Consider the following 131,148-nt stretch of genomic DNA (forward strand, 5'->3'; position numbering starts at 1 on the left):
CATTTAACCCATTTTCAGGTTAAAACACCAAGTCTTTGGTAAGAAGCCCGGCTGGGAAATGGCAGCGCTCCAGCCCTGTTTGGGGGCTCCAGCGATGCCGCAATTCTCTGCAGAAAGGCTGCTGGCTCAGAAAGCCGCTGTCCTGCGGGTCTGAGGGGAGCGGGCAGGCTCCGCAGCCTGCTGTCAGACCACTCGCTCCCACCCAAAGGGAGGCCCGTCTTTGGGCCGTCAACAAACACCTGTGGGTTGACTGACAAGCTGTACCAGCTTCCCTGAAAAAGGAACTAGCAAATGGTGGGAGGAGGGCAGAGAGTCCCAGGCACTGAGAGCCCGTGTGGCTTGCGAGTCCCGTGGATGTGTGCAAGGGGCAGGCAGGAGAAGAGGAGGAAGGGGCAGGCAGGAGAGGAGGAGGAAGGGGCGGGCAGGAGAGGAGGAGGAAGGGGTGTGGTGGGCGGGCACCAGGGTAGTCACAGACACCTTTAGAGATCGCCACATCTTAGGGTGGCCTCGCTTTCTCACCTGAAAAATATGAAAGTTAGAACTTACTTAGGAATGACTTATGTTAGTAAGGCACCTGAACCAAGTAGCTAAATTTTCTTCATTTGATACAAATTTCAAACCAAGATAATAACCAACTAAATAATCTAAGGGCCAAGATCCCAAGATGTCTTTTCCCTGGAACAGTAGGATGATGGTCTTAAGCAGATGTTTCAGTGTTGAGGACATTTTAAACTGAGGTGAAGACAGCTTCATTAACCTCTTTTAGAACTTCAAAAGATACTGGGTACACAGAAGCACACTGCTCTTCAGAGAAAGTGAGGAGCCACTGCTAGAATATATAAGGAGCCATGGAATTAATTTGCACTTTGAATCAGGTACACACAATAAATAAATAAAACTTGTAAAATGCTGTAGTACATTTCCCACAGAATTGGCAAAGAGAAACGAACTGGGCTTTTAAATTGTTCAAACTGTTTTGTTTTTTTTTAAAGTAGAAATGGGATTTTGTGTAGGCATTTATGAGGTTTTCAAGCGAGCACTTGATTAGACAAAACTAATTAGCAGAGCAGAAAAAGGCTTTGCTCCTAAAGTTTGGCACTCAGGAAAGACCCTTGGGTTCTAAGTTACCTGGAATCCACTTCAGTTGACTTTCATATGATGTAATTTGAGGAGAAAACTGCTAATTCATGCTTTTCTTAAAATATCTCCCCTACCACCACCCAGGAACCTCCATCTTTACTCAGCAGCCCAGAAATTCTTGGCATTAGAAACAAATTCAGAAAGACAGTAAAACTATTATTAATATCACTGAACAAAACATTCGCAAGATAAGACTATGTTTTAGATTTTCCACCCTTTTAAATCTTGTGTTAGGCAGAACTGATGAGAGGCTTAGGAACAGAGGCAGTTGCCTGGTAGGATACTCTAAAACCAGAGGCATTTTGCTTGAAAAAAGCATTGAATAAACCAGTACACCCCATCAGTAAATAATGTTTGAGCGTCCACACCTAGTATAAGCACATTTATTTATAGATTATGTACATGAAATATGCTATTAAAACATATATGTAAGGCCGGGCGCGGTGGCTCACGCCTGTAATCCTAGCACTCTGGGAGGCCGAGGCGGGCGGATTGCTCAAGGTCAGGAGTTCGAAACCAGCCTGAGCAAGAGCGAGACCCCGTCTCTACTATAAATAGAAAGAAATTAATTGACCAACTAATATATATAGAAAAAATTAGCCGGGCATGGTGGCGCATGCCTGTAGTCCCAGCTACTTGGGAGCCTGAGGCAGGAGGATTGCTTGAGCCCAGGAGTTTGAGGTTGCTATGAGCTAGGCTGACGCCATGGCACTCACTCTAGCCTGGGCAACAAAACAAGACTCTGTCTCAAAAAAAAAAAAAAAAAAAACATATATGTAATAAAACATGCAAAATAGCCATTTAAAAGGATAAGATAAAAAGTAAATTATAAGGATTAGATCTATTATTTTCTTCCTATATTCCAATGTACAATTTTGGGTGGCTCCAGGGTTGGAGTGTGTCACATTGCACTTTAGTGTCCAGTAAAATACTGCAGGAATTAATGAAAAAATATATGCAGCTTTCATTTCAATTCAGAATATAAGAAACTCAAGAAAGAGGATGGATAAATGAAAACAGAAGATATATGCTGACAAGGAAAAGCAAATATGTTTATAGTTGGAGACACTTAAACTAGACATTTTGATTGTGTTTTCTGTTGGTTTGTATTACATTTTATCACTTATGTTTCTAAGTAGAGACAGGGCGATCTGAATTTACATTTATTTAAAATGTTAAATGTCAAGGCCGGGCGCTGTGGCTCACGCCTGTAATCCTAGCTCTTGGGAGGCCGAGGCGGGCGGATTGCTCAAGGTCAGGAGTTCAAAACCAGCCTGAGCAAGAGCGAGACCCCGTCTCTACTATAAATAGAAAGAAATTAATTGGCCAACTGATATATATATATATATAAAAAAAAAAATTAGCCGGGCATAGTGGCGCATGCCTGTAGTCCCAGCTACTCGGGAGGCTGAGGCAGAAGGATCACTCGAGCCCAGGAGTTTGAGGTTGCTGTGAGCTAGGCTGACGCCACGGCACTCACTCTAGCCTGGGCAACAAAGCAAGACTCTGTCTCAAAAAAAAAAAAAAAAAAAATGTTAAATGTCAATGCAGTTCTCACAGGAAGAGACCTATATAGCAAAGAATAAATTAAAATTCTATAGACTATTAAGAAAGGCAGGGAGGAAGCAGCAGCTGGGGAGGAGAGACGGGCATTGAGGCAGAGGCACGTAGGTGTGGGAAGGCCACATGTCGTCTGGGAAGGGCACGCTGCTTAGGCAGGCCAGTGCATCTGGCCGAGCAACTGTCGCCCTACAAGGGCCAGTGAACATAGCCCTGGGAAATGGTCAAGAAAAATCGAGAGTCCCTGAGTGGCCAAGAAAAGCTGAGCGTGCATGAGCACTTAGAAGCCTTGTCCGTCACAGGAAAGCAGCCTGGGACGCTGCCCGGGGAGACCAGGCCTATTGCTGCCCAGATAAGCACTGCTGTTCACCCGCTCTCCACACAGGAGTCTGCAGGGAAACCTTCCCAGCTGCTCCCAAACACAGTGGCTCACCCTCTCCTTTGTGCTGCCGCTGTGCCCGATAGGTACTTCTATTGTTGTTTAATTTTACAGTATTGCAATTATTAACTTTAGTCTCTGACTGGGAGAACATTGAAGGCAGGGAATGTACCCTGCCTTTGCAATCCCAGAGTTTAGCACAATGCAGAGATGAGTGTTAAATGACGGAAGAATGGATCAATGAGATAAATCCAACGATGACGGCAAATGTCAATACCAAGGATGAAATGTAAAATATCATTGGAAAATAGAAGCGGAAACATTTTTATGCCAAGCATATTTTTCTAAACCTTTGCAATCTGATTTATTTAACTGAGAAATTTACCTACAACATGAACTTCTCTAGTGTTCTATTGGAGTGAACCCGTGTGATTCAAATTAAAGTACAATTGGGCAACTTCTCAGTTAATTTGATTAAAACAGCTTGCTCATGAGGATAACCAACTTCCTAAGGACTTCTCTAATCTACAGTGTGGTGTTAAGTTACAGTCTTGAGAGTTTTCAGAAAGGAAATTGCTTTGATTGTACTTATAATTTCAAACCAATTACTTGAACTTGAAATGATTGGTTTGGGCATTCATTTAAATAATTCCTGTGCATATACTAATGTATGCCAGGTCCTAGGATATAAAAATGAATCAATCATGGTCCCTGATCTCTAAGAACTCAATGTTTAATGGGCAGGAGGGAGTTGATAAAAGACTTATATATCCAGCTATATGGCAGGTTAATATACCACAACTCTCAAATGAAGTGATTAATATGTTAAAATATATTTTTAAAATTCATTGCTGAGGTAGAAGGCAGTTTAAAAAAATCTACAGAGGTGGGAATTTTAGTAAAAACAGAAATCCTTGTTAGTACCAAAGCATCTTTCATCTTAGACCAAAGCCAGAGCTCTTGGGCTTCCTCCTGGGTGGCTGTGTGGGGCCCTAGGATGTAAAGGGAGTGGGGAGGAGGGGAGCCCAAGACAGAGCTTCCCAACCTTGCTCCCAGCTCACAAAGCCTGAGGAATGTTGCTTGGAGGGTTCTGGTCCAGGGCCTGCCCCAGTTGGAAAGTCTAGCAGCAGCCTATTCTCATAAAGCTCAAACTTTACTTCAGTATAAGGGAAGTGAGAAATAAATTTGCCATGCAGAAAAGGACTGTCAGGAAAGTTGTCTTCCACAAACTTGGTACTGTGTCAAGGTGGGAAATTTGAAAACAGAAGCTAGCTTTCATGTGTGTTTATGGTCTGAATTTATACTAGTTACTGTATGGAGAAACCCCAAAGTGAGACCTTAACTTTACTTGGTTTCTGGGTTGTTAGTGACCTTAGGCAGTTGGTAGAAGTAAAAGCAAATCCCCAATGAAGCAACTTACCTTCAACTGAAGCATCAAGAACTCCTACAGGTAAAACTCCCCAGATATTAACTGCTCACAACAAAAAGAAATAAGCAAATAAATTTTTAAAAATTGCAAAATATGAGGAAACAAGATACTATAACAGAGAACCAGACAGCAAAATAACATCCTCAAAGATTTCAGAAATTAGAGTTATCAGCCAAAAATTATAGAATAACTATGATTAATATGAGTTTAAAATAAGAAAAGCTCAATAATAATGATCAACGAACAAGGAAATCTTAAAAGTAACCAAGTAAGTTTTAGAAATAAAAAATGGAATTGAAATTTAAAATTGATGCTTTCAGTAAGCAGTAGATTAGATATTACTGACAAGAGAATTCATGATCTGGAAGATAGAGCCAAAGAAATGACCTAGAATGCAATGTACAGAGACAAAGAAAGAAAACATATTTTTAAAATGAGAATAAGAGACTGAAGAATAGAACAGAATTACAGTGTATATGCAATTGGATTTCCAGATGGTGATAACAAAGAAAATGAGGAAGAGGTAAATTAGAAAATACAATAGATTAGTATTTTCTAACACTGTTGACAGCTACTAACTAATCTTTCGATCAATGAAACTTACTGAATCCTAACAAAAATTTTAAAACAAAACAGAATAGGCAAGATCAAAGTAAAATTGCAGAATAAAACGAAAATAGTTCTTGAAAGCTGCCACAAAGAAAAAGTAGATCACCACAAAGGAAAGGCAATGAGAAGCACTACCAGCTTCTGTATACTAGCAATACAGGTCAAAAGTCAGTGGAAGACTCTCACAAAGTGTCAAGAGAAAAATACCTGCCACTCTAAAATTATTTGCCCAAGCAATTGCCTTATAAAATGAGTATGAAATGTACAGCCGGGCACAGTGGTTCATGCCTGTAATCCTAGCACTCTGGGAGGCCGAGGCGGGAGGATTGCTCGAGGTCAGGAGTTCAAAACCAGCCTGAGCAAGAGTGAGACCCCGTCTCTACTATAAATAGAAAGAAATTAATCGAACAACTAATATATATAGAAAAAATTAGCTGGGCATGGTGGTGCATGCCTGTAGTTCCAGCTACTCAGGAGGCTGAGGCAGGAGGATCGCTTGAGTCCAGGAGTTGGAGGTTGCTGTGAGCTAGGCTGCTGCCTCAGCACTCACTCTAGCCTGAGCAACAAAGCGAGACTCTGTCTCAAAAAAAAAAAAAAAAATGAGAATGAAATGTATATATTTTTAGACTGAATCCTAAAGAATTAAACTGCAGATTTTCATTAAAGAAAAGTCAAAAGTCAGTAGTTAAGGCAGAAAAAAAATCCCAGATAGAAATTCCGACATGCAAGAAGGCATGGTAAGCAAAGATATTAACAAGATGAATGCAGGGTTAAATAAATATTGACTATAAAACAATAACATCTACAAGCTCAGAAATGCAGTAAGAAAAAAAATCTATCTTAGGTTGAGCTGACAAGGCAAAAGTAAGGGGATATAAATAAAAACAATATAACACTTATGCACATTATAGTTAAAGTACAGAAAACAAACACAAAAATGAAAAGTGTTTAAAAAACCAAAAGAAAGTTACCTTCAAAGGAAAAACAATTAGATTAATAGCTGACTTCTCAAAATAAACAATGGCATCCAGAAGACAATGGAATGATATCTTCAAAATAGTGAATAAATAATTTTCAACCCAGAATTTTCTACTCAGCAAAAGTATCTTTCACAAATAAAGGTAATATAAGACATTTTCAGGCAAACAAAACCTAACATAATTTACCACCACCAAGCCTGCAATAAAAGAAAATATTATCCACATGAAAGTTTGGAGATGCAGAAAGGAATAAAGAATAAAGAAGAATATATAGAAAATAATGACTAACAAAATAAAAATAAGTCTATATCTGTATTAATACTAGATAAAATAGATTATTAATGCCATATCTAGGTCTGTTAATACTTTATCTCTTGACCTGAATGGTGTTGCTTAGGGAATTGCTTTGTAATAATTCACTGGGCTCTGTATTTATGTGTCATCTAGTTTTCTGTATATATGATACTTTAAAGTTTTTATTAAAAATACCATTTATAATACCAACAGAAATATAAGATCTCACATGTGTGGTTATTATACATACATATATTTCTTTGCTCTGTCAGCTGAGAAGGCCTGAAAGGAATGACTCCTTATTAGCAATGAGCACACCTAGCACACAGACCTTTGTTTTTAATACCATTATCCAGTCAAAGGAACCAGGGATGATTCTATGACTGGGGCAGGAAATATAAAAAATGATCCTCAAGCATCTTTTAGTAACAGAAAGTAGGAAAGTACTGAAAACATACATACATTGATTGGGGTACAACATAAATAAAGTAGTATTGGACTTAAGTATAAAATAAGTATCCATCAGTCCATACTGACATAAATAAATGATTGAATAAAGTAACAAATGGGGGAGAAGAAATGAATCTCCCCTGCAGAAGAATTTCAAATACTTTATATAGATACTTTGCCCTCAAAAAGAGGGCGCATAACTTTCCACTCCACAAGTGCTGGGTATACAGTAGAGTTGTACGTGGGAAGTCTCTGTACTAATTTGCTCAATTTTTCTGTAAATCTAAAACTGTTCCCCTAAATAAATTTAATTAATTCAAAAAAGGCAAAACATAAGACCTCTGGAAATAAAGCTAAAAAAGATGAACTAGTCTCTTATGGAGAAAACTAGAAAATTAAAAGAAGATCTAAGTAAATTAATAAACACAATGTGTTAAGCATGTTTGCCCAATTTATCTAGACACTAAATGCAAATGCAGTTAAAACTCAGTAGGGTTTTTCATGGACTCTGATAAATGATCAAAAATGTATATGGAACAGCAAATAACTAAGAATCACCAGGACAACTGTGGACAAGAATACAGTAAGGAGCCTTGCCCTCTCAGATATCAGATTTAATATTTAAAAAGCCATAGAAATTTAGACATTGTGGTGTTAGAACAAGGACAGAAGTGCAATGAAACAATATATTGATCTCAAGCCCCTGTACTCATTGAATGTTGAAATAATACTAATGGCATGATTAGGATAGGAAAGGATTATTCAATAAAGGGTACTGGGGGATAGTCAGTTATGCATATAGGAAAAAACTCGGCATCTAGTTAGCACCATATACAAAAATCAATTCCAGGTGATTATAAAATCTAAATGAATATATCAATACAACTTTTAGGAGAAAAATTGAGAATTTTTTGAACTTGGTAAAAAAATGTCTTACGTAAGACAGAAGATGACACAATTCAAAGAAATTTGGCTATACTAAACATGTAGACTTGTATTTCTGAGTTAAGTGGAGGACATATAGGTGTTTGACATGTTATTTCCTCTACCTGGTGGTATATCTAAAGTAATTTGTCAAAAACAGTGATCCACCTGTGTGTGGAGACTCACAGCATGAGTGCAGGATCTTAACAGAGAATAAAATAGAGCATAAGGTAACTTCGAACATCCACAAAGCAAGATAGCTCTGCAAAATTAAAAGGACACCAGGTTTCTTCATCCTCTGAATAAATTCCTCTTCATTAAAAATAAAATGTTAAATATTACAATGAATATGGTTAAGAATAAATAGAGGGTAGGGAAGATAAAGTTGGAGAGATCTTCTGGAACAGAGAGCAAAGAGAAGCTATGAAAGAAAAGTTAAAGAACAAAGAATTAAGGAAGGAACTTTTACCTAATAGGAACAGGAATTCCATAAGGAGTAAGTTTTTTTTTTAACGAAGGGGAATAGTTTCATACATGCAAGAAACTGAATCACCCAGTGAGCATTCACTCCGAATTAATAGATGGGACCCAGAACAGCCATTTAGAATGAGTCTAGGTAATTTTTTGATGAATATTGCTTATTGAGAAGAAATTATAATCTTATCAAAGAGGTAAAACAATAACAAACTGTTAAGCACCTAATAATATATCTATTAGGTGCATATATATACACATAGAGAGACAGCATATACATACACATAGAGTAATATATACACATGTGTATATATAGCACACACACAAAGTGAAAACTCATAGAAATATAAGGAGAAACTAAGAAATCCACAAACAGTAAATGACAAGAATATGATTTTCCCAGAATTTGACAGATTAAATAGATAAGTGTGGGTACACAAAGGCTAAATAATGGTAGATTTCCCATGTGCAAAAACATCAGGGTAACTAAACAATGTCTCAAAAGCAGAAATCATGTGGGCCAGAGAATGGCCACAGCATCATAAAAATCAGTGATAAAATTAAAAGGATAGCTGAAGGTGGGTATTTATCCCTATGAGAAATTAAAAACATGTTTTAAACTAACTATTCAATTAAAAATGTAAAATTAAAAATATGGGCTAGTAGAAATGAATGATATTATAAATATGTAGGATGCAAACAAAGGAGTATTTGGATGAAATTTTATAGCATTAAATTTATTTATTACAAAACCAGAATGATTGAAAATATATTAAGCTTTTTAACTCAAGAAACTATAAAAAATAAATAAACTGGAAGAAAGAAGAACATTAAATTTATAATAGAAGAAATCCATAAAATGAAAATATTAACAAATTTGATCAATAAACCAGATACTGACTTTTCAAAAAGACCAATGAAATAGACTAGTATTTGAGAAAACAGTTTAAGAAATAACATTAGAAATGAGAAAGGTGATACAACTACAGTAATCAAGGGTTTTTTTAAATGAATGATACCTTCAATAGTATGCCAATACATTTTAAAACCTAGATGAAATAGATTATTTTCATGGAAAATGTAATATAGAATATAAAAAATAGAAAATGATAAGATTGAGTCAAGATGAGATAGAGATCCTAAATATGACCTGAAAAGGTAGCTAAGGGCTTACTGCTAAAATTACTGTTTGCCCAGTTATTCCTAACAAACCTTCAAGGGATAAATAATTCCTATTTTATATACATGCTTCCAGAGCATAAAAAAGAGGTAAACCTTCTAAACTCATTATGTAAAGTTAATATAATCCTGACACCAAAACGGCTTTTTTTAAAAAGCCTCATCTCGGACACATACAAATGCTAAGTACAACATCAAATCTAATTCAGTAGTGCACTAAAAGAACAATACAAAATGACTATGAAGAGCTTATCCCAACAATGCTGAAATTTTTCAAAATTTATTTTAAACTTTAAAAAAGGAGAAGATCCACACATTGCTATCCTCATCTCCACTTAAAACAGAGTATTTGACAAAATTCAGCACTAGTTTCTGGAAATACTCTGAAAATACTAGAAACCATAGGAGGAGCTTTCCTCTACCTGACAAACAATATTTACTAGGAATTGTTGGCATATCAGAATGATGGTGAAATACCTAAAGCATTCCCTTAGAATCAGAGCAAGACTCTGATACCTGTCACCAATCAATCCTATTTAATATTTCACTGAAGTCCTAGCTCATTCGAGAAGAGAGAATAAAGGAAGGAAAGAAAAAGAAGCAGGAATGCCTGTCATCAGTCATGGGAATGACTGGCACTGGTGACACGTTAGTGACGGCCCTCCATGTAGAAAATCTAAGAGAGTCAACTGACAAACTTCTGGAACGAATGAGAAATTTCAGCTTGGTGGCCAGATCTGAGCTAGACACACAAAAATCAACTTACTACGTGCAAATAATGGCCAACAGAACAAAGTCATGGAAAACTTGATCCAGGTTTGGTAGCAACTACAACACAACATACCAGAGAGAAATATGAGTAAAATTGTAAAACACAACTGAAGGATACAATAAATATCACATGTAAATGGAAACAGACCATCTACCTGCATGAGAAGATTCATGTCGCAAATACACAGGCGTTCTCCAAGTTAGTCTATAATAGTGAATGGAAACCAATAGAGCGTTTGCCTTATTAAATATAAAAAAATACTAAAAAGATAGTCTATTCACAGACCAACTCTGTGTAATGCTAGTGTAATGAAAACAGTGAAGATTTTTCATAGAAATACCCAAATGAATCAGTGGAAAGTAGCTGAGACACCATGTGTCTATGAAACTAGAGCGTGTGGCTGAGCTCACGTTTCGGAGTGAGAAGCTCATACAGTATTGATCTGCTCGGGGAATATGTGGTGGCGGTTAGCAGACAGCATTATTTTAAGTTACTGGCATCTTTAACATATATTAATATGATCCCATTGGAACTTCACAGTAATGAACACTCTGGGGCATAGGCATCTTTACTCATTTGGTAATGAAGAAACTGAGCCTCAGAGAGAAGAAACTCCACTCAGATCACACAGCTCGTAAGTCCCAGACTCTGAACCCAGGTTCTTGGCTTCTGGCCTCATTTTCCCTATACCACATGGCATCCCTCACGTTCTCCCATCATATTCCAAGAATTTCAATAACTCCCCACACTAAAAACCAAAATAAATTCCAGATGAAGTAAGGAGATATTTGAAAAATGTAAAGCAAAACAAAAATGTAAAGAATGTAGGAGAATATTTTATAATCTTAGGGTAGAGAAGACTTTCTTAAGCAAAATATAATACAAAATTCTATAAAGAAGTTTACAGATGACAATCTCAAAATCTAAATGTTCTTTATGACTAAGATGCCATAAGCAAATATAAAATAACAATAATAGACCTGGAGAAAATATTTGCATGTAACAAAGCAATAGGAAAATGAATAATTTTATAATAAAAATGAATGGCTGGCCGGGCGTCGTGGCTCATGCCTGTAATCCCTAGCACTCTGGGAGGCCAAGGCAGGTGGATTGCTCGAGGTCAGGAGTTTGAAACCAGCCTAAGCGAGACCTTGTCTCTACTAAAAATAAAAAGAAATTAATTGGCCAACTAAAAATATATTTACGAAAAATTAGCCGGGCATGGTGGCGCATGCCTGTAGTCCCAGCTACTCGGGAGGCTGAGGCAGTAGGATCGCTTGAGCCCAGGAGATTGAGGTTGCTGTGAGCTAGGCTGATGCCACAGCCCTCACTCTAGCCTGGGCAACAAAGTGAGACTCTGACTCAAAAAAAAAACAACATGAATGGCCAATACACACTGAAGAAGTTGCACAAAATCAATAGAAACAAGGGAAGTGCAAATTATATATACTTGGGGGAAGGGGTGGCAAGGGCAATATATGTAACCTTAACAATATTTGTACCCCCATAATATGATGAAATTTTAAAAATTATATATACTTAAGACATATATTTATATATATGAATATGTGTATATTATATAAATATATCTTGTATTATATAATATGTATGTATAATAGTTTAAGTATTAAATATAATGTATTCTATAACCATGTATAATAATTTTTCCCCCCGAGACAGGAGAAATTTTATTTGGTTAATATCCAATGATAATAAGGTAAGGGGAAGTAAGTATTCTCACATACTGTGGCAAAAGTATAAGAATGCACAGGGTTTTTTCTGGCAATTTGGCAGAAAGATAGTGTGAAAACCATTTTTTGCTACAATTTCATTTCTATGTATCAAACATAGAGAAATACTCATTCATGTGCAGAATGAGACCATACAAAAGATATTCATCTCAGAATAGTTTGCCATAAGGAAAATGTGAAACAGTCTTATTGGTCATCAGTAGAGGAGCATTTGCATAAATGTGGCATATCCGTAGGACATAATTGTTTACAGTAATTAATAGCAGGCTAATTAATCTTTATGTATGAAGAATCTCAGGGCAAAGTGTTACATAGGAAAAAACCCAGCTTGCTGAAGATCAATACACAAGGCATGGTCCCATTGATGAAGAAGGCACAGCACAGCAAGTCTACCCTGCTCTGGTGCTCTACCGCAACGTCACAGTCCACCCAGAATGTCATAATAGCACAGTGACATTTAACTTGCTTATGGACTTGCAGCTTGGGCAGGGCTGGGAAGGCATAGAGTATTTCTGCTCCACTGGGCGTCAGCGGGGACTGGGGCTGGTGTCACCGGCAGGCTGGCATGCTTCTGCTGGTTGGGACCTCAGCAGAAGCGGTGGCTGGAACAGCAGTGTGCGGTCGCCCCAGGTGGCAGTGACCCCAGGGTGACCATTGGTATACAGGAAGGGATCAGTGGCGCTGCCCAGTCTGACCCTGCCTCAGAGTCTACGGGTTTGTGTCCCCTGCATTCTCCCGGGGAGGCAGCACAACTGCTCACCCACGGTCGAGGGGACAGAAACTAGCTCCGCTCTTTATTTTCTTAAGAAGTTCGTAGGAGAACGGGCTCCACCCTTTGACCGGAGGAGTGTGAGATTTGTGTACGTATTAAAAGCACCACAGAGGTGTGTGTAATGTCATAGAAAAAGATTTGTAAAGATAGACGCTCCCCAGCCATTGATAGCTGTTGTCTTGGGAAGTGGGTACGACTGGAAGTGGAGGGGTTGTTGAATCAGCTAGTGTACAAACCCAACTTGAAGCTTAAGAACAAAAGCTTTTATTGACCTACATAACTGGAGTTCACCGGGCTTCAGGGGTTCCGAGCAAGCCACAAGTACATTCTATTTCTCTATTTCATCTTTTCATTCCATTCCGTCTTCCGGGCAGACTGTCTCTGCACGGTGGGTAAGATGACCGCCGGAAGCCCCAGATCTCAGTGCTTAGGGCTTACTCCCTCTGATGAGAAGACACGGAATTTTGCTGGTAGCTCCAGAGAAGTCCCAGGACAGTCAGGTAGTGATTGATGTGGGCACCTGCCCATGCTTACACTTGTCACTGTGGCCAGCAGGGTGGGGCGTTTGATGGACCAGGCCTCGGTCACAGGCCTGCCTCTTCAGCCACTGCTTACTATTTTTGCTCTGATTTCTTTTGCTTTGCCACATGGGGAAGTCACTTCCTTGTGTTTGCTCTTGGGTACATATTTAAAACTTTTTCCTTCCCTCATATTTTATTCAGCATGTCTACATGTTTGGGGACTAACTCAGTACACCACATTCATCAGGAGTGCTTCACGGCTTTTCCAAGACTGAGCATGCCAAGTGGTATCCATCGGATGCTATCGTCTAGATCTTCGTTTCCAGGGTTGATGCTCCACTTTCTTTGCTCTTAAGGAATGTTGGCCTGACCTTCAACTATAAAAAGATTTCAAGTTGCCCAACACTGAAGAGGGGAACATAATGTCCCTGATAATGGAACAATTATTTATCCCATGAATGCTCCAGTGTGACAACTTCATGGTAAAGCCAGAAATGTCATCCATTAGCTTCGTTCCTATGCCAGATATTAAAAAACATAAATAAAATTGTCACAAGAGTCATACTGTTAATACAAAGTAACCTTATAGGAATGTAAGAGGAAATAAAATTAGTAAGTCAGTCCATGTATTTTGCTTGCTGAAAGTATTTACTGCAGTAATTACAATAATCCTGCCACTTCCAGTTTTGCTGGTATGATTAAATTCGCTATTCCGTGGTCTATTCAGTTGTCTAATATGTTTCAAAAATTGCAACTTCAGTGGCAGGAATTGTAACCTTATCTAAGATTTGCATCATACCAGTGTTCTGTCAGAGCTTAATAAAAGATAATGATGTGCTCACTTTACCTTGAACTTTCTAGGTCATTTCTGAAATACACAATAATACACAGTGAACCCCCAAACCGTCTCATATTTATCCTCACACATTCTGTTCTCCTTCCCTCTGCAGCTCAGCCCAGTTTTCACGTCTGTGGGTTGCGTTCTCAACTGCTCACCTTTTCATTTCGAACGTTCCCCTTGTCGATTACTAAAGAATTAAGCTTCTTGGTTGCGTGGGGGTGGTTTCAAAATTTGCAAAGTGAAATACTCCTTATCAGGCTTCACATTGAAAGACAAGCTGTGAAAAATGCCAGGGACATTCATCCTTGTATATTTTCACTTTTAACTACCTGACATTTTATTGAAGATCTTTGTGTCAGGAGAGTATTCCACAGTTAGTCAAGTTCTAATTTTTCATGTTTATGGAGCAGATCAATGATGCCAAGAATCAGAAGTATTTTAAAAATAATGTTTATTGACGATAGAATAATAATTTCCCATCCTCCACCTAATTATTACTTACCTTAAAATACAAAAATTAATTTTTATTCCGTGAGCACTTTCCAATTAATGGGGAAAGAATGAAGCCAGATCCAATCTCGTTGCCATGGTGGCAGTAGAACATCCATGCTACACTTGGCACCTGCCAGTGCAAGGAGAATTTTAGAGACGGAAAGGCTTACTCCAACATAGCACCTGACTGTCCAAGGCAAAGGCCAGAAGTTCAGTGTCCATCCTGCCGTCTGCCCCGGGGCCATGGCCTGGCATGTGGATCTGTCTCCACCTGGGCCAAAGAAACCATGTCTCAACACACTTGTGCTGCAGAGAAATCCTTGCTGGGCTGTGCTCATTGCTGCTCCCATTCCTGAATTTTCTGAGACTTCTCTTATCTTTCCTATTTTCGCTTAAGGCAGAATCAGTCGATTACTGTTACTTTCAACCAAAAGATGCTTAAATATAATAATACCGAAAACAAAATATTTATCAAGCAATTTCTCATGTAAAATAAACAATTTGGAAGACAGCAAACGATTTCTGAGAATATTTATAGATGGATAAGTTAACAGACCCTATGAACAATTATTTACATTTGTTTTTATAAAATTTTATAATAGGAAATATTAAATCGGGTGGTCAAAATCTAGCCACATTTTCTCAAATATTAACCATTTAGCAATATTGCATTTCTGATCGCCTATACATTTATCCAAAAATGTTCCCTTCACACAAATCAATTTGAAATTCCCTTTTAGGTGTGTTTTTATAACTGGTTTGGAAGTTAGAAAACGTCTTATTTTTAAATTCTAATTCTTGGATTCATTATTCACTCAACAGGTATTGATTACAGCTCACCATGAAAAAAGCCCAGTGCCCAAGGCCTGCGTGGACGAGGCCAGGCCCACTGGAGCAGCCTGGCACAGTGAGGCACGGACTGGGCCCTTCCACCAGCATGCACAGTGTCTTCCAGTGAGTGGCTGCACCACTTCTGGCCTCAGTTTCCTCACCTCCACATTGAAGAGACTGAACTAGATTTTGAGCCTGCTCTCAAATTCAACCAAGGGGTGAGTCAACAAGAAGTTTAATAGGCTTTGATTGCTGCTAAAAATAAAAATTTGATTTCTCTCTTTTGTTTTCTATAGAGAAATGGTCTCGTTTATGGAAAAGCAGCTGTAGATGTGTCCCTCATTGCAGCATGAAACGGGAAGTGACTAGTTTATGCCAAGGCTGGACTCGATCTTCTTCAGCTGTACAGAATCTCTAGTCCATTTTTTAAGAATACATCTGTTAAATTAATCAATAATTGGCCAAAAATATCACTCAAACCATTATTTGTATGGTACTTTAGCATTTATGAAGCACCTTCAGACATTGTCCTGGGTGATCCTCTGAACACGGGATAGGTGTTATCACATCCTTACTTTGGGTTGAGAAGAGTGACTTCCTTGAGGTTACAGTGTATGTAATAAACTAGTCCCTATTCACACCTTCTGACTTCAAGCCTCATGCTGCTTTGTAGCATGGCATGCTGCTCCTGGTACATTGCTTAAAACTTCATGGGTAAACTACAGTCCTGAAATTTACTATAGGGCAAAAGGAGAAACTTTAGCAGCAACTGGTTTTCCTGGAGGAAAATCAGATATATAAGTAGCACTTGGTAGCACAGACAGGTATTTGTGGTTCCTGCAGATCCCTTTCAGGCAGAAGAGCCCAGCATTAAGATCTCAGGCTCCAACCATCCTGGGCACCTATTGCAGCTCTATTCCTGGGAGACCATGTGCGTTTCTTCCATTTTCTACAGTTTTCTCATCATGTAATGAGGGTAGTTCTCTACTCCATAGAGCTGCGGGAAGGCTAGCACTGCTCCTGACTTGTCACATGACCCATCAATGGGCCCTGACCATTAGGCAGGTCTCCTAGCGCAGGGCGGTGGTAGAGGTGGCAGATAGGGGCCTTGGTGCCAGGTGCAGGGTGTGTGGCCTCATGCCTGCCACGTCCCTCACTGGAGGGAGGGACAAAATGGCTAGCCACTTGTTATTAGAAACTTCATTAAAGTCTCAGCACTTTCACCGGGAATGACAGCCTCTTTGTGGCAGAACTGCTATGAAGATTTAACATCAAGTATACAAAGTACCTCGCACAGTGTCTACACATAGCAGATGATAAATGGTGGCTGGATTTGCACACGCTAGTGACGCTGGACACCTTTATTTAAAGTTGGCTTGCTTAAACAAGCCATTTTCTCCTTCAGTAAAAACGTTCTACTTTACTGAAGCACGGAATGGTACAAATCAAGAGTTAACCTGTCACTCCGTTTGTAGTAACTTCCTTTTAAAATGGGAAAACACCAACCACATCTTTATGAACAAAATCAGGTAATACGAAGTATTTGAGGTAAGAAAAGAGAACTGACTTAATACTTTTCTTTATTCCACTTATGTATTTCCTGCCATCCTTTCTGGGGTGAGGGGGTACGCCACACTTGTGTGTTGGGTTTGGGGGAAAAACTGAATAGTTATATATTCTGAAACAAAGCCCCCATGAAAACTTTAGGAGGCTGCTTTGACTTGGCAGCACGACCCGTATTTCCTGTCCCACCGTTTCTGCCTTCCTGAGCCCTCCACATATGCTCAGGATGAGAAAGGGTGACAAGACAACATGGTGCCTAAAGAACAGCAGTCATGAACCACCAATTGTTTCCAGACTAAAAAAATCCAGAAGTCTACCTCCCAGACTGCCTAAAACCACCTGGACTTGGGGATTAAAGAAGAATGGACAAGGTAAAACAGGGAGGCCGATGACTGCAGTGAAGTCCTGCTCCACATACGCCAGTGATTCCAGTCATAAATCACCTTAGATGGAACGAGGAAAGCTAGACCTCCTACAAGAGCACATTGTGTCTTTAAAAGTGCACAAACTAAACTTTTAATCATTTTGCCTAATAAAAAGCTTTTAGTACATTTTACCTGGAATACTACATAATGTGATATTTCAAATAAACATCTACTCTTTCAAAAATAGTATATAGTACTATGCAGTGGCTTTTCTTTAATGCTTTATTACTTTAACATTGACAACCACTGATAGTCTCAGGTAGAGACGACTTGCATAGCTCTAATCACACCAAAGAACCACTGGCCAACATCCAAGTCACTGGAAGGTAAGTCCCTGTGGGTCTGTGACTCCGGCAGGACCCCTCACCACCCCTACCATCGGCCCCAGGAACACCACAGCTGCTCAATAAACACCTGATTGAAGGTATGAAGTTCCCTTAGTTCAGTTTGAAATACAAAGTATTAAATGATAATGGAAACACTTTAGACCTTTTATCTGAACTGTAATAACTTGATTATTATACAAGTATTACTGAACTTCTAAAATAAGCAACTATTCTACATTAGATATCTTTTCACTAATCTATTTTTCAAAAACAATTCAGTTCCAGGGTTACCAGGATCTTTCTATTGTATCTAATCATGATGTAAATCATAAATCTTAAGCATTCTAAGTATTTATTTTTTTACTGTCCACGACATTTAAAAAAGTGACTTAAAACTGCCAAATCCAACGAAATTCGACTCTGTATTGTAAACATTTTTCAAAAGAAAAAAATGGCTAGCCATTTATTAGAAACTTCATTAAAGCTGGGGAAAAATATCCAACACTTGAATAACTACATGCTAGGCTCTTATACACTAAACCTCATGTCTCAGAACCATCCTATATGAAACAGATATTTAATAAGTGAAGAACTGCAGACCAAGAGTTAAGCAACTTATTCAAACTAACTGCCCAAAGGACAAAATGGGGTTCCTACACAGCAAGTTTGGCCTATGATGTCCCTCTTCACTACATAGTTGTCTACACCAAAACTGAATAACTATGAAGAAATCCACTATCGCCAACTGTGTTCCACTGAATCTTCTCTCCTGTAACTTCGTTTTCATTATTAGCTCTAATTAAAATAGAAGTGAAAAATTAGCATAGAATTTCGTATAAGCCAAGATTTTTAAACTATTTTTATTGCTATTGAATTTGTACCAAGTATTTTAATTTTAATTCTATAACTTCTTTTTTTTTTGAGACAGTCTCGCTTTGCCCAGGCCATGGTGAGTGCCGTGGCGTCAGCCTAGCTCACAGCAACCTCAAACTCTTGGGCTCAAACAATCCTTCTGCCTCAGCCTCCCGAGTAGCTGGGACTACAGGCATGTGTCACCATGCCCGGCTAATTTTATATATATATTAGTTGGCCAATTAATTTCTTTCTATTTATAGTAGAGACAGGGTCTCGCTCTTGCTCAGGCTGGTTTCGAACTCCTGACCTCGAGCAATCCGCCTGCCTTGGCCTCCCAGAGTGCTAGGATTACAGGTGTGAGCACCGCACCCGGCCTATAACTTATTTTCATATAGTAAACTTCTTGTTCATTATTTGTCAGGGTAAATCTCATCAAATTTAAGCACTCAAGATTCTTGAGGTCAGGAGTTTGGGACCAGCCTGAACAAGAGTGAAACCCTGCCCCTACTAAAAATAGAAAAACGTAGCTGGCATGGTGGCACACACTTGGAGTCCTATCTACCTGAGAGGCTGAGGCAGGATGATCGCTTGAGCCCAGGAGTTTGAGGTTGCAGTGAGCTATGATGCTGCTGCTGTACTCTAGCCTCAGTGACAGAGTGAGACTGTCTCAAAAAAAAACAAGCCAAAACCAAAAGTAAACAATCAGAAAACAACTTACTGTTTCACTTATAATAAATACATGCCACAAAGATACTTAGATCCTACAGTGACATTACTCAATTCTTCCTTGTAGTAGCTTCACAGGGACTGAAACAGACCATGGAGAAAAACCGATCTCACCGAGTTAGAAGTCAAAGTAAACCATCTATCAGAAATGGAAATTCCACTGACCCTTTCAATAGGTGGGCAGTTAATGACACAAATCATCAATGCTAGATGCTTGCCTAAATCAGAGGTCAGCAAACTATTTCTACACAGGGCCAGAAAGTAGTTTTTGCCTTTCAGGCCAAATGGTCTCTTTTGCAACTACTCAACTCTGCAGTTTTGCAAAAGCAGCCACACACAATACATACCCAAACAAGCATGGGTATGTTCTAATGAAGCTTTACTTATGGACACAAGCATTTAAATTTTATATTTTTTCATGTCTCCTGAAATGATTTTTTTTCTTTTTAGCCATTTAAAAATGTAAAGGCCATTCCTAGTTCACAGGCCATACAATTTTCGTCATGGGCTGGATTGATGGGTAGGCAGTAATTTCCTGATCCCTGATTTAAATACATATTCTCTTCACATTTATTTATTTGCTGGCATTAGGTAACTTCTATTCATTATTAAGTGAGAACAATAATACAAAATTTGTTTAAGGCTTTGTCTAAACTGCTGTTATTTAAATTTTCAAGACAAAACTTTTTAAGTTACTTATGTCAACATTAAATATACTGCTAGAGAAACAAACTGGCCAAGTTTCATTTATTTCTTGACATAAAATCTGTACAGCTCTCAAACATACAGCAGGAAGCACACTTTAGTTTCACAATAGCATCTGGCTGTACTTCCAATTATAATACAGCAAGTGCAAGTTCACTTGGAAATGTACATTTATACACCTTATATAAATTAAAGATGACTACACTATGATTTGTGATTGCAAAAGCATGATTGGGAGTTCCATGACTAGACCACTTCTGTTTAGTAAAAATGTACCCAATCATTTAAAAATGGCCATCTGGGGAATGGGCCAGTATATAAAATATTTGTCACGTAAAATTTAACCATTTACGTTTTTAAAAAATAATCTTTGAACTTTAAACCTTTGTTATTGAATTGTTTTATGGATATACATTATAGTAGCAAGAAACAAATTTACCATAGGCTATATTTTTGGCAACTTGGCTAATTTAAAAATTTTTTTTCATAAAGTAATAATAGTACTTTCATTAGAAGAAAATAGCTAAATCTTTTATTTCCACATTTAATGTTAGGATGCTTTTAGTCATCCCCCCCCACAAAAAAAAAATCAGTCTGAGACATACTTAAATGTTTAATTCAAACCTATATTTGTGGTTTCTAAAATGCTGATCCACGGACCACTTTGTTACACATGTGTACCAATAAAAACAGAAGGCCAAGGAATCATTGCCACCCCTATAAAAGGAATGGCCTCTTTTCTAACATTCTTTAAAAATATACATTTTACAATCCTTACACCTCAACAAAGGTGGCAACATAATAAATACACTGGTTTGTTTTGTTCTCTTCACTCCTCAATGAATGTCCACAAACTACCTGTTATAAGCCCTCTCTTTTTTGGATTTCTCCAGTGCTTTGTCCATTGTTTTCTCGCTTTCCCCTCGACATTTGGGACAGTACCACTTGCCCTTTGGTTTATGGTTGAGGCCCACGCATGAGAAGTGGAACCACTCAATGGGGCACTCGTCGTTGTCACAGCCGATCATCTCTCCATAGGAGACCTGATTGCACAGACAGTACGTCGGCTCGTTGGGGTCGATGGGCAGATCTGCAGGGGATGCTTCCCTCTCTGCTTTGGCCTTGGAGCGTTTCTTTTTCTTTGAGGTTTTTGCTTTCTTCTCCTTGGGCGTTCCTGAGGTGATGTCGTCGTGGTCATGATTATTAGATGCATTCTCTCGATTCTCGTTGTTGCGCTGTCGCCGGGATCTCTTGTTATTTGGCTTTTCTGCCTGCGTGATTGTCTCATTCTTCGACTTGTCTTGGCCGGCTTTGCCGCTATTGCCTGTAGCATCGCCCACCTCCTGATGCGCCTCGAAGAGTTCCACGTGACTGTCCACCTGTCTGGCCCGGTTCTCAACCAGTTCCACCATCTGGCTCACGATCTGGATCTTCTCATCTCCCAGCTCCTGGCTCCGGATCAGGGCTCTCTGAATGCAGTGTAACATCCGCCTCTTCTGCGTGCCGTCCGTCTCCCTTTTAAACTTCTCGTAATAGTCATCCAGCTCCTTCAGGATTTCTACAAATGAAAAGACATGCATTACACATCCATGCTGTGAGCACTAGTGAAGACATTCACATCAATTAAATAAGACCTTAATTGCCTAGTCTATAAAATAGTTTAATTGCAAAGGATCAAAATGACCAATGCAAGGCTTCCCAATATAAAAATCTTATAACCCATCAGGCTTTCTGGAGGACTTTTTTTTCCTATTGAAAAAATCTCTGAAACTAAATACAAATGCCAACACAGATCCATTTAGCAAAGTGCCACTCTAAGCACCCCAAGGGACTCTGTATGAAGTTCAGAAGCATGGGTGACAAATACTCCTGAAGTAATTAAGGGGAAAAGTTCAAATTAGCTAAAGTGCTTGGACCCAAACTTTTATTATTTTCTATTACATTAATGATTATGTCTTATATTGCCATTTTTGTTCAAACATTTTTATTCGAATAAAATCATTTATAATTATGTAGTAATATGAAATTCCTTACATTATATGAGCATATAAAATTTTAACTATTATAAATTATTTATATTTTTTGTACTATATCTTATTTATTTTATTTTTAATTATTATGGGTACATAATAGTTGTTTATCTTTATAGGTATATATGATGTTTTGATACAAGCATACAATGTGCATTAATCAAATCAGGGAAACTGGGGTATCTGTTACCTCAGGCATTTATCATTTCTCTGTATTAGGAACATTTCAATTCTTCTCTTTTAGTTAAAGTATACCCTAACTTATTGTTGATTATAGTCATTTTGTTGTGCTGTCAAATATTGTTCTTTCTATCTAACTATATTTACCCCCCTTCCCCACTACCCTTCTCAGTCTCTGGTAACCATCATGTACTCTCCCATCACCACTTTTTTGAATATTTTATTCAAATTAACAAATGTCTTTATTCTTTATATTTTAATGTAACAACATCTAGAATACCCTATTAGAGAATGAATATAAATTTATATAATAGCTGTCTGTGGTTAAAGAATGGAATTAATAGGCCATGCCCAGATGACTTTGTGACCGAGGTTCTTAGTTTATCAGTTACTGTATGTTTATTTTAGCATGTTATCCCTCTAATTAGTAAAGACAAGAATGGTTTGATGACAATAAAAAAAACAACCTTGCCCTGCTTTAAAACAAAGGTGAAACATTTTACTTTTCCATCTACTGCTTAAAATAGTATCTTCTTATCTATAAAAGTCAATAAATTTTAAAACATTATCAAAAACAAATTAAAAACCTTCAGTATTAAATTCAAACATTCTTGGTCAGGTTAGAAGAAGAGTGTATGTTATTTTAAAATGTAATTTGCCAAATGTAATTAGGCAATTTCTCAAGAATAAAAGCTTTTAAATAACCTGTAAGAGTTACTTCTCTGAAATAAGAGAAGTAAATGTTTTTGCCAAAAGTCTATTTAAATACACAGAAATTTCCAGTTATTTTTCTCAAATGGTAACCATTAAATCAATTTTTCTCCTAAAACCCTTTTGCATCTCTTAAAACAAGGCAACTACATTGCTTTCTGAATAAGAAGTGTGCCCGGAGGGGTGAGAGTGGGAGGGAATGTCTAAAAACATTGCCATCACCATTTCTACATCTTATCCCCAAGTAGTGTAACATGTACACCAACACTAGAGTAAATCCTATGAACTTAGACCAACACTGAAGCTTGCCTAAATATACTACTAAGTATTCTCTTTCAGGCTATAGTCTTATAAAGGAAAATAAAAATCTCAGAATCCCCCAAACTCCTTAAACAAAGGGAAGGTGAAGCCTGGTGGCTGAGTCATGCAAACACCTTCCAAATGAATAGCTGTTATAAACATTATGCATTAGCCAGATACTCACTGAAAGGTAAAAGGCCTCAGGCATCTGGGAAGGACTGCTCCCACAGATCATGCATAAGGAAACTCTTTGCTGGCCTCCCATAAAGAAGGACAAGTTAATTGTGACTTAGGTCTGCAGTCTGAGCCTAGCTCCTAACAATAAAGTCTGTTTGATTCCACACTGATAATGCTGATTATTACAAGCTTATCTTCCCAGGTACAAAACAGAGACTGGATGACATCAATCATTCCTCCACCTACCCAAATGTGTCTACATAATTGATTCTTCCTCTACTCCCCTTTTCTCTTCAAACATTCATCTTAGCTTATGTAAAATGTAGATTTCCTGGGCACTAACTAAAGTCTCTCAAGAATGTAACCATCTGTGTTACTCAACTCCCAGGCCACAGGACCCCACCCCCCAAATGTCTAGATACTAAACATTCAAAAAACCTCTTTGGGAAAAATTCACAGATACATCTGTGGCTTGCATCTCCATCGTCCACCCTCCCCTTTGCCTAAAGCCGGCTTAATAAACTTCCAGTAATAGAGATCCATGCCTCAGTCACTCCTTTCACAGTTGTCACTCTCAAACCAATGACATCTCTGAGGATACTTCCTAGAGAACAAGGGAAACTGCCACCAGAAAAGAGGAATGCCACAGTCTCAGTCTCTTGGAGTAATTAATTCTGAAAATAAATAGCTGTGCTCAACTTATCCAACTACTATCAATTTATCCAATTTCTTTATCATAAATGTTAAAATATGAGTTTGTGCCACTTATTTTTAAATGGAACACAAGTTACAAAATGGTATGATTTGGTTTAACCCGTAATCAAATTTCTAAAGACAATGCTGGCATTTCATAGAAAAGAACAATTCTACCAAATTGTTAATTTAAAATTTAGTAAACCTACAGCTTCTCTTATATCACATGCAAGCTTACACACAGGTGAAGCGTTACTTGTGGGAAGATAAACAAATACCCCAATCAGAAAATTACCAATAGGTAATTCTGTTACCTATACAATGGCATTTTTCTTAGATGCCCCAAGCAAAGTGCTCTATCAACAAAGGCCAGTAGGTACAGATATTTACAAGCAGGACCACCACCACCACTACTAAATAGGAAGGCATCCTGCCACACTCTGCTGCTTCAGTTCCATCAGCTCAGCTTCAGATAAACTGTTGCTGACTCTTCTAAATCTGTCCCACACCAACCTTACCAAGGGAAAGCAACAACGTATGGAAAGAAGGGAAGATCAAATGAGACTGTAGCAAAATTTAATTTGGTTTGTTCAATTATCAAAACTATACTTTAATTTTACATAAAGGTTGCAATGAAGTTCTTTATGAAGCATACTTCCCTGGGGTTGGGTGGGTATTTTTATAAGATACATGAAAAATGATTCAAACAACCTCAAATACCGTTTAAAACTGGCAAATTAATTACAATCCATCCTTATGGATTAATCTACAATTGATACGTACTAAGCAAAAGATTGTTAACCAAGTTTGACTTGCTACAGAGTAGTTCCGTACATATAAAAGCTTAATCTTTTTTAACTGTGTGGCACATCTCAACATTTACAGCGAAGTTCAACCGGATGAGTGGCGATCGCCACCACGACGGATGTGTGAGCTCCACACTCTCCCAGCTGCACTGCTGAAACGCACACCGGGGGGCAGGACCACAATCTTATCTGAAGCCAAAAAAGCACATCATCCCAAGCTAACCTGAAGAAAGACTTTCTGATCTGGAGCAGCAAGCTAGGTTCTCCACAATGACAACAAGAGGAATAAAGAGGTTTTGTGGGTATACTGCCACGGATGTCAGAATATTATACAGGCCAACTTTTTCGTCCTCTTAACGTAAAAGGGAAGACGAATCCCACTCTGCACACTTTTTCTTAAATAATCACCAAACGCTTGGAATCTTCCGGGTCCCCGCTCCCTTTCCGCTCACAGCTCCGAGCCCAACCGCCGGGGCCGCCCCGTTTAGTCCCGGGACCCCCTTCCAGAAAAGCCCCCAGCCGGGACCCCGAGCGGGGACACGCCCACGGTCACTCACGCTCTCCCGGCCACGCACGCTGGCACCCACGGATCAGTAGAGAGGTGACCCAGGGTCCTCTGCGGGCTTGTCCTGCGGGTTGCCAGTGCGGGCGGGTGGCCCGAGCCACAGCACCAGCCCACGGCAGCCACCATTGCTCCGCGGCCGGAAGTGACCGAGCTTCGTGGGGCACTGGCCGGGCCTCCCGCCAATAAGGAGGGGGCGAGAGGGCGGCACGCCCCGCCCCGAAAGCTGCTGCCTATCAGGATCGCCGGACGGGAAGGCGGAGGCCAGGCGGAGCGCCAATCACAGCGCAGGGCCCGAGAACACGGCCCGCCCCAGCAGCACCAAGGGCCAATCCAAAACCTGAGGCCGGGCGACCCGAAGACATTCAAATCAACTCGACCTCCTCCCTCCACCCCGCCCATCTCCAAAAGAGAAAAAAAGAAGGCAGCGGAAACACAGACCCATGCCAGTCACTGTACAAGGCACACCCTCATCCGGCCCAGCGGCGAATCGCTCCACAGCAGGCTGATAAGGACATTCCACGGGGAACGTCAAGACCAATCACAGAGAGACCAGGGCGGGACGTTCCGCAATATGCTAATGAGACTCCTATAAAAAATCACTGCGAAGCTGCGTCTCGGGTAAAGCGCGCAGGGGCGCTTTCCCAGCTGGAGGGTCTGGTGTGTTGTGGGGAGTGCGGACGATTTTTCACCCTCCCCCGACTCTTCCCGTTTCCCTGCTGCGCAGCCCTGTAAACATTTGTAAACTACGAGTGACGATCCACATTCAAAACACAGCTCCCAAAGCTTTGCCTGACCTCGCAGGAAAGTTTCCCCAACAGCCAACAATTCCCGGCGGACACGACCCCTCCACCTCTCTCTGACACTCTGGGCGGCCGCGGCTGCAGAGAAGGACCCACAGGTTCTCTCACCTGCCACGTTCTCTCCTTGCCAGCATTCTGCCCGCGCCCCCCGAGTGCCGCGCAGATGGGCGCCTTCCCCGCCTCCGCTCCTCCCCTTCCCTTCCCCACTGCACAGAGAAAAGCCCACGTCCTCCGCAAACTACACCCGGCGGCGTCGCCCCTCTCGGTCGGCCCCCAGTCCGCGTCCAGCGCCAAGGGAGGGCCGGAGGGGGCTGGGCGGGGGCGGGGGCGGCCGACCTACCCCAAGCCGAGTACCCCATACTTTATGTAACACTCGAATTCAGGACTGGGTGGGGGGTGGCGACGAGGGGCCGGGGAAGCAGTGGCGCTCCGGACCGACGCAGCAGGTCCGCGGGAACCCCCGGCCCGCAGCCGCCCCCCTCCAGCAGCCCGGTCTCCGCGCCCTGCAGCCCCAAGCGCCGGCACATCCCTCCATCTCGCGCCGTAATCTGCGCCCCTTCCTAGAGGACACAGCTCAGACCCGCCGCCCCCTCCCCCGCAGCACCCGCCTCATCACTTCACTACAAAGAGCGCTTTGGTCGCGCAGCCTTGCAGCGAGACCTCTCGTGCCTCCTTCCTCCTCCGTGTCCCGGGCTTTGCACACAAGGACCTTGGCGAATCAAAGGCGCCCAGACCTTTTGTTCCTGCCCCTGTCGAGGGCCGCCGCTGCGGAGCCGGCCGCGTCCTCCGGTCCCGGGCAGGACCGGCCCGGCCCGCGGCGCGCCCGGACCCACGGGGATGGAAGCGGCCGCCCCCGCCCATCCATCACCCGGCCGTACCTTGGTATTTCGCGTCGATCTCCCGCATCAGCGAGACGTTTCTCTGCAAGTCGAAAGGCAGAGACTCGATGGAGTCCAGGTAGTCCTCCACATAGTTCACCAGGTGGACCTGCTCCCCGTTGGCAGGACTCAACATGGTTCACCCCGGAGGTCCCCGGCGACTCGGCGCGGCTTTCCGCTTCCTCCACCCCCCGCCCCCCTCAAAAAATAGCACTGCAAAATGCAAAGCCCTCGCTCTCCCGGCGCCCCCCCGCCGGATCCGGCTCCGGTCCGGCGGCTACATCTGCCGAGCCCGCCGCGCCGCCTCCGGGGCCGCGGGGACCCCGGCGCCTGGGGGCGCGGGCCGCGGTGGCGGAGGCTCCCCGGGCGCACGCCCCGGCCGGCCGCGCAGGCCCCCTCCTAGGCGGCGGGGCGGGCGCTGGGGGCCGCGCGTACGAGCGCGCACACACCGGAGGGAGAGGGCCGAGCGCCGCGGCCGCCACCGCCCACCAGCCCGCCCGCCGGGCCGGGGAGGAGAGCACAGTGGAGCAGGCAGCGGGAAGGGGCGCGCTCCGCCGCCCGCCGCGCCGCACTTGTCCAACGTGGAAAACCCAAATACCAGTTTCAAACACTTGGGAAACATTCAGCCCCGCGGCGCAGCGCGCATGCGCCCTGTCCCCCCCGCCCGCTCCCCCCGGCGACGGCCCCGCCCCCCGCCGCATTCACGCCCCTCACCGTCCCGGAGCCCGGGGGGCGGCGGGGCCCGGAGGCCGGCCGGCCCGCGCGGGGGCGTGGCCTCGCCCTTCACTTTTGCCAGGGTGAGGGTCGCTGTGGGGACAGCGGCAAGGCCACCGGGGCGGGGGCAGCCGGCGAGGCGCAAACTTTACTAGGAGTTTGGCACTTGGTGGCAGAGCCTGTTGGGTGACGCTGCACGGCCCCCGGGAAACGAGGGGTGGCGGCCTGCTTCGGTGAAAAGCCGCCCGGCACCCGGTGGGCTGCGGGACCGCCGCCTTCGAAACCTCAATACGCACCAGCCATCACCCTTTCCACCCTCAACCTCAGCCTCTCTCCAGTAGCCGCTCGGCAGCGCGATATAAGTACGGCCTAGAACAGAACTGGCAACCCCAGCAGCCAATGGATTTGCCGCCCTTACCTTAGCAGCCCAATCCAGACGAAGAGGAGGCGGGGCGACCCTGGGTACCTCCTCTCAGGCTCTTACTATTAGAAACCCAGCTCCTCTGGGAGGCTGAAGGAGAGGGCGGGCCACAGCACGGGCGGAAGTGGCGACGCATGCGCACTTGTCCCTCCCGCGGCCTCAAAGCCGCGGCCGCGGGCCCGCGCGGGAGCATAGCTAGCCTTCCACGGCTGGACCACCGCTCCCAGCAGCCTCGGCGGCTCCCGCGCCTGCGCTGCTTGTCACCTCCCTCCCTTTGTGTCGCCTCCCGGAGCTCAGTGTGGAACGGTTTGGAGACAAAGGGGCCCAAGAGGGAAGCTGCTCTCCAGGGTCGAGCCCCCGCACAGGGCAGGCGCGGAAGCGACGCTTTCCCTAGACCCTTCCCCGCCCCATGCCATGAAGTGCGCTCCGAGTCCGCTCCCTGCACTTGGGAGGACCACCCAAACCAACAGGGCGCCCGGGGCCAGCGGCCGGGCGCCCTCCCCCGGAGCTCCTCTCCCCGCCCGAAACTCCCGGATTTAGGGCTTTCTGAAAAGCCGGACGCCGAGCGCACCCGTTGCCTAGACGACGGGCCCGAGCGCAGGCCCCGCCCCGTTCCGGCGGAGGAACGGCCCCGGGGCGTGGTTACGCTGGTCTCGCTGAGGCCGGGCGCTCCCGCCTTTGTCCCTGCTCGCCCGGCCGCCGCGGGTACAGTCCGGCCGCGAGCCCGGCTGGGCTGCGGCTGCCGATGTCCCCTCCGAGGTCGACTCGAGAGCCGCGCTGGCCACGCCTGGCTTCTGCTTGAGCCCTCCTGTCTTCCCAATTGCGTCGTCTTTTTTCCGCCGGGTTGGAGAGCCGTGCCTGGTGCTTAAGCCTGCCCGTGAGATTTTATCTTTCTCGGAGAGTCGGGTCGCTGATACTGTGTACTGTGTTCTGTGAGCTCAGCTCAACCCCAGCCCTTGCAGGGTCTCCGTCAGCTCTGCGCCAGCGCAGTTCTCCATTTTTCTTGTCCTCTTAATTTGGACAGTGTGGGCTTTCAGCTTGTATCTCTCGGGTTTATCCTGTTGCGAAATAGGATACACTACCTTAGACATAAAATAATTGCAGTTTAAATGGTTGCATATTCTGGTGTTGCGTTTTCGATGAAACACTGCATGACATTTGAAACCATTTGAAAATTTTACAAAGTATTCTGTGTAATACAGTAACATTTCAGGTTAATCCAGTAAATAGATTATTAACTGCAGTGGCGTTCATTCCAGCGATTTGTATTTTATGGTATGGATGTCAGCACAGCAAATGAGACTGAATCGAGCCGTTTTTTATTTGGAATTGTTCACATTGGAACGTTGCTGCAGTGTTAAATGATGAGTACTATTTACACTCTGAAGCGGATTTAATCTTCATTCTTAGGCACTTTCATCTTACCCCTGTATCAGGAGAGCGTTCGCTTTGATATTTGGAGAAATAGTTGGTAGTTTTACTTATAGATTCACGCTTCTTCCAGTCTTGGCCCAGTTAAAAGCAAATGAGTAAAAGTTTCATTTCTCCCAACATTTATTGGCCATTAGTCTGCACAAAAGACTATAACATTCTGTGGAAACAGAAACGTATGGAATACAGAGGGGGTACAAAGTTGAATGTGAAAAATTATGCCTTTTCCTCAGAGAACATATAAGCAATTTAAAAGTACAATAGCAAGAAAGAGGTTCTCTTAATCCTAGCACTTATCGGCTCTAGAATTAATAGTGTTTATTTGATCTCAATAAAGCTTAGAAATAATTTACCTTTTGATTATCCAAAGATAATCAAGCTGGAGTCTGACCTAGGTTATCATTTTTTAAAAAAATCACAATATGTGACAAATCATTTCTTTCCTCTTTCGTTGTTTATGAACTTTACATATACATAAACAAAAAAGGCATCTTAATCAGTGAGAAATACTTTAGGAGCGCCTTACTATGCGCCAGCTACCGTTCTGTGCGCTGTGGAGACAATAAGGAGCTTACATTCCGTAGGACGTTTAATCCACCTCTAGGACTAAAAAGTAAGAAAATATTTTATTTTTTATTGGCTTTACATAGTGGTTTTCTTAACAAGCTTAGAAGCCCAGTAGCTAAAACAGACTTAACTCTGATGGTGCATTTTAAATATGCCACTATGGAAAAGTGCTTAATTTTGAAGAAACATTGAAGAATGTTGGCTGTTTCAGTTTTGCTCCTTGTGGTATACTGCAAAAATAGATGTCCAGACTTTTTTCTAAAACTATATTTTTAGTTCAGCTGGAGATGCTCAAACCTATGGGAATAAAATATAACAGATGAACAAAAAACTATTAATGTTTTGAGATGCTTAAAAATAAATGCTAAGTCATTCATCTTAAACTTGAAAAGCCCTATACAATATGCTACCATAATGTACCCTACTTTGGATTTACAAAATTTTGCCTTGAAAGAAAATGGAGTACATTTGGTTGTTGTCATTAAGTATTAAGAAATGGCATTCATGATATTTTGGAGTTGATAATTTTAATACACTTCCTTGTTCTGACCTAGATTGGGTAGATAACTTCAAATTAAGAGCATACTCTTTTTTGTTATATATGGTAATAAAGCTTCCCAGTCCATTTTACTTTACTTTAATATTCAATATGCAAAAGGTCATATTTGTAATAATCATTAAATAATGGGTTATTTTTGTAACTGTTTTGATGATCCTCGAAAGTCTTGGGAAAGCATAGAATTGCTGCCAGCAAAGGACTGAACACGTACGTGACCAATTTTCTGAAGACAGAAGATGCCATTGTTAAAGTCAGGATTTTCTATGGCCAATTCAAATATGCTTGTTATCCAGATTCATGTGTAGATTTGGTCTTCAGTGTTACTATATATGTTTCCAAATTTTGAATTTAGCTCTTTCCTTGCATTCCTAGTGTTCTCACAGATTGCAGCCGAGCTTTTTGTTCATTTGCCATTTTTACTGGCACTTCTAATATCTGAATCAGAGCTTTCTCTATCAGGTATTTCACTGCCCAGATTTCTTCCCACCTGCACAACAGGTGGATTTCATGAGGGATTAATTCAACAACGTTCAACAAGCCCTTTTCTGAATTTAGTGCAGGATATAGTGATAAGTTCAAAAGAATTTACAATCTAGAGTGCTCAGGGAGAGGAACACACATTGCACTAGAAACGAGACAATTACAAAATAACTTAAGTACTGCACTGGCGGTGAGGAAGTGATATTCCAGGAGAATTTAGTTAGGGAACATGAGTGGTTAGCACTGACCTACAGTATAGGGTCTCCTAATTCTGAACAACAGGTTCTAACATTTTAGCCTTATACATTAGAACAGGTTTACATTAGACTACAGTCTAGCTTGAGACAGAATTGTAGAATTGGACTCTTGGATATTCAGAAAACATTAAGTACTCTAGGACAAACTTGTTTGTCTCTACTTAATCATTTGCTTTTCAATGGGGCATCAAAGCACACTAAAAGAACGGAGGAACCTCTGTGCTGTTTTGAGTACTGCAAAAGCAAAGGGTTTTTTTGGGGGGAGGGGCGTAGACACTATATTGCAAGATCCCAATAGGGGCATGTCGGTCGAGAAAATTTGAATGGATTCTCAAGATATGGTATGATAGAACTTTTAACCTTAAAATGAATCCCAAGCAAACATTTGCAGCTACACGTACTTGATGAATTGGTAAGTTCCTTGTTTGGGACGTTGAATCCCGAGATTCCAGGACTGAGGGTTGGGGTGCACACGTGCTGTGTGTACCCGGGCGCAATCCGTGCCCTGGGGTGCAGACGTGCTCCGGGAGCCGGCCCTGGCGCCGCCCGGACGCCCAGCTCGCTCGCGCCAGCAGGAAGGTAGCGCGCGATCCGCCGCTTCCTGCGGCCTCCGGGCGCGCGCCCTGCCCCCAAGCCCTCAGGCCGGGCCCGAGGGGCGCCGCCGGCCGCCGGCCTCTTCCGGGCGTGGGCGGGGCCTGGCGGGGGGCGGGGCCTGGCGGGGGGCGGGGCCCGGGAGCAGGGCTGCTCCTGCGCGGCCCCGCCCTGCTGCTGTCGCCGGCGCCCGCCGCGGTCATGCTGTGGACGCGCGAGCCCGGCCTGGGCGCCCGGCTGTTCCGGGCCGCGCTGGGCCTCGGGAGACCAGGCTGGCCGCGGCACGCGGGCCGGCCGGCGAGTGCGGGGCGCGGGCAGGCCTGGCTGAGGCCCGCGGGCCGGGACACGGGCGTGCAGGTGCACAACAGCCTCACTGGGAAGAAGGAACCCCTGATCGTGGCTGGCGCCGGGGCCGCCTCTTGGTGCGTGTGCGCGGGCACCGGCGGTGTGGGGCGGCGCGGGGCTCCCGGGAAGTGTTCCCGACGCTGGGGTGTGTGCACTGCCCGCACAGGTTGGGTGCGAATTGAGTGGTTTGGGTATAGTCCCTCGGCTGTGCATCCGCCACAAGAGGTTACTTAAAAGTAGTGATTATATGATCATTATGACAGTTGAATGCTCTTTCTTGCAAATATGCTTCACTTGGATTTTAACTTTGTTCCTAGGTATAGCTGTGGACCAACTGTATATGATCATGCACACCTTGGCCATGCTTGGTGAGTCTCCTGGATTCGAATTTTCACATTTCAGGAAACCATTTATTTTGGAAAGGATAAGCCTTTTGCAGGTTTTTTTCATTCCTCAAAAGGCAACTTAAGAGTCCTGAGTAGTCACTACGTGACAGGCATTGTGGGCACACGTTATAGTCTCATTTAGTTCCTGGAGAGATTCTGAGCATTTGTACCCATTTTATAGGGGAGGAAACTCAGGGCAGCAATGTGAAGCAGTGAAAAATGACCTGTTTTAGAATTAAATATTTGTTAGTAGATTTAATGACATTAAGAGACCCTTCCATTTGTTTGCCTTCACTTTGTTGGTATAAAGAAAACTTTAAGAAAGCAAAGAGAAGTAAAACATTTTTAAGAAGCACCACCACCAACAAAAAGGGACCTTTCCGGGGCATCTAGCTGGCCAAAGTCAATTCCTGTCCCCACCCTCATCAGCTTCCCAGCCTTGGACAAGTCACTGTTGCTTGGAGATGGAGATGATAATAGTATCCATCTTTTTGAATCCTCACAACAATTTTAGTAAATAATGCCCACAAAGTGCTGCTTACCACCGTACCTGACATTCGATGTGTCATAGGGCTCCACAATTACTTTGACTTTCTCAAGGGCACACATTGAAAAAGTGTTGGAACTGGGGTGAAGATGATTTCTCTGCCAAAATTTTTCTTTCTTGACCTCTTGACTGTAAGACATAGTGCTTTCTATGTTTGTCAAAGTTACTATACAAAGTTTCCTAATATTTTGTATATTTACATTTTGTAAATATAGTATATGAAAATGACTTCTTATACATTTTTAACTTGGTATTTATTGTTCAGACCTAAACTAAAAGTAAGAAGTTATACATTTACTCTGTACACTTTTAAAAAAATGATATATCATCCAGCAAGATGGGAACCTTTTTTGAGTTTTCTTTTTTGAGACAGACTCTCACTTTGTTGTCCAGGCTAGAGTGAGTGTCGTGGCGTCAGCCTAGCTCACAGCAACCTCAAACTCCTGGGCTCGAGCGATCCTTCTGCCTCAGCCTCCCGAGTAGCTGGGACTACAGGCATGTGCCACCATGCCCGGCTAATTTTTTATATATATATCAGTTGGCCAATTAATTTCTTTCTATTTATAGTAGAGACGGGATCTCGCTCTTGCTCAGGCTGGTTTTGAACTCCTGACCTTGAGCAATCCGCCCGCCTCAGCCTCCCAGAGTGCTAGGATTACAGGCGTGAGCCACCGAGCCCGGCTTTGAGTTTTCTTATAACAAAAATAAAGTAGTCTAGGAATTGTATTTTTTTTCCTTCCCTTTGGACTAACTCACAGTTCATTATCAAAAGCATATTTTGATGTCTTTGTTGAATTATAAAATATGTTGGGGAAATATTAAAAACCAAATATCCTTCCAACCTGCAAATTTTCCCCAAAGGTAGAAGAAAAAGAAAATGATTTTCATATTAAATAAATATTAAACCAGAAGGAAATGATTGCAAAGACAGAAATCTCACCCTTTCAAAGAGCTTTGGGGATGCCACCTGTCTTAATCCATTTGGGCTGCTGTAACAAAATACCAAAATACTGGGTAGCTTTTAAACAGAAATTTACATCTCATTGTTCTGAGGCTGAGAAGCCTAGATCAAGGCACTAGCAGATTCAGTATTTCATGAGGGCCTGCTTGCTGGTCCATAGATGGTGCCTTCTTGCTGTGTCCTCACATGGTGGAAGCGACAGGGCTGAGGGAGGCTCTCAGGTGTCTTTTATAACTGATCCCCTGTCTCTGTCCTATAACCTAATCACCTCCCAAAGGCCCCACTTCCCAATACCATCACCTTGGGGTTAGGATTCAACACATGAATTTGCGAGGGACACAGACTTTCAGGCCACAGCACAACCCATTGTTTTAGGTGGGTTTTAACAATTTGGAGCCAGATGACAAGTTAGGCCCATCTCCTCCCTGACACTGGGAAATGGGGTGTCGTTTTCCTTGACTACATTTCAGAGATGGTTTCTAGGTTTTCAAAGTTCCCTGAGTTGTGAGACTGGCTAGAGGCTTATTTTGGCCATTTGAAAGACTTACACACATTGAAAAGGAGTCTCTTCCCTTATTTCCAGCTAGGAGAATCTAGTCTTACAGTTTCAATGTGTATTTGCCCTTACAAATACAGAAAACAGTACAAGTCTTAAGTGCACAGCTGAATGAATGTTGTAAGCTCTGGCCACGTGGGGCTTTCCCAGGGTCTGGGACTACCCCCTGGCGTGTCCTCTCCCCAGTGTGGAGGGTGTCCCTGCCCCACCTGTGCTCTGCCTTACCCACTGTCGTCCTTCCCCACCTTTCCACAGTTGTCTCAGTTCTGTAAATGCTTCAGTGGTTATTTGCTCAATCATTTAACTTTTATTGTGATCTAATTATTTCAGCTCCAGCAGGGCAGGGCAGTGCCTACTACACAGGGCAGAATTTGAGCGAGAATGTGGAGGATACCTAGGCTCAATTAAGTAGACAGAGACACCCTGAAAAATGGCCTCTGATGTTTCCAGAAGAGGTTGGCAGAGGGGTGCAAATCCTGTTTGGGGGAGAACACATTGGCCAGTTTGTCTCAAATAGGGGAGGAGAGGGAGAAAAGGTGAGGGGGTTGGTTGTGGCCAGATTGGGGAGGGTGTTGTATTTTCTGGCCCAAACGATTTGGGTTTTATCTCACAGTAGATGGAGTCACATTGGAATGTTTTGAGTGAAGACTCTTAGCGCTGACAATAGTCTTAGCCATCATCATCCACACGTGCAAGCATCATAATCCAGATTTGCACCCTCCCTTGATGGAGCGGGAGGGCAGGGACCAGAGCGTAAAGAGCCTGCCTAACAGTCACACGGTCAAGTGGAGTCACAGAAGGAAGCTGAGGTCTCCTAGTGCCGGACGCCTGCAAGGGTGTGTGTGCATGCCACTGTGGTCCCAGCCCGCCCACAGCAACTGGGAGCCTCCAGTTGCAGAAGGCCATGCAGGGCACTTCTGGGACATCCCGTGCTCCTCAGGGCCAAGAATGTGACTTGATTCTTGTTTTTGTTTGCTTTAGGTTCCTGTTAATTTTTTCCTTCCTTCCTTTCCTTCCTTCCTTCCTTCTTTCCTTCTTTCCTTCCTTCCTTCCTTCCACCTTCCTTCCTTCCTTTCTTCCTTTTCTTTCTCCTTCCTTCCTTCCTTCCTTCCTTCCTTCCTTCCTTCCTTCCTTCCTTCCTTCCTTCCTTCCTTCCTTTTCTTTCTTTCTCTTCTTTCTCTTTTTTCTTCCTTTCTTTCTTTTCTTTCTTTCCTTCCTTTCTTTCCTCCCTCTCTTTCCTTTCTTTCTTTCGTCTCACTCTGTTGCCTGGGTTGAGTGCCATGGCATCAGCCAAGCTCACAGCAACCTCAAACTCCTGGGCTCAAGCAATCCTTCTGCCTCAGCCTCCCGAGTAGCTGGGACTACAGGCATTTACCACCATGCCTGGCTAATTTTTTCTATGTATTTTTAGTTGTCCAGCTAATTTCTTTCTTTCTTTCTTTTTTTTTTTTTTTTTTTTAGTAGAGACGGGATCTCGCTCTTGCTCAGGCTGGTCTTGAACTCCTGAGCTCAATCCGCCCACCTCGGCCTCCCAGAGTGCTAGAATTATAGGCATGAGTTACCAAGCCTGGCTAATTTTTCTTTTAAATCTCATTTCTTGTAGAGCCTCCAAACTCAAGACTAATGAAGGGCATAGTGACGATAATAGCAATAACAGCTTGTGTTTTTAGACTCAAGTGCTGCAGAGGCTCTAAGACTGTACACAGTGATCCTGTGGGTTGCTGGGATTTTGCCCAGTTTGTAAGTAAGCAGACTAAGGCTTTAAGAGGTTATGTATCTTGGCAAGGAATTTTGACGATAGCTTTGTCACTGGATTGGAGATTTGGCCTCAGCTATGTTGGGGTTGGGTGGGAGATAAAGTGATACAATAACAATTTTATGAACTCAAATTTATAGAGGCCACATGGATGACAGAGATGAGCATAAGATTAGCTGACCTTGAGTTTTAAGGTTGCTTTTATGGGAACCCAGGTTCTTGAGATTTTAAATGGATTTTAAACCCCTTTGGTTTTAAAAGTCTGAGTTGCCCATGTAGTATATAATTAAGCTGGCATTTTAATAGTCTGCATTGGTGTATACATTCTTAGGAGTAATCTTATATATCTTTAATGGGATTACACTTGATTTGTCATCATTTGCTTTTATGTATTTTGTCAGAGTGAAAAATTAGAATTTCCTTAGAATATGAACAGAAATGGTTAAAGTTCTCAGTATTTTAACTACCTAGTGAGATTGTAATATGAGTGTATTTTTATATGATCAAACAGATGTAAATTCACTTAAACAACAGCTCTAAAACTAAAAATGCTAATATTGTGCCCTGAAATTTGTGCAATACTTTTTCTCATTTGGACCCACAGTGTCCAGTCCGTGAAGAGGCTTTTCCATTTACTAGATCCACTCAAACTGTCAAGTGTATTACACAGTTGGGTCATGTAGCAGCATATGAAAATATAGTGCATTTTTTAAAATAAGAAAACAATGACAACTTTGTGTATTAAAGACATCCTGACTTTTTTTTCTTTTAGCTCATATGTGAGATTTGACATAATTCGAAGGATCCTAACCAGAGTTTTTGGATGCAACATAGTCATGGTGATGGGTATTACAGATGTGGATGACAAAATAATCCAACGGGCCAATGAGGTAAGCAGACAAGATTTACATTTATGGTAATGTTATTGATCAGTGTTCTGAATCTTACCTGACGGTGGTTCTCATTTGTATTTTACAAGTAGTTCTCACAGCTTACTGTCCATATGTGGCCCAGTGAGTATAACTATGACGTGAAACAATGACAGGTTATCTGCGTAATCTTTGTTGTCCTAGTGAAGGAAATTGAATTGTGGCTGCCAGAGCCTTTTGATGCTTTTCCTCATTCTGTGGCAGGCTCCTGGCTCGAGCCTTTAATCCCTGCCCTGGTCCCCTCAGCCACCAAGGAAAATAAGTTACTTTCTCTTTATTGAGGGGATCAGAGCCACCAATCCTTGACACTGAACATACTTTATTTCAGCTAACAATGACTTTCGTTTCTGTGTCTCTTTTTTTTTTTTTTGAGACAGAGTCTCGCTTTGTTGCCCAAGCTAGAGTGAGTGCCGTGGCATCAGCCTAGCTCACAGCAACCTCAAACTCCTGGGCTCAAGCAATCCTCCTGCCTCAGCCTCCCGAATGGCTGGGACTACAGGCATGTGCCACCATGACCGGCTCATTATATATATATATATACATATATATATATATATATATACACATATATATATATATTAGTTGGCCAATTAATTTCTTTCTATTTATAGTAGAGACAGGGTCTTGCTCTTGCTCAGGCTGGTTTCAAACTCCTGACCTTGAGCAATCTGCCCGCCTTGGCCTCCCAGAGTGCTAGGATTACAGGCATGAGCCACGGCGCCCGGCCTGTTTCTATGTCTCTTAACAGTGTTTACATTCATTACCACTTGAGTCTGAGAACCACTGAGTGTGCTAGGCAGAGCAGACCTCATTGCACCTTTTAAAACACATTTTATTCAAAATTTAAAAACTTTTTTGGAATAATTTCTTATCTACAGAAAAATTGTGAGAGCAGTCAAAGAACTCCTGTACCCGTTTGCCTGGATTTCCTGGTTGTTGTCCTTGCATTATCACCTTCTCTCTGTGTGTCCTTAGACTTTTCTGGCATGCTGCCCGTCCTCTCTGCACGCTGCATCTTCAGGGACAAGGCCTCACACGTGTGGCTCCATGCTCTCAGTCAAGAGCTGGGCATCGATGCAGCAGCTGATGTTGGTGACAAGGCCATCAGTCACAGGCCCCATGCAGAGGCCGCCCCCTCCCACAGCACCTCCTTTTTAGGTCCAGGACCCCTTCTAGAATCCTGTTATTTCTCCATAGTCTCCTTCTGTCTGTAGGAGTTTCCCATCTCATGTCCTTAATGGTCTCACTGTGTAGGATGACCCTCCGAGTTTATCCACTGAGTGGTCCCATCTTACAGAAGGTGTCAAAAGGCTGAGCCGAGTCTCCAGGTAGCACAGACCTTGGAGAACAGGGCCGCATGCCCAGGGCTTCCAACGTTGGCCCTTTCCAGGCGGGACCCCTCTGCCTGATGAGAACGGCTTGAGTACCTGTGGCAGGTAGCACAAGCATCTCTTTCCTGTGCAGGCTGAGAGCCTCTGTGGAGTCTGGCCCCACATGGAGCCTCAGGAAGACTCAGTGGATGAAGGTGTCCTTGAGAGCCTGAGGGCAGGCTAGCAAGATGTTGGGGGTGTCTCCCTGGGTTCTCCCAGGTGGCTGGGGGCCCAGGACCCTGTACTTCACCTCTTGCCAGAGGGCTTTAGGGGTCATTTGACTTTACCTTTCTTGTACTGCCCAATGTACTGTCTTGTAATGGCTGTCCCCATCTCTGGTCACTGTTAGGGCGCTTTTCCTAATCAGCGTCCTCTCCAAACATTTTGCCCATTTTCACAATTCAGCGCAGTTTAGCATATAATCTATTCATTTGTGTATTAGTTGTTTATTAGCTGTTTATCATTTGTGTATTAGCTGTTTATTTCCTTTTCCTGAATGTTATGAAGGAATTTAAGTAAAGTTGACCTAATTTTGATGTGAGCAGCCATCCTGGATGTAGTCTTATAATACCTTTGCCATTTGCACTGCTTTTTCGAAGTTTTCGAGGAGACATACGTTCAAACCACAGCAATGTTTCTGATAGCCTTTTATTAAAAAAATATTAGATTTCTTAAGATATACATATATATTTGTGTGTGTGTATACTTTAAGTCTGTGATATTTGAATGATTGCATTTTGCCTGTCATTGGACTGGGTCTTCCCACCTCTTTAACCTAAGTAACACCCCACATCTTCTTGTGAATGTGGAGTATCCTCAGGCTCTCTTAGAATAATCAGTTGGGCAGGGGTTTTGGCAGTCTAATGTAGAAATGAGACAAAACTAGTGACTAAAGCATATTGACTCAGAAGTCAAAAGGCCACTTTTGGGCTGGGGTGTTTATCTGAAAGGAGGTTGAACTTTCATTTGTTAAGTGAACAGGGCCCTTCTCTTACCTCTTGTGTGGCTGCTTAGAGTAATGGTGTGAGGAGGTCTTTGGGGAAGATTCTGAGGGAATTGTATATTCCTATTTTCTACTGATTTGTCTTTCTAATCACTAGGTAGTATCCTATTGTGTGTGGCTGTTGAGCAGTTTGCCTAGCTCTTCCCCATTCTTAACTGTTTGTATTGTTTCTAGCTGTTGAAAAGAGTGCTGCTATGAATATATATGTTTTTCTTTTGTTTCCCTGTAAATGTATATCTCAAAGTGGAATTACTGAGTCAAAGTGGGAACAGTTTATTTTATGTCTTAGAACTTTTCTTAGAGTCAGATTGTTGAGAGAAGTATTGGCAGTGCTGAAAATTGGCTCTGCCTTCAAAGGTATTTCTTCACGTCCTCAGCTCTAGCATTTGAGGGTCGGGTTAGATGGATTTAGAAGGCAGACAAGTGATGTGCAAGGTTGTGCGTGAATGCCTGGTTGCAAGGCAACCCCACAGCGAGGTGATGTGTGAGGACACAGGCTGGTGAAGAAGGACAGTCAGCAGTTCAGGGCTTTTGCCGGCCACGTACCAGTCAGCACCTGAAAGGCAGGTGGTTGGTGACTTCAGGCCTCTCACAAGTCTTCAAAGTCAGAGGTAGAAACTTCAGCCCCCGTGTCCTGGTGGCAGAGAGGTGGTGGAAGCGGAGACTGCTCAGGCTCTGGAGGGAGCCTTGTGGCACCAAGAGGCAGTCGAGGCCCAGGTGTGCTGGGAGGGCATCGTGGAGGAGGTGGGGAGACGGCAAGAAGGCTGGGCTGGCCGTGGGAGAAGCGGATGGAGAGCTGGGGGTCCAAGGCAGGAAGGCTTTCAGGAAGCCATGAGGAGGGACTGGGTGTGAACTTTCTAAAAATGTTATAATGATTAGAATATGAGAAAGTTGGTAGAATTGGTTTGAGCATCCTAACTGTAGAGAGTGTTTAATTTTTAACATCTGGAAATTTCCATACTTGTTATAGGGCAAGGTCCCAAGATGGATTGAATATTTTTTTCCTCAAAATAATGTTTTTTTTTTAGAGACAAAGTCTCACTTTGTTGCTCAGGCTAGAGTGAGTGCCGTGGCATCAGCCTAGCTCACAGCAACTTCACACTCCTGGGCTCATGCAATCCTCCTGCTCAGCCTCCAGAGTGGCTGGTACTACAGGCATGTACCACCATGCCTGGCTAATTTTTTTCATATATATTAGTTGGCCAATTAATTTCTTTCTATTTATAGTAGAGAAGGGGTCTTGCTCTTGCTCAGGCTGGTTTCAAACTCCTGACCTCCAGCAATCCTCCTGCCTCGGCCTCCCAGAGTGCCAGGATTACAGGCATGAGCCACCGTGCCTAGCCTAGTGTTTTATTTTAATAGAATAAACCATGCATCTGAAATCCATAGTTATAAAAACATCTGTATTTTAGTATTTAGTGAAAAGGCTCTTTGTATCTAATGCCAGCTTTATTTTTGAAGGTAAAATAAAAACTTATTTTTCTCATTTTTTAACCTTTTTTATGACATAATGTAAAATTTGCCATATTAACCACTAAATACATTAAATTAAATGCATTAAATACGTTCACCCTGTTGTTCAGCTGTCACCACCATCCATCTCTAGGACTTTCTCATCTTCCCAAACTGAAACTCTGCACCCATGGAACGCTGACATCCCCCCCTCCCCTCCCCTCCGCTGCCCTCCTTCTCCTCCCCATCCTTGTGGATTTGGCTTCAACTTCATGTTAATGGGTCATGCAGGATTAGTCCTGTTGTGACGGGCAGGTTTCACTGAGCATCACGCTCAAGGTTCATCCATGTTGTAGCCTATGTCAGAATTTCCTTCCTTTTTAAGGCTGATTATTGTTCCACTGTGTGCATTGTCTCTCTCGTTATGTTCCGGGGATTGGTTTGGTTCCAGGACCCTGCCAATACCAAAGTCAGATGCTTGAGTCCCTGAGATAAAATGGTCCAGTATTTGCATTTAATTTACACTCATCCTCCCATATAATTTAAATCACCTCTAGATTACTTATAATACCTAATATGATATAAATGATCTATAGTTATTATACTGTAGTTTTTTAAAAATTATATTTTTATTGTATTGTTATTATTGATTTAAAAATGTTTTTTCTCTCAATTTTTTGTTGTTGCATATTCTTCCAATGAATTTGTGTTTTGGTTTTTTTTAAATACTTTCCACTGGAGGTGGGTTGAATCCATGGATGCAGAACCTGAGGACGGGAGGGCAGGCTGCACCACATTTTCTTTCTTCGTTCTTCCACCAGTGGACACTCGGGTGGCTTCTAATGCAAGCAGTTTTGATGATGGTGATATCTTTCATGCCATCTACTCCAAGACTTGTTTTTAAAATATTGTAAATTATATTATACTTTTCTGAATTGATCCCTTGACTTTAATTTTTGGCATAATTTCATAGGTTGTCAGGGAGAAAAACCACAGGAGGTTTTAAATGAGTCTGGGTAGGAATTAAAAAAAGACATGTGTGCTATATTTGCATAGTAACATTTTATGTTGAGAAAAGTCATAATGAAGGTCTCAGAGTGATTCAAGCCACGGTTACTCTTCATGCTTCAGGACACTGGCATGCATTGCCCTGCCTTTCTGGGAAGAAGGTGGCATGTTCAGGAAAGGCTGGACATGGTCTGAGTGCGGCAGGTCCAGCCCAGCTGGGTTCCCTGGTGGGGAGAGAGCTGACTTAAGATGACTTACTCTGATAAGGGGACCTGGAAGGTAACCTGAAATGATAAGTACTGGGACCCTATTTTAGCACTTGTCTACCTCATGTTGAGTGAGAAAAAACAGTGCTATCCACATATATGGCAAGATCAGCTACTTAAATATTAAATTTAATAATGTGGCTTTTAGTATATGATTTCCCTCTCCCCAGCACTCGCAGTGATAGTCATTCCCCTCACAGTTTGTCATGAGGGCATTCATGAGCAGTGTTTTCTGGCGTTGTGCTGTTTGAGCCAGAGAAGCCGTGTGTGGAAAAAGGCGAGCTGCTTGTTTGGGGAATGTCACACCTGATGTGTCATTTAAAGTGTGTGTGCGTGTTCATGTGTATGTGTATATGTGATCGTCCCCTTCAGAACCAGTAATGGATAATTCTAAAGTTTATATGGAGCAGCAAAAAAAAGCAAGGATAGGAAAAGTGTGTAAAGGAATATTGAGGAGGGACTATTACCAGATATTAAAACATTTAAAAAGCTATAGGAGATTTTTGGTGTGTGTGTATGTGTGTGTGTGTGATATATATATATATATATATATATATATATATATATATATATATATATATATATGTTTTTTCCACAGCTTTATTATAGAATTACCTATAGTAGATTGCATATATTACTCACAAAGGTACAGTTTGACAAATGTGCATATAGCACAGACAGATCTCTGGGTTTCTGTGTGTTAGGAAAAGAAGCCAGGAGTGCAGAGCAGAGTGGACACCAGGCCACATGTGGGGATTCTAAGCAAAGGACACAAAAGCATATATACACATGTGTATGCTCATGAGACGACTGGCCACAGTGTTTTCCGTCTGGGAAGGAAGCTGGGTCTGGGCACCCTTTATATCACTTAAATTCCTTTGGGAATAAATTACCTGCAGAGTGTATTGCGTCAGGGGCATAATACCTATATAGTAATTTATTCCCAGGGGAAGTAATTACCTTTAATTAAAATTAAAGGTAAGCCGGGCGCGGTGGCTCTCGCTTGTAATCCTAGCACTCTGGGAGGCTGAGGCGGGTGGATTGCTCGAGGTCAGGAGTTCGAAACCAGCCTGAGCAAGAGTGAGACCCCGTCTCTACTATAAACAGAAAGAAATTAATTGGCCAACTAATATATATATAAAATTAGCCGGGCATGGTGGCACTACATGCCTGTAGACTACATGCCTGTAGTCCCAGCTACTTGGGAGGCTGAGGCAGGAGGATTGCTTGAGCCCAGGAGTTTGAGGTTGCTGTGAGCTAGGCTGACGCCATGGCACTCACTCTAGCCTGGGAAAACAAAGTGAGACTCTGTCTCAAAAAAAAAAAAATTAAAGGTAAAGCAGCTTCCTGATCTTTCTGTCCAAAATTCCATTGTAGTTGAACCTTCTGAAGTGGCAAGAGGACACTAGTTTTAGGCTTTTTTGTTTGGTCTTTTGATCCTCTAGATAGGATATAAATTAACTGATCTATTTTTTATAAGGTCTGTTTTGCCACAAAGCTATACCCCAAGAAAGGGATTGGAGTACCACCTATATGCTAGGCTCTGTATATTTTCTTTGATAGTGATATTAAATACTGTGTATTTCTTTTACAAGGTTGTCTTACCTGTATGCACATTGAATCTTCATACCCTTCTAAGGGATTATTAGGTGGAATTAGCTCTGTGTTGCAAAGATACTGAAGGCTGAGAGGTTTAGATTATTGATTGTACAAAACTACAAAGCTCAAAAGACACCTGGTAGCAGCACTTAGTTCACCAGATTTCTTCCTTCAGCGCATAGTCATTGGTTGAGGTTTCTAGGGTGGCTGCCGTGTTAGAGCCCCGGGCTGGGGGAGTGTGGGCCTCAGGGCAATGTGGTTGGGACCTGGCCCCATGTGGCATTTTGCTTAAGGAAGTTTCTTAATTTTCCAGAGCAGAAATTCCTCCACCTGTCAAATGAGGAGAGCTATTTTCCAGAGCTATGGGTGCAGTGGGTCCGCCGAGAGTCTAGCACACAGCAGGTGCACTGTAAATGCTGGCTGAATTGGGGTGGCTCGGGGAGCACTTGTGCCAGATCAACACATAGGAATCCTGGCTCAGTTTCAGAACTTTATGGTGCCTGTGCATCTGTTTGTGGAGTGCTTTCTGGTGAAAAGTCAGAAATCACACGAGTGGGCCTCATTTTGTGTCCAGGCTCTCATGAGAACCTTGCAGGGACTGCAGACACGTGCCCCTGACCAACTACACTCAGAGCCAGGTGTACGGCCTCGGCGGTCTGACCCATCCCCAGAGTGGGGCCTGCGGGACTTCAGATTGCCCTTAAAGTCCTATTCTTAGTGTGGTAAATTACTTTCAAAATATTTCTTTAGCGATTTCCTCTTAATGTATTTTTGGCTGTTTTCTTCCTGAAGGTTAAGGGCTGAGATAGAAACTGAATTTGCTTGTCATTGTGTAGACTAGATTGATGTTGCTCTTGTCTTAGAAAAGTGGAAGATTTTTGGTGTGTTTGGTTTTTTTTATTATTATTATGTAATGAAAATTGTGACATTATTTATTCCCTTTCTCTCTAACCAGAAAAGAAGGTCATAAGCCTTTTAGACTAGCTGAGGCTTTGGTGTAAGTTTGGTGCCTAATGTTAAAGTCCCCGTCGTGAGTCAGCAAGGCCTGGTGGGAGCCACAGCAGGGCCCCGCGGCCACCCGCCCACGGGAGGCAGCCGGAGTAAGCGTGCCCTGGCTGGGCCAGTGGGCTTTCTCGCCGCTCTATGTTTCCGTCGTGAATGCTCCAGACTTACTGCAGTGCTCATCTGATCCTTCTGCAGATGAACATATCGCCTGCTTCTCTCGCCAGTCGTTACGAGGAAGATTTTAAGCAAGACATGGCAGCCTTGAAGGTAACGCGTGCGGCCTAGTCTTCCTGCCGCGGGATGGCGGGCCCCAGGAGCCGCTGGCCCCGGGCTGCAGACGACACGAGCTCACAGCTCCACTTTCTTCCAGGTGCTGCCGCCCACAGTGTATCTGAGGGTCACCGAAAACATTCCTCAGATCATCTCTTTCATCGAAGGAATAATTGCTCGTGGGCACGCCTACTCCACGGCAAAAGGTAGGGTTTACATCATTAAACTGACTATCGGGTAACACCGATGGGATTTGGAGAAACTGGGCACATATTTATGAGTTATTGGAATGCAGCAAACATTTTACTGTCTCTCTGGATATAATTCCTACAGCAGAAACGCTAGGGTTTCTGTGGTGTCGTGTGTTTGTGCAAAGCTGTTGAATCAGTTCTCTCTGAATGCGGTTTCCACCCCCAGGAAGAGGTGACCCTCTGGACAGCTGGTCTTGGTAGCACCTGTGGAGGCTGGCTGGCAGCTGCACAACTGCTCGTCATCCATCTTCATTTAGAAATTTTCATAACACAAAGTTGGAAATAAACACAGACCCTCCAGAACCCCCCTTCCTTCCCTCCTTTTGGAAGGCCTTCGGGGTCGTCTTCTCTGTGGCTGTCCTTTCTTCTCCGGCCATGGAGGATGACCTGCTGGCCACATTCTGAGTCTTCCGAGTGCAGCTCTGGATAAGAGGAGCCCCGACATCAGCGCAAGGCCCGAGACAGTGAATAATTCCCAACAGTGTCCCATGTCCTCTCCATGCTAAACTTACTCAGCTGTCCCCCAATCTCTGTCACAGCCGACGCCCATGTCCCTACATCTTAATCTACTCAAGGGTGTTTCTTGAGAGTGCGTATGTCAGTGAGTCTCTTAATCTCCCAGTCTGCTCACTTTTCCCCTCCTCAGGGACTCCTTCAAGACACCAGCAGGGCCAGCTGTCACACAGAACATCGGGGTTTGCACTGTCAGTTCCTATGGGCAGTGCTGTTGGCTAGAAGGATGCTTCTCAGGTGGTCCCCGGGTAAGGCTGGTGTCTAGGCATGTTGCTGTTCTGTGATCTCGTTGAATTCCACCGGACCTGCCCCTTCTCACCTTTTTTTCTCAGTCCAAGTCCTCTCGTCCTGCATACCCTCACTACAGACTGATCTCTTACGGGAAGTCCTCTGTCACCAGCCACAGCTAGAAGTGAACTGTCTTTCTTAGCCTTGGTACCTGTACTGTACCATCTGGTAGCCAAGTCCATGCTGCAGTAGTTGGCTGTTTAGTGTATGCACGTTTTGTCCCCATCTAGATTGTAAATTCTCAGACCCTAAGAACCTCTTGCTTTACTGGGTAACCCATTAGATTGTCCCACCGGGGGCTGCAGGTGTGCCGTGTTGACTGTTTGTTGCAAGTCAATAACAAAGTATAAAGCACGACACCGGACACTGTTCACAGGCCTCCCGGCACCTTCCTTCCTGAGTCTGACCTGGAGCACTGGTACCTACCCCTGTGGGAGTACTATGGCTTTTTATTTGTGCTAACTTGGCCTATTTAGATTTTGTTTCCAAGAAAAAATTTTTTAAAGAACTTAGGCAATTGGACTGGAGTTTGTTCCAGAACACAAAGGAATTATTTTTCTGTTGTCGTGTAACTTGAAATAAGACATGTAAACCTGGGCTTCTGTTTTAGAAATAAACTGGTGGATATTCCTGTGGTGCTTAGGGTTTGCATCCTCACATGCTTTAGGAATGAATGCTACTTGTTTTATTGTTTTACTTCTATGTTTTATTATAAATGTTTAATGATAGTGTAAGTAGCAGTGATGCAGAACACACTTAGGTTCACTCACACCCCAGTGGTTTGAACTTTGTTACAGCTCCACAAGGGCTTGGCTATAATTTGATCTTTGGCCTATTGATGGAAAGCAATTTATTCAGCAAATTGATAACAGAAACAAAGGAATGGGGAAATTTTCCTTTTCTCTGTTTAAGGGAGCAGCTTCTCTCTTTGGGCGCATCCTTAAAGCACTGCCTGCGTCTGACTGCCGCGCGGGGCTCCCAGGGCCCGAGTCTCCTCCGCCGTCCGTGGCTGCGCCCCAGCACCTGGCTCCAGCCCAGCAGTCAAGTCTGAACGCACAGGGGGACACCGGGGCTCCTGGAAGCCACTCTGCCCCTTCCTCCTACCAGGGACTTCTGAGCCTAGGGCCTGCCCTGTCCCCACACACCGAGGACGTGGTGCTGGTCCTTGGTGCTGGCGTGTTTACCAGTCTAGAAGCTTCCTTGATCTTGGCAAGACCAGTGTCCTCAGTAAGGCTAGTACAGATACGAATTAGTATAAAGAACATGAAGATTCAAAATTAAAAATTTGTAAAGGCTAAAGATTACACCCACTCTTGGGCCCTGATGCCAACCACATGTTGTTAACTGTGGTTGGTGGGTGCAGGTCTGATGCTGGGGGTGGCCTGTCCACGACCTTGACTGGCACCGTCTCTTTCCTGGGGAGGAACGTGCTGTGTGCAGCCACACAGGCCAGCCCGGGGGCGTGGGTTAGTGGTCTCTTCTTGGTGGAGCTCCCCACTCCGAGCGTTTCCTCAGCTCTGCTTCCTTGTACTTCATAGTTGGACGTGGCAGGGCTCAGCCCTGGCTCTGCAGGGGTCTCTTGCAAAGGTTATTTTTGGACCATGGTCTGAGACTGTAGGTGTCTCAGCAAAGGAACAGCTGCCCAGGTACTTCAGCATCCAGAGGGTGTTTTAACCTAAGTACAACAGTAGTCTTAGGAGATCTGGGTAAAGTAGTGTCTTTGTTAGTTGGTTTGCAACTTAAAGCCTTTATTCAGCTGAATGAAGGCCAATGATTACACTTTTCTCTGTTAAAAAAGTTTGTCTCAACACGTTACAAAGAACTTTACGTCTGTGTTTTCACTCTCACTCCCATACACGCGTGTCCAAATGCATGTTTTATACTATAGTATTGTTTTTAATTCTGGTTAAAGAGATATTAAGCTGGGGCTGAGCATGGTGGCACACACCTGTAATCCTAGCACTCTGGGAGGCTGAGGCGGGATCGCTTGAGGTCAGGAGTTTGAGACCAGCCTCAGCAAGAGTGGGACCCTGTCTCCACTAAAAATAGAAAGAAATTAGCTAGGCAACTAAACAAAAAAAAAGATCCTAGTACTCTGGGAGGCCAAGGCAGGCAGATCGCTCAAGGTCAGGAGTTTGAGACCAGCCTGAGCAAGAGCAAGACCCAGTCTCTACTAAAAATAGAAAGAAATTAATTGGCCAAATCAAAATATATAGAAAAAATTAGCTGGGCATGGTGGTACAGGCCTGTAGTCTCAGCTACTCAGGAGGCTGAGGTAGGAGGATCGCTTGAGCTCAGGAGTTTGAGGTTGCTATGAGCTAAGCTGATGCCACGATACTCTAGCCCGGGCAACACAGTGAGACTCTGTCTCAAAAAAAAAAAAAAAAAAAAATAGAAAAAATTAGCTAGGCGTGGTGGTGCATGCCTGTAGTCCCAGCTACTCAGGAGGCTGAGACAGGAAATCCCTTGAGCTCAGGAGTTTGAGGTTGCTGTGAGCTCTGATGACAGGATGGCACTCTAGCCCAGGCAGCGGAGCTAGACTCTGTCTAAAACAGAGCGATAATAAGCTGGGAATGCTGTCATGTGCCTGTAGTCCTGGCTACTCTGGAGTCTAGGGTAGGAGGATGCCTTGAGCTTGAATTCAAATCTGTAGTGCCCTGTGATCTCACCTGTGATTAGTCACTGCATCCCAGCCTGGGCAACATACCAAGACCTCATCTCTAAAGTATCAATACATATATGTGTGTGTGTATGTGTGTGTATATATTTATTAAAAGGGGCCAAAATAAGGCCAAATGTCATTTTCTGTATTTAAATACTAATTACTTGTTAGATATTAAGCTCGTATAGGTGTTGATATTTTACACCAAGAAATGATGGATTCATAATTACCTTTATGAAACAGGCAATGTCTACTTCGATCTGAAGTCTAGAGGAGACGAGTATGGCAAACTAGTCAGCGTGGCCTCGGATCCGGTTGGAGAGCCAGGTGGGTTGACTGGGCCCAGCCCCTGTGGGCCCCAAACCTCTGCCGTACATCTCAGTTCTTGTGAAGTCTGGAGCATGGACCCCACTCACTCAGACACGGTGACGGTGGCTGTAGGCTGATCACAGCCATGTTTTAAATTTAATTTGCTTTCTCTGAATTGATAAAACTTGTGCAGCATAAAGTTCCAACAGCAAGCAGAGAGCCTCTTCCTCCCCTCCTCCACAGCACCCAGCTCCCCAAGGCCACGCTGGTCACTCATCTCCCCTCCTTCTCAGGGTTTTCTGTACATACAAAAATGCGCACGCCCCTGGTGTCTCGTTTTAACACTTTTCTCTGTCTTGCTTTGATCATGTGTCAAATTCACAACCTATTTGAATCTATTCTGTGTCCTCTCTTTTTTTCCAGTAAGTTGTTAGGTCAAAATCATTTTTATGAAGAAGAAATAATAAGTGTAGTGTATAGAACTAAATTAAAGATAATTGTTAAAGGTTACTGTTTAAGGGAACCAAACAAGAATAACAAACAAAAACCCCAAAGACAAGTTGTTCGGTTATTTCTATCTTTACCTTCCTGTCTCGTAAACTACGCCATTTCAATCTAATCCTTAATAGCATTGTTGGACTCCTCCTACTTTTACCCAGTGAGTAGTTAGTATCCTGCTCTTCTCCCCATAAGGGCCAGAACTGAAAATCCTGGCTTGTCCATGACAGGAGCTTTGGTTACAAGCAGGTGTAGGTTGTACCTTAGGAAGTAGAGGATTTGCTTTTGAGAGTCATACGTTTTTGCATCAGCAACAGTCATCGTTTTTTTTCAATTTTAATAGATTGTATATTTTAGAGCCATTGTAGGTTCACAGCAAAACTGAAAGTAAGATACGAAGAGTTCCCATCTACCTCCTCCCCTCAGTCTCCCCCACTGTCTCCATCCCCACTAGAGCGGCCCATTTCTGTATTCATTATCGACACAGCACTGTCACCCAAGATGGCAGTTCACATGAGGGTCTACCCTTGGCGTTGTGCATTCTGAGGGTTTGGATGAATGCATGCTGACGTGTGTCTACCATGCAGTGTCACTACATGGTAGTCCCCTGCCTGCACTAAGTCCCACCCCCACCCCTGGAAACCACTGATCTTACTGTCTCCATAGTTTTGCCTTTTCAAAAAGTCATAGAGTTGGAATCATACAGTATGTATCTTTTCAGATTAGCTTCTTTCACTTAGTAATGTGCATTTAAGCTCCTTCCATATCTTCTCATGGCTTGATAGCTCATTTCTTTTTCACACTGAATACCATTCCATTGTCTGGATTTACAACAGCTTATCCGTTCACCTACTGGGGGCATCTTGGTTGCCTCTGAGTTTTGGCAGTTGCAAATAAAGCTGCTATAAACATCCATGTGCCAATTTTTGTGTGGACGTAAGTTTTCAGCTCCTTTGGGTAAATACCAAGAAGTGAGATTACTGGATCATATGGTAAGAATATGTTTAGTTTTGTAAGAAACTGCCAAACCATCTTCCAATGATGCAGCACTGTTTTGAGTTCGTATTGCCGTTCTCAGTGCATTCCCGTTTGTTGCGATGAATGAGAGTTCTTATCGCTCCACATCCTCACAGCAGGACTTTTTAAAATTAAAATTATTTTCTTAAAGGAAAGCAACATATTTATATTATTTATAACGGTTCAAAAATTAGGAAACATTATATGAAACAAAGACAATAAAACCACTCATTCTTATATATGGTAAAAATATCTTAATGCCTTGGTGTATATCATTTTCAAGCAATAGTGCATTTTTAAAAATTTTTTAATTGTTATAATATCACAATAATAGAAAACAATATAAAAAATATCCAGTTCACTGAATTCCGGTGGGAGGAGACCCTGGAAGACAGCGTGGCAGTGGATTGTAGTTCCCGGGGCCCACATCCGCTCCCTGCCTGCCCCCACCCGGAGCCGCCCCAACTGTGACGGCGGTCACCTGCTCACCTTTCTGAGCGGTTTTATTACCCAAGCACCTGTCCCTAAACACCAGTTTAGCCTTGACTGTTCCACATTTCTGTATGTCGTGGATGCTTTTGGTCTGTGTGTTCCTCTGCCACACTTGCCCCTGCGGCTCGCTCATCTCCCGGAGTTTCCTCAGTTGCGGGTCTGCCGATTCTGTTCTCGTGGTGATGTGTGACAGTTCCTCTGACCTGTGTTTTTTGCGAATTGGTAGTTTCACCTAGAGGCCTAATCCGGTTCTAGATTTCTGGAGAAGGCTACTTTATAGCCGGTGCGCTCCATCTGTCCTGCGTCGGCAGCCTCGCTGTGCTAGGCTGGCAGCCTTCACGGCGAAAGAGGTTGCGCAGTGGTGCTTCCCTTCTATCACTCTGTTTATTTGCTGGAATACTTCTGTGCAGACGGATTGTTATTTGGTTTCTCAGTGGTGCAGTTTGTATAGGAAAGGCAGCATATATAAATGCGCAAGTCTTCTTCTTTATTCACCAGTTATCAAAATGAAGAGTTGGTTTACGTATCATTCTCTGAGGGTGACCAGTTAGCTTTTGTTAATCATTAGGAACTCACGGACAAGCATATGTGCTGTGCTTTAACCCTGCGCCATCGCCATCCTTATTGGTCCTCAAATTGTCCCTTCCTGTGCCAATGGGAGCTGCTGTTGGTTGACTCCCAAGTCCTTTAAACTCAGCCCAGTTGTAGTTGATAATTCTGTTGCTGTCTGCCTGCCGTGGCCAGACACCCCAGGCTCATCTTTAAATAACCCTTTTCTCCTTTTCACCTGTTTTTCTTTAGTGGGAAATGGTGTTTCCAGAACGTGGTGTGGGTGCAAGGCTACTCATTGCTATCACCTGTCATTTGCAGGCCTTTTCAGTAGGCTGAGGCAATAAATAAGTGTATCTGCATAAGAACAAGATGCTGCATCAGGTCACGCTGATCGTCAGATGCAGGACCACGGGGTGTAATCACCTGTTCTCTTTTGCATCCTATCTCTCTTTTCCCCCGAATGGCAGATCCCAGGTGTGGCAGGGCCCAGAGGCCGCCACTGCTTTATCCTCCAGCCGTGCCCAGCCCCCGCCTGTGAGGGCCGGCCACAGTTAGGAGGTTCCTCCCCCCTGTCTGGACCCGGTTGCCGGTCCACGCATCGGTGCCCCTGGCCGTGCTGCCTCCTGCCGTGCCCACTCTCTGCCCTCCCACTGTCTCCAGGTCAGCTCCTCGGCTGTTTGTTTTTGAAGCAATTTCTGAGGGAAGTCTTCTTCCTTGAGAACAATATTCCCTGAATTTTTGCCCATTAATCACATTGTGTGCCCTTTTATATGAAAGTCAGTTTGGCTGGAAATAAAATCCTTGGCTACATTTTCTGCCCTTAAGTCTCATAAATACATGACTCCATTTTCTTCTGGCATAATGTGTTGTCATTAAAATGTGAAGGCTCTCTAATTTTCCATGCACTCTGCATGAGTTGTGCTATTTGCTTGGGTGCCCAGAGGGCTTTTTCTTTAAAGCCTAGTCATTTGCTGGCAGTAAAAACATGGCATGTCCTGCCTGACCCAGAAAAAATATCAGTGTCTACACCACAGAAGTTCAACATCTTTAAATTCATCACAGTTTGATAAGATGCCTACAGGAACACTCAGATGAGGAGGTGTTAGGGGCATTGTGCGCTGTCAGACAGGACAGCAGGCTTTGAACACAGGTCGTCTGGCTGGGGCAGGCAGCTCCCCCTCAGTGGTGCAGCCACTCTAGCTCAGAGTCTGTGCCTCCTGATGCCACGCACCTACCTCCTCACCCTTCTTCCCTTTCATGGGGATCTGTCTCTGTTGGGACTATTCAAAGGCAATTTCCACAGACAAGCTCCAAAAGTCCTTTGAGCAAGACTGTCAAAGCCAGGGCTGCGCTGCATGTCCGCGCTTTGACCCAGGACGCAGGACGGGGAGCCGTGCTCCACACAGGGAGACGTGGAAAATGAAGTGTGTTTTAGGGAATGGCGATTTTTTTTTCTTTTTCTTTTTGAGACAAAGTCTCACACTTTGTTGCCCAGGCTAGAGTGAGTGCCGTGGCGTCAGCCTAGCTCACAGCAACCTCAAATTCCTGGGCTCAAGCAATCCTACTGCCTCAGCCTCCCAAGTAGTTGGGACTACAGGCATGTGCCACCATGCCCGGCTAATTTTTTGTATATATATTAGTTGGCCAATTAATTTCTTTCTATTTATAGTGGAGATGGGGTCTTGCTCTCGCTCAGGCTGGTTTTGAACTCCTGACCTCGAGCAATCCGCCCGCCTTGGCCTCCCAGAGAGCTAGGATTACAGGCGTGAGCCACCGCGCCTGGCTGGAATGGCGATTTTTAGAACCCTGTTCATGTTGCAGTGCATTTCTTCTCACACCAAACTGTCCCATGTGGCCTTCGTCCAGGCTGCCCCTCCCCTGGGAAGGCAGCTGCCTTCCTGTCCATTTACCTGCTGAGTCCCAGCCCCTTCCTCCTGACCTCACCCCGCACCAGCCTCTGCAGAGCGGGCTCAGTCCTCCCTCAGTGTCACACATGCCCTTCGTGACTGTCTGAGCTATGTGGACCTGTGTGTCTCGCGCTGGCCTGTGCCCAGTGCCCAGCACGTGGGTGTGCCTGGGGAGGGGCCGAGCTGACTGCACGTGCTCACTTCCTCACCGCGGGGACTGTTCCTAGTAGGAACGGCCAGCCTGGAGACAGCTGCAGGGCTCGGAGCTGGATGCCAGTGCAGCATTTAATCTAGCACCAGGTTTGTCTGCAGGACTCACTAGAATGGGCGGGAAACCCTTGAAAGATCAGATGTGGTGTGTCCTGAGAGCCCGACAGGCTCCTTGGTTCTCTTCATTCTGGAACGTAAAGAGAGCCTGAGACTGACTCGTTGCGTAGCCTTGAACACATAGTTTGATCTCCTCTCCCCAGTTTCCCTTCTAGGGATGTGTGGTAATTTCCTCTTCACTCTATTTGATTCTTACCTTTTTGGGAAAAGTTACCCTGAAACTCAGTCACTGACAAGCCGACAGTAGAAAGAAGGAGGACGCGTGGGGGCACCCAGTCCATCCCAGAAACAGCGTGGCTCCGGGCTGCGGTCCTGGCCGCTCAGCTGGCGCCTCGCGCTCTGGCGCCTCTGGGATGGGCGGGTTTGCTAGTGCTTCAGTCCGCTGTGTGGGGAAGGAGAAGGGGATGGAGGGGAGTGTGAGTGAGGTCACCTGTGAGGAGGGTCAGGCTCTTTGGGATGTGCAGTGGCCTTTGTGGGTGTGGTGTTTGACGTCCCCTCCCGCTGACGAGCCATTTGTCATCAGCAGGTGATTCTGACAAGCGTCACGCCGGTGATTTCGCTTTGTGGAAGGCAGCCAAACCCAAGGAGGTTTTCTGGGCCTCTCCGTGGGGGCCTGGAAGACCTGGCTGGCACATCGAGTGCTCTGCCATGGCAAGGTAAGGTTCCCACATCGCCGTGTGTTGGTGTCGATGTTCAGCCCCACGCGGTGCCTGGTTTGGGCAGCGGAGGGCGTGGACAGGAGCAGGTGGAGCCTGGCGCTGGTGCCTGCAGGTAGGTTGTCTGGGAAGAGATTCCTCGGGCATGACTCACCGTAGAAGGGAGACACAGCAAACCCAGGGTGCGTTTAGTTTTCCTGACATCAGACATCAGCACTTCCTATTTGTAGCAGAAAAGGCTGTTTTTTTATTAGGTCATTAAATATGACATGTCCAATTTCGAATCAAAAGTGTAGTTTATGACATCTCAAACAGGAAGCAGTACAATTAAAGTGTGCGCCTCAACTATCAACACAGTTTCGCCGTCTTGACAGTAGCTTGTTTATGCCAGCAGCAAAGAAGCCTGGAGAGCGAGTGGCAATGAAGTCGCTAGAGGCATTTTCCACAGCTTGTTGAGAACTGAGTATTTCTCCTTGTAAGAAGTGGTCCAAAGCCTGGAAGAAATAGTAGTCAATTGGTGCAAGGTCTGGTGAACATGGTGGGTGACAGAGAGTTTCCAAGTCCAGCCTCTATAGTTTGAGCAGCGTTGTTTGTGTGACATGTGGTCAAGTGTCATGTTGCAAGAGGATTGCCTGTCTCTGTTGACCAGTCTGGCCGCTTAATCACAAGCATCCTCATCATTTCATCTAAGTGGCTGCAATAGACATCTGCTGTGATTGGTTAAACAGGTTTTATGAAGCTGTAGTGGATAATACCAGCACTGGGCCACCAAACAGACACCATTGATGAATAAATATTCAAGTTTAGATTGTGTTTTGGCACTTCATCTTTATCCAGCCACATTGTGCTGAACACTTACGACTGTCAAAAAGAATCAATTTTTCATCACATGTAACGACATGGTGTCGAAACGGTTCGCCTTTATGTCATTACAGCAAAGAACGGCAAGCTTTGAGGTAATTTCTTCCAGTGCTTGTTTAATTCGTGCAGACCCATCTATCCAGCTTCTTTACTTTGCCAATGTGTTTCAAATGGTCCAGTATTGTTGGAATAGGAACATCAGACCTCACTGCTAATTCACTGGTGGGTTGAGCTGGATTCGCTTCCGCCACAGATTTCAGCCATCATTATCCGTCTTGGTCTCAGGTCGCCCACGTGGCTCATTTTCAAGATGAAAATCACCAGATGGAACTTCTCAAACCATCAACAAACGGTGCGTTCATTCGCCACGTCTTTCCCAGACACTTTGTTGATACTTTGAGCTGTCTGTGCTACATTGGTTCCATACGGAGCTCATATTTGAAAATAATATGATTTTTTGACTTATCCATAGTTTCACAAAAAGTGCTCTAAAAACAATTTTGAAAGATAACCACAAGCCAAACCATGCATTTGAAAAACTGAGGATGTATCTTCACAATAAAAATAAAACAAGAAGTAGGTCAGAGTGAAATATCAGAGATATCAGCTGTCAAACTTAGTACTTTAAGAAATTGGACATTTCATACTTAAAAACGATTTCCTGTCGCATGCTCACGGTGTCTTGGTATCTTAATCCCTGTTTGTAGCCCGTCCAGGGTGCAGGGCCTGGGAGGAGAGCGCCCTTAGCTCCTTGCCGGGTGCTGTGACCCCTTGCTCATGTCTAGACACAGATCTATTTTTGACCCTGGGGTCGCCTCCAGTGACCTTGAGTTGTCTTCTGTCAGTGAAGCTTCTCTTCTCACTGTGCACCTGTGACTGCTGCCACCTGACCTGCTGTCTTGAGGCCCCGCCATGGCTGGTTCCCTGTCTGGACACTCCCTCTTTGCCCTGGCTTCCGCATCTTGCTGGGGCCTCTCTGCCCCTCTCTGACCCCTCTTTAGACCTCCTCACATGGTGGCACCCCGTGGTCTGCCTGTGGCCAGGTGCCCCGGGCATGGGACACACCAAGGCGGCCCTCCACAGGCGCCTCTGTGCCGCCCTCCTGCTCGTCGAGCACAGCGCCCTTGGCTGCGTGGCTGCTCGTGCGGACACATCCCGTGCATGCGGGCTCCTGCCTTCCCAGTGTTGCTGTCACAGATATCCCTGCGAATGCCCCGTGTGTGTGTTTCCTGTTTGTAGAGTCATTAACTCATAGATCTTAGTATATTTGATGCGTGTCAGTTCTTTGCAGATATTATAATGGGCACATTTTAAAATTAGAAACATAAAGTATGATTAAGGTGAGCATTTCAAGCGACTATTTTAAGATCGATAAATCTAGTCATCCTGAAACCAGTCGTCGTATGCAGTGCTGTGTGTTTTCTGGCTGGGTGGGAGTGACTGGGTGGGTAATGGGATAGTGCTCCCCCACGAGAGACCCTGCGCCACTCACGGACGCCCCAGACTGGTTTGGGTCCAGCCTGAGTGGGCTCACCCCATCCCACCAGGTGCGGGGGCCTCATCCTCTACGACCTGCATATCTGAATTTTGTTTGTCCTTTTTAAGACCTAGAAGGAATTCTCCCTTTTTCTGCCAAGCACCTCGCCCCCCCCCATCCTCCTCTGTAGTGATGTGTGTGACTCACCTGGAAATGCTTCAGTGACTCCTGAGACATCAGACTCCTGTTGGTGGGAAGCATGGATCTGAGTCTCCATTTAAAAACAAACAAACAACTCTGGGAAGCAAAGGCAGGCAGATCACTCAAGGTCAGGAGTTCGAAACCAGCCTGAGCAAGAGCGAGACCCCGTCCCTGCTATAAATAGAAAGAAATTAATTGGCCAACTAAAAATACATAGAAAAAATTAGCCGGGCATGGTGGCAGCACATGCCTGTAGTCCCAGCTACTCAGGAGGCTGATGTAGAAGGATCGCTTGAGCCCAGGAGTTGGAGGTTGCTGTGAGCTAGGCTGATGCCACGGCATTCTAGCCTGGACAACACAGTGAGACTCTGTCTCAAAAAACAAACAAACAAACAAATGTGCAGCCACTGGTCATACTGTAACTGCTTATGTGTGTTTATAAGTACTTGTTATAATAACAGCAGGCTCTAGGATATCAATTGGGTTGTAAAAAGATATTTATTTTTTAGATTCAAAGAATTTCTCTAAAGCAGGTAGAAAACATTTAGTGAGTTTCAAATGAAATCTTACTGTCAAACATTTTATTTTTGTTGAAAGATCTAAAACATAAAAATAAACTATTATTCCTTCTCAGCTTTCTCTTACTTTAAATTAGGTCTAATGGAGAGATAAGAATCGAGGCTAAAACAGTGAACCTGTGCCTCAGCTTTGTGAAATCCTGACAGCGTCACATCTGTGTCTGCTCTTTGTGAGGAGAACTGCTTGAGGACACAGGAGGCCCGGAGCCCTCCCTGGTCCCTCCCACCCCACTGTCTGCTCCCTAGCATTTGGATTTCAGGGAGTGTGAGTTACTCTGAAACCATCACTGGGATGTAAAAGTAACATACAAGCGCTGTTTCTATGGCATGTTTCTGCAGTGCCGCTCGGCGCAGGGGGAGACCTGAGTGTAGCCGGGCCGGGAGAGCAGGCAAGGACCTTAGCATTGGCACCTTGAAAACTCCTGTTTTCAACCGTTTTAAGAAAATCCATGAGTGTCTGCACCCAGCCTGTTGAGCTGTCTGCTGGGGGAGTTTGCGCCTGCGCTGTGCCAGCCCCCCAGGCAGCACTTCTGCTGTGCCACAGGGCGGCAGCCAACTTGTCTCCAGCAGGTTCCACTTGTGCTCTGCCCATGGCTGCTCCGGTGACAGAGCTTTGAGTTGTCTAGCTATGAATTATGGGTTTTATGATGAAGTAAAAATCAGATTTCAGTTTTTATTTGTGTCAGATAAATTATGCAAATTGCTTTAAAATTGAGATCCATTTGTTCATTGTATAAACAAGGCTGGGAGGATTAAAGATAAGATGAGGTTTGGAGAAATATGTTTGATTGAATAATTCACCACCTTGCACTGTGTCTTCCAGTATGGTGTTTGGAAGTCAACTGGATATCCACTCAGGTGGGATAGATTTAGCTTTTCCACATCATGAAAATGAAATCGCACAGTGTGAGGTCTTTCATCAGTGCAAGCAATGGGGAAATTATTTTCTGCATTCTGGTAAGTAATGACATTAAATTAATTTGTTCTATTTCAGTTCTGTCAATTCTGTCTTTATTGGTAAAACAGCTACATTTGGAAATACATAGATCAGCTAATAATAGGTTAAGAAACAAATCTATCTCTTGAATAGATATTTTTGAATTTTAGTCATTTGGACATGAACTTCCTTCGACTAGAATAATGAGCATGTCTTTTTAGAACTATCTGCAATATGGAAAATATTTTACAAAGCTGTTCTATTATATAAGTTTCTTTTAAATAAAAGTATTGAGAAGGGATTTCAGATGGTATGATGTAATAGCAATTATGAATATGCCATTTTTAAGCTAAAATATTGTCACCAGACATATCTGTCATATTCTAATAACATTGCCTTCTATTTTACTACTCAAAAACATAACTGATTAACCCCAGTCATCTGTCCTGAGAAGTAGATACAACATTATAAAATAAGCAATAGCTTAAGCATAGCAATTTTGGAATTCAAATTCCAAAATTCAAATTCCAAAGCATAGCAAATTTGGAAAATTTTGGAATTTTTTTTGATGCACGGGAAGAGATTCTTATGTCTAAGTTTTGATAGAGGTCACAGGGCCAGAATTAACCAGTTTTGTTACCTTTTTGGAATGGGCAGCTCAGGTATTTGAGACAAGGAAAAATAAAAAGTGTTTGGTAGTGGTAGGGTTGGGAGATGCAAACATCAACATTTAAAATACAAGAAGTTCCTAGCACTCTGGGAGGCCAAAGTGGGTGGATCATTTGAGCTCAGGAGTTCAAGACCAGCCTGAGCAACAGCAAGACCCTATTTCTACCAAAAAATACAGAAAGAAATTAGCTGGACAACTAAAAATATATAGAAAAAATTAGCCGGGCATGGTGGTGCTTGCCTGTAGTCCCAGCTACTTGGGAGGCTAAGGCAGGAGGATTGTTGGAGCCCAGGAGTCTGAGGTTGCTGTGAGCAAGGCTGATGCCATGGTGCTCTAGCTGGGGCAACAGAGTGAGACTCTGTCTCAAAACATAAATAAATAAAAAAAAATACAGGAAGTTAACAAATATGTTTTAAGTCCTCGAATGAGAAAATGAGTATGTCACAGTAAGGCAGTATTGAGTGCAGAGCTGCTGTAGTTTTATAGTCTGCAGTGGGGTTCACTTGGCTTTCTTCATGACAGTCAACAGGTGAGGCTGCTGGCCCCGAAGTGCACTTCCCAGTGTCCTCTTCACCCCAAGCTCACCCTGGAGGTTCCGCGCCGCCACTGCTGTCTGCCCATGGGGCCCAGTCCTCTGGGGTGACCAGCTCCTTTCTGTAGTGCCTGCAGGCTGTGCAGCGGCAAAGTGGAAGCAAAGCTGGCTGGATTGTTGTGCAGGACTTGGGGGCGGTTGTCTGGTATAACGCATCACTGCCCTGGGGGAGCTCAGCGGCTGTTGCTGCCAGCCATGTCTATCGCGTGGCAGCTTCCCTGAGCAGAAGGAAGGCCTGATGTCTCACTCCATGTGCAGCTATGCTCTCGTGGCGGGGAGACACTCACTGCCCAGTGAAAGAGTACCTGGGAAGCCCGGTGCTTGTTTCCAGAGCCAGGTGTCCACACGACACTTGAGGCCGTGTGGGAGGGAGTCTGTGAGAGAAACGTGCTCAGAGCCCCCTCGTGGGCGCGAAGCACCTCATCTCAGGCACAGAGAGCACCCCGTCCCTCCTGGCAGCTTTGGAACAGCCCATCGCCCTGTGAGCAGTCTGGGAAGTCAGAGGTGACCCCTCCGCGGACACTCGGTCGTCTGTGGGCTGGTTCTGTTCAGTGGGTTGCGTTTGTGACGGACACCGTGGAATGTTGTGTGCCCTTTAGGGAGCCAGCGGGTTGGCCTGAGCCTGAAGACGCTTCAGCTCTGTCGGTGCATAGGGCTGGGGTCTCGGTCACCTTCACGGGGGGAATGGGAGAGGGGTTTTTGGTTGCTGTTTTGTTTTATTTTATTTTTATTTTTTTGTTTTTGTTTTTTGTTTTCGAGACAGGGTTTCAGTCTGTCACCCAGGCTGGAGTGCAGTGGCATCGTCGTAGCTCACCACAACCTTGAACTCCTGGGCTCAAGCGATCCTTTTCCCTTAGCCTCCTGAGTCGCTGGGATTATAGGCGTAAGCCACCATGCCCAGCTAATTTGTTATTTTTTTGTAGAGACAGGGTCTCACTATTGCCCCGGCTGGTCTGGAACTCCTGGCCTCAAGCAATTCTCTTGCTTCAGCCTCCCAAAGTGCTGGGATTACAGGTGTGAGCCACCAAGCTCAGCCTACTTGCTGTTTTCTTTCTTTTTCTTTTTTTTTTTTTTTTTTTGAGACAGAGTCTCGCTTTGTTTCCCAGGCTAGAGTGAGTGCCGTGGCATCAGCCTAGCTCACAGCAACCTCAAACTCCTGGGCTCAAGCAATCCTCCTGCCTCAGCCTCCCGAGTAGCTGGGACTACAGGCATGTGCCACCATGCCCGGCTAATTGTTTCTATATATATTAGTTGGCCAATTAATTTCTTTCTATTTATAGTAGAGACGGGGTCTCACTCTTGCTCAGGCTGGTTTCGAACTCCTGATCTCAAACGATCCACCTGCCTCGGCCTCCCAGAGTGCTAGGATTACAAGCGTGAGCCACCGCGCCCGGCCCAACTTGCTGTTTTCTTTAATGCCTTTTGTCACTTCCTAAGACAGTAGGAATCTTCATACTAGTTTGACCCTATCCTGGAGAAACGGTAGTGTCTGCTGGCACACAGGACAACTGACACTTTCTCCCGCTGTAAATGGATGGAAGATACAGCTGAGGAGTCAGATGTGGTCTCGGTGTGTCCAGGCTGTTGTGGCAAAATACCATAAACTGGGTGGCTTATAAACAATATGAAATTATTTCTCACAATTCTGGAGGCCGGGAAGTCCCACATCAGAGCACTGGCAGATTCAGTGTTTGGGGAGGGCCCCTTTCTGGTTCATAGACAGCACCTTCTCACTGTGTCCTCAGGGGGTGGAAGGGGCAGGAGAGCTCTCTGGGGCCTCCTTTATAAGGACAATAATCCCAGTCATGCTGGCTCTACCCCCATGACCTAATCACCCCCAACGGCCCTCCAAATACCATCATCACCTTGGAGATTAGGATTCCAACATAGGAGTTTGGAAGGACGTAAACATTCAAACAATAGCAAATATGTTTCATTTTTCAGATATTGTCAGGTTTTTTTAAATTATAATCATACTTGGTATATAGGACACACTATATAGAATGACATATTTGAGGTTATATTTCTTTTTGGAAACCATATTTTAACCACAATTTTCAAAAAAAAAAAATCAGCCTTGGAGCACTCTTATATTTGAAGTTGTGTCAGAAAAAGAAGAATAATCTTCTGTTAGAAAGACCCTTCCCTTGGAAATAAGCCTTGTAAGAACACAGTCCAGGCAGAATCCCAGGCTCAGATTTAGGATTCCCTAGATGAGTTTGGTTTTCTTCCTGTCTTTCACATACATTGTCGGGAGGAGGTATAATACCAAGGTCTCGAAAAGTCCGTGAAAACACCTGCAACAGAAATTCTAATTAATCACACTCAGAGACCTGCAGGCTCAACTTTGCTGTTCTGAGCAAGTTATTGCTGAGTGCCTGATTTGCCAAATGAGAGATTCCTCATTCTTCAGGTATTTAGTCAGATTAGTGTCTCTGAATTACAGGAAAGAGGAAAAATACGAAATATTGCTGTCAGCATCATGGTTGTCCATCTGGTCTCAGTTCTGAGTCAACCAGGGCACCCGCGTCGTCTGCCCCTCTGTGCCGGGCTGCCCCTCTGTGCCGGGCTGCGTCTCCCTGGAGGGCTGAGTGCAGGTGAAGATTTGAGGCAGCCTTAGATCTGCACATAGCATAGGATGCAGCTCCTGCTTGTGTCCTGGGGACCCTCATGCCTGGAGGCTGCCCATGAGGGGCCAGGGGCCCCCAGGAGCAGCAGCTATGCCTCCCACTTCTTACCCTCCTTGCAGAGTCTCTCTCTCCTCTAGGGACCAATTCAGAATGAATGCTTTTGTTTTTGTTTCAGGGCATTTGCACGTGAAAGGCAAAGAAGAAAAAATGTCCAAATCATTAAAAAACTACATTACTATTAAGGTAATGTGCCTTTTCCATCTTGGAGCTGCTCACAGCTTTCAGAACCTGTCCCCAAGGCTTCTGTCTCCTGTGAGGACCTCACAGTAGCCTCCTGCATTCTCCAGGTTCTCCTTCCGAGTGTTCACCTCCCGCTGTTTCCTGTGCTAGCATTCTGGAGGTTTCCCTTTCTCTTTCTGCAGTAGGACATTTGCACCTTCTTCTTCCCTTTTCCCTTTGTAACAGTTTCTCCCTCAAACAAATTCCTGCCAAATTCCTTCCCTCTCTGCACCAGCCTCCTCCTACTAGTGTGGTTTGGGGTTTGTTTGTTTGGCTTTTGCAGCTTGCCTTTAATGGGCACAGAGCTGCTTGGATTCTTAACCAGCCTGAGAAATGTCATCCTGCTGCCCCGGTTTCCTAGGGAATGTGTATTTCCGAATGCAAAACAAGCATTCACAGAACACTTTTTAAAGTTTGGTTGATATCTTCCTTGCCTTTGGGCCTGTCTTTAAAGACAAATTTAATTTTAATTGCAAAATAGGTTGAAGGGCACAGTTTCTAGACCTAAATAGCAAAGCACTGACAGCTGTTCCCATCCCATCTACCATAAACCAAAAGAAGGCTGCTCCTCTCACAAAGCAGTTTTTACATACTTTTCTTAAGTAGAATTTTTTGCTTTTATACTAGAAACTTTTCAAACGTACGGAAAAGTTAAAAGAAACATCCATTTACCACTACATAGATTCAGTAGTTGTTATTATTTTCTTTATTTGTTGTGTAGTAGAGAAAAGAAATGGTTTTCCCCTACCCATCTTAGATTCTCTGGCTGGCGCCCTATAAGTTAAACTAGCCAAAGGCAGAATGAACAGGAGAAAAATAGAAATTTATTCATGCGCACATTGCACATGTATACATGGGGCCATGCAGCAGTGAGTCACTCCGGCTCATTTGGGCGTACTCCACTTGAGTGCACTTCGCAGATATTGTGGGGTTTTACAAATTGAACGTTGGCATTAACCCTGTGTCAAGCAGGTCTATAGATAGCATTTTTCCAACAGTATGTGCTCACTTTGTGTCTCTGTCACATTTAGCTAATTCTTGCAATATTTCAAACTTTTTCATTGTTATATCTGTTATGGTGATCTGTGAGTAGCGATCTTTGATGTTACTATTGTAATTGTCTTGTGGAACCATGCACCATGCCCATGCAAGACGGTGAAATTAATGTTATATGTGTTCTCACTCCTGCACCAACTGGCCGTTCCCCAGTCTCCCTCCCTCTCCTTGGGCCTCCCCATTCCCCGAGTCACAATGGTATTGAAATTAGGCCAGTTGTTAACCTAAAAATGGCCTCTAAATGTTCACGTAAAAGAAAGAGTGAGTGTCTCACTTTAAATCAAAAGCTAGAAATTATTAAGCTTAGTGAGGAAGGCATGTTGAAAGCCAAGATAGTTCGAAAGTAGCCCCTTGCACCAAACAGTTAACCAAGTTGTGAATGCACAGAAAAGTTTTTGAAGAAGATTAAAAGTGCTACTCCAGTGAACACATGAATGATTGGAAAACCTTATTGCTGATATTCAGAAGATTTGAGTGGTCTGGATAGAAGATCATACCAGCCACAACATTCCCTTAAGTCAAAGCCTAATCTAGAACAAGGACCTTAATTTTTTTTCAGTACTGTGAAGGCAGAGAGAAGTGAGAAAGCTGCAGAGGAAAAGTTGGAAGCTAGCAGAAGTTGGTTCATGAGGTTTAAGGAAAGAAGTCGTCTCCGTAACATAAAAGCACAAGGTGAAGCAGCAAGTGGTGATGCAGAAGCTGCAGCAAGTGATCTAGAAGATCACTGATGAAGGTGGCTACACAAAGCAACAGATCTTCAAAGTAGATGAACTGACCTTCTATTGGATAAAGATGCCACATAGGACTTTTATAGCTAGATAGGAAAAGTCAATGCCTGGCTTCAAAGCATGGGCTGACTCTTCTGTTAGGAGCTACTGGGAGGTTAAGTTGAAGCAGTGCTCATTTACCTTTCTAAAAATCCTAGGGCCCTTAAGAGTTATGCTAAATCTACTCTGCCTGTTGTTCTATAAATGGAACAACAAAGCCTAGATGACAGCACATCTGTGTTTACATAGTTTACTGAATATCTTAAAGCTACTGTTGAGACCTGCTCAGAAAAAAAGATTCTTTTCAAAATATTGGTGCTTGTTGACAATGTACCTGGTCACCCAAGAACTCTGATGGAGACATACAAGGAGATCAGTGCTGTTTTCATGCCTGCCAACAGAACATCATTCTGCAGCCCATGGATCAAGAAATCATTTCTACTTTCAAGTCCTATTATTTAAGAAATACTTTCAGGCTGGGCTTGGTGACTCGTGTCTATAATCCTAGCATTTTGGGAGGCCAAGATGGGAGATCACTTAAGCCTAGGAGTTCAAGACCAGCCTGGACACTTTCAGCAATTATACCTTATAGGTGATGCTGTGGACTTATACCGTGTTCTCCTGGGGCCAGGTCAGGTTGTCCTATGATTCGTGATGGTAAGTTTGACCTTTGGTTGAAGGATGACCACTAGATCCTCTCTTGTAGTTTTATGTCCTTCTCATGATACTAAGACTCTGAGAGGTGGCAAGCCATGTGATAGCTGGTTCCCAACAAATGCCCCACCCCCTGTGGTTTTAGAGGCTTCACCTTCATCATGGATTTCATTGGTTGTTGTCAAGTTGTGGTTGTCTCATCTTGTCACTTTTTTGACATTTATTAGTTGGCAATATTCTTTCAAGCAAAGGGTTTTGTCTCTGTCTCAGTATGACTACAGAGTTAAGGATATATATTTATTTAGTGTACTGTCATTGAGTCATTATCTCTTTGGCATTGAAATCATCTGGGATTTAGCCAGGGAGGGCTCTTCCGTCTGGCTGCTGCGTCCCGTGGACGTGGCTGTCTCGGTCTCTGGTGCATTCTTCCTGCCTCTGCTCACCTTTCACTCTCCTACTCACCCCTGCCTCATCTCCAGGGAGCCTCACTGCCTTGGAGGGGGAATGGGATTCTGAAGCCACGATTTCGGCACTCAGTGTGTTGATTGCTACTGGAGAGATGTTATTTCTGGGCCTTTTCAGGGGACAGAGCTCAGGGAGGAAGACAAACATAAACATACAAAATAGATATTTTATGTGAGTTCATTTTGATATATCCAAATAAAATTTAATATCACATGACTTTTTTAAAGCTCTTTTTCCTCTCTTTTACTAAAAATCTTGTTTTTGTATAAGAGCATATCAACTCTTTGCTTCATCTTAAAATACAAGATTAATTTTAAAAGTTAATACCAGTATTGCTATTAACATAAAGGTATTGAGTAAAGTTTAAGATTTCTTTGCATTTTTTAAAAACATAATGGCTTTATTGAAATATAATTCACATACCATATAATTCCCCCTTTTAGTTTATACTGTTCAGTGGTTTATAGTATGTTTGTAGTTGTGTAACCATCACTACTAAGAACACTGTCATCACCCCAAAAAGCAGCGCCACACCCATCAGCAGTCACTTCTCCGTCCCCTTTCCTCCCAGCCCCTGACACCACCCACCTACCTGCTTTTTCTACAGATTTGCCTTTTCTGGACTTGCATTTCTTTTTCTTAGACTGTGTCCCACTAAGGTGGTGTGGTCAGCACTTGTAGTCAGAGTGTAGTGATTTCTCCGGGTGGTTCTGTTTCCCTTTCATCACATGGGAGGTTCATTTGTTCAGTTTATTTCTGATCTGACAGTATCTCTTCCCTCTTTCAATTTACTTTTATTTTTCAAGTATGTAAAATGTTTACAGGGTTTGGTGTCAGCACTCTGAAGAGAAGTGTGGAGAAGGCTGGCCTGCACCCCACTGTGCCCATGCTTCCCAGTAACTGTGGTGTTTTGTTGGGGGTGTAACATAAAATAAGCCAGTATGTATATAACTCCTTATTTCTCTGCTTTCTGATCATGAGGGGGTATAGTGTGTATACTGCCTTGAATTACTGCCATAATTCAAATAATGTTTTAATCCAGTTATAGAAGTAATGTATTTTATTGTGGAAAGTTTAAAAAACACAGACAAGACAAAGAAGTACATGACAGAAAAATTCAAAGTTACAAAATGTGGAAAGAACATTTCCTGCCCGACCATATCCCCGTTGCCAGCTTCTTAGGAGTCAGAGAGACGTGTGTGTGTGTTTATTTCTCTCTTCTCTATGAAGGTATTTCTGACTTTTCCTTTGCACACAATGGTAGCATTGTTTTGTACTTACTTTACTCACTAAATGAATCTTTTGGATTAGTTGGTTTTCTACCATATGGAGTTTCATTCCAAGCTAAGTAGTCCATTGTGCGGGTGTACCTTGATTAATTTAAACAATCTCCTATTAATGGCCATTTAAATTATATCAACTTTTCTACTAGGGTATGTGCATTTAAAATTTTCATAGATATTGCCACGTCTGCATTATTTTTAATGACCACTTTATGGCTCGTGGTGATTTATTTACCTATTGCTGAACTAGTAGATGAGACCTGTATTCTGTAGTCCTCAATGCTGTGATGAATGTCTCTTGGCTACATATCTAGTGATTAGTAACTTAGGATAAATGCGTTGAAGTAGAACTGTACATTAGTGGATATATGCACATTCAGGATGATTTGGATATAGCCTCTGGGAACTGAGCAGTAAGTATCACTTACATTCCCACTGGCAGTAGGTGAAAATGTCCACTTCCCAGGTCTCTTCCAACATCAAATTAGAAGTGTAATCAGGTTAATGTTTATCTTGTTAATTAGGTGAAGAACGGCAACTAGATGTTAAATTTCCATTTCTTTGTTTATTAGCTATGTTGAATTCATCTATGTGTATGTATTGGCTAGTTTTATTTTGTGTTCTTGGCTAGACTGCAAGTACCCTTGGCCCATAGTTCTTTTGGGATGTTAAGCTGTTGGCCACATTCAATTTCCTGGTTTTCCCTCCAGTCCTCATTGTTTTGGAGAGCACTGAAGGTTTCATAATAGTCTGCATGAAAACTCCTAATTCTTTCTGCTTAATGGAGGCAGGAGTGAGTCAATGTGGAAAGATGTCAACCTCTGGAGTTTAGGTGAGGGTTCAAAGCCTGACCTCTACTTGCCACACCTCTCCAAGCTCATGCGGACGTGTGGCCCAGAGGAGAGGCTCCTGGAGCCTGCCCCTGCCCGGTGCTCTGGGAGCGGGTCCCAGCGTCAGAGGGAGCAGCGACCACCAGCCTGTCCACTCTGCTGGCTCCCTGTGAGCGTGCACCTGTCACCTGTGAGCTCGCGGTGCTCAGAGCACGTGCTGTCATCACCACCTGGTGCCCGCCAGGTACTGGGCCTCTGGCCAGAGTGCCTAAGGGATCGCTTACCTCCCTGAGACACTTCGAGCACAAACTGACACCAGCACCGCCACATTACACCTCTCAGGTAGCTGTGGCCAAGTGGTAGGGTGGAACCAGAGTAGGATGGAAACTTAGTGATATTAGAGCAGGAAGACGTTAAAAAATTAATGTCCATGAACACCCACAATATTTGGGACCTTTACACATCAGTACCAGAATATTATAAAATGAAGAAGTTATGTTTCCCCCTCTTTGTATGTTATTATTAGGAAACAGTCCATAGAAACTGAATGCTATAGAAAGATTATATTCCAGATTTGAACTGCGCTATACCTAACTCTATGGCAGTGCCTTCCCTGTCCCCCCCGCCCCCCATAGTGGGGTACGTCAGCACCCTTTAGTGTTGCTGGGGCTTGAGAGAACTATTAACTTAGATGAACACACATTTGAGGCTAATAAGAACCCTTTAAAATAAAGCCACCTAGAATCCTCTTCCTTGATTCTGAAAGGAAGAGAGATTTCTTTTAGGAAAACTAGAGAACTTCATCAGAGATAAAATATACTTAATATTACAGTTTTAAAATTGTGTAACGAAACGCAACAAATATGAGCAGAAAGTCAATAGAGTAGGAAATGGTACGTAATTCAGAGGAAGTACAGACACCTAGAGAAGGGAAGCGTGGTGCTGGCTTCTGTTGGATGGACAGTCAGGCGAGCTCCAGGCGGTGGGAGAGGAACTGTAGACAGCAGGTCACTGACAGGGATGAGAGCTTCTGGTTCTGTGGAAAACAACTCCCTATCTGGCAACAAGTTATATAAAGCAGAACAACAGTTTAAAAGTACAACTCACTTAATGGCAGGGCAGTTGGGGAATAGGTCTGCTGATACGTTGTTTCCCTGGGCAAAGAAAGTGAACTGCAGCACAAAGCAACATGTAACGGGCTGTACAGTAGTTTATAGTATACACTTTGGAGAATGAATAACAAGGAAATAAATCAAAAGTAAGGGAGAAAGTTGGAAGAAGGTGGGCAGCAGGAACCTCTGCGTTCCAGGTAGAGCCATCCGTGCATGGTCCCTTGTCTGCTGTGCCGCCCGTTTACCCAGCGGACAGAGCCTCTCCCAGACGAGGAGACAGCAAGACAGCTGCTGCTAGAAGACACAGCTCATGCACTTGGAGAAGCACTGTTCAGAACAGCTAAAACTGGGAGGTACTCAAGTACCGTGGAAGGGAAATACCTGCAAACCAAGACATAGGGACTCAGTCAGGGAGACAAACCAGAATCTGGAGGCCGAGTGCAGCCTGTGATGTTCAGTGGTTTGGTTTTCAGTTCTCTAAGCCTTGTTTGTTTGTCACCATAATAAGACAGATAATTACGGGCTGTCACATATGAGCATTTTGCACATGATAAAGCCTTACTGCTTACCTGGTTGTTCTGTCTGTGGCGTATTGGTTTGGGGCGCTGCCCTTTGTCCACAGTGGCACGTAGTTCTACACCCGAGATTTGAGGCGGAAGCACTTTGCTTTGCAGGCGGCAGGGCCTGGCTGCCTGTGTGCTAACGAGAACGGCAGCACTTGGCACAAGTGAGGAAATTCAGGGGAAATAATATTCCTTTTTTCATGATTTGGAAAGAAGTACCAGGAGATGCACAGATTTAAACTGAAATTTCAATGTTATTACTGATTAGGGACAGGGATTCACACACACACACTAACTCTGACCCCTTTCCCCAGGCCCCTTTGGCAGCCTGGTGAAGTTTGTGGACCTCCCTTATAATTTAATGTTTTTAAATACATAAAATGAAATACATAGGATTACAGAGGACATTGATGGATCGAGATAGAGGAATGTGTGTTCTTCCATATTGAACACGACCAGCGGCAGGTCTGGTTGAATAATTAGCCGGTGTAGGCGGCACCTGCAACATGAGCACATCCCGGACTGGTGTGGCCACAGAGCACCAGGCCGTGGTCACCCTGCGGTTTGTTGCTCACAGTTGATCGTTGAAGGGAACGCCACATTTCAGTGAGAGGTTAGTGGATATAAGAGCGTAACTATTCTAACCATCCAAATTCATACACCTCGTCTTCCCCCTGCCCTCCGGAAGTCTCTCCATGGGCCCCTCTGTGGGCCCAGGTTGGGCGCCTGGATTAAGGGATTGGCCCAGCGGTTTCCTAATTAATGCCACCCCTGAGCAAGAATGACCCCACACACACTGGGCTAGGCACAGGCAGACAAGGGAGTAGAAGGAGGGCCGGAGGCGGAGCGCCCACCTGGTGGGAGGCAGCCCAGGCCCCTGCTCTCCCCACTCAGCAGTGCCAGCACCGTCCCCTCCCGGCAGGACAGGGGAGGCTGCCCTGGTTCTGCTGGGGAAGCCCCATGCAGCCCTGGGACAGGGACAGCCCCTCTTGCCCCAGGAGGCTCTTCAGTTTCGTTGCCTTTGCCCTCAGTGGGGTTGCTGAGCAGCACGCCGTGGAGCAGCAGGGCACGGTGCAGTGCTGAGGCAGCGTTCTGAGCCAGCCTCCGGGCTTCAGCCGCCAGACTGCTCCCTGCTCGCCCTCCCCGGATGTGTCTGCGCCAGCAGCCCGTCACCTGTTACGGGACAAGCCTGGCTGAGGACGAGGGGTGTCCGAGCCCCAGGGAGGGGTGCAGACCACGGCTTAGCAGCAGCCTGGTGCTGTGTGCCCGTGTCACCACACGTCAGCCCAGGGCCGAGAGGACCAGGCTTGTCCGAGGGGACAGGGCTCGGCAGCATCCCAAGCAGGGAGAGGCTGGGGAGAGGCAGCCAGTCGTGCTGCCCTCTGAGGCTCTGGCCAGAGAGAAGGCTCCCGTCGGGCCAGCGCCCTGGGCTGCCTGTGGAGGGGACCTGCCGCCCGCAGCCCTGTCCGCCAAGCCCAGGGCAGGGGTGAGGCGGGGCTCTCGCTTTCTTTCCTGGGGCCTTTGGAGCCCTTAGTGAGGCGGAGCCCTTTTCTCCTTCCCTCACTGAGTCTCTCCTGAAAGCAGCCGCCGGGAGGGGAGGTTTTGTCGCGTGCAGTGAGGTCCAGCGGGCGCCTCCGAAGCGGGCTCTGGGGTTTCTTTAGGTTGTGCTCCCGCATGTAGGCGTTTCCACTTCTTTGTGAACAGGCGTTTTCCAAATTATCCATAGGACGATACTTGTTGGGTTATCAGTTGTCCTAATGTTTAACCAGAGGCGGGAGACAAGCTTAGCGGGCACGTTGACCTCGGTGCTTGCGAGCCCCGTGCCGCCAGTGGGGTGAGCAGGGCTCCCGTGTGGCTCCCGCGCTGACGGGCGGAGGCCAGCGGCGCAACCGTGGCTTTCTCCCTCGGTCTCCCCTCACGCCGTGTGTCTCCCGCCGCCTCCCGTGTCCCCTCCGCACCAGGCATGGTCGGGTGGGGGGCTGGCCGCCTGGGGGCCCGGCTGTGTCCCTGTCTTCCGTCAGTGCTGTGCACGAAAGTCCCCGAGGCTGACGACAGAGCAGGTTTCTCCTTGGGCCTGCTCAGCACAGGGATTTCGGGCTTTCTCCGCCTGCTGTTTCCCCTGGGGTTGAGCTTGAACATAGGCAGTCCGGCGGGGAAGTTGCCAGAAGAGTGGCAACTGTCAGAATTTGGAGACAAAATAAGCTTTTCCTTAAAATTCCTGATTTCTTAACGTGTACAGATTAGCTCACATAACTGTAGTAAATGAGTAATCTCTGAGTGATACAAAATATTGGAAAAACGCATCAAGCTGTGCTTATTTCTCCCTCTATCAGGACTTTCTGAAGACGTTTCCCCCCGATGTCTTCCGGCTCTTCTGCATGCGGAGCAGCTACAGGTCAGGTGAGCCCGACAGCGTCGCCCTCGGGTCTGCCGACCGCAGCACTCGCTCTCACAGCCTGGACGCGAAGCGTTCCCGCAGTGTGGGGGATAGCAAGACACGGGCCACGGAGTAACGTGACCCCACGAGCGTGAGTTCTGCGGTGAGCCGCGGGGCTGTGTTGTCAGACCCGCTCAGCCAGGCGGTCGGAGCTCGTCCCCAGAGGACGTGGCTTCCGGTCACGCTGTCCTGTCCAGCACTCCCTCCCTGTGGGTCTGACAAGCCGTCGGCCCTGCAGCACCTTGGCGTCTGCCTTGTGAACTGTGAGGATGACACCGGTCAGCCTCACATGGTGCCTGAAACACAGGAGCCCTCCAGTGTGGGGCCGCCCCGCCCGTCCACCCAGGGCACCGCCTGCTCCTGGGGTTGGCAGGGACAGGGCCCTGGAGGGGTGATGCTGGTCGCTGCAGTGCTGCCTGCTGCCCTGGGGCTGGACTCCTGGGAAACCGTCATGTCCCTGGGCCCTTAGAGATAGGACAGCAGGCACGGCCCTGTCTGACTAGACCACCTGCCTGGCAGTAAGGCTTCCAGGTCTGACTAGCTCTATTGGAGGAACAGGGTCCATGTCCTCTGGGGACGGGCTGGGCAGTGAGGGGCGCAGGGGAGGCATGTGCAGCCTGGGCCCCAGGTGCTATCCAGCCCCACAGCTGCGCCAGGAAGGCGGTGGCCAGGCAGGGGGGAACCGCAATAGCGGCCAACTTCCTCTTGCCCTTACTGAAGTGTAAAAACTGTGTTGATCATAAGGAAACGGTGGAGCTGTAGCACTAATCAGTCCTTGCATTGGGTGGTGGCATGCCAGCAGCCGGGCAAGGCAGTCCGAGCGCCCCACAGGGGCTCCCGTGCAGTGCCCCCTTCCTGCCAGGCTGCTCCATGGCACTGCCCTCTGCACTCACACCAAGCGTGGCGGTTTCCTCTGGGCCCTCTGTCCCCACAGTGCCTGTTGAACCTCCCGTCCTGGCTGGGGCCATATGCCCCGCTGTGGTCAGCAGCATCTTGAGTTCTGTCCCTCTGGCCTCCTCGTGCCCCACTGCTCCACTGGTGCCTGTGTCCATGTCCTGTGCTGCTCTCAGACCCCCTCCCTCTGTCCCCCCTCATCCCTCCTCTGCACCTCCCTCGCTCCCCTGGTCACATCCCGTAGTGCATGAAGAGACGGGGTGGGGGTGTGCGCCCCTCCCTCTGTCCCCCTCATCCCTCCTCTGCACCTCCCTCGCTCCCCTGGTCACATCCCGTAGTGCATGAAGAGACGGGGTGGGGGCATGCGCCCCCTCCCTCTGTCCCCCTCATCCCTCCTCTGCACCTCCCTCGCTCCCCTGGTCACATCCCGTAGTGCATGAAGAGACGGGGTGGGGGCGTGCGCCCCCTCCCTCTGTCCCCCTCATCCCTCCTCTGCACCTCCCTCGCTCCCCTGGTCACATCCCGTAGTGCATGAAGAGACGGGGTGGGGGCGTGCGCCCCCTCCCTCTGTCCCCCTCATCCCTCCTCTGCACCTCCCTCGCTCCCCTGGTCACATCCCGTAGTGCATGAAGAGACGGGGTGGGGGTGTGCGCCCCCTCCCTCTGTCCCCCTCATCCCTCCTCTGCACCTCCCTCGCTCCCCTGGTCACATCCCGTAGTGCATGAAGAGACGGGGTGGGGGCGTGCGCCCCCTCCCTCTGTCCCCCTCATCCCTCCTCTGCACCTCCCTCGCTCCCCTGGTCACATCCCGTAGTGCATGAAGAGACGGGGTGGGGGCGTGCGCCCCTCCCTCTGTCCCCCTCATCCCTCCTCTGCACCTCCCTCGCTCCCCTGGTCACATCCCGTAGTGCATGAAGAGACGGAGTGGGGGCGTGCGCCCCTCCCTCTGTCCCCCTCATCCCTCCTCTGCACCTCCCTCGCTCCCCTGGTCACATCCCGTAGTGCATGAAGAGACGGGGTGGGGGCGTGCGCCCCTCCCTCTGTCCCCCTCATCCCTCCTCTGCACCTCCCTCGCTCCCCTGGTCACATCCCGTAGTGCATGAAGAGACGGGGTGGGGGCGTGCGCCCCTCCCTCTGTCCCCCTCATCCCTCCTCTGCACCTCCCTCGCTCCCCTGGTCACATCCCGTAGTGCATGGAGAGACGGGGTGGGGGTGTGCGCCCCCTCCCTCTGTCCCCCTCATCCCTCCTCTGCACCTCCCTCGCTCCCCTGGTCACATCCCGTAGTGCATGAAGAGACGGGGTGGGGGCGTGCGCCCCTCCCTCTGTCCCCCTCATCCCTCCTCTGCACCTCCCTCGCTCCCCTGGTCACATCCCGTAGTGCATGAAGAGACGGGGTGGGGGCGTGCGCCCCCTCCCTCTGTCCCCCTCATCCCTCCTCTGCACCTCCCTCGCTCCCCTGGTCACATCCCGTAGTGCATGAAGAGACGGGGTGGGGGCGTGCGCCCCTCCCTCTGTCCCCCTCATCCCTCCTCTGCACCTCCCTCGCTCCCCTGGTCACATCCCGTAGTGCATGAAGAGACGGGGTGGGGCGTGCGCCCCCTCCCTCTGTCCCCCTCATCCCTCCTCTGCACCTCCCTCGCTCCCCTGGTCACATCCCGTAGTGCATGAAGAGACGGGGTGGGGGCGTGCGCCCCTCCCTCTGTCCCCCTCATCCCTCCTCTGCACCTCCCTCGCTCCCCTGGTCACATCCCGTAGTGCATGAAGAGATGGGGTGGGGTGTGCGCCCCCTCCCTCTGTCCCCCTCATCCCTCCTCTGCACCTCCCTCGCTCCCCTGGTCACATCCCGTAGTGCATGAAGAGACGGGGTGGGGGCGTGCGCCCCTCCCTCTGTCCCCCCTCATCCCTCCTCTGCACCTCCCTCGCTCCCCTGGTCACATCCCGTAGTGCATGAAGAGACGGGGTGGGGGTGTGCGCCCCCTCCCTCTGTCCCCCTCATCCCTCCTCTGCACCTCCCTCGCTCCCCTGGTCACATCCCGTAGTGCATGAAGAGACGGGGTGGGGTGTGCGTCGGAGCACAGTTGATTCTCAGCTCACCCGTGGAGCAAATCTGCCCCAACAACATACCGTATGTCATGCACGGAGCTCTTAGCTGTTTGGGTTCCTTGGGCTCCCTTCCCAGGAAACCCGCCCCCTTCCTTTGCAGAGCCTCACGCGGCCATTGGCCAAGCACAAGCTCCCCTGCTCCAGCTGAGGCGTCCAGATGTCTGCACACTTTGGCTACCTGCAAGGCCACACAATTAACACACAAATGCACACACACAAACATGCTTACGATGACAGGGAGATGCCACACTCAAAATTAACATGCAGATGTGCACACACAAACATGCTCATAGTGACATGCACATGCCACACACAATAAGCAGATGCACACACACAAACATGCTGACGCCACACACTCACAATTAACATGCAGACGTGCACACACAAATGCACTCATAGTTGACACACAGCCATGCACACATTGAGACACACACAATTTCTGTTCCCTGAATTAATTTAGCGCTTAGTCATTTGCCATTTGGCATTTCCTGCCGATCTTGCTGGGACACTTAGGGTGAGCAGGTCGTGACAGGCTTTGGGGCAAGGGTCGTGCCTCTGACTTCCTGTCTCGCACTGAGCCCCCCAGCCTGCACAACAGCTGCCTTCACCTGTGTGCTGACCAGTTCCCGTTTCTTAGTCGACTGATGCTCGTCAAGAGGAACGGAGGAACTGATGCAATGCAGTGTGGGTTGATTCTGCGTTAAATAGCAAACTCATTTCTCCAGGTTTTTGTAAACTTCTGCAGTAGTTGCATCTCCTTTTGCAATCATGGGAATAAACCCCCATGATTTCCATTTTCCTTTATCATATTTATTGTCAGAGGCAGTGAGAGAAACCCACAGGTCGATGAAAGATCTGTCTGTATCTATCTTTCATGAAAACTGTCATACACAGACTTTTTTGGTAAATAAACTTAGTGTCAGTTGAAAATAGAAAAGGGTGTTCTGAGTGCAAGGCCCCGTCCAGGCTCTGTGGGACAGAAGACGCAGGCGCCACACCAGTATTCAGTCTGGAAGTTCGGGGCTCTCTGGCGTGGCCCGTCCTGCGCGGCTGTGCTGCCGGGAAGCGTGGGGCACAGGGCGCAGGCGGAAGGCCAGAGCTGTTCCTACGCCCCGTTAGCAGCGGGCGAGCTTGGCAAGGGTGCTAGGAAGCACGTCCCGCGTCCTCGGAGCACAGAGGAGCCGTGAGGCCGGCAGGGACAGCCAGGGCAATGCTGGGCTCCCCGGATGTGCGTCTTTTGCTCAGAACCCGCCACCCCAGGATGCGCACTGTCCTTTCACCCATGTCTTCATCCAGCTCTGATGTGCGCACAGCGCGGCATGGGCTTTCTGCTGCTCATCCGGGTTTCCACACTGTGGACGACCCAAGTCTCTGCCCAAGGGCAGGACTGCGTGTGCTGGGCCAGGGACTTAGCTCCCGGGGTCGGGTCGTGCAGGAGGGGCCTCCGGCTCTGCCGTAGACTCGGCCAGAGGACCCGGCCGTCCCGAGACAGAGGGTGGCACCAGTATCCTCGCTGTCTGCCCGTGCACCCGCGTCGTGTCTCAGTGAGCACGGCCCGGCCGCGGCTGTGAGGGGGCTGCAGGTAGGTAAGTCTACTGGGGTCCTCCGCTTCCGTCTGGCTCTGTGCCGCAAGGAAAGGGAGCGTGTCTCGGAGACATGGCGGACGGACGTCACACACGCACGGCCCAGAGCTCCCTCCTCCTGGCGTCGGCCCGGTCCTTCCTCGTGGTCCTTTCAGAGCCGTCCTGAGCCGAGCCCTTCCCAGTGTCTTTTCATCCTTGGAGGCCTCTGTCCCTCCTCGTCACAGACTGTGGAGGGATGGGGCAGGGCTGTGCATTTCTTATTTTATTTATTATTTATTATTATTATTATTTGAGACCTGGGCTTACTCTGTCACCCAGGCTAGAGTATGGTGGTGTCGTCATAGCTCACTGCAACCTACAACTCCTGGGCTCAGGCGATCCTCTGCCTCAGCCTCCCGAGTGGCTGGCACTACAAGTACACACCACTGTGCCCAGCTCATTTTTTAATTTTCATTATATTTTTTGTAGAGATGGGGTCTTGCTATGTTGCCCAGGTTGATCTTGAACTCCTGCCCTCAAGCAATCTTCCCACCACAGTCCCCCAAGTAGCTAGGATTACAGGTATGAGCCATAGCTCCCGGTCCTACTATTTTAATCTCTGCTTGTGCGGTTCCTTTGAACTTTGAATGCAAAGTTTTGGTCTGAAAAGCAGCTTTCTCAAGCCTGGACAGCCGTTTCGAGAACTCATTCCCAGTGGGAATTTTGGTTGGGATTTAGGAGGTACTGACCTGCCAACGAGGGATTTCTGGGAACACTGATCCATCCCTGAGTAACAGCTTAGCTTGGACATGGTCGCCCACACTGGACAGATCCCCTGGGCATACGGTGCCCCCAGAGGGGCCTGCGACCGCCAGCTGTCTCAGATTCCCTCTGGGCCAGAGCCGCCACCTTTCCTGGTGTGGAACTTCTCCTTGAGGGGGTGGCGTCTCTAAAACCCAATCTGGCCGACAGACTGGGACAGATGTAGCAAGAGATCCCACTCCCGGGCACACTGCACTGCACTTTGGAAAAGCAGTTGTTTTCTTGCCCATTTTCCCTGTCTGTAAAGCAGGATCCCTATGGAAAATGCTGTGCTCCTTGACCCGAGGGCCAGCTGTGCTGTGCACCCGGGGGTGTGCCTGCCCTCCCCGTCTGGGCGCGTGTTCTTGCTGCCGTCACGGGAATTTTGTCCTGCGTCTCCGGGCATAGGCTTCACGCTAGCTGGCCCTGCCAGTCCTGAGAGCTTTGTCTTAGAATTTGTCCGTGCATTGTGGGTTTCTGGAGTTTTCTCTTTTGGATCAAGCTATCCAAAGCAAAAACTGAAACTGGATTTTGAAAAAAAGGGAAACATTTTAAGCAAGACACTGGAGAACCTGGAGAGAAAGTTTCATCACACTGCTACCCCGCTTGAGTTCACATCTGACCGTGGCATTCCAGTTTGGAGCCCGTGCTTCCAGGCACGGGGGCGGCAGTGTGGCGCATGTGGACTGTGGCATTCCGGTTTGGAGCCCGTGCTTCCAGGCACGGGGGCGGCAGTGTGGCGCATGTGGACTGTGGCATTCCGGTTTGGAGCCCATGCTTCCAGGCATGGGGGCAGCACTGTGGCGCATGTGGACTGTGGCATTCCGGTTTGGAGCCCATGCTTCCAGGCACGAGGGCGGCAGTGTGGCGCATGTGGACTGTGGCATTCCGGTTTGGAGCCCATGCTTCCAGGCACGAGGGCGGCAGTGTGGCGCATGTGGACTGTGGCATTCCAGTTTGGAGCCCGTGCTTCCAGGCATGGGGGCAGCACTGTGGCACATGTGGACTGTGGCATTCCAGTTTGGAGCCCGTGCTTCCAGGCATGGGGGCGGCACTGTGGCGCATGTGGACTGTGGCATTCCAGTTTGGAGCCCGTGCTTCCAGGCACGAGGGCGGCAGTGTGGCGCATGTGGACTGTGGCATTAGTTTGGAGACCGTGCTTCCAGGCACGGGGGCGGCAGTGTGACGCATGTGGACCGTGGCATTCCGGTTTGGAGCCCATGCTTCCAGGCACGGGGGCGGCAGTGTGGTGCATGTGGACCGTGGCATTCCGGTTTGGAGCCCATGCTTCCAGGCACGGGGGCGGCAGTGTGGCACATGTGGACTGTGGCATTCCGGTTTGGAGCCCATGCTTCCAGGCACGGGGGCGGCAGTGTGGCCCATGTGTCCAGAGAGGCTTCCGAAGGTGTTTGCTGCAGAGCCCCTCGGTGGGTCTGTGCACCCAGCCAGGTGGGGACGTTTGTTACCGTCCGACACAAAGTAGGCACAGAGATTAGAGTCGGGCTTTAGAAATGTATGACAAGTTGACAGTGCTGGTACCCAGGTATGTGTAGTCATTGTGAAATAACTCATCCTTTCTGTGTCTTACCTATCAAGGTACAGTAGATTAGAAATGATAAAAAAAAAAAAAGAGCACACTGGGTCCTCATTCTGGGTCCTGAGAAACACTCATTCTGCAGCCCCGGGTCTGGACCAGTCCCCCTGTCCCTTCAGACTCCTGAGCTCAGTGTCCTGGTGGCACCGGTGGGCCGCCCCTGGAGGCACTTCTCCTCGAGTCAGTCTCTCCGTCTGTGCCTGTCAGCGGGAATGCGCCCTCGGCCAGAAGTATTGGGAGTGTTTTTCCTTGGTTCACCTTGTTCTCCCGGGGCGGGTGACATCAGCTGGGACGACCCTGTGGCCTGCATCCGGCAGGTGCGGGGAGTGACAGTTCCAGGGGGCAGCATCCCCGTCCCGCAACGCTGCCGATGCTGGTGGCGTGGGCGCGGCGGGCACCACCTCGACGCTGTCTCTTCCTCCGCAGCCGTCGACTACAGCGACAGCGCCGTGCTCCAAGCCCAGCACCTGCTCCTGGGGCTGTGCTCCTTCCTGGAGGACGCGCGCACCTACGTGAAGGGGCAGCTGGCCTGTGGCCCCGTCCAGGAAGCCCAGCTGTGGGAGCGGTAAGAGCCACATCCTCCCGCCGGGCGCCACACGGGCTGCTCTAGGGACGGGGGCGGGGGAGCGGGGACAGGACACTGTGAGGGGGCAGGTGCGGTCCCAGGGCTGCTCCCTCACTGGCCGTGGCCTTGGGCAAGTCCGCGGTCCCGCTGGGTGGGAGCGGAGGAGAGCCCCGCCTGTGGTGGCGCGAAGGCTGTAACAGTGCGCGTCCTGGACGGGCCTGCCGGGCCGGGCAGGGCAGCCGGGCACTCAGGTGTTTGGGAAACAGAGGCTCTTATCACTGGGCTTCACAGAGGAAGACTCGCAGGGAAGGGTGCACTGGACCTTCAGCGAAACGGGCGTGTCACGGCAGGGTCGAGGGCACGGTGGGGGCGGGGAATACAGCAGGTCTTGGTGATTAAAACCAACCTACACCAGGAACTGGCAGATGAGTCTTCTGCAAGACGGGCGCACAGCCCACCCCGCTGGCCCTCAGCTGATAGTGACCTGCTGTCGCCTGAGGGAGGAAAGTGTGCTCGCGTCCTTACGGCACCGCCTGGGCCGAGCCGTGTAGACTGTGGGCGGCTGCAAGGGGCTGGGATGGGGTGACTCAGCGCAGACAGCGTGTAGGAAGGAAGAGGGGCCCGCAGCACGGAACGGGGATGTATTCCATGAAAGTTCCAGTCTGTCGCCTGGTCACATGGTGAACATTTGTCGTCATGTGCCACATCGGGAGGTTCGGGCTAATGTCAGGCAGACTTCCTGATGGACAGTGGGACGCTCCTCCACTCTCCCCCAGCGAGGGGAAAGAAGTGCGGCCGCTGCCCAGACGGCTGCCAGACACTCGCCAGGGCTGTGCTGGGACAGGTGCCCCTCAGGATCCCTGGGAAGGATGAGGAACCTCGGGGTCTGTCGGGGAAGGGTACCCCCAGAAGACAGCTGGAGCTGAGTCATTCCAGCCATGGGCCTAGGACCATCCAGAGCTGGGCTGGGGACAAGCCAGTAGCTCGGCCACCATCAGAGGGAGAAGGACTGAGGGTGGCACCAACACAGGGGATACAGGAAGAAAGACCGATGCACGTAGGGGCAGGTGACCCTACCGGTAGGTCTGGAGAGGCCATGCTGTGCTGTGTGACATCCAGCCTGAGTCTCAGGTGCAAAACAGCGAGGGCTTCTCCCTCACCGGTCAGCAGGGGCCTCTACACGTGGTCACTCGGGCCCGGGCTGGCCAGAAGCCGCGGTTCCCCCCCACCAGTACCTCGCCGAGGGGGGAGCACAGAGCCTCGTCTCGGCTGTGGCAGCACCAGCCCCCGCTGTGCAGGTCCCCACTGCTCACAGGGCCAGAACCGGCACAGGCCCCACCGGCCTGGAGGGCACCTGGAAGCCGATCCTTCCACGTGACCCCAGGGAGAGGATCGGGAAGTGGGCAGAGCACCGTGACAGTGACAGCCAGGAGTGGCCGTTTCAGCAGGGCCGGAGGAGACGAGGCCTTAGGGGTCAGCGAAGCCCGAGCAGGCGTATGGGGGAGCCAGTGCGCCGGGAGAGAGGGAGGGGACCCAGGGCACGTGTGGCCTCCCACAGGAGTGCCCCAGCGGGGCTGGTGAGGCACACGGGCAGACACGGGGTTGTCACCAACGCTGCTCTTTGAAGGACGTCTGAGGTGAAGGAGAGAAAGCAGAGGCCACTGCGGGTGGTGACACAGAGCAGGCGCTGTTCCCACACTCAGGGAGCGCCCCGAGAGTCAGGAGCCCAGGGGCGCCGCCCTCCTGCCAGCCTGTGTCCTTAGTAGCCCAGGAATGAGGCACGTTCTCCGAGCACCCAGAGGAGGCAGAGGTCCTACTCCCGACGAGGCCACCTGGCTTTGGGCACACTTCCCGCCACAAGACACGGGCGCAGAGCCGCCCTGGGACTGGCTTCTCTGGAGCCTGTGCGAGCCCCTGCGATTCCCCCACCAAGTCCTGTCTCGGGTTCCTCACCCAGCCTGTGGGGCAGGCGGAGAGAGCCGGTGCCTGCCTCTCCCGGCGACGGCCCGAGGCTGCCTTGACACCTCACACAGCCCGGTCGCGTGTATCCGCTCTGCTTAGTTCCTCACGATTGATTTTTAAAACTATTAGGAAGATGCCCACAAGTATCTTGGGTATTCAGATATAAGCTTTACGGGTTACCTCCACTCTGGACAAAGTCTGATTGGGGTGACGTGGCCATCTGGAGTTGACGTCACATAGTTAAGATCCTGTTGCTCTGAACTAGCTTCTCACTGGGCACAGGCAATGAGGGTGACCAGTTAAACCCCAGCCCCGCTCCAGGGATGCTGGGCTTCTGAAGGGCTGGCTCGGGCGCCGGGTCGAGCTTCCCTTTGGCTGCAGTGACTGTTCTCATCTCTCCTCAGACTCTCCAGCACCAAGGGGACCGTGCAGGCCGCGCTGGCAGATGACTTTGACACACCCAGGGCCGTGGACGCCATCCTGGGCCTGGTGCACCAGGGGAACAGACAGCTCAGGGTGGCTCAGGTAACAAGGGCTGGCAGCCTCCCGTGGAGTGGGACAGTGAGGGTTTGCTATGGGTCCTTCTCATGTGGAAGTAACAGACGTTGGCTCTGGCGACCCCACCTCCCACAGCTGGCCTCTGGGCCCCTGCTGACCAGCCCTCTCAGTAGGTCTGGAGCTCATCTGGCCTGCGTGGTCTGCCCTGACGGCCAGGCCCCAGCCACCCAGTGACTCTGGGGATGCGCAGAGCACGGGGCACGGCCCTGGCACGCACTGCACTGCGTGACCGTCCTGTTTGCGCGGAGGAGCTTGGTGCAGTCTGAGTTTGTTGCTCAGACGTGAAATGAGAGGACACTGTGCACTGGGACCTGACTGTGCTGCCCACCTGGCCTGGGTCTTGGGCCAACGAGGAATGACCAGCTCTTCAGAGATTCTACATGTGCCTGATCCTCAGGGAACGCATTTCATGTACACACTCCATTTATGACACTTCTTAGAGAAGTTGTCTTTTTTTGAAATGGGTTCTTGCTATGTGGTCTTGAACTCCTGGCCTCAAACAGTCCTCCGCCCTCAGTCTCCCAAGTGGCTGGGACTACAGGTGCACACACCACACCCAGCTCAGAGAATTCCTGTGCAGAACTTACACAAAGATCCATCCACCCCCTTGCAGGTATCGTGCGGTTGCACCCAGGGGCTGAGCCTGAATTGCTGGTCCCTGAGGGTGTGTGGAGTGCTAGACAGAGACAAGAGGTAGGCAGCAGACTTTAGTGCCCACGTACTTTTGAGAGGGTCTCCTTGCCATGCCTTGGGGCTGGGACAGGGACTGGCTGGCAGGTGCTGGCCCTGGGAGGAGCTCTGCTGGGAGCCACGTGACCTCCCAGGATCTGGGCAGGCACTACAGCTGTGAAGATGCTATTTGAGGTCAGTTTCGTGCCTTTCACACCTTTGGTAACACTTGTAGGTTCTGGTCCAAATCCTCCATTAGTTCAGTACCTTCCTGGAGGGCTCTGTCCCTGGCTGTGCTCAGTTTTGGGTTTTAGAGGACAGATTCCCAGGCTGGCCCCTGCATCAGAGTCACAGCAGGCGGGGCTGGGAGGCTGCATCCCTCAGGAGCCTGCAGGGCCATGCCTGTACGGCGTGCCTGTGGTGTGACCAGCACAGGCAGACCGTGGGCTATAGTCTCCTCTGAGTAACCCAGCTGGTCAGTGTGACAGGCAGGAGCATTTCAGTCCCACGTGGGTGGGTGTAGGGACACAACACCCGGCACTGCAGGGTTGGGCAGATCCAGCAGCCAGGACTGTTGTGGCACAGGAGAGCTTCCCCCTTTGCCCACAGAGGCCTCCCCGCAACCCCGGCTTTCCCGAGTCCTGCCCGCCCTGCACCTACATGCCCAGCACTGCCCAGCCGCCCCAGCTCAGGCTGCAGGGGCTCCTTGGGCCTGGCCACCTGTAGTTTTCTGTCATGATCTTTGCAAGTATCCAGGAATGAAGACTGTCATCATGCATGTGTCTGTGCTCCTTGACTGGCATGAACATACGTGTCAGGGTTTTCTCACTTTCTGACTCAGAAATCCAGCCCAGGTCCCGTTCACCCTCTGTATGCTGTAGCCCACTGTCATGCTCACCCATCACCCACCTCCATGAGCTAGGACCACCATCCCCCAGTGTTACAGATGGGGGAACTGAGGCACCAGGGACCCTGCTGCACCCACGCTCACGTGGACTGCCAGGGAGGCCCGCTGATGCTGGAGCTGTGCCCCCCTTCACAGAGCTAAGAGGCCCGAGGGCAGTGCGTGCTGGGCTCCTTGTTTGAGTTCACACACTGGCATCCGACTGTCTTCCAGAGCCCCTGCGGTGCTTCCTTACAGGAACCTGGGGGGCCCAGAAGCCCGGCCGTGTTCGGTGCCATTATCTCCTACATTGAACAGTTTTTTGAGATCGTTGGAATATCTCTGGCAAACCGACAGGTACGTCATTTTCTTTTAAATGCTTAATTATGGAATTATCTTCATGTTGGTCCAATAACCTTTATCCTTTTAATAGATAATTATAATGCCAAATTAATTTGCCTGTTGTAAAATGTTACTAACTTTCCTGGAAAAACACTCAGAACTATTACGCATTAACTAGAATCATGGGATTCCACTTCTGTGGCTGGCAAACACTTGTGAGCAGAGAGCTCAGTCCTCAGCGGCAGTGTTCTGTCAGCTCTGCACACAGTTCTTTATTTTGAAAGACTCAAAATGTAAAAGTCACATGTACGATTAAGATTTTTTCTCGAACCATTTGAGAGTAAGCTACGGCCTGGCCCTCCTGCCTGGTGCCACGGTGTGCTTCCTGCACACAGGCTCCAGCCGAACTCCCGCTAGCGGCCTCGGCCCTGGTCCCGGTAAAGTCCTCTTTGGCAGCAGGCCCTGCCCTGTTGGGAAGCCCGCGCCGCGCCCGCACCTTCCTGAGCAGCTGCCAGGGCCGCTCTCCGATGGGAGGAGGAAGTGGGGTGGGGAGAAGGGTCCTGTGCAGTCCTGATTTACATGGTGTCCGGGGCCGCTGAGCCGCTGGCCTCAGACCGTGGAGCTGGAAAAGCACGTGCACACGCACCGCCCTGCAGGGCGTCTCTGTGGTTCTGAATGTTGTGTGCATTCGTCACGGCCAGACGTAAGGAAGTGCCCGCCTGTCGGGCAGCGGCCCTCACGTCTGTACCCCAGCCCTCCCGTGGCCGCTGGCCAGCTGCGCGGGGTTGAAAGAGGACAGTGGAAACGTGTGGCTGCTCTGCACCATTCCCAGAAGGAGGCCAGCGTTGGGGCCTCGGCCCAGAACCTGCCAGGGAGGCAAACGCCACCTGCGCAGACTCCGGCAGCGTGGCCACGCCTGGCTCAGTGTGTTCCAGGAGACAGCAGCGCGGCCACCCTGCACGGCGTGGTGGAGGAGCTGGTGCGGTTCCGGCAGAGGGTCCGGCAGTTCGCACTGACCACACCAGAGGCCACCAGGGAGGCCCGACAGCAGCAGCTTCAGGAGAGGCAGCCCCTGCTGGAGGCCTGCGATGCCCTGCGCCGGGACCTCGCCGCCCATGGCATCAACATCAAGGTGAGCATGCTGCCCAGGCCTGGGCACCGGGGCCATCACCCCAGGAGCCAGGAACGTCCTCAGAGTCACACAAACACCAGGCTGGCAGAGGCCTAGGCCCCTGTGACTGCTTCCTCGTGAGTGGAGAAACCCGCCCTGCAGCAAATCCGGAGGGACGTTGGTGGGGGCCGTGTCAGAGCTGGAGGGATGCTAGGTAGGGGGCAGGGAGCATGTCGGGGCGGGGGACACAGGCTGGGCCATGTCTCATGAGGACCCAGGTCCTTTCCCACTCCCCTCCTCCCCCCGGGTCACACGCCTGCCTTGCCCTGCTGGCCTTTCTCCAAAGGGCAGCAGCGTCCCCTTTTTAAGCATCCAGCTGCCTCCTTCAGGGCCAGGTTATCTAAGGATCAGGTGGCAGCACGCTGGACGTCACCCTCTGAACGTGCCATGGCATCTGGTCAGACTTGGGATCTGTTCTTTCTGCAGGACAGAAGCAGTACAGCCTCCACGTGGGAGCTGCTGGGTCAAAGGACAAAAGGCCCCAAACCAGGGAGCTGATGGAGCGAAGCCAGGCCCGCCTGCTCACGCTGCAGCCTCCATGCTTCCTTACCATGCAAACTTTATATTAAAGTTTCTATTGTGGCTGTTCAGCCAGCATTAAAACAGAGCAAACCGATACCGTCCCACTGGTGTCAATGATTATGCCTAAAAGTTTAGTCTATAATCTACGGTGCGAGGCCAGGGGCTAATGTGAGTCTAGTAGAAGCACGTCAGCTATCCAGCGGGAGTCCGACCAGCAGACAGGCGTGTGTGCCATGAGACCAGCTGGCCCCTGTGCCCAAGGAAGGGTCAAGGCGGAGGCACGGAAGAGCAGGAAAGGGAGGGAAGCGGATGGGGTGGCCACGGCCAAGTCTAAAGCAGAGGACAGACCGTGCGCAGGCGTTAGGCAGTGCTAATGAGGTGGCTTCCCTCCTGGCGATTACCGAATGTGTTTGCCACAGAAAACACGTGACACCCCTGCAGTCCCGCTGCAGTTAATATCCTGACAGTTTGTGTCACCTTGGCTTTCATGCTGTGACCAGCTGGGGTCAGGGGGGGCAGGGCGGGCCCTAGTTGTGGCGAGGTCAGGACAGTCAGGTGAGAGCCAGACAGGGAGATGTGACAAAGGCAGGACTCCTGGGTGCCACATAGGGGCCCTGTGTGCGGTGCGGCCACCCTTCCGGAGCAATCCTGTCCGGAACTCCTAATCTCACCTTTCTGTGTCAGGACCACAGTTCCCAAATGAACCCGCAGGAGCCAGGTGGCCCTTTCCTTCCCTCCCCAGCTCCGGCAGCCCCCCCCCCCAGGGTCCCGCGCTGCACCTCTTGATCTGCGGCACAGCTGTGGGATGAGCACAGCCTTGGTGACATTTAGTCATGATCCTGAGGTACTGCTCTTCCCAGCCTACAGATAAGAACAGCAGTTCAGAGGTCACCCCCCGCCCCCCCGGGGAATTAACGTAGAGGGAAGATTCCCAGAGGCTACCTTACAGTGCGACACCCAGACACGGCTACTCGGTACCTGGGGGCAGACTGTCCCCCAATAGCCCACCACCTCGCTGACCACGCAATCATACTTCCTCTTCACTCTCCTGGTCCCAGGGAAGCTCCAGGTCATAGCGTCTCTTTAGCTGGCGCTAGTGAGTGTGCACGTTTGTAAAAAACAGGGAAGCAATTAACGTCATTTAAAAAATACCATTCAGCAGCAGAATTCATTTCTAAAAACAAAAAACAGTCCCGGACTACCTGGATATAATCCCAATATCTCTTTTAAGCAAAGGGATTCTGTACTTATTCAGAGCAAACACTTAAGTAAAAAAAAATGAGAATATTTCCTGTGACTTTGCTAATTTTACTTCCGATGGAAAGACATGTCTGTGTTTCAGCCTTATTCTTCGAGTAACTGTAGCAATATTGGGAGGCACTACTGTGACAAGCACAATATTGGACAGAAAGGCTTAGATATTTTCATCTGCTCAGTGTGTGGCAATATCCACACTTCAGAAAACTGAAAGGTGAGTTTTAGCTATTTAAGAAAAAAATACAAAATACTGCATTTAAATAAACCAGATCTGTCTTTTAATAGCTACCAGAGTTTAGAGGTAATTCCCCAAAGGAAAAATGTCCATGGCACAGTTTTTCTGTAAAAGTTCACATGTAGATAGTGAAGCTTCTAAAGTTAGAGTGAAATTAATAGTAGCAGTCATGGAAACTGCTGACTGGTTTTAAGGAAAGTAGCATCCATCTGTACCCGTGCTCAAGTCACAGAGCATCACCCAAGAGCAACCATGAGGGCAAAAAGACTGTGAGGAGTCAGGCAGGCCTGCCCTGGTGAGGGGCTAACAGCACCCCCACGCACACCAGCTACCAACCCTCTGAGACGTGGACCGGAGAACAAGCCCCAGGCCGCTTTACAAAAAACATTCACACAAACAACAAAAGCTAACCCGAGGTTAAGGATATAATAAAACGTTATGTTCACTGAAATTTTAGTTACTTTCTGCGGTGGGTTGCAAATATTCCTGAGAACACAGCTATGCTGCTTCTAAGCAGACAGTGTCATCAGGCCTCCTAAGGCCCCGCCAGACCCAGCAAGTCCTGAGTCTTCCGAAAGCCTTTCCCAAGACGGCACCCCCATGTGTCAGGTCTGTCTAGCTGGGGCCTGGCAGTGTCACAGGACTTGAGCGTGTGTAGCACAGACAGAGGAGCGTGTCAGCCAGGTGTCTCAGAGCTCCCTGCCCGGCCCCTCAAGGGTCAGTGTCACTTACGTTTCCTTCTGTTCCCCTGGTGCCTACAGAAGGATCTCTGAGATAAACTGACCACTGACTGTTCTGAAACACTTCAATGAATTAACCAAAACAACCAACACGCAGATGTTTCCAACCTAACCACCTAAACAAGAATGAGCTGGAGAACGAACACCAACTCCTCTGGTGGACATTAGTCAAAAACCACGGTGGGTGTTCCCGTGGCCCCCTGAGAAAGACTGGCCGGTGCCTTCGACAGGAACACCTCGTAAAGGGAAACCAGGAGAATGAGAAGAAATAAGTAGAGACCACAAACAGCTCTGCCGACCTTGGAGCAAGCCAAGAAATTCAGGTGAACTGTTCAAAGTTTTTCATTCTCACGTTATTCAGTTTTTCTTCTCACTTACTGCTTAGAAGCTAAAAAAAAGTGCAGAAATATTTTGATTTGTGTCATTGTAACATTTCCAGCTACATATTAGTTTAGCCCAAACTTGCCATTTTCTGAATTCTTAAATTCTTATATCAACCAATTTATGCTACAGTTAAGAACCCTCAAAAGTAACCTGTGCTGCCTGGTACCCTGAGGATTCAGCATATGTAGATATGGATGTTTTCATAACAAATTAGTTTCCCCCAGCAATGTAGTCGTCGTCCTGTCTGCACCAGCTCAGGTCTCGAAGAGTTTGCTGAACGCGACTCCCACCTCGGCGACCATGTCAGTGGTGGTGGTGGAGCGGCCGTGCTTCTGGAAGGCTTGGTAGTTGCACAGCCTCGTGAGTGCACAGGCCCCGAATGCGGCCACCAGGAGAGGGCTGGACCTGGAAGGGGAGGGTGTGAGCTGGAAGCTGCCGTGGGCGCAGACACCTCGTGGTCAGTGGGCCGCAGCTACCATAGGCACGGACTCCATTTCAACCCTGGGACTCCAAAATGGCAATGTCAAGTCTGACATGCCTCTGAGAAGGCAGCTTTATTACAGCTAAAGTAACCATTAAGCCCCTGACAGAAGGCATAGGGAAAATATCCATTCAGGGACACGGTGGGACACATCAGTGGGAAGCAATTTTCCCTGGCAAAAACCAGCCCAGCACTTACAGGCTAGACATGTTTTAACGGCGCTCTTTAGTCTTCCCAGCATGGGAGGAGCATCTGAGCCTGAGAATGCAGATTCCTGCTACCATTACATATCCTGGGGGAGGGGAGGAACTAGAGCGGCTCTCTCGCCTGTCCCAGTAGAGTTAAAGTCCACACAGACACGCCCAGTTTGGGGGTGGTCCCTGGGGACCAGTGCTCTTGTGCAGGTGTGCTGAGACACCACGCCCCGTAGTGTTCCAACCAGCAGGTGTCAAGTGCGGCCGCCGGACCCCAGCTCCCGCTCCAGGGCCCAGGGTGTACCACACCCAGCACGTGCAGACATGGTCACCACGATGGGTTTATAGAGAGAAACTGAGGCGCAGAGGTGTGGGAACTGCCTGTGCTCACAAAGCTCTCTGATGACAGAAATGGGTCCAGAGCCTAGATCTCAGAATTCTGCTGCCTCTTAAATAAATTTCACATCTTTAAGGACAAGTAACTAAGCCTTCAGCCTGCATGTTTTCTGTCTTGGTATTTTGTCTTACATAAGGTGGATCACTGAACTTCTAGAATAGTGTTCTCAACATGGGGTGCTTTGAGACTCACTGTTGCCCCAGGCCCCACCCCAGTGACAGATGGGGCCCAGGAACAGGCCCAGAGCAGAAGCTTCAGTGGAGGGTTAACCCCTGCCCTAGGATCTCTCCAAGGAAACACTGAGAGTTCATTTGGAATGTTCCAAGGGCTACATATTAAATGCATGAGCTACTGAACAGCTTACTAAAAGTAGACAATTCCAAGTCAGGATAAATGAGGATGTGGCCATACCCGTTTGTTTTCTCAGGTCCAGCAAGGAGGGCCCAGTGCACCAGCACGCCCAGGGAGCCCGACAGGAGGTCTCCTTGCCCTCCACACCTGCGGCTACTGCCTTCCTGGCTGCACGTGAGCACTGCACAGGGCAGACATCAGAGTGGACGTTAGCATGGACATGAGTGGACAGTAACACCCAGCCTGGCCACACTGACTGGACACTGGCCAACCCAGAGTGGACACATGGTGCTGAGCCAGAGCCAGCGACATGCAGAGGGAAGCCACCACTCACCCTGTTGGCCGTCAGAGATCACGTCATGTTCTCCTTTCAGGACCACAGTCACATTCCCCAGGGCTTGGCTAAGTCTCAGAACGGACCCGTGGTGATCAGCGCTGTCCGCAGGACCCCTGAGCTACAACATAGGAAGACCACAGAAAAGCCGAGATATATAAAAGAAGCCCACTACATACGCTATGACAAACAACCGTGTCCTATCTGTCACAAGTCTCAATAGTAGTCTCTAAAGGAAATCACCTAGGCACCTGTAAAAGCCAAGTAGGTAGGAGGCCCAGGCTGTCACTTGCAGCAAGTCCTCCAAACAGATGCCAACACAGCGCTTGCCACGTCAGTGCTCTACCTGGTCAGACCAGAATTAGAAGTATGCCACCCATGGTTGGCTTCTGAAAGGTTTGCAGAAGTGACACAAATCCCAATAATAATGGCAGCCAACACATATGAGACACGTGCTATGCAGGGACTCATGCCTTTACAGAGGTATTTCAATTAATCTCCATAAACCCTATGGGGTTTTTATGAAGCAGACGCTGTCATCACATGTCACAGGAGAGGCAGTGCAGGACAGGGTGAAGCGACCTGCCAGAGTACACTGCAGGAGGGGCTGCCTGCCCCCAAGGCCAGCACACCACCGTTCATCCCCAGATGCACCCATCGGATGATGCACCATCAACTGTAAGAGGCATCGTGATCACGTTAGCATGTGAAAAAGGTGCATCTTAGACTCTGAGAGACGTGTACACTCATCACCTGCAAGTCTGTGTTCCCTGCAGAGACGTGCCATGGGGACAAGTCGGGCAGAAGCACAGAACCCGTTCCTCCCCACTCCTCAGGACGAGGAGGGCTTGCGTCTGCCTTTCAGGCAGCCCACTGACTCACCACAGCTTCATACAGTCTGCCGAACTCCATGTGGTTAGGAGTGAGAACGGCTTTCTGGTAGCCTTGGATGAGGGCCGGCTGCTGAGCGACCAGCCACAGGCCATCCTGCACAGAACAAGGACCCACGTTCACTGGACAGGCCTTACAGGAGCCTGCGCTGGGAGGGGAAAGGCCACACTCACCGCGTCCACGACGACAGGGATGCCCCTGGCCTTGGACGCTTCCAAAATGCCCTGCCAGAAAAGAAAATGACAGTGAGCACCAGGCCCATCACCTCTATTATGGGTTGAATGTTGTTCCCTGCAAAACTCATGTTGAAGTTTAACTGCCAATGGAAGGGTACTGGGAAGTGGGGGCTTTAAAAGGTGACTAGGCCACGATGGCCTAATGGGTTGGTTTAATGACTTTGAAAAAGGACTTTCAGGGGTATCTCTCTTGCCCTTTTGCTGATGCTGTGGCCAGATGCTGGCACCTTGATCTTGCACTCCCGACCTCCTGCACTGTGAACCAGTCAGTATCTGTTCATTATAATCTACCTCGTCTGTGGCACTGTTAGAGCAGCACGAAACAGACCAAAACACTTTTCAAGAGGAATTAAAGAAAACCAGGCAGTCCTCTAATAAAATGTAACATCAGATCATCAACAAATAAACAGAAAATAATAAACTTAATGAATAAAATAAACAGAGAGGAAGAAAGACACGACAAACTGGCAGAGCCCCCTAAAAAGGCAGGACACTGGGAACCCCAGAAGAGAAGCCCACCAGGAGTGCTGCAAACAGTGGCTGTGTTCCCAGGCTAGCCCACAAAGACCTACCCCCCCATAGGGCTTCCAAACTTCCAACAGTCACTAATCTTCAGGATTTGGAGATGAGAAATCTGAATTCTCAGGAATTCCCCAAATCATTATTCATCCCATATTTTTCATAACACTTTATTTACATGTTTCAAAATGAGTGACCATAATGAACAGTGAATCATTTTTCCCTGATAAGATTACACTAAAAGTTTCAAAGGTTTTCTGCTAAAAACAGAAAACATCATCAACTTGTGGTTGTTTATTATTAGTAAGAACCACTATATTGTGACAAGATTATATACCGCAATAGCATGGTAAAATAATCTCCACTTGATGTAGACACTTAATAGAAAACATTAAAAGAGAATATTAAATATCAAAACAAAATATTAAAATATTAAAACAAAATATTTGCTAAGTAAAAATAATTTAAAATACTGAAAAGTAAAGCCACTTACATTTAATCAAAACTTATTCTAAAAATGAAATTTTAAAACCCACACCATTAGCTGCCCACTGAGAGCTTTATTGTGTGACAGTCTTTACTGTGACAAATATTCCAGCTGTAGAAAACATCTGTATTTTGCTCTGACATTGGTCCCAGTGTTAGGAGTACACACTCCTAAAAGCCCCATCAGGTGAGGGTCAGGGTACAAAAGCCTTCACTTCCGTGTTTACTTCCTTTTTTTATTAATAACAATGAAAATTTTTTGCCCTGATTTTGGCTTTACTGTTGAAACTGACAGGCTTTTAATCAGTTTTAATCAGACTATAAATCAGTTGCTGATTTTGTGTTGCAGCATTTGGCAACAACCTGACATCTTTGTGTCTTGTGTTTTTTCTATTAAGGTATTTACAAAGAATAGTAGCCTAAGGAGAATATTCAAATACTAAAAAATGAGAGTCAACATTATTGGGTAGTATGTGAACAAGGCACTCAGATCTCCTAGGAAGATTAACAACACTAGCCAGCTACACAGTATCAGAGTACCCAGAGCAAAAGGGATCCATTGATGGGAAAGCAAACTGCTGTTACAAGCCTGGAGAAATTTGGGAGCACCTCTCAAAAATGTAAACGTCTATACTCTGATTCAGCAGAACTTCCAGAAATTTATCTTAAAGAAAAGACCCCAAGAGTGGATAAAATATATAGACATGTTCGAGACATCACTGATATAATAGGGAAAAAGCTGAAAACAGCCTTAATGAACTAGTCAAAATGAACTGGATGTACACATTATAGCAACAGTCCCCAACCTTTTTGGCACCAGGGACTAGTTTCATGGAAGACAATTTTTCCATGGATGGGGGGTGGGGCGGGGGGGGCAGAGCTCAGGTAGTGATGTCAGCGATGGGGAGCAGCTTCGTGAGTGATGGGGAGTGGCTTCACTGGCTCACCCACCCACTGCTCACTTCCTGCTATGCAGCTGGGTTCCTAACAGGCCACAGACCAGTACTGGTCCTCTGCCCAAGGGTTGGAGACCACAGCATTACAGTATATTCACAGTAAATTATGATGTAGCTCTTACAAACAATGAGGGACATCTGCATATCCTGCTAGGAAAGACTCTCCAGGGCATGCTGTTAAAAAGAGCACACTGCAAAGACCATGAAGACAGGTGTGTTAGTCAAGAGCCTACTTTCTTTCTAGATTCAAGCAACTCAGGTGCAAAACCAGCTCATGAACCAGAAGACTTAGTATTATTAAGGCAGTGATACTCCCCAAACTGATCTACAAATTCGAACAAAATCCCAGTGCAAATCAGTACAAATCAGCAATCAGTGCAAATCAGCAAGCAGATCCAGGACTCATCTGGGGATGCATTTGAGTCTTGGTTCTTGCCAGGAGAGCCAAAACAGCATCGAAAAGTGTTAAGTTGAAGGACTTAACACTTTCCAATTTGAAAGCTTCCTGCACAGCCACAGTAATCAAGACAGTGGGTAGTTGTGTAAGGACTGCCACATAGATCAATAAACAGAAACAAGAGTCCAGAAATAAACCCTTAAATTTAGGGTCAAGTGATTTTCAATAAGGATGCCAAGACAAGTCAGGAGGAAAGAAGACTCCATCCAACAAACGGTGCTGGAACAACTGGATTCCTACGTGCAAAAGAGTGAAGCTGGACCCTTCCTTACATCACAGACAAAAGTGAATTCAAAATGGATCACAGACCTAAATATAAGAGCTAAAACCATAAAGCTCTTAAAAGAAAAGATAGTTGTAAACGATGGGTTACGCAAAACCTTAGATAAGACACCAAAAGTACAAGGGATGAAAGAAAAATAAATTGAACTTCATCAAAATTAAAAAGTGGGGCTGCAAACAAAACCATCAAGGAAGTGAAAAGACAACCCACAAAATGAGAAGATATTTGCAAATCCTATCTCTGATAAGGGATTTGTATCTGGAATATATATAAAGACCTTTAAAATAATAGTAGAAAGGTAAATAAACAATTTTCAAAAGGGGAAAAGCTATGAACGGACACTTCTCCAAAGACACACAAATGGCCAAAAAGCACGTGAAAAGATGCTCAACACCATCAGTCATCAGGGAGATGCAACCCAAACCACGTGGGATGCCACTGCACACCCACTAGGATGGCTAACAGTTAAAATGACAACCACAAGTGTTGGGGACAATGTGAAGAATTGCAACCCTCACACATTGCTGGTGGGAACATTAGGTGATGCAGCTGCTGTGGAAAACGAGCAGCTCCTCAAAACTTGAAACACAGTTACCATATGACCCAGCCGTTTCCAGTCTTTAACATACACCTCAGAGAAATGAAAATACATGCTCACATGGAAACTTGTAAACACATGTTCATAGCAGCATTATTCATAAGGGCCAGTAAGTGAAAATAAGCCAACTGTCTATCAGCTAAGGAACAGATTAAACCAAAGCTAGTATATCCATAACTATGAAACATTTAACAGATAGGAAAAGGAATGAAGTTCTGACACATGCTACAACATGATGAACTATGAATATAAAATTATGAGTGAACAAAACAGCTTATAAAATGGCACATATTGTATGATTTCATTCACATGCAATGTCCAGAATCAGAGAGAGAGAAGAGATTAATGGCTGCCCAGAACTGGGGATGGTGGGAAACAAGGAGCAGAGGATAACACATATGAAGTTTCTTTTTGAGATGATAAAAATGTTCTAAAATAGATTGTAGCATTGGTTCACAACTCTACGAATATACTAAAAACCACCAAGTTGTTGTACCCTTTAAATGGGTGAATTGTATGGCAAACTGTTTCCAAAACGTTGTTTAAAAAAAAAAACTCAACAATTTACTTGCTATAAGACCACCTTGGGGATGGATGGTCTTGAATCCTCACCTCCTGGTGAGGTGAGGATTCAATCTAGCATTAGGAAAAAACAAGGGTAAGAACAGAAATCTATCTAATAGGGCCATTTCCAGGACTACACAGATAACGGCCTCACTCAGAAAGTACCTACTGAGTGTCTGCTCTGCGGCAGGCACTGTGTCGGAAGCCGAAGGGGAAGAAAGCAGAGTCGCACTGAGCGTTCACTGAGTTCGCTAGAACACACACAGCGACCGTGCAGTAAGTGAGCAAGTCTCACGCCCACCACTGCTGCTATACACGAACCAAACGTGGAGTCTGCAGTCTGGACTGGAAGGACAGTGAGACACACCCTCATTGCCCCCATTTCCACATTGCAAAGTGTTTTCTTTTTCTTAAGATGCCAGTTTTTCTTTTAATTATGAACTTAAACTCACAGAGAAAAGGACCTGAAGCACAGAGAACACTGGCCACTTTCACCTTAAACTCGTCCACACCCCCAGGATGCAAAGGCACGGCAAAGCCGCCGCACGGAGCCCAGCTGTTTGCAGGTGGGACGTCCCACGGACAGTTTCTCCCTCGGCTCTATTGCCCCTAAACCATGACTACCCCCTACTCCTTGGCAAGCGGTTAAGCCACCTGACAAGTGTTCCCCATGCTAACTCCATGTCACTTCAAAACCATGAGAATCCTAAAAAGCCTGTAATGTGCACAATGTTCACACTGTACTGAAGGCCCCTCACATCACACCCTAAACGCACAATAGCTGGCTATTGATCCAGCCACCTCCAAGTCCTCACGGCCCCAGAGACCCACAGCTAAGCATTTAGCAGAGTGCCCTAAGGACAGTAGTCATATTTAGTATGACCACTCCTTCTAGGGAACACAATAAGGCCAGACCTCTTCTAAGGGATTCAAGCATAGTCCCTCATTTAATGCTTAGCACTCCCCACTTCCCCTATGCCCAGGCAGTTACAGTCACAGCGCCAGTGCACACGTGAGCGCAATGCAGAGGACAGACCTGGGAACTCAGGAGACCCCAAGATGTGTCCACCCAGGAGGGCAAGCCCCCAAGCAGATGGACCCATGGAGTGTCAGAAAACGCAGAGTAGACTGGACGCACAGAACCCAGGGCCAGCATGCCATCCCGATCTTTTTATTTTCCCTGATCCCAGATGGTATATATTTGTATTTCAATTTTTTATAATAAAATTTTTTTCATCTTTTTAGATTAAGGTGGGCATAGATGAACTTTTAAGTGTTTATTCTTATAAATAATAAATGAAACGACAAATGAACAATGTTTGCATGCACAGGAGTATGGACTGGCAGGCCCAAGCCACCTCAGTCTGCTGTTACGAGTGCGTGGCTGTGAGGAGCATGGCAGGGACAGAAAGAGGTCAAAGTCACACACCAGCAGCCAGTGGGGCCTGAGCCCAAGGTATTCTAGACCCAGTGAGGACCTAGATAAAGGCTGGAGAAACATCTGCTAAGAAATTACACTAACAGAGCTTTCAAGAGAGCCCAGCTGACAACGCAAAGCTAGAAGCAACAGAATCCCTTTGGGTTTGTACCTAAATGTACAACTTGTGGCAAACACAAAGCAATTAGAATAACTTATTCTCAGGGACATGCTACTGGGACTCAGTCACCTGTGACAGTGACTTCGAGGGTACCAAACTGGGCACTGTGCAAAGGCTGTTACCAAACTTAGCTCACAGTAACCCCAGGGCGTGCAGTCACCCTTCAAAGGGCAGCAGCACAAAGGCCGAGAGGCCAAGAGAGCCACCAGGGTCCCGTGGCAAGAGAAGGAGATGGCCACTGGGAGGTGAACTCAAGCCTAGCTCCTCAATCCCACCCAACTTCTCCGGAGTCGGACAGAGGATGTGGCAGTCCCACGTGCACCTCCACTGCCAGTCGGCCGGAGAGCGGCCAGCGCCATTCCTTCTTCTGGATCCCTTCTTGTTCGTGTCTCTCTGAGCACAGCTCATCACTACCTCTATGTCACTTCCTCTTCTATCCCTCAAAGCAGATTTTATCTAAATTATTCCAGAAAAAGGCACACAGAACACTAAACAGCAGCATGTAACTTATGCTTCTGTTCTGACTTCACGGTATCTAACAGTTAAGTCTGTCATGAGGTGAGTTTAATATTTTTACACACATTACCTTGACATTTTTGAGAAGAACGTCATCTCTACCCAAGCCAGGGCCTACGACGAGGGCATGCAATCGGGGCAGCCACTTTTCCACCTCATGAACAGCATTAGGGCTGTCACTAAATAAGGAACAGAAGAGCAGATGGTTTACTTAAAATGTTTCACTTGTTTACTTTTGAAAACATTTTATTTTGAAAAAATAATTTAGATTTACAGAAAATTTGCAAAAACAGCACAGAAGGTTCCCGGCCTTCGCCCAATCTCCCCTAAGGCTAGCGTCTCATACACTGACGTCCCAGATTATCACAAGGAGGGGACACGAGTTCAGTACTGTCATGTGGACTGTGGACATTGTGGATCCCACTGGCCCCACGCCCATCCCTGTTTTAGTACCAACCCAGACCCCACAGTGTATTTAGCCGTCATCTCTGCTAATCCTCTCCATACACTGGTGTCTTTTTTTGTTTTTGTCCTCCCAGATAACCAGGATGGTTTAGTTTTTTAATGCCCTGATTTAGATGTCTTAGTGCTTTCAACACTTAAAATAAGTTAGAATAGACATTATAGCTAATTTCAAAATTATCTTTGCCCTCTAAAATTAACCAGTTTGTTTCCATGACACATACTTGTAGGTATCAAATTACACTCTGTCCCCTGCATGAGATACCCTCGACAAGCTGATTTAGGACTCGCGTAGCTGCCCCTGTGATAGCACCAAAAACGCACTCATTCATAGTAAACCGTGTTTTGTTTTTTCACATCTTCCTGTTTACCATCTCATCTCTGAGAGCCCACTCTGTTAAGGCCTTTGTCCCCTGTGCTCCCCCACAAGCTGCCCTTGTCAAGGCCACCAACAACTCCACAACATGAGATGCATCATCATTCATTCTTGGTACTCATCTCAAACTGGCCTACCGGTGGCATGGGCCCTTCTAGAATTGTCCAGAAACAGCTGCTTTGCTGACTCCAGGCCACCCCTCCTGGCTTCTTCCTCTTCCCCACCCACCCTGCTCAGACACCTGGGTGCCCCCTGCCTGCTCTCACCCCAACCTCGTCCTCGCCTCCTGGCTTCACACGCCGTCCATATGTTAACAGCTCCCTGTGCCTCCCAACTGTCCCCCCCTAGCCAACGACTGTCCCCCCCAGCCAACACCTACTAGCCGCAATCACTTGGGGGTTTAACAGGCAACCAAAACCATGCCCCAAACCCAACCCCTCATCTTCATCCCACCAAACTCGTTCCCTGTCGCATCACCTGAAAGGAAAACTCCCCAGACCAAACTCTTAGTGGCGTTGTGATGCCTGCCCTTTCCACTCAGTCTGTAAAGCAAATCCTGAGGCCGAACTTTCCAAACATCCCCAGAATCAGGTCCCATCTCACTGTTTCAACTGCACCCCATACCTGTCACCAGAACCCTCACAGCAGCCTTCACCCTGGCCCCAAGAGCCCCTCAGCAGCAGTGCACATGGGGTCCTGCCCTGCACCCCTTGGTCACCCTGACACACCCGTGGGACCCCACCCTGAGCTCTGGGCTGGCTCCGCCCCGGGTGTGGAAGGGCCTCAGCTGGGAGTCTGCAGGGTTTACTGGAACTTCGCTCTGTGCTGCCCCAACCACTCCATCCTCTCCGTCTCTCACACACATGCACAGCCTGCGTCCCATGCCCACTCCCTGCTTCAGCTCTTTCCACGGTTCTTTCTCCACTAACACCGCACTCTTCCCTGTCTGCCTCCAGAGTGGTCCTGCCCAGTACAGCAGGTGCTAGTACATGCACACTTAAATAAAATTAAACAAAACTGAAAATCCAGTTCCCGAGCCCCACCAGCCACATTTCAAGTGCTCGACAGCCAGGGTCCTGGACAGCCAAAGAGAACGTCTCCAACACTGTGGAAAGTTCCACAGCTCAGGCTATTCTGAGCCCATGGGGCAGGTGTCCGTCTGCTCATTTGCTGCTGGCCCCACTGATTCACAATGGTGCCTGGCACCCAGCATTTGCTGAATGAGTGAAGGGTATTGTTACTGCCTAAGAAGCCTTGTTTTCTGCCGTAAGAGACCCTGTCCACACACAGGCCCCCAAGGCCAGCCCTCCCCTGGACCCTGGACTCTGGCCATTTCTGACAGTCAAAGTGCCTGTGCAAAATCGGGCTCACCAGTTGGCACCCCAGCCTCTACCCTCGCCCGGCCATGTCTGTCTCATCCTGACCACAGAACAACGGTCGCCTTACATTTTTCTTCTACTTTTGCTGACACCTGACAAACCCTGAGCAGAGCAGACACTCAGTGTCAGTGACCAAGGAGGGCTGCTGCAAGCACAGAGAACCGACTCACAGAATGGGGTGCACGATCAGCTCCGGGCTGTAGGCCTTGATCACAGGCGCGGCCTCCCTGGCACAGAACACATGGGACAAATCCGCGCCCTGGGAAACAACACAAGAGGCCGACTTAGGAACCAGTCAACAGGCACCGCAGGTGGCTTCAGGCACGAGCCACTTGCCCACCACTAGCCACACGTCCACCCATGCCAGTGACACGGTGCTCACTGCACACGTGGGGATATTAAACTGCGGTAGTTAAACCTTGACTGGATGGCCTAGGAAAAGCACACGTAGCATGAGAAAATGTCCAGAAAGAAAGTCAGACTTCTGCTGCCACCTAAGAGGCAGAGGCAGGACCACACAACCCCAGCCAGACCGGCCGGGCCTGGTCACCCGCCATGAAGGGTCACAGGAAGCCTCGGCTCCCAAGTCCAGCCCCTGCCCAGTAGCCGCCCCACTGGGACCTGATCAAATGGCGGGAAACGCCACATTCCAAGGGCAACAACTGCTTAAGCTGGGACCAAAAAGGCATCCCAGGGTCACTTTGGTGAAATACAACACAAATGAAAGTTTCATTTTTTAAAAAACAGGTTTCAAGTGATTTTGTTACTCCACAAGAAGTCAAAATAGATTTAAAGGTGTTTCTATAATCTACGACTACCCTAAGATGTTATTTAGATTTCCAAAAAACAAGTAACGCAACTCTTCACTAGAAAAATCCCAATAAAGAAGTTTTAAGCAAACATACCACTTTGAGAGCTGAGATTGCTGCAAAATATGGGGCTCCAGTGTACCTAAAAAGAAGATTCTTAGAGTCAAAAAATTCTGAGAATAACACAAGCACATGTTGATCAATAAATAAGTTATTAATAAAAATATAGACATGAATAATACAGATATAATTATCAATAAATAAGACAGACATGAAGCACCAGGCACACAGATAGCACCGAGCAGATGCTCAGTAAATGTTCAATGAACAGGAATCAGAATGAGAAGAGTCAATCTGCTACAAAAACCTTTATGCCAGTTCAGGAGAATCAGCCTCTGGCTCAAGGGCTGCAGTCTGTCTCTGTGACGTGGATGTGCAAGGTAAACAGCTGACTGCAGGCTTCCGCCCAGAGAGGAAGTAGACGGAGCAAGCTCAGCACAGTCCGGGCGCACAGGGTCCCAGGAGGGCAGACCCAATTCTCAGAGAGTAACAGTCAGAAGAGGCCACGTGAGGGCCCCCCCATGACGAGAGGGACCAAACCCACCTCCTGGGCTTCCCTCTGACTCTGGCTTCCTGCAAATCCATGTTTAACGTCACTTCAAGCACAGCAAGGAAGATCCTTGCCCTTGGCATCAGATGACCAACTGTAACTTTTATGTCCATCCTAAGAAATGAAGAGTTTTACTAACAAAGTAAAACAAACCAGTGACAAAAGTAACACATGTCGCTTTACATACATGACCTTGTCCTGCAAAGTGGTGTCACCAAAAAGTGTAAACATAAAAGGACAAAATAGGCAACATGCACACTCTCACCCTACAATGTGAAAATGAGTCTCACTGATAAGAGAAATACATTAAAATAATAGTTCGCCTACTCGACTGGCAAAGGTTGTCAACACCCACAAGCATGTGGGAAGTGGGTGCTCTTTGGTGGCAGCACGCTCTAATACACAGGGGTAGGAGGTACTTTAGCAGTGTTCACCAGCACTTAAAATATGCACGTACTCTGATCCAGTAAAAATTCTCCTAACATACCTAGTTACATGATAAGCAGTTGAAAACATAGGGACAGGCAAAGAGACACCACATAAGTACAAAGAGAAAGTGAGCAGAAACAAAAACAGCAACCAATGCAGCCTTTAAGTCAAAGGCAGAAGGTGTCATTCACACCCAAGGACAAGCTATCAACCTTTATGTGCCAAATAAAGGAGCAAAAGACATGCAAGACCAGATGATGAAACAGGCCTTGAAAAAAGCTAGGATCTGTCAAAGTTCATAAATGACTTCCAGAAATACCTTTAAATTGACAAAGTAAACCAAGAAGTTACTGAGTGTTTTTATCCTAATTATAAAAGACAAGCTTATAGTATGAAGTCTGGTGAAAACAGGAAAATCAGGGCTCCTTAGGGTTTTTCTTATTTAATCAAAAAGTTGATCACAGAAAAACACTGAGTGTCTTATCAGACGACATTTAAAAACGATTACTGGGATCACAGTAGACAGATGCTAGATGATAGGTGGGTGAGCAGGTAGACATGGACAGACTTTTTAAGCACTAATATTTTATTATATATCTGCCACTTACTCTTGACAGCCTCCAACTACGCCTATTCTTCCATCTTGTCCTTTGTGCTTTCTGGCAGACAGAGGAGGTATAATATTTCTCACCAACTGAGAAGTATTTTCCATATCCTTTATTGAATGTGCTTTATGTAGGGAAAATGCTCTTTCTAAAACTGAAAAATAGGAAAATGAAATCGATTAGAATAGTAAATTAATATCCACTGATATATATAAAGAACAGATTTAAAATATCCCACTAACCAAAACACTTCCCAAAGTTGACATAATATGAATGCTATAGGTTTTTACCCAATGGTTTTATTTCTTTAGGCAAATGATGTCCAAAAATTACCTTAACACTAACATATACTATATATACCAAGTTTATTTTTGAAATGTATCAAATTTTGGATCACTTAATCTTTCAGGAAGTTTTATCACATAAAAAATATGCATTATTAGTTAATGAACTATTTTATTTCATTTCAATTTCCCTTTAAGTTTATTAGGTTTTTTCTCTCCTCACAATGGAAAGTGAGCTCCATTTGTTACCTTCCACCATTAAGTTCAAAAGTCTGACAGATTCCTATATTACTCCCAACTGTATTTCCAACACTCAACTGGATACTAATTAAATAACCTAGAAACGACATTCTAAATACAGTATATATCTTAAACTGGGTTCAAAGTGGCATTTAAAATAATGTGATTATTCTGAGTTGTCTCTAAATAGCTACATTTTAATTGGCCTTTCTTGAAAAACTTCCTATTTTGTACATTTTGTCTTAATATTTAAAACAGCCCAGCTGTGAAAGAAATACTGATATGTTCTATAGAGCCCAAGGTATTTTTTTTTTTTGAGACAGAGTCTTATTTTGTTGCCCAGGCTAGAGTGAGTGCCATGGCATCAGCCTTAACTCACAGCAACCTCACACTCCTGGGCTCAAGCAATCCTGCTGCCTCAGCCTCCCGAGTAGCTGGGACTACAGGCATGCGCCACCATGCCCGGCTAATTTTTTCTACATATATTAGTTGGCCAATTAATTTCTTTCTATTTATAGTAGAGACGGGGTCTCGCTCTTGCTCAGGGTGGTTTCGAACTCCTGAACTCGAGCAATCCGCCCGCCTCGGCCTCCCAGTGCTAGGATTACAGGTGTGAGCCACCGCACCCAGCCTAGAGCCCAAGGTATGAATAGATAATAAAGTATATATTCTCTCCAGAATTAAAGAATCCTTGCAAATATAAACATTTTCAAAATAAAGCACTCAGTATTTTCATCCTTCCAATTATCTCCACAGCTGAGAAAAACTAGCTATGCCACAAGTTCCACTGAAGACCAAAGCTGCCAGAGTGCTTTATGGTAATACAGCTTTGTCTTCCAACTCTCCCAGTTTTGCTTTTTGCTCAACAAAATTATTCAAGTAATTTTTTTTTTTTGCTTTCTACAACTGAGAATCCATCAAGTAATGGATTTAATGAGTAAATGTAAATGCCTTAGTTGATATATCAGATGCCCAGACCCCAAGGTGAAAGAATATTAATTCAAACTAAGGTGAAAAGCCTTTTCACCTTCTTACAAACCAATACAGAAAGAAGACTTGGCACAGAATCACTGTAAACCCTTGGCCAAAAAGACACAACAAGGCTTGCTGCACTAAGTGTGGCTGGGTGACCCCCCCCTCAGCACCCAATGCCCTGTTTACAGCCCTGACCCCAACCAGACCTGGAGCTAAGCCTCGAAGGCATAGAGCTGCCAGACCCACTCTGCTCTAATTCCCTTCCCTCTTAACTCAACTTCCTGTAAGCCCATCTGCACCCCAAACTCCAAGACGGATCTTTTCACCATACACATGTACTGAACAGCATAAACGCTCCTCCCCTGGGGTTCCCTGTGATAAGCTACATGACAGAAATCAGACTTGTTATGGTTAAATTTAACGACAGTTCACGGAGTGCTGATGAGCAATCCACAGTTATGAAAACACTGGACATGCACTTGTTTCAAACCTTAACATATCTAGCATCATAACACGACTAACTGATAAAGGAATATCAGAGAAAGTTCACTCCTTCAAACTCCCAGAACAAGAAATACAGTTGCTTTTTAGAGTCTCGGAATTGTAAAAATAGAATCCAAACCTAACAGTCATTCAAAGGTTGTCCTGGTTTCTTACATTTTGTGTTTACTGTATGCTATCCCTTTGTATGAAGCACTTAGTGACATATAAAATATCCTATGACCAAGTGATTTCATTGTGTTGTATAGATGCTAGTTTTAAAAAGTTCTGTTTCCAAACCAGCATTTCAATAACTCTTCCAGGAAGTAGTTATTGAGATAACTTATATTAGTTAAGAATTATAATCAGTATTAGTAACTGAATAAAAGCCATGTCAGCTTTTGATAATATTTAAGAACTTCAATATTTAGCAGGCCGGGCGCTGTGGCTCACGCCTGTAATCCTAGCTCTTGGGAGGCCGAGGCGGGCGGATTGCTCAAGGTCAGGAGTTCAAAACCAGCCTGAGCAAGAGCGAGACCCCGTCTCTACTATAAATAGAAAGAAATTAATTGGCCAACTGATATATATATAAAAAAAAAAATTAGCCGGGCATGGTGGCACATGCCTGTAGTCCCAGCTACTCGGGAGGCTGAGGCAGAAGGATCACTCAAGCCCAGGAGTTTGAGGTTGCTGTGAGCTAGGCTGACGCCACGGCACTCACTCTAGCCTGGACAACAAAGTGAGACTCTGTCTCAAAAAAAAAAAAAAAAAAAAAAAAAAAAATATTTAGCAAAGAAGGATAGTCTGGGTGAAGTTATAATCATTTTTATATTTGTCACTAAATAAGACCTATGAAATGCTTTAAAATGTGCATGTCCTAACAGGCACTATCAGTTTAATTTCCCACATTTTTCTTTCTTTTTAAATGCTCACAAAAGATTTGTAAAAATCCATCTTCCAAAGTTTTCATAAACATACTTCTTTCTTTCAAACAGGACAATGTTTGCAAAAGTCACAATAAAATTTATAAACTACATTTCACCACTGAATTTCTATGTGAATTAGAATATGACTAATAACATTAAGAAGTCTTCACTATAATGTCTGATCATTACAGAAGGAAAATGAGAGACAACACATGAAGTATTAAGTGTAAAAACAGAAATATTATAAACCCATCATCAAACCCCTCCAGGCAGGCTAAACTATAGTTTTAAAATAATACACATCTCTGTAAGACATTTATGGGTACAGACGGGAGCTCCATCTCTGTTGTGGGGGGCTGTCCATGCACTGCAGGATGCTGAACACCATCCCTGCCCTCCACCCAATCAGCAGTGCACACACAAAGACACACGTACAAGTAGTTGTGACAACCAAAAATGTCTCTAGATGTTGCCAAATGTCTCTCAGACAGCAAAATGAGCCCTGGTTGAGAACCACTGATACAGATGTGTGTAGTTTTAGCACCTTTAAATATACCTGTTCTTCAAATTAAATCATATTTAAGGTCATATAAAATATAAATTTCGACTTATGAAATCACAGAAAAATAGTTTAGCCAGACTTCAATTTATGGATGTTAAAAATTAACATTTATAGCAATCTAACTCACCCGATGAAAACTCTTAAATGCTAATACTTGATAAACTTATAAAGGAATTAAATCAGTCCAACAGACAATACTGTACATTTTTCAGGAAGCCTCTTTCCCTTAAATACTCAAGATTCATATTGTATATACATCTATATCAAGATTCATATTGTATATACATCTATATCTTAAATTTCAGATTTTAAACCTTAAAAAATACTATAGACAAGTTATGAAATTATTTAATCTGTCAAAAGGGCAAGTATCATAAACCGAATTTAACTATCCATTTGCACTTTGCCTCATAGCTGAGGTAACCTATATTACCAAAAAAGATTTGACACAAAACTAAGATGTATCCACAAGTCGAGATGCAGTTCCTATGAGAGGGGAAGAGCTGCTGCCATATAACTGATGTCACCAGAACACCTGGTGGCATGCTGCTGTTGGAGGGAGTAAGGGGGGGGCTTAGGGAACTGCAGCCTGGGAGACTGCAGGCACCTGGCACACAGCCCCCACAGCCGTAGCATCTGAGCTCCCAGGCATACTCTGATTGCAAACGCCCAATTCAGCTTCTGCTCTTCAGACCCAAAAAATGTCTCTTCTGTGTCCCCACTTTGCTGTAAAAGCTTCCCATTGCTTTTGTCCAGAGGTATACTGGTATGCACCTTTTTGATCTCTTTGGTTGAGAAAGACATACTAGTCTGGGCATGGATATGCTTAAGCTTACAAGTTTTAAGGCAAATAATGATTTTTGTTGTTACTCAAATAATGACAAGTACACATACTTTTCCTTCACTTCAAAATAAGCTTTATTAGAATGGTAAGATATCAAGGGTCTTAAAAACAAATACAAATACAAACAAATACAAAAACAAATACAAAATATCCATTTTTTATGGCAGATTTACCTATAGTAGGTTAAACATTTTTTTAAAATGTTTAAGTCCCATTTACCATAAGCCAAAAATATATATCCTGACTGTGTGAAAACTCACACTACATTCACATAGCAGTCTTTATAATACCTACAAAGAAAACATGGGGGAAAATCCTGTTTTAAGCTATTCCTTTATCTTATACAGAATTAGAATTTTTGATCCAAAAGTGTGCAAATCATTTTACTTCCATAGCAACTTGATCAACACACCAATGCAAAATTCACCTCTGCCCTCCATTCTAAGATCTTTAAGACTTTGTCAGATTCCCAGTTTATGGGCTGCAATGCTACTTAAGAGCTGGTTTAGGACTCCTTGAGGACAACAAGCATCATCTGGACACTGAATAGCTGGGAAAAGTAACTCTCAAATGTCGGTTACTTTAAAATTATTTTAAAATCATAATGTAACTGATAGCAGCTTTTTGTTATGTAATTTTAAAAATTCACAGCGATACCAAAGGTAAAGCAACTATTATCACAAGTGGGGTTCTGAAGCCTTCTAACACACACAAAAAATTATGAGGTAGGGGCTGAACTGGACAAGAAAGAAGTTTTCACATCAGATTTCATGGGTAGTGAATTTGGGTGGGTGGGTGAATCACCACCCTACTACCCTCTGCCTGCACAGAATGGGGTGCCACTCGCACACTGTGGCTCCCAGGCAGCATTCACAGTGCTTCCAGGTAGGGCCCACCCTTGATCACCTGGAACAGAGCTTGGCACAGAACAGGACAGGCAATAATGTTTGAGAAAGTAAAGACATCTGGGCTCATTCTCCTTATTAAAAGCCAGTTTATCTTTCTTTTATAGAACTGATAAGGAAACTGAGGCCCAGAGAGAGAACTGTGAAGATGCTGCAGTTAGTAATGGACAAGCCAGGCCACAAGACACCATTTTACCAAAATGCTGCCATTCTAAGGCAAAATAAGAAGTGCAGCATTTCCACTTTCTAATTGGAATTGCATGAATGCAAACTAAAATCCAGACTGTGCGTTCTGTCCCACTAGCCTGAACAAACAGTGTCCTTAGCAAAAGGGCAAAAGCAGGTCAGTTAAATTTCTCAACAGTGAACCCAAAGTTTCAACTGGTTTACTGACATCACACTTGGACTTATCGACAGAAGTATTTAAATATAAACATCAAAGTTCTGAAGGATAGAAAAGCCTTGACAAGAGAAGACTTAAAATTTATCTTATTTAGTAACTTTGTCTTTAGGACAATTCTGAGTCTGGAAAAACAGGTCAAGTCTGTTAAATGTTTGTTTTAAAGAAGCATGGCTGGTTTTCATTTTAAAGAAGCACAAAGAAGCTGCTGCTTTGTGCTAAAAGTGCTTTAAGTTAACGTGAATTATAAATAACTGAGAGCATCTGACAACAACCCTTAAGTTAACTGAGACGCTCCCTGAAGCCAGGACAGGAAGTGGTAGTATCGACTCTATCTGGTTTTTGGTAAAAGTTTGCCAAGTGAGTCAGAGTTTGAAGCCTCAAACAAGCATAAAAAAACAACCTTGCTAACTAACCGTAGTGTGTGAATTTAAGGCAAACAGCTACCAATAAAAAAATCTCTAAATAAGGTGGTGCTCAGAAGCCACCCTGCTGGAGTGATTGAGGTGTGAGGGAGAGGCACTTTGCATTGAGAACTAGCCTGCTGAAAAAGAGCCAAAATGCCCTGACAAGTATTCTCTGAGCATGTCCAACATGTATGTGTGAGCCTTGCCTACATGTCCTAGGTAGCTACATGCAAGGTCGTCACAGTGCTACAGTGAGCTCTTCCCCTACAAATAACGAGAAAGTCCCTTTCTTTATTTATAGAAGAGAGATATTCTGTTGGTGTATACATACATACTCAGGTATATGCAAATTGGTTGAAGTCATTTTTCTAACGACTACAGCAAACGGTGCATTTTACCATTTTCAGCCTTTTACTGGCTGAGGAATCCGGGCTAAGCCACTTTCTCAGAGCCTTTATTTACCTTCTATATAAAGGTGGATAACAGCAATCTCTCCATCTTGTGAGAAATGAAATCACAAAACACTCTTTAGCTGTATAAAAGATGTTACATAAACTAATATCCACAAGACAAAAAGAAAAACACCGTATGAGGAGATATGAGGCTCCAAATAAGGATCTACTTGCTCAATTCATGTCTAAATTCCTTCTACATCATCCATCCTATCTGAAAAGGCATCTCGGAGTCCAGGGATCAACTGAGGAAGTGTATAGTCCGGTAGCGAAGGCCGGGGCGGGGTCCTCGGGAGCGCGTGGCTACCGCTACCTCTCCCGGTTCCGACGTCACTCAGGTTAGCTCCTCTCCCTGAGGGAAGCCCCTGCACACACAAGCCCCGGCCCAGGTAGAGCGAAGGAGGTGCCTTGGCCGATGCAGTCCTTCTCCAGGGTCGAATGAGGGCGTCGCAGTATCCAGTGCGTCTGGCCCAAGAACGTGGAGGCTTTGCGCGCGGGCGGCCGGTTCCTCGCCTAGCGAATGGTGCTGGCGCTTCAAGCCGGGCATACGGACGCGGCCCTGCTCCGAGGTGTGCGCGAAGCCCGCCTGGGTCAGCCAGCTCGCCTCATCCTTGGCCCCGCCGAGTTCCGAAACCTCCCGGCCAGCGGCCCCCGCACCCAGACCCCGAGCAGGGCTCGCGTCTGCAGCTCCGACCGCGGCAAGCCCCGGCAACTGACGCGCACCGGCCTGGGAACCGGGCTACGACAGAGCAGCCGGACCCGACCGCGCCCCACGGTCCTCCTGCAGACGCGGTGCCAACCCGATCCCGCGACCCCCGACCCCCAAGAGGGCAGACCCCACGGCGGCGCCTCCCTCTCGCAAGCCCGGAGAAGCAGCCCGCGGCCGGGTACCTGTGTCTAGCGGCGGCCCGTAGAACGCGAGAGCGGCCGATAGCAGTGCGACAACGGCCGCGCCGGCGACCGCAACCCCGGTCCCCGCTCGAGCGGCCATCCCCGGGAGGCCGGATCTATCTTACCTCGCTTGCATGCCCAGATCACCACCCCGCGAGCTCGCACAGCCATCCGGCAGCCTTCCGCGTTCCCGGCGGCCCCCGCGCAGCCGCCCAAAACACAGCCATTGGGCGCTCCTCCCGGGTTCCCGGCTGTTCCCAATTCGCTGCCGGAAGTGAGCTTTCAACTCACTGGCTCGCCTCGCCCCTGGACCGGCCTCCACCAATCACGCTCGGCCCCGGATGATTGATAAGAGCGCCGCCCAATCCAGCCTGGCCCAGCTCTGGCTTACTAGAGTTTTGCAGGAAGGCGGGTTAAAGAATCGTGATGGTCAGGTTTAGAGCCCGTTTTCTCCCTTTTTTTCCCAGTTTTTATTTGGGCATGGGGCGTTACAGAAAGTGACTGATGTTGAACGTTGCCCAGTTAGCAAGCAGGTTAGCAGCAGAACACCCCTCAGAGATGGTCATCTGAGGGCAGGTGGCATGCCCTGAGCCCTCTGAGCCGCCCTTATGCAGGGTATCATGTGCCTTTCTTTTGCGAACCCCTACTCCCCGCGGACTGAATGGACCCCTCCTGGCCAAGAGGATACCCTAAAACTGAGTTGCTGGCCAAGAGAGGGAGGTCAGACGTGCCTCATATTGCCCTGCTCCCTTCTTGGAGACATCCATTTGTAACTCATTAACAGGCCTAAGGCTACGCAAGACAAACCTGCAGATCCTTAATTTACACAACAAATATATGGCATATAGCTTGTCTCAGATCAACAGACTTCCTTATCTTAAAACATTCCTTTAGACAGCTTCATTTTTCAGTCAATTATAAGTCAAAGAATCATTAAACTCACCTATAACCTGTAACCCCCCCACACACACTTTGAGATGGCCCACCTTTTCAGGCAAAACCAATGTATTCCTTCCATGTATTGATTTATAACTTTACCTGTAATTCCTGTCTCCCCAAAATGTGTAAAACCAAACTGTAACCCAACCACATGGAGTCCACTTGCTCAAGGCTTCTTGGATGTGGCTCTGGGTGTGGTCCTCAAATTTGGCTCAGAATAAACCTCTTCTTACATAAACTAAGAACAGAAAAAAAAGAAAAAAAAATAAAAAAATAAACCTCTTCAAATTATTTTACAGAGTTTGGCTTCTTTTCCATTGACACTTTGTTGGCTCCAGGCCCTACCTATCCCGTGTACTCCAAACTTGTATATCCAGCTGAATATCTCCCAAAACGAACTTACCCCAAATTCCTGCCATCTTCCCTATCTCAGTAAGAAGCAACTCTGTCATTCCTGCTGCTAAAGCCAAGAATATCAGGAAGGAGTCTTGACTTCTCTTTTCCTCTCACACCTCTGTTAATGGGGGGAAAAAACCAAGCTATGTAAAGTAATTTTAAAGAAATTTATTGTGAGCCAAATTTGAGGACCATGACTCGGAGCCAACTCCTAGAAGTCTTGAGAAGTGGACTTGGATTGAGTGGAGAGGCTTACAGGTTATAGGTAGGTTTAAAGATTCTTTGACTAGTAATTGGTTAAAGACATGAAGCTTTGTCTAAAGGCTTTGTCTACAGCTTTGTCTTGCATGCCCTTAGGCCTGTTAATGGGTTACAAAAGATGTCTCCAAGAAGGGGTGGGGGTACAGGATGAGACATATCTGACCTTCCTCTTCTTGGCAGCCAATTTTATTTTAGGGTAATCACGTTGGCGGGGAGGGGGTCCATTCAGTCAGCCTAGTGGGGGTTGAACCTTAAGATTTTATGTTAGTTCACACTTCCATTGACACCTTATTTGAAACCAACGTGATGATATTAAATAAAACATGTTAAAGGCCATTGATTTGGACTAGGCCCCCAAACAGCCTAACAAACCAAACTAATATGGAGTTTACCCATAGTAGCTGAGTTTTAGTTAACTGCAGCAGGGCTCTGTAAACAATTAACCACTTCAGATGTAATCAATTAAGTTGTCTCTAGATTGTACTTTGTGTCCTATAAGTGCTCTCAGATCATGTTATTGATTGGAGCTCTCTAAACCTGTTCTGGTTTGAAGGGCTGCCCCATTCACCAATCTGCTTTGCTTCATTCAAATAAACTAAGTTAAAATGTAAATTTGTTTAAGGTTTTAACATTTAACAATGGTTAGCTGAGTGGTGGCAGTGGTCTTCTGCATTAGTTTCCTAGAGTTGTTGTTACAAAGTGCTATAGCTGAGTGGCTTAAACAATAGAAATTTATTGTCTCACAGTTCTAGAGGCTAGAAGTCCAAAATCAAGGAGTTGGCAGGGCTGTGCTCTGTCTAAAGGCTCCAGGGGAGGATCCTCTTGCTTCTTCTAGCTTCTGATGATAGCTGTCAATTCTTGGCATTCTTTGTCTTGGAGCTGCATCCCTCCAACCTCTGCCTCTGTCCTCATTGGTGTTTTTCTCTTTTTATAACAGTATCAGCCATATCAGATTAGGGCCTACCCTAATCACCTCATCTTAATTTGATCATGTACAAAGGCTCCTCTTCCAAATAAGGTTCTATTCGTAAGTACTAGGGGTTAGGATTCCGACATATTTGAGCAGAACACAATTCAACCCATAACACCTTCTAACTTCATCTCCCAGCTTCCCTACAGCAATAAAATGATCTTTCTTATATAAAAGGCAGATCATGTCACTCCTCTGCACAGTACCCTCCAACTATTTCCCATGTCATTCAGACTAAACTTCAAAGCTGATACCATCGCCTTCCAACCCCATGTTATTGTCACTACCAACCTCTAACCACTGTCCTTCTTGCTCCCTCTCTCCCAGCCAACCAATCCCCTTGCCCTTAGTCTAACCTACCAGGCAGATAGGTCTCTTCTGCTGGAATGCCCTTTCTCCATATATCCACATAGCTCATGCATTAATTTCATGTAGGTCTCTGCTCAATTGTCCTTTTGTCAGCGCAAAACAATTCCTCACCATCTGGAGCCTTCCTTTTGGGAGTCTACCCAACCATGAGCTTACAGAGCCACGCTTCATACCTTCTCCAGGGACCACTTGAAATGTTTCCCCTTGCCTTTTAATTTTTTTCCCCTTTAAAAGTCACTGGCTGGCCGGGCGCGGTGGCTCACGCTTGTAATCCTAGCACTCTGGGAGGCCGAGGCGGGCGGATTGCTCAAGGTCAGGAGTTCAAAACCAGCCTGAGCGAGACCCTGTCTCTACTATAAAAAATAGAAAGAAATTAATTGGCACTCACTCTAACCTAGGCAAGAAAGCGAGACTCTGTCTCAAAAAAAAAAAGTCACTGGCTGTTAACAGACCAAAAAAAAAATAATAAAGTTGTGTTTTGTGTTTTTTTTTTGAGACAAAGTCTCACTCTGTTGCCTGGGCTGGAGTGCCATGGTCTCGGCCTAGCTCACAGCAACCTCAAACTCCTGGGTTCAAGCGATCCTCCTGCCTCAGCCTCCTGAGTAGCTGAGAATACAGGCCTGCGCCACCATGCCCAGCTAATTTTTTATATATTTTGATTTGGCCAATTAATTTCTTTCTATTTTTAGTAGAGAATGGGTCTCGCTCTTGCTCAGGCTGGTCTGGAACTCCTGACCTTGAGCGATCTTCCTGCCTCAGCCTCCCAGAGTGCTAGAATTACAGGCGTGAGCCACCATGCCCGGCCAATAATAAGTTGTAATGTGCCTAAGAGCTGGTAATATTTAAAAGTGTTACCTTAAATGCATTTTAATGAAAGCCATTCAGAGGCTCAATGTCTGAAGCCAGTGATGACTGTATCTCTCTGCTGTGGCGTAACTTTAGCATCTGGGACCAACAGTGGGGACATCTTTGGCTTGGTGAGGCTTTTCTGGGGCTTCTATGAGTCGAAGGCCTGCCAGGCCCCACATGGCTCATACATGAATAAGCACAGCTGGCTCTCTGAACAGAGCCTGCCAAGGAGCCTGTTGCCTTCATCTGCTCCCTGGAGCCACAGGGCCCACTGCCAAAGGTCCCTGCCAGCATCTCATGGCTCCTAGAAAGAGCCTTGTGAAATCAAAGCTTTTGATCGGCTTATTAAGAACTAGTACCCATATTAACTAGTAAGAGAAAAGAAGTTGATTTGGAGGAGGAACTTAATAAATGATAAAGAGTTGAATGAAACCATATCCACATGTTACACATTGGAGGATTCAACCAACCATGGGTTGAAACAGGACAACTGTATAATCAAATAATATTTTGAAGTTCCTGTTGCTGCCTTCTGAGAAATGACATCTTTCATGTGATAATACCATACTTCAACATTTACAAGTAGTACAAAGAAAATAACCAATCTGGTTAAAAGTTCTGGATCAACTTAAAGATCTATGATGGCCTCCATGTTTACTGACCAGGAATATACAAGGTCACTGTGTGCCCTGGTACTACCATGACACCGGTCACTAGGTCGGGCACACTGTGCCCAGCTCCATCTACCTTACAGTGATTGTCTTTCTGGTGCACTTTTCCCTCTCTGTAATCTGGTGTCTTCTGTTTTCTTGTCCCCAATTCATCAGACATGTCCATCTGTATTTGTCCAAACCTCCACCCTGAACAGGTTCGAGTTCTTTTCCAGCAGGCTCTCGAACTCCATGTAAATCAGAGATAGAGCAGGTGTACTCTTCACTGGTGAGCCAAGTGGGAAGCCCAGAACAGAGGCAGGAGATGTGCACTATCGTATTTCTTTGGGGTTGAGGAAGGCCTCATGCCTCCTACTGTTGCTCAAGAGTCATGTTGCCACATAGAAAATCAAAGCACCTCAAGAAAACATAAAAATCAACAGCAGAGATCAAACACTAAGGCCTCTGCCCCAAAGCAACTGGAACACCCTGTTATACTAATGACAATTAACAAAGGTCTGTTGTTGAATTGGTGTCAGTTTTAACAGAATTTGCCAAGAACTGTAGTACACAAAACTTGTAATGTATAATGCCTATGCTCTGTGAGCACTTGTTTCTGCTATTATATAATAAAAATCTTATTATATTCCATTCATAGCAAATCCATGATGGGAACATGAGCAGAAAGAACAGCGGGAGAAAAGGAGATATTGACTTCACAGTCTCATACTTTAAATAAGATATAATACCAACCCCACCCCACCCTCCAGAGTTGTGACCATTGTCGATGGAACAACCAACTGCATAAAGTATTTCAAAGAGGTTTATTCTGAGCCAATATAAGTGACTGTGGCCCAGGGAAAACACAAACTCCAAAAGTCCTGGGAGAGTGCTCCCAAGGCAGTCAGACTGCAATTCTGTTTTATATGTTTCAGGGAGGCAGAAGTTACAGGCAAAGTCATAAATCAACACATGGAGGGTATACACTGGCTTGGCCAAAAAGGTAAAAAAGGTGGGGGGTGGGATATTTTGAAGTGGGGACGTACAGGTCATAGGTGGATGCAGAGATTTTTTGTTTTTTTTAAAGAGATAAAGTCTCACTCAGTTGCCCAGGCTGGAGTGTAGTGGCCTCATCATAGCTCACTGCAGCCTTGAACTGCTGGGCTCAAGTGATCTTCCTGTCTCAGCCTCTCAAAGTACCACTGGGATCATAGGCAGGGAGCCACTGCACCCAGCCCAGAGAGTCTTTAATTTGCAATTGGTTAAAGGAGAAGGCTTTATCTAAAAGTTAGAATCAGTAGAAAATAACATTTAAGTTTAATTTGAACACGTTAGTTAAGATAGGAAGTCAGCTGGCTATCACGTGGTGCTATGCCAGAGTCGGCTTTTGCAAGCAAGACACAATACCTTGGGGCAGAGGGGCCTGTTGAGTGAGACTGATGGTCTGCAGACGTGACCCCAGGCCCACAGGAAAAATTCATAGCAAAGAGCAGTGGTCAGAGTTTAGTCCTCATCATTGTCGTTAGAAGTCAGTGAAAATTTCACAGCTAGCTTCATTTGATTCAAGAAACAAATGTTTTAAATCATTGCAATAAACTCTGAGAATAACGGAATGGTAAAAATATCTTGCTGCCCCACTGCTTGATGGTATTGGAGTTATTGTGACTTAGGCTCCATTTGAAAAGACAGACCCTTTAGACAACTTTTTCACTCACCTACAGCAAAGCTGGCCAGGGTCAAGGTAAGTATGATTTGTCACTAGTATTTCCCTCGCCCCAATATCCAAAACACATCCTATTGGTTCTAGTTCTCTGGGAAACTAACCAATACACCCACCAAAGATAGAAAAGGGATGAAAAGATAGGCAGAGAGTCCCCAAAACAAAAATACAAGAGGTGAGGTGTGGGGTAGAGGAAAGGGGCTGAGCTTGGATTCAGGGTCTGCTATTAAAAAAGATCTTAAGCAAGGTATTTAAACTCTGCCCCTCATTTCTCACGTGTAAACATAGGAGGTGGGATTTGGTCTCTGTGGTCTTTCCTGCTGTAGTTGTTGGGGCTCTAGAACTCATTGTTCCTCCTGGCGCCAGGCCTAGGGTAGGTCTGATGCTTGGTTGGACCCTCAGCTCTGCTCTCAGTGTGAAACAATCTTCAGAAGCAGGTAGTAGAATTTAACTTCTCTTTGTGATCAAAAGTTTACCACACTGTGTTCAAGCAGAAGTCACATGGACTGACTCAACATTTGCTACTTGATCATAGCTATATGAAGACATGTGTGCCCAAGCATCACATCAAATTGAAAGCAAAACTAGCACCTTCTGCTCCTAGGTTCTAGGTAGCTGGTGGTGAGGTTTGTGATGGAAGTCCAATTCTGTTTCCAGAACCTTCTCTCAGCCTCTCCCCAATTGCTCTGTGCACCTGTGCACCCAAGTTCCTGAACATGCTCTAAAACCTGGCCCCCTCAGGGCAGCCTGTTCACATTTCCTGAGGTACCCAGAAAGTTCTCTCAGCAATTTCCCATGGGCTGTGGGAAGACACCCTCCACAAGACATGGTTCAGTCCCAGTCCCCAAAATAGGTGCCCTCTGGCAGAGTTTAAGGTAACATGTCTCCTGCCAAGGGCCTGCACATGAAGAGGATGCCCAGACAGACCTCTTCCTGGCCTTCTGCGCTGGTTTAGCCTGAACATTTTGATTCTCCACCGAATTTCTCTGCACTTTCCCTATCAACATTTCCTCCATGGCATCTTCCCATTCACACCTGCTGCCACTTACAAGTTTATTTGCACATCCACTATCTTCAGATTTCTGGCAGTTTTAGAGGAGAACAAACCCAGAGAAATGCTCAGCCATGGTTTAGTTCAGCAGAGCTGGCGGGGCCCTGCCCTGGCTGACGCAGGCAACGGGCGGTGAGCTACGAACCAGCCCCAGCCCAGCCTGTTCTCAGAGCCGGGCCGGGAAGGCAACGGAACCAGCCTAATTTCTTTTGGCAAAACTTTACATATTAGTTGAGCACATTTTCCTGTACAGAATAGACTATCAATCTATTTAGTACAGTTTGATTTTTAAAAATTATTTTTGTATTATTGTGGTAAAATATACATAAATTATACCATCTTAACCATTTTTAAGCATACAGCTCAGTGGCATTAAGTACATTGGGGTTCGCACTGTCGTGCAGCCGTCACCACCATCCATCTCTACAACTTCTTCATCTTCCCAGACTGAAACTCTGAACCCTTGAACAACAGCGCCCAGCCCCGCCCCGCCTCCCACTCCTGTCTCTGTGATTTGACTCCTCTGGGGACCTCATCTAAGTGGGATCGTGCGATATTTGTCCTTTTGTGACTGACTGACTTCACTCAGCATAATATCCTCGGTTCCCCCGTGTTGGAGCATGTGCCAGAGCTTCCTCGGTACAGTTTGATGTTAACGCTTGATCTCACGACACATTTATTTATACACTGAATTTTTTCTGTGAGTTTTATTCCTTTTACCTAGTTTTCACTTATTGTCCAGGCATCATCACAAGCTCGACCCTCCCATGCTCCTTATTTGGGGTGTGATATCAACAATGATCCGGCAAGCTCAGCTGCAACCAGGAGCATTAGCTCCCCCATTCCTCGCCGGGTGCGTCTGAGAGCGGGACACTGACCTCCGCATCCTCTGGGAGGACTCTGCTTCTCGGAGGCCCTCCTGCCTCTGGGGCGAGGCTCAGGACTCCTGTCCGTGCTACTGCCCGAGACCCTGTGGCCCTTCCCTTTGCAGCAGAACAACAGCTCCAGAGGCTTTTCTGAAACCCAAACGCAGCAACGTCGCCTCCAACAGCTCCTGTACTCGGAAGAAAGCCTAAAATACCAGCATCGTTTACAAGCTCTTCTCAGCCAACTCCAGCCTTCCCACTCTCACATCTCACCTCTCCCTGTGAACATCGCTGTGCCCCCTTCCCTCTGGTGTCCCCGGACCAAGGGACAGTTACTCAAGGACAAGAGGCCAAGGGGAAGGGACGTGACAGTTAATTAACCAATGGCTGGGCAGTGCCTGATGTTTCGAAGTGGTGAGAGCTGGGCTGGAGAACGCAGCGAGGGCTCTGGCAAGTGAGAGGCATCCACAGCCAGGACTAGAGGGCCGCGTTCTGCGCCCGGATCTAGACTTGGGAACTTTGGCGCTCCCTGGGGGAGAGAGGCCCGGGGCAGAGGGAGGCCCAGGCTGCGTAGGCCCCGTTGACTGCAGATGCAACCCGACTAGCCCACTGGTACACGTGGCCCATCAGCTCGGCTCCTGCCGGTCCCGGGAGGAGAAGCTGGATTGGGCAGGGAGTGTTAGGGCAATGACACTGGGTAGAAAAGAGGCAGGTCTGTTCTGTGCCTGCTCAGGCAGTGTGGGGCAGTCCACTGCTCGGAGAGAAGGCAGCAGCTCCCGGGGACTGGCGGGGCTGGCACGTGCTCCCTAGTGAGGGTGCCTGGGAGCTGTTCCGCCAGCTTCCAGAAGGGAGCTAGCTCCGGCCTACAACTTCCACGGAGCCATGTCTGTGTTAGAAAATGTCTTTCTTCCAGCTCCCTCAGCCTGAAGATTTTCATAACAATAAAGTAGTTTTTTAAAAAAAAATTTTTTTTTTTTTGAAAATATTCAAAATATACCAAAGTAGAGGAAATTGTGTATCAAATCTCATGGACCCTTCAACCAGCTTTAAAAATTGCCACACTTTCCCTTTCTTGTTTTATCTATCCCCACAAGCTCCATGCCCCTCCTCCCAAGGCCTGGCTGAGATATTTTAAGGCAATTCCCAGACAGCCTATCGCTTCAGAAAGGTTATTATAATTTTACATATGTTTACATGTAATATATACACAATAAACAAGTACACAAATGCATGTACATCTATACATGTATATATAACACACACAGCTTCATGGTAACCGGTAGGACTGAACTTGTCACGCAGGTGCTCTTATAGGACAAGGCATTTGCCGTGACTCACTGGGGTGAGGTCCTCAAGGTGAGGCATATGGACAGGTGATTTCTTTCTTTCCAGACCTGCACTGTCCAACAGGGGTGCCAGTCACACGTGGCTATTTACATTTAAATTAAATTCAGTTAAAATTAAATCAGTTGTAGTCACATTGGCCACACAGGCAAGAGGCCCTGGGCCTGGACCACACGGCCACTGAGCCCTGCGTCACCCGAAGAGTCCTATGGCCGGCGCTGGCCCAGCCACAGTGCCCAAGTCCCCAGTTCCAGGGCATCCCCCTTTTTTTCACCTCTTTGCACATAAGACTTAGGTTATTACACCTTAGACTGAATTAAAAAGCCCTAACAAATGGGGAGAAGGAACAACAGTGCTAATTACAGTAACCAAGACAAGGGTTCCTCTGGCAGGTTTTCTTTTTAAAATTGAAAAAAAAGAATTGTTAACTCTTATTACAAATAGATGTAAAGACAAAGCAGCCAGATTTACAAAAATACTGTGCTTAGAAAGGTATCCCAAGTTCCTTTGTAAAAACGTTGACAGTGCACTTGTTGATGATCCAGCCATGTGTTTCTCGTGTTCGCTCGGTAGGGACCTGGCAGGGCACCTCGCACCTGCTGATGTGGAGCAGTGGGCGGCAACTCAGGAAGGGCCATGCACGCAGGGGCAGAGGAGGGAGATGCCAGGCGGAAGGGTGAAGGGCAGGGGCCCCGCTGGGGCTGAGGAGAGGGCCACCCCCACGAGCCAGTCCCCCAAGAACACAGGCCTCTGCTAGTCACTGCTTTCTAGATATTTGAGCAGCACATTTCAAAACCCAGCAAAGCCTACCACCTACAGCCCCGTGGGAAGTGGGTCTATTCTGTGAACAGTGACATGCTTCTACTTCAGTCCCCAGCCAGGACCTGGGTCATACCAGGCCCCAATTTCCTGGCGCCTCCCCATCTGCCCCTCGGCCTGGGTGAGACCTAAAATGCATCCTCCTCAAGCCACGAATTACAGATGTGATCTCCACTGACCTGCTTTAGTGGGCTACAGTCACCACGTATAAAATTCCAGCACCCATGGCGGTAGCGGGGGAGTGCTCTTGTGCTCAGAGCCAACCTCCAGACCCCAGGTCCCTGCCGTCATGGTGATTTACTTGGATTCAAAACCACAGGCTGTCAGACTCCCCAGTCCTTTTGTTCTGTGACCTCTGGCCTGAACACTTCCCACCTGTGCAGCCTCACCTTTGGCCCTCACCTGGGGGAAGCCTCCTCTCCCTCCCTAGCACGTCATGCCACCCTCCCCTTCCTGCACCGTTTTTGGCTTCAGCAGGCCTAAGTCCTGGCACTTATAGGATTTCCTGTCCCAGTAGGATTCCACGTCTGCTCTCCTGCCATAAAGTATGTGCTCCTGGGGCCAAGCCTTACCGCCCCCCTGCACCCCTGGTACCTACTACTGTGCCTGCTGCATCGATGGCTGAATGCAGGGAAGGAGGGAGGGGACACATGGACAACTAAGCAGAGCCCAGCCCTGGACACAGCCTGTGCTGTGGCACCGTGATCTATGGTCACTGATTGGCTTCAGAACTCTTTACGCAATGCCAAAGCAGCCAGGGAGGGCTGGTCCCCTGTGACCCCAAACCTGGAGGCCCCAGGGAGTTGGGGGAGATAGGGGTTATAAACCCCTCACTTTGGTTCAGAGCTCTACAATGGCTCTCAGGCCATTCTGAGCACTACCTGCACCCCCTGCAACAAAAAACCCAGGAACTTGCCCTGAGCCTTTGAACTGGGCCAAAGTGCCACAACCACACCATTCTGGAAAACAGCCAATGTTCACCAGCAACTCCTGAACAGCAAAACAAATGGACAGGCATGGCTTCCTTCAACCCCAAGTCTGACCACCCAGCAGACCCATGTACTAAGCCAGCAGCCTCCACCAGTAATAATTCTTTCAAAACAACTTGTATAATCACCCTTAGCTTCCCTTTTAAAATCCGTATTCCTCATCTTCTCTGTGGAATGCAATTTGGCCTTTAGCCAAATCTGCGTCTCCCAAATTGCAATCCCTACTACCCCAACAAATGCCTTACCTTACTGCTGTGAGTCTGCTCTATCGGTTCTTCTTGGTTTGATAAGGAAAACGCCCTTCTATTACCTGGAGCATCAGCCACCTGAGACCCCCACTGCTCACGAAAGACCTTCATAACACAATCCTAACCTATTTCCTTGCTCATCAACCAACCTGTTACCTGGCACATTAGCCACCTGAGACCCCACGCTTGGACCATCCCAACTTAATAACAGTGGGAAAAATCGGGTAGACGGAGCTCAGAATTTGGTGGCGAGACCCCTCTGAGCCTGCTAGTGAATAAATCTTAATTATCCGACTCTCCGTGTGCCGCTTGGTCTGTCCTTGGAACCGCCCGCTGTAACACTTGCTGTAACAGTTTGACAGCTCCAATGCCCTCTGCTCTTCTCCACACACAGAACTGCATCACCTGGCGCCCTCCTAGCTGCAAGGGAGCAGGGCAATAGAGTATTCTTGCCGGGCACGTTTCCACTCCAAGCTAAATCGAAGCCTGTTGATAAGGAGCAAGAAGAGTGGATATTGAATAAACACCACCACTCACCTCCACGTCTCTTATCACCCTTGGGACAAGACGCAAATCCTAAGAACTTCACCAAAGGCCCTGCATGATGTGACGCTGCCTCTCTCTGGCCTGGTTACTTGCCCCCCCACCCCCCGTGCTCCAATCTGGGCAGCTGCTCCTTTCTCCTGGAAAGCCCCCACCCGCGGGGCTCACCTTCCCCAGACCCTCTTCCATCCATCTACCAGCCCACGGCCCCTGCAAACCTCTGCTGAGGCCCAGATGGCAAATATTTTAGACTTTGCAGATACTATGTGGGTACTCATATGTCAAGAGAGAAAGCTCCCACCTTGCCTCTCAGTGTTTTTATTTCCTTTGAGGGAGCCCTCACTGTCAGTCTGCATCAAGCCAGGCTAAGAAACAGGTGCAAGCAGGAACAGTTGGTGCAAAGACCTCTTACTCTTCTGAAGGTGAAATAACTCACTGGGTCATATTGTAGAGGACCTCTAAGTATACTTTTAGCATTCACCCACAAAAGTTGAAAAATATGTAGAGCTGGAGCAATCTGGAATTTTGTAGTATTAAAAGGAATGAATGAAGTAAAGAAACTGTACGGTGAGAAAGCGAGAAGGGACTGGCATTAACACTGACAATGTGCATTCGTGTTAATTAATTACCTCGGCGGGAGAAGCTGCCTTTCACGCCCCAGGAAACGGGGAGGCAGGGCTTTCTTTCTGGGAGTTGTCCCTTGTGGCACCTTACCCATCATTTTTAGCTTTACAGTGAAGAGGAATATGATTATATAGCCAGAGGAAAAAATAAAATTTATTCCCAGGATCAGCAAATCTTTATTTTTCAGACTTAAGGAAAAACAATTCAGGCTTGGGTAGATTTATTTTCTCTGGGGGCTTTATTCAAATGCAGAGGTGCAAAAGTACATGTCATTATCCATAAATATTGTCACCTATTTTCTAAGCAATTGCTATGATTCAGCTTCCTTAAAATAACTGATTAAAGAGTCAGTGCTGTTATTGATCTGCCTGGCGGTGGCTAGCACACTGCTCAGCCTGGTAGTGTCACAGGGGTGGTGGCCGGGGGCACAGGCAGAGCTCCGCCATGAGTGCGGCGCTTCACCCTGCAATCCCACTGCAACCTCTGCTCCCTAAGTGTGTTGGGGCCCGGGAACAAACTATCAAACTCTCGAATGATTAAGCTCTTCTCATGTTTGCCACATTTACACGTGGTGCTGTGTCCATTGTTCGTATTCATTTTCTCCTACATAAATAAAACTTACCGTTGGATGAAGACACGGATTCTCCATATTTCTTCATCCATTCTCCCCGCATTGATCAAAGCACGCGTGCGCACACACACTTCTGTGTCACATGTCAACTACCGACAAATGAAGTGACAGGCTCTTCCAGACAGCTTCAGTCTCAACTAAAGAATGTAGAAGGCCCATATTTTCAATAAAAACCTCTTATATAATCATAACACGAAGGAAAAAGCACTAGGTTGAGTTTGGATTCAAAGTTCTTATTCTTTGGATTTAAGATCTTGAGAGAGTCACTTAAACTTTTTGGGTTATATGGTTTTTCAACAACAAAAAATGAAATATTTGGAATTAGATAAACTTTAATATGTTTCTCTCACCTCTAGAAACATAGGTTTGATATAGTAATATGTTTGCATATGTATAACCTTTTATTTAGCTTGTGCCTTTTAAAATATTGTTTGGAAGCTCCTATACGAACAGCATTGTGTATGCGATTCTCAGTAACCTATAATTGTATGTAGCAAGCTCCAAATGATATAAAGACAAATACCTCCTTCTAACTATCTTTTTAAATGAAATTTTTCTCCAAAGTAAAATTAGAGGAATGCACAGGAAGGGTAGCTGAGTGACTTCACCTGCCGGGGAGCCCGGTGACTGCATTTTCATGGTTATAATCCGGATCTGAGACACACAGCTCCACCAGCCCAGGAGTCCAGCTCCCCACTAGATTTGTCCCTATTTCTCAGTTATTCTTTTTTTTTTCCTGCATATTATGGGGGTACAGATTTTAAGGTTTCAATAAATGCCGTTTCCCTCCCTCCCCCCATAAGTCTGAGTCTCCAGCATGACCATCCCCCAGATGGTGCACATCTCACTCATTATATATGTATATACCCACCCCCCTCCCCCCTGCCCAATACCCTATTACTGTAGTACCTATGTGACCACTTAGGTGCTACTCAGTTAATACCAATTTGCTGGTGAGTATATGTGGTGCTTGTTTTTCCATTCTTGGGAAACTTCACTTAGTAGTATGGGTTCCAGCTCTAACCAGGAAAATATGAGATGTGCTATATCACCATTGTTTCTTAGAGCTGAATAGTACTCCATGGTATACATATACCACATTTTATTAATCCATTCTTGGATTGATGGGCACTTGGGCTGTTTCCACAGCCTTGCAATTATGAATTGTGCTGCTATAAACATTCGAGTGCAGGTGTCTTTTTTGTAGAGTGTCATTTGATCTTTTGGGTAGATGCCCAGCAATTGGATTGCTGGATCAAATGGTAGATTCACTTGTATCGCTTTAAGGTATCTCCATATTGCTTTCCACAGAGGTTGAACTAATTTGCAGTCCCACCAGCAGTATAGGAGTATAGAATTTTTTATTTCCATCTTGATTTCTTCATTTATGAAGTAATCATTTAGTAGGAGGTTGTTTAATTTCCACGTTTTTGTGTAGAAATGTGAGTTTCTGTTAGGGTTGATTTCTAGTTTTATTCCACTGAGATCTGAGAAGGTACATGGTATGATTTCTATTTTTTTAAATTTCTTGAGATTTACTTTGTGTAAATCTCTAGGATATGGTCAATCTTAGAGAATGTCCCATTAGCTGATGAGAAGAACGTATATTCAGTGGATTTTGGGTACAATGTCCTGTAGATGTCAGTCAGACCCAGTTGTTCCAGGGTTTTGTTTAAGTCCATTATTTCTTTATTAATTTTCTGTTTGGAGGATCTGTCTTGTGCGTCAGTAGGGTGTTGAAATCTCCGGTGATGATGGTGTTGCTATTAATCCTTTTGCTTAGATCCAGTAAGGTTTGCTTTATGAAACTGGGTGCACCTAAGTTGGGTGCATATATATTTAAAATTGTTATCTCTTCTTGTTGAAGTGTGCCCTTCACCATTATATAATGACCCTCTTTGTCTTTCACTACTTTTGTTGGATTAAAAACTAAATTGTCTGAAATTAGAACTGCCACGCCAGCCTACTTTTGGCTTCCACTGTCGCGCCCGCCTCGCCAGCAAGGAAGACGCGGCAACCGGAGTTCCTCTGACAGTGCTTTAATGGGGTTCCCTTTAGACTTACATGATGCGGAAGACCCAGCCCAGCAGCGCGCAGGCTGCTATATACCCTAGAAGCACAACCCCTAAGCTGGGATAGGCCGCTCAGCTGTCGAGCCACCAAAGCATTAGTCCATAGCAGGACCCTTTGTTTGCATGCTCGCGCCACAGGGCAACCGACAATTGCGCGTGCGCTGAACTTGTTTGCTGCTCTAGGCAAAGCCGGAAACAGGCGCCAACTTGTAATGGCGTTGACACCGCGCCCCACATTCCACTTGCCTGGAATACTGATCTCCACCCTTTTACTTTTAGTCTATATGCATCCTTGCAGGTTAGATGTGTTTCCTGAAGACAGCATAGACTTGGCCTGTATTTTCTTAACCATTCAGCCAGCCTATGTCTCTTGAGTGGAGAGTTTAAGCCATTCACATTTATTGATAGAACTGATAGGTAAGGTAGATTACTGTTCATTCTGTTGGGTTGGATGTTGTTGCTTTGATTTCTCTCTTGAGCCATTGTAATATCTGGCCTTTAATCTTTGGGTTTTGGTTGTTTTTATATTCATGAGTTTTTATTATGGTGTTCCGTGCATAGCACTGTTTTGAGTACTTCTTGTAGGGCTGGTCTTGTCTTGGTGAATTCTCTGAGACTTTGCTTGTCTAAGAATGTCTTTATTTCTCCTTCATATATGGAGCTTAATTTTGCAGGAAAGAAGATTCTAGGGTGGGCATTGTTTTGTTTCAGAAGAGTGAGAATGGGGCCCCAGTCTCTCCTTGCTTGTAAAGTCTCATTAGAGAAGTCTGGTGTTATTCGAATTGGCTTTCCCTTGTATGTCACTTGCTTCTTTCATCTTACAGCTCTTAGAAGGGCCTCTTTAGTTGATATTTTGGTCAGTCTGATGACTGCATGTTGTGATGTCTTCCTGTTTGCATTGAATCTCCCAGGGGTCCTCTGAGCTTCTTGAACTTGTATATCAAGATTTTGAGCAAGGCCTGGGAAATTTTCCTCTATTATATCTTCAAATAGCTTGTCCAACCCTTGGGTGTTGTCTTCCTCCCCTTCTGGTAACCCTATGACCCTCACATTAGGTTTCTTCACATAATCCCACATCTCTTGTAGGCTTTGCTCTTTTCTCTTGTTTCTCTGCTCTATCTCTGTGATGGTTTTATTTAGTTGGAAGGTGTTATCTTCAAGCTCTGAGATTCTTTCTTCTGTTTGATCTACCCTGTTCTTGAGACTTTCCACTGTATTTTGTAGTTCCCTGAATTGATTCTTCATTTCCAGGAGTTCAGTTAAACTTTTCTTCATTGTGTCCATTTCTTTTTCCAGATCCTGGAGGCTTTTTGTGGTTTCTTTGTGTTGGTTATTGAGTTGTTGTTGCAGCTCGGTGAGTGTTCTTATGATCCACATATGGAATTCCTCTTCTGTCATTTTGGTTGCCTGATTTTGGTTGGTGTCCGTTCCTAGGGGGCTGGTGCTCCTCTTTGGGGGTGTGTTTTCCGTTTGGCTCTTCATATTTCCTGAGTTCCTTCGCTGATTTCTTCCCATGTCTATCAGATGTTGTTTCTTTCCTTTAGGTTTTTGTTTGGATATTCACACGCCTTGTTTAGTTTCTGAGCCGTTAGGTGGTGTCTGTGGGTGAGATTCGACCACTCCCTGTATAATGAGTCAGTGGGTGCCGTGATAAGGCTGTGCAGGATGCCATCCCTGTCAGTAGGTGGCGCTTGCTTGGAGGAACAAGCTATGCTGTTGTTTTTGTGTCCTGTTATCAGTCTTGTTCTGGGCGGAGCTGGGTTGGGTAAGCCTGCCCTCAGGCACCACCAATGCCCTTAGCAGGGGTCAAAGTTCTGTTCTCTGCTTCCAGGAAAAGCTGTCAGGGCAGGGCTGGAATGGTCCCGCTCAGCCAGAAAGTCTGCTTGTGGGGGTGGGGCTGTCTGAGACCCACAGTCTGGAGCAGGCCTCGCTTCTTTCCACCCTCCCCAACTCCGCAGCTACTCCTGGGCCTCTGCCAGCAGTCCAGACCACACGTCACCAGGCCTCCCCGGATTGTGATGCCTGCGGGGAGGTTCCCTGCGCAGAAACGCTGCTGGGCTGGGCGCATGGCCTCCCTTTGGTGGGAGGGTTGCCCTCTAGGATCCTGATCTGCCCCTAGAGGCACACACACCTCAGCAGGCTGTTCACAAATATCCCTTGTGTGCCCTGGGCAATGCTAGACCTCGGTGCACGGGATCTGGTCTGCAGGTCTGACCTCTGGGTCCCAGAGTTCAAACTGTATCCCCACCAGGGAGAGGAGTTCCAGTCCCAATTCACCCACAGGGAGCCCAAGCTGTGTCTGTGTCTCTCAGCCTCTGAGTCAGCACCGTTCTCCTGGGAACACCGTGCCAGCAGCACCTGGGAGGGCTGGCGGGTAGGGAGCTCACAGTCTGAGTTCCCCTTAGTCAGCTGTAGGGTCCCAAAAGGGAAGGTCCCGTTCCCTGGAGGTGCCTCGGCTGGTGGCTGTATTGTCTCTCTGGGCAGCCGCAGGTAGGGTTGGCGGAGGGGAGAAGGAGGCAATATGGCGCCTGCGGCTGGGCTCGGGTCTGTGCACACGGAGGTGCACAGGGATTTGGGAGTCTGGTGCCGTGTCCGCTACAGGCTCACCACTAGCTGGCGGCGGCCATCTCTGGGCTGGTGTCCGCAGGTCTCTCCACCTGCTGGGGAGCCCACCAGCAGTCCCAAATGCAGGGGAGGGAAAAGGTGTTTTATCCACCTACCCTTCCCGCTGGTCTCCGGGCTCCTCCAGCGGTCTCAGCTTCCAGTTCTGCTCCGAAGCCTCCTCCCATGGAGTCTCCCGGTGTCTCAGGTACCCCTCCTTCCGGCCCTCATCTGCTGTATGCTCACCTTCTTGCTTCTTTTTTCTAATTTCTGCTAGAATCTGTCTTGGTGTTTCTTGTCGCCATCTTGATCCTCCTCCTCTCAGTTATTCTTAGCGGATGTGTAGGGCAGGAAAAAAAGTCTTTTTCTCTACCCTTTTAGGTCCTGTGGCTGGGGCCTGTGAATTACACGGACAAAAGACAGAGTAACAGGAGAAAAGGCATGCAGATTTTATTTGATGTTAATATTTTATTTTATTTTTTTATGTGCATGAGACCTTCACAGAAAAGTGAAGACCCAAAGAAGCAGTTAAATGTGAGTGGAGGAGTTATATGCCATTTTAATAAAGGGTGCTAAGTTTTGGAGAAGTGACAAGACAGAGGAAAAAGAATTTGGGCAACTAGAGGTGCTGAATTGTGGAAAGGTAAATATAAGGGAAAACTAACAGAAGATAAGGGTTACATAATAGAGTTAAGTTTATGCCAACTCATCTTGGTGCTATCTCCATCTTCAGTGATAAATGCTGTCCTTCCCTTCCTGGTATGAGAGAAGGGACATCTTCACCAGAGAAATTTATGCCCTGCTTTTGGGTGCCGTGGGTGGGAGAGGGAGGGTGCCAGGAACCTTTCCTATGTCTAGTTTTTCTCAATTTCCTTCCAACTCAAATGATCTTTATGCCAAAGTGGCATATTTTGGGGTGACAAATTCTAATCCTCTTCAATTGTAATATATAATAGAAACTAAGACTTTGGCAGTGCTGTGTAATAGAAATTTCTGTGCCTACAGAAATGCTCTATATCTGTACTGTGCAATTCGGTAGCCATGAGCCACGTGTCTATTGAGTATATGAGATGTGGCTGGTGCAAGTGAGGGGCTGAATTTTAAATTTTATTTAATTTTTATTAATTTAAGTTTAAATAGGCATATGTGGTTGGTGTCTACCATATTGGAAGAACAGTAGCGCTCTATATTATTATGAACCTGAACCAAAAGACAGTATTCACTGAGCTTCGAGCAAGAGAAATTTCACAGTGTATTGTGTTATGCAGCTACGCACAGTACTCATTGTATGCTTGGATGTTTGTTTTTTACTTTAATGTTTGCCTATAGTGCCCTCTGCAGTCTCTAGGTTGACTGTGCTTTGAAACGTCTCCAACATGAGCTGGTCAGATGATAACTGGTTCTGTAAACTCTGCAATTTGGTCCCAGAACTATCATTGTCAGATGGGATTGCATTTAGATCTAATCCTTCAAACTTTATTCACATAGAACTTATGATAAAGTTAAATTAAAATTTAACTCAGGAAAGAATTATATCTTAGTAAGGAGAAGAACATAGACATTTTTGGATTGTTGAGTCACTATTGTTTCTGCTAACTCTTTTCTTCTTGACGGAAGTAATATCATTAGGCCTTGCTCAGGGCTTAGGGCTAACATTCACATTTGTCTTCTGTGTTAGAGTGGAAATAGCTGTGACATCCATGACGTGGTCTGCCTGGGTGTGAGGCAGATGTGGGCAAAGTGGCAGGTGGTCTTGAAAATGATGCCAAGGAATTTCAGTCCAATCTAGAAAGTGTGGAAGCCTAAGGAAGCAACTTCAGGGGGGGCTAGAACCTCTATTTAGTTTGTAACTATATCAATTTTATGGGTCAGAATTTTTCTCATAGTTGACTCAGACACAAGTAAAAAAAAGAGAGAGAGAGGAGAGGGGGGAGAAGTCAGGCTGGATTCTGCTCAGGGGGTATGGTACTATTAAGCCCACACAGTATTTGGCATAGTTAACAAACTTACTTGGGGAGAAAAAAGTGATGGGCTTGGAGGAGGAAAATCATATTCTTTCTCAGGATGCCACATGAATCACTAAGTAAAAATTTGAATACCAAAGTTTTGTTGCCCTGCCTTTAGGAGACATGGAGGACAATTGAGAAACATGAATAATACGAGTGCAGCAATTCATGTGGGCTTAGATTACAAATGACTATTTAGAGAAAAGCACAAAGAGTAGAACAATAATAGTGTCTTTCTTTCAATTCAAAATGCCAAATGAATGAATCAAATGAAGGAGTGCTCAGTAGAGCAAGAAGAATTTGCAGCTTTGCTTCTGCAGAAATTAAGAGACATTCTAGGTAGCTGCCCTGGTGCCTGATTAAATTTCTACTCTGGACCATCACACCCATATGGTTATGGGTGTAAATTTAATTAAATGTTTGAGAGGCAGAGTCAATATTGAAGCTTACTTAATTCATTTCAACAAACATGTAGTAATTCTGTATATGCACAGGGTACCTACAAGATGCTGAAGATAAAAGCAGACAGAGTTCCTGGTCTTGACCAGCTTAGATCTGGTGAGTCTACAAAACACAACCCATGTACACAGAGCATGTATGTTATGCTCTGGGAGCCCCTACAAAGAAGGAAGAACAGTGCTGGGAGTGCCACCCAAGACATAGCTTCTCCTTTATTTTTGTAGCCATAGACATGATTCTGTCACTTAGGAAGAGTGACTCTGTCCCCAAGTCTAGAGGTAAATCCAGATTGATCCAACCTAAGCACTATGGTCCCATGTCCCTTGCTGATTTTTATTAATAAGCTGCTTTTTATGCATGAGTGAAGCAATTTGGCCACTAAGGTATGAGGGAGAGGAGCTTCCAGGAATGGTTTCTTTGCTCTTACAGTGCCTATCCACTGCCAATCCCACACTCTCTTGATTACTGTAACTATCTAATAAATTGTGGGATCAGGTAGAAATTTTCTTTACTTTATTATTTTCCCAAATTGTTTTAGCTTCTCTAATTCCTTTGCCTTTTCATGTACATTTTAGAGTAATCTTGTTTATATCTACAAAACATGTTGCTGGGGTTTTGAGAGAAATTGTTTTATATCAGTTTGGAGAGATTTGACATCTTTACTGTGCTGAGTTTTCCAGTCCATGAACATGGTATGTCTCACCATTTATTTAAATCTTCTTTAATTTCTTTCACCAGCATTGTGTAGTTTTCAACCTAGAATTCCTGTACCTGTTTTGTTAGATTTACACATAAGTATTTCATTTTTTATGAACAATTATAAATACTATTGTATTTTTAATTTTGGTGTATATGTGTTCATTGCTATAATAATATATAGAAATAAAACTGATCTTTGTACTTTTATTCTGCATTCTCTGAACCCTGCCAAACTTATTAGTTCTAATAGATATATTTTTATATCCCTTGGGATTTTCTATGTAGACAATCGTGTCATCTGAAAATAGAGACAGTTTTATTTCTCCTGTTCCATTTGTATGCCCTTTATTTTATTTTCTTGTCTTATTGTGGCTAGAACTTCTAGCACTTCTAAAATAAAAATGATAAAAGCAGATATCCTTGCTTTG

General features: G+C 46.3%; 3 protein-coding genes and 2 long non-coding RNA genes across 17 annotated transcripts; 2 read left to right on the plus strand and 3 right to left on the minus strand.

The window, feature by feature from the left end:
* Window positions 1-12,565: 12,565 nt before the first annotated feature.
* On the plus strand, window positions 12,566-13,520 carry LOC105864280 (uncharacterized). Its single transcript, XR_002225004.2, has 3 exons — window positions 12,566-12,655; window positions 13,088-13,213; window positions 13,436-13,520. It is a non-coding gene; the product is annotated as an uncharacterized LOC105864280 (long non-coding RNA).
* A 6,503-nt stretch (window positions 13,521-20,023) lies between these two features.
* Window positions 20,024-28,374, minus strand: ING1 (inhibitor of growth family member 1). Of its 6 annotated transcripts, none has more exons than XM_076009287.1 (3): window positions 28,149-28,165; window positions 27,139-27,181; window positions 20,024-21,556 (listed from the first exon to the last, which is right to left on the minus strand). In XM_076009287.1, the coding sequence occupies exons 2-3, from the start codon at window positions 27,164-27,166 to the stop codon at window positions 20,853-20,855; spliced, it is 732 nt and encodes a 243-aa protein (XP_075865402.1). In that variant the 5' UTR covers window positions 27,167-27,181; window positions 28,149-28,165; the 3' UTR covers window positions 20,024-20,852. The 6 variants fall into 6 exon arrangements, with proteins under 6 accessions (XP_075865402.1, XP_075865401.1, XP_012607430.2 ...); XM_076009286.1 differs by lacking the exon at window positions 28,149-28,165 and adding an exon at window positions 27,853-28,089; XM_012751976.3 differs by lacking the exons at window positions 27,139-27,181; window positions 28,149-28,165 and adding an exon at window positions 28,271-28,374.
* A 546-nt stretch (window positions 28,375-28,920) lies between these two features.
* Window positions 28,921-86,195, plus strand: CARS2 (cysteinyl-tRNA synthetase 2, mitochondrial). 6 transcript variants are annotated; one of them, XM_012751972.3, is made up of 15 exons: window positions 28,921-29,150; window positions 32,821-32,871; window positions 37,482-37,599; window positions 45,537-45,608; window positions 45,712-45,817; window positions 49,569-49,652; window positions 54,951-55,083; window positions 59,024-59,157; window positions 63,205-63,272; window positions 72,372-72,438; window positions 79,856-79,994; window positions 82,361-82,481; window positions 84,301-84,423; window positions 85,334-85,540; window positions 86,006-86,195. In XM_012751972.3, the coding sequence occupies exons 3-15, from the start codon at window positions 37,546-37,548 to the stop codon at window positions 86,075-86,077; spliced, it is 1,380 nt and encodes a 459-aa protein (XP_012607426.2). In that variant the 5' UTR covers window positions 28,921-29,150; window positions 32,821-32,871; window positions 37,482-37,545; the 3' UTR covers window positions 86,078-86,195. The 6 variants fall into 6 exon arrangements, with proteins under 6 accessions (XP_012607426.2, XP_012607423.2, XP_012607424.2 ...); XM_012751969.2 differs by lacking the exon at window positions 28,921-29,150 and adding an exon at window positions 32,299-32,580 and having other exon boundaries at window positions 54,954-55,083; XM_012751970.2 differs by lacking the exon at window positions 28,921-29,150 and adding an exon at window positions 32,299-32,580 and having other exon boundaries at window positions 54,954-55,083; window positions 84,325-84,423.
* Window positions 29,810-32,297, minus strand: LOC142874798 (uncharacterized). Its single transcript, XR_012922415.1, has 2 exons — window positions 31,969-32,297; window positions 29,810-30,568 (listed from the first exon to the last, which is right to left on the minus strand). It is a non-coding gene; the product is annotated as an uncharacterized LOC142874798 (long non-coding RNA).
* A 1,418-nt stretch (window positions 86,196-87,613) lies between the features above and the next one.
* Window positions 87,614-109,884, minus strand: NAXD (NAD(P)HX dehydratase). 3 transcript variants are annotated; one of them, XM_076009285.1, is made up of 11 exons: window positions 109,740-109,884; window positions 102,252-102,402; window positions 101,209-101,328; window positions 100,701-100,746; window positions 99,966-100,054; window positions 97,649-97,757; window positions 91,539-91,589; window positions 91,357-91,461; window positions 90,475-90,595; window positions 90,201-90,321; window positions 87,614-89,122 (listed from the first exon to the last, which is right to left on the minus strand). In XM_076009285.1, exons 1-11 carry the CDS (start codon window positions 109,783-109,785, stop codon window positions 88,972-88,974), a joined length of 1,110 nt encoding a protein of 369 aa, XP_075865400.1. In that variant the 5' UTR covers window positions 109,786-109,884; the 3' UTR covers window positions 87,614-88,971. The 3 variants fall into 3 exon arrangements, with proteins under 3 accessions (XP_075865400.1, XP_075865399.1, XP_012607428.1); XM_076009284.1 differs by having other exon boundaries at window positions 109,615-109,753; XM_012751974.3 differs by lacking the exon at window positions 101,209-101,328 and having other exon boundaries at window positions 109,615-109,753.
* Between the last annotated feature and the right edge of the window lie 21,264 nt (window positions 109,885-131,148).

The sequence above is a fragment of the Microcebus murinus genome, chromosome 13 (assembly GCF_040939455.1).
Source record: "Microcebus murinus isolate Inina chromosome 13, M.murinus_Inina_mat1.0, whole genome shotgun sequence".
NCBI classification, from domain to species: domain Eukaryota; kingdom Metazoa; phylum Chordata; class Mammalia; order Primates; family Cheirogaleidae; genus Microcebus; species Microcebus murinus.

Excerpts from the sequence above, each read along its gene's own strand:
- ING1 (XM_012751977.2), bottom strand. The coding sequence starts at position 27,274 with ATGTTGAGTCCTGCCAACGGGGAGCAGGTCCACCTGGTGAACTATGTG. Across the intron at positions 21,557-27,138 it reads GATCGACGCGAAATACCAAG|AAATCCTGAAGGAGCTGGAT; the intron begins GTACGGCCGGGT and ends TTTCATTTGTAG.
- NAXD (XM_076009284.1), bottom strand. The coding sequence starts at position 109,714 with ATGGCCGCTCGAGCGGGGACCGGGGTTGCGGTCGCCGGCGCGGCCGTT. Across the intron at positions 100,055-100,700 it reads CAATCTCAGCTCTCAAAGTG|GGCGCGGATTTGTCCCATGT; the intron begins GTATGTTTGCTT and ends GTTGTTTCCCAG. Across the intron at positions 90,322-90,474 it reads GATCTCTGACGGCCAACAGG|TGCTCACGTGCAGCCAGGAA; the intron begins GTGAGTGGTGGC and ends TGCCCTGTGCAG.
- CARS2 (XM_012751968.2), top strand. The coding sequence starts at position 32,360 with ATGCTGTGGACGCGCGAGCCCGGCCTGGGCGCCCGGCTGTTCCGGGCC. Across the intron at positions 59,158-63,204 it reads AAATTATTTTCTGCATTCTG|GGCATTTGCACGTGAAAGGC; the intron begins GTAAGTAATGAC and ends TTTTTGTTTCAG. Across the intron at positions 63,273-72,371 it reads AAAACTACATTACTATTAAG|GACTTTCTGAAGACGTTTCC; the intron begins GTAATGTGCCTT and ends TCCCTCTATCAG.